Source organism: Ylistrum balloti, unplaced genomic scaffold, assembly GCF_031769215.1.
Source record: "Ylistrum balloti isolate Yb309-2 unplaced genomic scaffold, AGI_CSIRO_Ybal_v1 Utg371132, whole genome shotgun sequence".
Taxonomy (NCBI): Eukaryota; Metazoa; Mollusca; class Bivalvia; order Pectinida; family Pectinidae; genus Ylistrum; species Ylistrum balloti.
The window spans coordinates 306,302-450,480 of NW_026782621.1; the positions used below are offsets into that span (position 1 = coordinate 306,302).

At 33.8% G+C, this 144,179-nt stretch overlaps 7 protein-coding genes across 8 annotated transcripts in view; 4 read left to right on the top strand and 3 right to left on the bottom strand.

Moving 5' to 3' along the window:
* The first annotated feature begins 10,947 nt into the window (after positions 1–10,947).
* On the top strand, positions 10,948–58,780 carry LOC132560988 (thyroid receptor-interacting protein 11-like). Of its 2 annotated transcripts, none has more exons than XM_060225696.1 (25): positions 10,948–11,121; positions 22,521–22,597; positions 23,702–23,812; positions 24,452–24,557; positions 32,749–32,888; positions 40,856–40,930; positions 42,288–42,453; positions 42,656–42,705; positions 43,122–43,290; positions 43,513–43,616; positions 44,530–44,664; positions 44,974–45,091; positions 45,265–45,653; positions 45,940–45,987; positions 47,564–47,612; positions 47,858–51,624; positions 51,993–52,064; positions 52,223–52,344; positions 52,636–52,799; positions 52,995–53,098; positions 53,218–53,317; positions 56,407–56,488; positions 56,808–56,922; positions 57,121–57,246; positions 57,429–58,780. In XM_060225696.1, the coding sequence occupies exons 1-25, from the start codon at positions 11,028–11,030 to the stop codon at positions 57,744–57,746; spliced, it is 6,801 nt and encodes a 2,266-aa protein (XP_060081679.1). In that variant the 5' UTR covers positions 10,948–11,027; the 3' UTR covers positions 57,747–58,780. The 2 variants fall into 2 exon arrangements, with proteins under 2 accessions (XP_060081679.1, XP_060081680.1); XM_060225697.1 differs by having other exon boundaries at positions 43,513–43,556.
* A 2,761-nt stretch (positions 58,781–61,541) lies between these two features.
* Positions 61,542–71,927, bottom strand: LOC132560934 (uncharacterized). Its single transcript, XM_060225637.1, has 5 exons — positions 71,747–71,927; positions 68,836–68,956; positions 68,064–68,161; positions 67,089–67,608; positions 61,542–66,336 (listed from the first exon to the last, which is right to left on the bottom strand). Exons 1-5 carry the CDS (start codon positions 71,873–71,875, stop codon positions 65,996–65,998), a joined length of 1,209 nt encoding a protein of 402 aa, XP_060081620.1. The 5' UTR covers positions 71,876–71,927; the 3' UTR covers positions 61,542–65,995.
* Positions 71,928–72,089: 162 nt separating this feature from the next.
* Positions 72,090–79,123, top strand: LOC132560948 (vesicle transport through interaction with t-SNAREs homolog 1B-like). Its single transcript, XM_060225653.1, has 7 exons — positions 72,090–72,189; positions 72,792–72,850; positions 75,544–75,654; positions 75,964–76,023; positions 76,404–76,577; positions 76,920–76,981; positions 77,447–79,123. Exons 1-7 carry the CDS (start codon positions 72,090–72,092, stop codon positions 77,535–77,537), a joined length of 657 nt encoding a protein of 218 aa, XP_060081636.1. The 3' UTR covers positions 77,538–79,123.
* Positions 79,124–80,177: 1,054 nt separating this feature from the next.
* LOC132560953 (zinc finger FYVE domain-containing protein 1-like) lies at positions 80,178–93,954 on the bottom strand. Its single transcript, XM_060225659.1, has 11 exons — positions 93,265–93,954; positions 92,226–92,730; positions 91,537–91,742; positions 90,734–90,831; positions 90,390–90,495; positions 89,931–90,028; positions 89,644–89,758; positions 88,969–89,139; positions 87,548–87,725; positions 86,691–86,798; positions 80,178–86,194 (listed from the first exon to the last, which is right to left on the bottom strand). Exons 1-11 carry the CDS (start codon positions 93,952–93,954, stop codon positions 85,962–85,964), a joined length of 2,508 nt encoding a protein of 835 aa, XP_060081642.1. The 3' UTR covers positions 80,178–85,961.
* A 267-nt stretch (positions 93,955–94,221) lies between these two features.
* Positions 94,222–108,376, top strand: LOC132560950 (RNA polymerase-associated protein RTF1 homolog). The gene is made up of 16 exons (XM_060225656.1): positions 94,222–94,336; positions 95,616–95,684; positions 96,045–96,385; positions 96,935–97,137; positions 97,441–97,672; positions 98,608–98,697; positions 99,274–99,364; positions 99,712–99,794; positions 100,192–100,387; positions 100,577–100,654; positions 100,949–101,070; positions 102,001–102,136; positions 102,415–102,504; positions 102,876–102,905; positions 103,388–103,502; positions 104,261–108,376. Exons 1-16 carry the CDS (start codon positions 94,259–94,261, stop codon positions 104,365–104,367), a joined length of 2,061 nt encoding a protein of 686 aa, XP_060081639.1. The 5' UTR covers positions 94,222–94,258; the 3' UTR covers positions 104,368–108,376.
* Positions 108,377–110,676: 2,300 nt separating this feature from the next.
* Positions 110,677–117,740, top strand: LOC132560942 (barrier-to-autointegration factor A-like). The gene is made up of 3 exons (XM_060225646.1): positions 110,677–110,764; positions 113,382–113,536; positions 116,498–117,740. Exons 2-3 carry the CDS (start codon positions 113,411–113,413, stop codon positions 116,642–116,644), a joined length of 273 nt encoding a protein of 90 aa, XP_060081629.1. The 5' UTR covers positions 110,677–110,764; positions 113,382–113,410; the 3' UTR covers positions 116,645–117,740.
* Positions 117,741–130,098: 12,358 nt separating this feature from the next.
* LOC132560969 (pleckstrin homology domain-containing family D member 1-like) overlaps positions 130,099–144,179 on the bottom strand; it is a 14,132-nt gene continuing 51 nt past the window's right edge. Inside the window, exons 1-13 of the mRNA XM_060225677.1 lie at positions 144,040–144,179; positions 140,411–140,504; positions 139,707–139,796; positions 137,848–137,924; positions 137,432–137,523; positions 137,026–137,078; positions 136,641–136,730; positions 136,189–136,370; positions 135,802–135,892; positions 135,427–135,468; positions 134,937–135,087; positions 134,162–134,296; positions 130,099–130,509 (exon numbers count right to left, since the gene is read on the bottom strand). The exon at positions 144,040–144,179 is cut by the window's right edge and continues 51 nt beyond it. Of these exons, the coding sequence (XP_060081660.1) occupies positions 130,361–130,509; positions 134,162–134,296; positions 134,937–135,087; positions 135,427–135,468; positions 135,802–135,892; positions 136,189–136,370; positions 136,641–136,730; positions 137,026–137,078; positions 137,432–137,523; positions 137,848–137,924; positions 139,707–139,796; positions 140,411–140,504; positions 144,040–144,179 (1,386 nt within the window). The 3' untranslated portion in view covers positions 130,099–130,360. The remainder of the gene's footprint in view (positions 130,510–134,161; positions 134,297–134,936; positions 135,088–135,426; positions 135,469–135,801; positions 135,893–136,188; positions 136,371–136,640; positions 136,731–137,025; positions 137,079–137,431; positions 137,524–137,847; positions 137,925–139,706; positions 139,797–140,410; positions 140,505–144,039) is intronic.

The following is a 144,179-nucleotide window of genomic DNA, read 5'->3' on the forward strand; positions in this document are numbered from 1 at the left end:
GGAAGGATGACGGTGTTCTTTGCAAACTTGCTGCAAATAACAGTAGTTAATTATGTAATGTGATATAGTGATATATCAAGTCCCATTGTTTTCAGAAACTAAACGCCGCCATTGAATGCCAATGAATTAGAAAAAGGACCAAGATCTTCGGAGGGGAATAATTTTGAGAACGGAACAAAAGATGTATGTAGTGATGAATAATTTGCCAACTTTAGAATAACAATGACAACAAAAAATGGACTAAGACCGGAATGTCTGCGATGTCTAGTCGCTGCAGAAAGACAAACTAACTAATCGACACCCTCCCAGGCAAAAGGGTATGTCTTGCGTTGTTATACTGTACTTGTCAGTGTTGTATTCTTCATTTTCAAGACGTTTCTGTCATTCGGAGTCATGTAATTTTTGTTTGTTGCGGATGGTTTTGGTAAGATAAAAATTAGAGAATATGTTTGCAGTTACTTTTAAAATCAACAATTACAAAGCGGTTTTATCGCCCCGTCGATAGGCAAGTCCATCTCGAAGCAAGGACTATTTGTAATAGGTGGCTACCGACACAACCAGAGCAGCACACAATTTCTCAGAAGAAGGCTATCGAGAAACACAAACAGACAAAGGTTGGAAGTGTCGAATTCCAAAGAACTAAAACATTGGAAGATTTAAAGAATAGTTTTAACATTTTTGTTGTTTTTTCAAGTTCCATGAGAATTGATCAACATTTTTAATAACAAGTACCATCAATTTATGATTGAAATCTAATGTTAGATTACTTTTTGAATATTCATTTTTGTAAAAGAATGTTGCTGTTTCTTTGGTATAATATCACGGTCGCTGAGACATACATTGTTATATGGTTTGGCACTGTGTGTTACATTAACTAAATAAAGATTATTTTGTGTGTGGACTGGTGCACATTGTAATTTAGTTGTTTTTTAATTTGTTTAGTGGTATCGTAGGAACACGATTTAATGTCTTATGACATCACAGGGACGACTAATCCGAGCACAATGCTTTTTTGAGTCATATTTCCTTTAGCTAAGTACACGTTATTCGCTAAACTTTCTTCGACATCTTTGACGCCCAATCTCACGCTTGCTCATGAAAAACAGATTGAATTTTAATAACGATTCAAAAATAAAGAGCTGTAATTGTAAAGTCTATAACTTATACACCAAGAACAGTTTTTGTCTACTTTTTTATTGATATGATATACAAAAAATGTAGAGAATACATGGGGACAGAAAGACAATGGTGGTGCGCTTGTTGCTCGCCAGAATTGTTAACGTTGGTGAAACTAGGATTTTTGGACTATTTCGTTGCACGCCTAGTCAGAAAGTTTTGCAAATGTTGGGAATTCTATCACAATTATGATAAAGAGGACTGTCTGTAATTCAAAGTTGTTCCGTTAGATTTGTCTAATTAGATGGAAATCCAAAGCGCTTACTTTCATCCAGTTTTGAAGGATTTTGAGGCTTTCAAAGATATGTTTAGACCAGAACCATGTCTGGTCAGATCGGCCTTCATCCATGTTTCGTCTCTCCATAGTCGGTCATATAACAATTCTTCTTGTCGCTTTTTCGGTCATTTGACCCAAAAGGGTCGAGGTGACCTATTGCTATCGTCCGCCGTCCGAAACATTTTCAAAATTTGTGCTGAAGCATCATTGAGGAATTATTTCTTAAATTCAGAAGGTTGATTCGGACATGGGAAAGGGTGCCCAAAGGATGAGGTTAGACAATACTTTGCTTCAAAATGTTACTCTTCCTTGATACTTGAGTGAATTTCATGCTAACTTTTGTCTGAAACATCATTGGAGTAGGCAAACATTTCTCCAATTCAGACAGTTGATTCCTTCCATGGGGATTTGGGAGCGAGGCCCAAAAAGGGGAAGCTAGTCAATTTTTACTTAAAATGCTAGTTCTTCTTAATTCCTCGGTAGATTTAAACCAGATTTTGGGTTGGGAAGTCATTTCTTATTTCAGCCCCTATGGACTTAGGTGTGGGACTACAAAATGGGGAATTAGACTATTTTTCTTCAAAGTGCTACTCCTTAATTCGTTTGTGGATTTCACTCCAGTTTGGTCTGAAACATTATTAGAGAGTGGCAATGATAACAAACGTACATGAAATGATACCAAGATTTTCCTGACCAAATCTTATTTTTAGGTTCGGTCCAAAATCCAACATAGAACAAATAGTCTGAACTTCTTCTCAAGTTTCATTCACACCACTGAGAAAAATATCTGGAGTTAAATTTGTTAAGGAACGGATAATATGTCGTTATTTTCAGTCTGGTCAACTTCAATATGGTAGCCACAGTAGCCATATATAACACGAATGCACAACTATTTTTCATGAAAAAAAACCATGCAATTTATGGGATTTTGATACTTTCTAGGAATGTTCAGATTTTGAATTAATTTGATTTATTAGACCACAATCAACAAATTCTCTGGTATTTCCGTCCATTTTCAGATGACCATCAAGGGTCATGGCCCTCTCGTTTGGAGTACTCAATGGATCTTTCTCAAATTTCATAGTTTATTTCCAATAGGTCTTTTGTGTTGCCCGTTCCATTTTTTGACTAAACGGAAAAACAGTAAAAAAAAAAAACATTAAAAAAATCTGCTTTTCACCAACGTTGCGCATGAGCGCATTAAGTTTTTTTTTGCACGTGGCTACTTGTATGTGTCTAGAGAAAGCAGCCATGTCGGAAAGTTTGGAAATATCCAAACTTTGACTTTGAACAAAGAAAGAAACACAGAAATGATTTTAAAGTAAAGGCGTTATACAAATTGAACACCAAAGCCAGATAAGCGTGTTCATAACCGGAATTATATTTCAAATATTACTCAAAAATAAGAAAATGTTATAAAGTAAGATGTTTTAAATTTATAATAACAGATGTGGTTTTCTCTGAAATCAAACCTGTACAAGCCGCCCTCATAACCTTATCGACAAATTATCGGCGGAAAATGCAAAACATAACAAAAATGTAAGCAAAAAGCAAAAACATAGCTTCATGCGGGCGAACTCGATTTGAATCCCGTTAATACCGGGTGAGAAATTTATGTAGCCGTAGTGTTTGTTTTTCGTCCAAGTTATGATTTATAAACGTCAGATCTGCGTGTTTGGATAACCTTTATTACCTTTAGTCAACTAAATGTGTTTTAATGTAGAGGTGGTGTTGACAAAAACCCTTCCATAACGGAAATGAACCATCCTTGCGTCAATTTCAGGATTGCATTGTCAGTTGCCATGGCGGACTTCAACAGGTGCTTAGGTGCTTTGGTTGAATTGACTTGGATGAAGAGGACATTACAGTAATCATCAACATACCCCTATGTGTTACATCAGGAATAAAATATGCTGGATGTTATCAACTTTCAATATTACTGTTATATATTTTCTACATAGAGATATATATGTCCAAATTATATAAACGTTGGTGAAATTGGTTCCGGAAGGTTAGAATATCCGAGACTTTTTTTTAACTCAACAAAGCAGACATGTACTAGGTCATTCATGTAGCCGTGGTGTCTGCTCTCTCTCTCTCTCTCTCTCTCTCTCTCTCTCTCTCTCTCTCTCTCTCTCTCTCTCTCTCTCTCTCTCTCTCTCTCTCTCTCTCTCTCTCTCTCTCTCTCTCTCTCTCTCTCTCTCTCTCTCTCTCTCTCTCTCTCGACTTATTGCGCCAATTCTTATGTTGCAGTGAGTGCTTTTTAATTTTTGTCATTTTATTTATTTATTTTCATATTTATGTATTTAGGAACTCGTTCAGTACAAACCATTTTAAGAAGGTTTCGCATACTTTCGGCTGTTAGAACTATTCCTTTTGGAACATGCAAAATTTGAAAGCCGAATTAACGGTGGGTAAAATAGCATACATTTTAATGACAAAACTGACAAACACTTTTGCTGTTGCATATATTATGGGTTATGGGAAATGGTGAAGCACATCGCGTCACGTTTGATAATAAATGTCCTTTCGGGAAAAAAAACTTTTTTTTTTTTTTTTTTTGTAATGCATATTTTTTATTTCTTTTGATTCACACATAATCAGTTTGTTACAAATTTGAAAAAAACAACATATATCCACAGATATAATATTTATATAGTTACAGATGTTTGTGTAGTATAACGAAATGTTATTGATTTAATAAATTGTTCATTGGTTGCCATTTTTGAATTATTTCAGGAAACTTATATGAGCTGTAATATCTATATGAAGTTATTTCCATTTCTCTGTTACGTTTTAAAAACGATAACATACCTGTTATTGAAGGAAGAGAAAAATTATATCTACATATACATGTATATATGTAGCGTCTTATTATCAGAAAACAACAATTAAGCAAATTATTATTATTTTTGATTTTACATCCAAACATGGCATCCATTTTGTCAATTTCATATTCAATGTTACATTTCACCTTGATTAAATCTGAAAATTTCCTCCAAATAACATTTACGTGAATGCATTGCTACATTAGATGATACAAATCTTCATCTTCATAATTACAAAAGGTACAATTCCTGTCATCATTTATACCGAATTTATATAAAAGTGTATTAGTATATATTGTTCTATGAAAAATTTTGAATTGAAAATTTCTTAGATTTACATCTTGTGTACAACTCCTTGGTATCAAATACGTATATTTCCAATCTATTTCTAAGTTTTGCAGATCTTGAGACCACTTTTCAATTGCTTTTTGATTTATAGAAAGAACAGAGGAACAAAATTTTGAATAGAAAATTCTAGTAGGTTTGACAAGAGATTTTATATGTCTAATATTATTAGTTTCTTGCACCGTATTGTTACCATGGTGACTGATTGACCTTTTCCATGCAACCGGGATGGCGGAAATAATGCCAAAAAACTGCATCCTTTGACTTTGTGGTATATTAAAGCATTCTTGTAAATTCTGAAAAGTCATCACTTTACCATCATTTATAATAAAATCTGCTATCTGGTTGATGCCACTATCTTGCCATGACTGGAAATATACTGTTTTGTTACCTATTTTTATATTATGATTAAACCATATTGGTTGGGACAAAAAATACTCTGCATCCTGCTGTTCCAAATTTTGTTCACTCTAAGCCCAAAATATTTCTTTCCAGAAAAGATTAAATTTGTTAGTGATTTTAAGCATATCAGTTTTTACGTATGAGAGAATTTTTAAATTTCCATATTTACCCAATTGATCTAACAGGGGATCCAAGGGGATGTGTTTTGAGGATCAATTAATTTCTTGATCCATGTCATTTTCAAAGATTTAATGAAACTTTCAATATCAGTCATATTAAGACCACCATTCTCATAACTGTTTCTTAGTGTTCCTCTCCTGATTTTATCGTTTTTGTCGTTCCATATAAAGTTAAAGCATTTCTGTTCTACTTGTCGGAGTATGTGGCAGGGAGGCTTTGGTAAAATTGTAAATGACTGCACAAGTATTGGAATTGCCAGTGATCTGATAACAGTGATTTTTCCACTCAGGGTAAGATTTCTAAAAGACCGGTTCTTTAGAACTCGCTTGACTTCCATTAAGTTTTCTTCATAATTTACAAAGGTTGTATACATTTTACTCAGGTCATATTTGATACCAAGAACTTTTAACTTTCCAACTAAATTCCATTTCAAACCTCTTTGAGTAAGCAATTTTTCCTGACTGCCCTTTCTGCTGCCTATCCAAATAGCTTCGGTTTTGTCATAATTGGCTTTCAAGCAAGCACAGTTTCCAAAAGAATCTAAAATATCTAAAGCTGATTTTAAAGAAATTTCTTCATCTTTTAGACATATTGCAGAGTCGTCAGCGTATTGACTCGAAAGGATCTCTGTATCACCTATCTTAATACCCTTTATATATGGAGAAAATTTTAAAGCAGCACTTAAAACTTCTATTACATGAATGAATAGATACGGAGAGAGGGGATCTCCTCAACGGACTCCTCTTTTGATAGGGAAAAAAATTGAACAGAATCCATTGTTGATGGCGCAGCTAGTGACGTCATTGTACAGAAGTTCTACCCACGACTTTATATTATTACCAAAGCCAAAGAAATCAAGAGTTTTATGAAGAAACTTCCATTCCACTGTATCGAAAGCCTTTTCGAAATCTATTAATAATAAAATTCCTCGAATATTTTTTTTCATTTGTTTTCTCAATTAGATCATAAATCAGTGCATTCGCCAATGTATCTGCCTTTCAAAAATCCTTATCGCTTTTAATATTGTTAAGTACTCGCTATAATCTATTTGCTAATATAGTAGTTATGATTTTATAATCAACGTTAAACAACGAAATTGGGCGCCAGCTTTTAGAAACTGTTTTTGTTTGTTTGGCTTTGGTAGACAGGTTATCACCCCTTGTTTTTGTGTAACTGATAGTTGTTATTTTCAAAACCATACTTAATTGAATTAATGATAATATATTTAAGATCTTTCCAGAAGAATTCATAGAATTCAACTGTGAATCCATCTAAACCTGGAGACTTGCAATTTTTCATACTGAACAGAGCCTTTGTACATTCTGTTTCCGTGACGTCACTATCACAAAGCGTTTTTTCTTCATTAGAAAGTTACCAGATAAAGGGATTGTCATTACAGAAGAATATATTTATTTGTTCATTAGTTATAACAGGATTTGTTGAATTATATAATTTTTCGTAAAAATTTTTTTGCTCTTCTAAAATGTCATTAATATTATATATTTCTGAACCATCATCACGAACAAGCTTTGGAATTATTTTTTCTGTAAAATTTCTTTTTTCCAGATGACAAAAATATTTCGTAGATTTTTCACCTTCCATGTTCCACCTAGCTGTTGCTCTGACCATCAGTCCTCGTACCCTTTCCTCTCTCAAATTGTTAAGTTCATTTTCTTTTGTTTCCATAATTGTAGATGTTTCTTGATTTTCAAAATTGAACGAATTTCGCTGCAATTCTAAAATTTCTGATTCTAGTTTCGAAGCTGTTTCGTTCTTTTGCTTATTTTTACAACTAGCATAGGAAATGTTTTTCCTCTAATTGAAAGCTTACTGACTTCCCAAAGCAGCTGATAATTTATTGTAAAACGTATATTATCTAAATTATTGTCTACTATATCATCAATTGCATAATCATTGAGTACCTCATAAATAACAGTTTTAACATTATCGGTATATGTTTTGTCATAAAGCAATGAATTAGTGAACTTCCAGGTCCCTCGTCCTCTTGGATGATCATATAATTTTAATTTAATCATAACAGGTGCATGGTCCGATTTATATTTTAGACCTATGTCAGAGGAAAGGATACAGGACTGAAGGTCAGACGATACAAGAAAAAAGTCAAGGCGGCTGCCTTTTCCACCTGGTCCAAACCAGCTATATCTTTTCAAATCAGGGTGTTGTAGTCTCCATATATCAATTAAATCTAACTCATTCATTACATCAATATCAATGGAAAAAAAACTTATCGTAAATGTTTGATGATTTGAAAAAGTACACGAAAAGAGAAACCATAGCTCCATACGAGCTCATTCGAGTTGAATATCCCATAAAGCAGCACACGAGGATAATAACCCCAATAGCAGACGTGTGCTTCAACAGGGATTCATATTGAGTGAGGAACTCCATGTAGCCATGTGTTTATTTCTACCTTTTCCACCGAGTTGTGACGAAAATGGTTTTAATCTAAGATGTTGCTATGACAAGAATCCCCTTCAAAGCAATCCTTGTGCCAATTTCAGGATTGCAATGTCAGTTTCCGTGGCAGACCTCAACAAGGACTGCGAACCACACAAAATACACAGTAGTCATAGTCATATGCATGTGTATCAAGCATTTTGAATAACAGATATGTAGCATGCTATCAAAGTTCGATATTGTTGTATTTTTCACACAGACATCTGAAGAACAAAGCATTGTCGCAGAATCGCTACTGAGATTTCATGAACGTTATTGGAAATGAGGTCGGCAATATTACAATTTCCGAGGTGTTTTTTTGTCGTTGTTTGACATTTAACAAGTTTGAATATACATATAACAATACATTTAACAGTAAAACATAGAGTTCAATGTCGGTAGCTGGACTAGTTTCTTAAACAAAAATACATATCAATATTATATGAAATAGTGAAACACATCGTTATTTTCGTTCGAGGGCAATATAATTGAAGTTTAGTGCAAGGCTAGTGATCATGTAACAAAACCTGGCTTCATGGTAATTCTCTCGATTCGAATACCATCAACACCCACAAAACGACATACTTGGTTGATAACCCCAAAAGTAACGGGAGCTTTAAAACGGATCCATGTCGGTTGAGAAACTACATGTAGCCGTGGTGTTTTTTTTCTTTTCTTTTTTGTTTGTTTAATTTTTATTTTTTTATTTATTCATTTATCTGTTTTTGTTTTTTTTACTAATCGTTCATAATTTTAAAACGGTGTATAAGTACCATGTGCCAATTTCAACGTAACAATGTCAAGTGGATATAATTCATGATTTTCAAAGTCCGCGTCAAACAATAACTGAGAGAGAGAGAGAGAGAGAGAGAGAGAGAGAGAGAGAGAGAGAGAGAGAGAGAGAGAGAGAGAGAGAGAGAGAGAGAGAGAGAGAGAGAGAGAGAGAGAGAGAGAGAGAGAGAGAGAGAGAGAGAGAGAGAGAGAGAGAGAGAGAGAGAGAGAGAGAGAGAGAGAGAGAGAGAGGAGAGAGAGAGAGAGAGAGAGAGAGAGAGAGAGAGAGAGAGAGAGAGAGAGAGAGAGAGAGAAACAGTGAGGAGAGAGAGAGAGAGAGAGAGAGAGAGAGAGAGAGAGAGAGAGAGAGAGAGAGAGAGAGAGAGAGAGAGAGAGAGGGAGAAACAGAGAAGGAGAGAGAGAGAGAGAGAGAGAGAGAGAGAGAGAGAGAGAGAGAGAGAGAGAGAGAGAGAGAGAGAGAGAGAAGAGAGAGAGGGAGAGAGAGAGAGAGAGAGGGAGGGAGAGAGAGAGAGAGAGAGAGAGAGAGAGAGAGAGTTCAGCAAAGTTAAATGGTTGCACAGATTTTTTTTATCAGAGAAACGACTTCAGTTAAAAACAATTAATATACAGTATATTGTTTCTCAGTACAGTTCCATTCGCTTGTCTCAAAATCTGTAACGATTATTTGTCGACTATTTATTTTTAAAAAACTGTTTGTAGAAACGATTCCTAAATTCACGTGTTCATAGAAAGATTGAAAACTAAAGAGCAAAAATTCGGCTCCATGCGAGATGACTCTATTTGAATCCCATAAAAACCAACATACGGGGTTTATAACCCTAATAGCCGACGTGTACTACAACAGGGATCCAGCTTGGCGAGAAAATCCATATAGCCATTCGTTCTGTTTCTTGTCCAATATCTCTAAATTTCATACATATGTACTGTTATAATATCTAGTAACTCGCTGAACATTTGTATAGTTGAGCACTACATTTATTTTAATAAAAGATACCTTAGAAAACAAGAGACTCATGTGTCTTAACTGTCACCTGAGGTCTTCAGGTCTGTGGACAATTTTAGAGCCTGTTAATCAGTCTCAGCATTGGGGCAGAGACAACAAACATGATATACATATATGTGCAAAGTTTTCATTGTTTCTAAATTTTAATGCTTAATTTTCAATTAAACGGAACTGATAACAAACATGATATCACTTCATCCTATCATGCTACCTGGACCATTTTGTTATTGAGAAAAAGTCGTTTAAAAATGTTAGTACTTTTGACCCCTGTGACCTTGAAAGTAGGTCAATGTCATTCATTGGAAAAACATGTGTAGCCCTTTATCCCAGCATGCTATTGACCCAATATCATTAACCTGTATCATTTTGCTATTAAGAAGAATTCATTTAAAGATTTTAACACATTTGACCCTTGTGACCTTTAAAATAGGCCAAGGGCATTCATTTGAACAAACTTAGTGGTCCTTTATGCCAGCATGCTACTAGCCCAATACCATGAGCATGGGCCTTTTGATTATTTTGAGGTCGAGATATCATTTGTTCACAATGCATGAAGGACGACGCCGGACAAAAGACGGTCGCAATTGGTCGTTTGAAAAGAGAATAAATGTTACCGTTTAAAAACATATATGCTGTAGAAAGACAAGAAAATAATTCCTACTTTTAATTAATGTCATCCAGAGGATTCAAGAGAAGTTGACAACAGCATCATAGCCACTGAATGTCATCATTTCAATTTACTAGTAAGTGTCCCCCATAAAATACTGGTAAGAGTAAACTCTTGTAAATAATTTATATCTCGTTGCAGTGTGCGTAGTATTGTGTAACAAAACCTCGAGAACAATGTAAAACACAACGAATATGATGGTCTGTTCACGTGAAGGCTTCAGGAGACAAAACAAATTCATAACTGATTATCAAATGTCAAAAATGTAAGTCAGAATAACACAATGGGTAGTAAACGTTAAATGTCATTCTGTAACCTGTAAGAGGTTGGAAATTGTTGTTAAAAGTTGTGTGTTTGCAAATCTGCATGTTTTTTTTTAATGTGGGTCATCCACACCCACACTGTTTCAAATAACCTACTAGTATTACGAAAAAAGTCGAACAGGTTTGGATACTAATATTTTATATAAAACATTTAAAAAAATTAATCAGTTCTCTCAGGGACGTATATATCAATGATATATAGGTCCCTGGTTCTCTCAAGTCTAAATGCTAATTCCATATGGTTGTTATCTAACACTTTAAAAGATATGGGGCCAAATGGAGATCATACATTTACTTTTATGCGTTTTCATGGTTTTTCTTCATTTTACATCAGTTTTATTTCGTTTTCTGTCGTCACAGTTCCACGTGTAGCAGACGACGTGTATTTTAACGACCAGCATGCTCCTGTTCTCACTTCCTGTTCCTGAAAGAAGATGGCGACCGTCGTGTTGGCATATCGTTGGTTCGAATCAACTTTGTCGTCATGACAGACTGTAGGACAAAGTTCCGAACTTTGGTTGAGTAGGAGACATATGATGGTTTGCATCCATTTTCTTCTCGCGTAGCAAAACCAAGAATGTCATGGATAGGCGGAAGTTTATCAAACCTGACGGGTCAGCTGTCCAACTTGACCAAAGATATTTTGACAGAGGGTACAGAAGAGATTAGTGGTACGGTTTATCACATGTTGTTTATAAAATGCAACGAGTTTATTACATGCCCTCAATCACCAATTATTTGTAAATCATGAAATAGAACTACAAGTCACCTGGTGCCGACTCTTGCCTTAATCATGCATGTCAACAATCCACTACCAAGACGAATATAAGTTAACTCGACCCACGATTGTGTCATATACCCACCAGCCAGCAGTTTGGTTCTTTTCACCAGTCTTTCTCCTATTACCTAGATTTCCATGTGGTGTATGCTTTTTACCCTGCAGGACAATGTCATCTGAGTTTCCTTTGACAGGTTGGCCACAACCTCTTAATCTTATATGTCAGTTACCACCTTGAGTAATCTGTTACTGAAATGCATCGTCATTTGAAATAGAAACACACAAAGGATAAAAAGGGTATCATGTTTTCTATATGGTCCAATTACCAATACATCATTGTAAATTTTAACACAAAAAGTTGTTAATTAAGTAAAAATCACAAACTTTCTTCTATGCATTGTTTATCATCTGCTTATTAGTATGTGTTAAAATTGAAACACAGGTAAATTGATGTGCACCTATCACAGTTGCACTAAATGCAGCAATTGGCTATGCACTTGTCAGTGGAGAACCCAAGTCAGTGATAAAAATGGTCTTTTAAACACAAAGTTAGATAACGGATAAGAACATTTCCTATGTAGTTGTATACATTGGTTAAAAAGAAGACACCTTTTTTTCAACAAACTATGTGTTTCTATATGAGAATGACACCACATTTGAGTAACTTACTGATTACTCAAAACAGTAACTATCCCGCACATGCAGGACTATTACCAGTTGAGGGGTTGTGCCCTATCTGTTTGAGACTATGAACAGATTTTAGACATGTTGAATTGTACTTTTTGATCAGGACTCAAAATTCCATGCAAATTGGAAGTTCTCTGACACCAGTTGTCGTAACCCCCAAATTGACACAGAAATATTTTGGTGAAATGCTTTTTCATTTTAAACATAATTTTAATGAGTATAGAAATAGAATAGAAAAACAGATTTGTTATATTGAAATATTAAATACCATTAGTGGGGACATTTCCACTTCATTTGTAAATTCTGTTGCCAACTCCTCCAAGATATCTGTGTCTTACATTACTGTACGCATCACATAACAATAAGGATATCTTTGAATGATGAGTCAGACAGCTTTGATTTGAGGGCCAGTTCAACACTCGAACATAATTTTGCATATTTTGAAAAACTCTACTAACATGACAAATGCAGCTAGTATGCAATGATACATAATATTGTTGAAGAAGTTGAAAATTAGTGGTGTAATATTCGGTTGACTTATCAATATATCACGATACCTTTTCTCTCGATATTATTATGACAATAACATATTTCGAAGTTAGTAGCTATTGCGATAATTTGTTTAACTATCAAATGTTAATGGTAGTTTTTTTTTTTATTCACGAAACAAAAATGCTATTTGAAAAAAAAATTTCAGCAATTTATTGCTAAACGGTTACAAGCTACAAGAAAGGGCAGCATTTTAGTTACATGAAAATTAATAAAAGTGTCTAAAAACTTATCATAACTTAACTCGAATTCCTGAAGGTACAGGCACTTTCATCTGGGAAATAGCTACCAAATATATTATCCTACCTTTGCTAGGCCTGTATATATATTTTTCGACACAGTTCTGCCAACAATGTATGAAGTGTGTCAAACTTATTATCAACACCAAATAATTATATCACTGTTGAATTAATGAATCAAAACATAAAACAAGTTTGAAATAAATAAGAAATTATATTAGATTTATTAAAAATATAGCAAAGTTTAACAAATATCACTGTGAAGTATACTTGATTGTATAGAATTATAAATAAACTGTTAAGCTATTGTAATACCAGCTTCAGTAAAACCCCACTTCCTTTAACCTGCATAACTCAATTACCCCGCCCCCCTTATCTTGATCGAACTGATCACAAGACATAAATTTTTATATATTTAACCTTAGATTTCTTTTACTGATATTTGTTGAATACCCTGCATCCCTGAATTCACATTATTCCCTGTTCCTATGTGCTCATAGTATTTTCCCCTTGTGTTTGTGGAATGGGTGTACTTTAGGCTTTGCAGTTCTAATCACTCTCATGTGCTTCATAAATATTGGTGACTGAAAGAACTGCAGATAATTAAGGGATTAACAGTTTCATGATAACATACCTGTACTGCCATCTGCTACATGATGTGAGTGCTTTATTGGGACGTTTGTTATGAATTTGTAATTTAGGTTGATGTAGAAAAATCAACCGCTGTTCAAATGGAAGTTTGTTTTTTGTGTAATACCAAATCATGAAACAGCACATATTGAGTGGGTAGGTACAATTCGCTTAAACAGGATGACTTTCTTTGTACATCTTATCATCTTTTTAGCTGATTAGGTTAATACATAATAAGGTACAGTGACCAATAACATGGCATCAAGATTTATATTATCATTTGAAATTGTTGAAAGGAAAGAATGCAAAAATATTCATCATTCTCATTGACATGCATTTTGTGCATTTATTTGTCACTGGAACTTTATACATGAGATTTTAGTTCTTATTGACGAGGCAGAGTAACATGTACCAAACAAGAACTGATGGGTTACGCTGACCTACATTTAGACGTTTGACGTACATCAACGAGAAAGTTTGTCCAGGCTCTGTCTCCTAAACAACTTGTCCCTAGAACTTAATATTTGAGGCATGGGTTCACCCTGGTGAGATGTTGTCATGTTTCAAAAGTAGATAACTCTGACAAACTTTTTTACCTTTGACCTATGTCAAAGAGAAAATTTGTCAGCGCTCTTTCCCTACAACTAGTCATTGGAGCTTTATGCTTGGGGTATAGATTCAGCCACGTGAGAAAGTGTGTCATTCTATTCAAGTAGGTCACTTTTACCTTCATTTTAAGCTTTTTACACCAAAGAAAAAATGTCCAGATTCTATCTCCTACACTGCTATTCACTGGAATTTCCTACTTGAGATATTAATTCACTTGCAATGCATTATTTGCATTAGATTGGGGACAGTAATTTGATGAATAATCTTGTTCATCCATAAAAAAAACAATTTTCTCTGCATGTTTTCTGGATTTTTAGACTTCTAAACAGTTTGTGTTATTTTGAGGTGGAGTAACTTGGGGCTCCCTTAGTGAACATCATGCTGGAGGACTGTCACACGTTTTCCAAAGCAATTAATGCAAGAAATTTTGCTTAAGATCAAAAGAATGATCCAGGATTTCAGCCTCCTGAGAAACACAGACTGCACTGTGTACAAATTTGAACCACACACCATAAGTCTTCACCAGAGGTTGTGAAATCTGATACCCCCTCTGCAAATGCATGTATTCAAATAGAAGTGCATAGAGATGGGACAAGTAAAAGCTTGTTACACATTTCCTATGCCATTTTGATGTAGTAAGAATATCAAAACAATATGTCCATATAATGATAGTTGCAGGAACAAAATAATTCAGTGATGCAGATTTATGAAAGTTTTTCCAAAAGGTCTTTACATATCCTCTATATCTTTGTAGACAGCCTGATATTTATGGTGATGCAGTTTGGCTCAGATGATTCTACAGTAGTAATAGTCAACATTAACACATTTTGATGAGGTGTGCATTGGTCAGTATGACACTACCAATTATAATACCACAATGAAGTGTGGGAAGCGTGCCTTTGGGAAGAAATATTAACTTTTCTGTTTTTTTTTTCAGAGTATGTATTTTCCCGAAAAAATATTGATATGAGTTAAGGACCATTAGTAATGGTATTTAATTCAACTATTGTTCTTATCACATGCATACATGAATGCTTAAAACTGTTATTGCATACCACAGTGTTGATCCAAAAAGTGGGGAAAAACTCTTTATGACATCAGTGGATAAATAGAAAATTCATGATTTATCATAATTCATTTATTTGAATTATCCTTTGATGTACAGGTGTGGTCTTCATTTCCATCTTAATAAATTATCAATAAAATGCGACATTATATAAATAGGATTAGGGATCAGGCAGGTAATTTTACAGTGTATATTCTCTGTGGCTATTTCTATTTTAACTACAAGGCTAAATTACCAGGTAACAGGTGTAAGTATATATGTTACTACAACCTTTTTTCTAGCTTTGTTTACCATAGTTTTTGGTGATAGTACTCATATTGCTAATTTCTTATAAAAGATGCCAGTCAGCAGATTTTAAAGTTTAAGGAACATCGTTTAATTGTCATTATCATCATTTAGAAACTGCTAGTTGCAAGGCTTTTCTGTGTTTTATGATCAGAAATGAAATGTGTAATAAAACCCTTTATACAATAATTTTCTTATTTTCGTTTCCACCGAAAGCTTTTATAAAATGTATTTCAGAGTACTCTTTTTGCTAATTTTTGTAGCGATTCCCATATTTGTCTCCCTCACTGTATCACAACACTCATGATAACCATTTCCATGCTGTGTATTAAGATATATGTAAGGCCACCCTTTTATGTTATTGTTAATGGTTGTCTTATTTGTCTCCCTTAGTATATCACCATACTCATTCTTAATGCCAAAAAAAAAGTTGTATGAAGGACATTTGAATAACAAGGTTTAGATATACTTTGATACTATAGAACATGATGTAACATGATATTACATATGTCGCTCTCCATTGTACTGCTATGTAATTTGTCATTCTTTCAATGAACAGGTTTATAGATTGGTAACCTGGGAACAAGTGGCAGCTACAAGCTTGCTATCCTAGTAAAATTTTTATCCTTTTAATGTGTTGTCTCTGTTGCTAGTTTATGATTAACTTTAATGTGTGTTTATATTATTAATCGATATGTTATTTTTACTTATCTGCTTGAAAAAGTCAATTTGTAGGACTTTACAAAGCTGGAAGTTTGTACATCATACTTGGTCAGCTTATCAGGGAAAACCACTGGTTCAGCCTGTCAACCTAGGAATTATGGTACTTCAACGCCCTGTATATGCTGAGACACATTTATCATTCTCTAAGCTAAAGTTTGTCTCTAATTTTCCCTCTCGCCTATTATTACCACTGTTCAAAGGGAAAAAACTTTTTCTTCTTTTTGCTGGTCCGATATCTCATTTCATTTAACCTAAGGAAATATGGCGGTAGTTTAAAACCTATGTAAATTGTGATTCTATGCTATTGATCATGAATGTCTGAATAGGTGTGGTTGTTGATTGTGTTGTTGATCTTGATAGAGTGAAGTACTTCCTTCTTTCATTAATTAAGACATATTTATTGATTTTACCTTGAGGTGTTCATGTGGACAATGCCTGATTTTATAGAGGAGACACTGCTAGGATACAGAACATGTTGAGTAAAGGGCCCTAGTAGTGATGCTTTTTGGAGACATGTAAAGTATAGGTATACTTGATTATTTTTCTTGTGAAATTAATTGGTTTTTACCTGAACAGGTAAAGTGTATACTTACCGATTATAAGATGTTGTTTTCCTTCACCTGGACATATATTTGTGTACAATTAATACAAATTCTTGGTTACATACAACATCAGTTGGTTTTACCTGGATACTGAAAGGTGTGTACTTGTTGGAAATAGGATATTGGGTGGTTTTACCTGGATACTGAAAGGTGTGTACTTGTTGGATATAGGATATTGGTTGGTTTTACCTGGATACTGAAAGGTGTGTACTTGTTGGATATAGGATATTGGTTGGTTTTACCTGGATATGAAAGGTGTGTACTTGTTGGAAATTGGATATTGGTTGGTTTTACCTGGATACTGAAAGGTGTGTACTTGTTGGATATAGGATATTGGTTGTTTTACCTGGATACTGAAAGGTGTGTACTTGTTGGATATAGGATATTGGTTGGTTTTACCTGGATACTGAAAGGTGTGTACTTGTTGGATATAGGATATTGGTTGGTTTTACCTGGATACTGAAAGGTGTGTACTTGTTGGAAATTGGATATTGGTTGGTTTTACCTGGATACTGAAAGGTGTGTACTTGTTGGATATAGGATATTGGTTGTTTTACCTGGATACTGAAAGGTGTGTACTTGTTGGATATAGGATATTGGTTGGTTTTACCTGGATACTGAAAGGTGTGTACTTGTTGGAAATAGGATATTGGTTTTTTGGTATTAGGATATTGGTTGTTTTTACCTGGATAATGAAAGGTATGTTCATGTTGGTTATAGGACATTGGTCATTTTTACCTGGATACTGAAAGGTATGTTCATGTTGGTTATTGGACATTTTTTTTTTTTTTGATGACATAACATTGGTTGGTTTTGCCTGGATACGTAAATGTGTGTACATGCTATTTTATAGGGACATTGATTACATAACGATGTAAACATGTTGATAATAGGACATGGGGAGTGGATTTTGGTGGGAAATGGTGATTGATTTTACTTTGCATTTACAATTAAGTCTAAAAAAGTGTTTGTTGTAATATACCACAAAAATGACCACTGCTACTTATTAGCATTTCAAATTGTTGTAAATAACACTTTTACTCTTTAGTTAGTTACAAAGTTTGAACAGATAGCATCTGCTTCTCTTAGACTCTGTTTAGATAAAAAGATGTTGAGTTACATGTGTTGTAATTTAATATTTACAATCTAGGTAAACACAGCTGTCTAATAGCCATAATTTGAAGAGTCCTCTGGACACCAATAAATAGTAATAAACGCATGTCTTACAGTGTACAGAGGATATAGTATGCCTTTAAGTTTCAGAATATAGGAATGCATGAAATTTTGCAGTAATGCAGAAGCAGATCACCTATCAGGCTATACTTTGTTGAGTCGATGATAAAAATATCTATGACCCCATCATTTTCACATATTGGCGCGTTTTTTCCCCACATTTTTGACATGTCATTATCCATATTCATTTTGCCTAAAAATTTGCTTTGTCATATTGTATGATGACTGTTTTGTTCCGTTTTCATTCCTTACAGATGTATATTGACTCATTTTCATGTAGAAAACCATTTCGGTGTTGAGAGTCACGCTGGGTGTTGCCATGTCTCGTAGGATTAAACACTGCAGCACACATCCTGGTTGTATTGGGTTGGGATACTTCGGTAGTCAATCAACTGGTCTAATTTTGAATTAAATTTTAACGGTCATTCCCTTTCATTTTAGACTTGCCTGCTTTCAATAGCTTATGTTGTCACCTCAACATCAATCATATTGGATTTTAGTATTATCTTACCCCCAAAAACTCGGTGATATAATCAAGTATGACAGAATTTGTGAATCACCTGGGAATGTTCCCTGTATCTTGAAATTTAAATCTGGAAGGGCAAAGAGATTTAAAGTCAAGGTCATTGAGGTGAACCATGTTTTGATAGGTATAAGTTAAATTTACTACTTAATTCTTTACTGTTTTGATGATGCATGTATTAAATAGAAAACACATTTTCTGCATTCTTCAAAGATTTCAGACTTGTTAAACTTACATATATGATGACAAAGACATCATAATCAGACATCCAAGTGTCCTAACTGTAGGTTGACTGACACTGTTGAACAGCATGGAAATACTAGAATTTGCAATGTTTTTATGAAACATTTGATGAAAATTTCATCAGTTTTCATATATTCAGTTCTTTAGTTCAATGTCAACATTAGCAGTACTGTCATATTTAGGTTTTTACAATTACGCTGTAGAACTTATCCTGATCAACCTCGTTAATCATAGAGTTGAACAATGAGTCACAGAATGAGCTGTTTTTCACTGATCATTCGGTTAACCTGACCTTACAGTAGCTTGGAAGTATTCCCACAAAATGCTATCCTCCTTGTAGATAACACAGTATCGCTAAAACCACATTTCATCAAGAGAAAATAAGATATATTTTGTGTTTGAAAAGATAACTGGTTTTATTTGCTTGTGTTTTTAACAGCTATACGTGACAGGGCAGAAATACTGACTGTCATTACATTAAGGCCAAGTGTGTAGCACCTGTCCAGGGGTATCTAGATAGTACTATATTTCAGACTGATAAATTGGATATTGATGATGTCGTTAAATATTCCATTTTAGAGACCCCCAAACAAAAAATACCTTGATGTTGTGAATGGGAGCTGTTAGTACAGATATACAAGTTTATCAGCTTTAGTAACATTTCAAGGCACCGCATATAAATGCTTCTTGAGACTTGTCAGAACACAACATTATATCAATGTTATCGCATGATCAGTCTGTATTTTGTAATGATGCAAGCTTAACCTCAATGATAGCTGCACAGGTAATTTGTCCCATGTACCACTTATTCATAAAGATGATGTTTGTCATTCATTTCATGTATCATTTGGAGTTGATAAACATCATAAGAGCCAAAAGTTGATTTTAGATACAATAGTCCAAGTAGTCTTATGTCTGACCTTCAAAAGACTAATGTCTTAGGTATAATCACACATAGATTTCATGTTAACCGGTAACCTAACATTGCAGTCATTGTATTATGATATTATGATGCAAGGTACCAAAGAGATTTTATTTGACGTTATTTGAAAATAATACACCATTCGAACAGTTGCATAAAGATGTGGTGTGGTTGGCAAGATCATGGGATGGTAGGATGCTGTGGTGACACAACACTGTATTAATCGGTTTTCTTTAGCTTTCCACTTCTTCACCAAGAGGTTAAAAGCAAACGAAGTGGAATGGCACTTTATGTGTTACAGATACTACAAAAATTTATTCAAACTTCACTATAAAGTCATTTTATACAGAAGAGATCGTTCCCGGAAATTGCCATATGAATCTTGTTTGTGTAATCCAGTGACCAAACATAATCTGTGTGAAGTCCTAACAGATATGTCTTCACTTATCAGTTGTTCTGGAATTGTTTGTGAGACATTTGTTTTTATGTTAAAACTGTCTTGCTGTTATTTTTTCGAGAGCTTTCTGCAGATTTGCAAATGTCAGTGATATACATGTCATCATTTCTGAATTTGCAATTTCATGTTGAATAATTATGAGGCCCAGTGAGATGCATTCATCATCACTACAATTTCTGTTGCTATTTTCATTTGCTGTAGGACAATATGTTTGTATGATTTCAAAACAAGTAGTTTGCTGACTTTTCCCTTGATCTTGATAAACAAGTAAATATATATGTATAATATAAAAGATAATTTAGATATAAATCTCTATGTATATAGATTACCATTTACTTTTTATACATCATTGTCTAAACTTGCTGATGGATGGATAAATGTATGATTTATACTATTAGTGGTATATAACCTTGAGAATTCGAACTTTAACATAAAGGGCACTTCACATACTGGCAGGACTTAAAATGTGCAATAATAAGATCTTGAATTGTTTTAATGATTTAACTTTTATGTGGATTTATAATGATTTATGGTCTTTCCACAGAAATTATCAGTTTTGCATATTGAACAACAGCATTTCATTACAGGTCATATTATGCCCCAACTGATGTAACAAGTCAGTTTATCCTCATACTAGCTTTTATGTTGTGATAGAAATAGGACCCACAAACTTGTGGTTGTTGCATATTGTATGTCTGTCACTTGTGTTACCAGCAGTTGTTTTCAAAACTTATAAAGAAAACTTGCTAAAGCTGGTGTTTTTACAACTTTTAAAAAATAACTTCAGCCAAATACATACTATATTGGACAATGACTAATTGTGTAACTTTTGCATATTCGTTATAAAGTTTTTCTTTAGGGTTTCAATTACCTGAACGTTTACTTCTAAGATTAACCTGATGATAAGTTGTTGGTTAGTTCAATAGTCCCATATATTAACCTTTGAGAGGAAGTTCGGCTCTGTAAAAACTATCCGAACTGTGTAATTGCTTTAGGTTTGTTTGAATATTCAATATTGAATTGTTTACTTAGTATTGAATATTTCTACTTTATATGGAAAGTTTAACTTTACATACAATATGAATAATCTAATGTCGTGTCACAAGATATAAAATAAAACCCATAGAAGCTACATATCATCTTTTAAACACATTTTTTTTATCTCTATGTCGGGAGTCATAAGATATTTATGTAAAAAAACCACTCTCTATACTTTGCCAGTATAACTGAATCAAACTGGATATAAGACACGTTTGTCGATTTCATGGTATTTGAACAAATTCAATAACTAGAACAACTGTTGAGAACACATGCTTACTTTTCATGTTCGGGTTGTTAGCTCTAGTTATTAATTAGCTCTTCATTACATCATGCTGCGTAACGATTGGTCGAGAATAAATAGTGTAATATTGATAAAACAATCCTACAGTGAATGAATCATCTCCATATAGCACGTCCCCACTTTTGAGGGCCTCATTTCAGCTTATCGGTCTGCGCCTTATCTAACCTATAAGCCACTCTGAGGCCGTGGGTTGGTTGAGAGCGGCTTGGTTACCGTGGCATTATGAGATTTATCCCGGGTCTTGTCATATGTTATGTAGAGACTAAAATTTAGGGCTCTATATTGGCTGATATGGCTTGTTTGCACAAGACACAGTTCACCTGGAGTCTCCGGCTCTGCACAGTTGGGCAGGTAACACGACACAGACCCGGCAGGATTTCAAAATCGGCCCGCCAGACTTTTTGAAATTTCATCTATGTTCGAATTATTTAGAAATTTAACAATCTTATTTTCTTATGGTGATGAGATCGTTATGCCTTATTAGTAACATTGAAGGACAGGAATTTCTTGAAAGAAAAATTTGCAAATAGTATGTGTTTGGTGACTACAAGTTCCAGGGTTTCAAAATTAGAATGAGGTAAGACTATTTCGAGCTGACAATACTGACATGCTAGTTAAAATGTTTTTAGTTCCATTGAATATCTTAGTTGGTGTGTATTTGCTTTCGAACAATACTTTCTTGAATTTTGGCCATTGAGTTTCATTTTCAAATGTTTAAAAAAGTACACACAATTACAGGATCAGGGACAGAAAGCTGATATACCACTCAATTTTATTGCCTGAATTTTAATAAGGAAAGACTATTAAGATAGTTTAAATTTCCTCTTTTTTTTTCTTTTTTTTTTGTTAAATTGAAAGCTTTTGATTTATTTTGTAGTGCAGCAGTTATTTCAGACATGTAGATAATACATTATCCTTTGAATCTTAAACTTTTTGCAAATTTGTTAGACAATATCGAGACATAGTAAAGTAAAACATAAGTTTTCATACATAATGTAGTGTACCATTTCTGCCCAAATGGTCAACACTGTAAAAGTATTGCCCCTGATATGTAGAACTTAACAAATGGGCACATGATCTACTTATCATTTTTGTCTATATATAATCTTATCCTGCCATAAAAGGATGTAGACTCAGCAGGTGCTTGTCCAAAATTATCAACTTTTCATGTTTACTTAACAGATCATGCTACAGAGCTGAGGATTGCACAGGAAAAGATTACAGAGTGCCAGACAATTATTACAGCACAGAAAAATGAGGTAAGTGGAGACTAAATACATGTTCTGGAGTAAATGCTCTGCCGGCTTACTGTTTGTACAGCACTCAAAGGATTACGTCATGAGGTGTTTGGTTAAGTTATAAGTGCAAACTTTTTCTATTGGTGCCCATCTCACCAAAGTCAACATTTCAAAGTACAAACCTGTTGGATAACTTAGATGATACTTTCAAATTTGGCAGAACCTGAAATGTAAAAACAGGATTTTCTGAATAGTCTTTATTGCTGTTAAGATATTTCTTTGGTTGTCCTGTATGGCATGTTACTTCTTTTCTGTAAAAATACAAGTTTATTGAATCGATCATATGGTAGTGTGTTCTTCAACAAGTTAAATACTCTTTTAAACCACTTTAAAACATCATAATACTCATTAAGGTCCCAATTTTCAACTTCAGGTCAAAGGTCATTTAAGTTTAGGAAATGATGCATATAAGTTGATAAATGTGAATTATTATTTTTGTTCACAAAAGTAAAATATATCCTCAATTGATATTATTGACTAGAAGGTTCCAAATGGGACGTTGCTTACTTGTGTACCCTGGGATGTACTCTCAAGTTTCTGGTGTGCTGATTTAATTTGTAAGCTTTAAGTAGCTCTCTAGATTAAGGGAATGTCAGAGTCGTTGTTTGAAAAGTATTCATACCCTGGCATATGTTTATTGGTAAACAAAGTCAATGAATTGTGTATTTACATAGCACTACAAACTGGTACAGCGACAACAGATTGTCTGTAGGAAGTCTGGGACTAGCGGGGTCTGGAGGGTTGAACTAAAACTTCTTTGTTAATGTTCTGCGGAACATTTAGGAATATTTATCTCAAGTAGTAATCTTTTTAAATATCAAAGTATTAATAGGTTTTCTTGTCAAAGATTCAAAGGAATTCTATTTATAATGCAATGGAGGAAGTTTAAATGAAATCCTTACAAGAACCTATTTGTACTTGAATATACTGCAATATTTCAATCATGGTCTGCTTCCGCCCAGTATATATTTATTGGTAGAATTAAATACTTGAAAGGGAAAAAATAGCATTGTCAAGTTTCTTCATATCAGTTGTTGAAAAGCTTTGAAATTTGTCAATTTACAGAGTGTTCGACTTAAACAGATCATCCATGAACTGGAAGAGAAAGCTGAGACTTCCGAGCTTCAGATCAATAGTATATCAGCACAATACCGAGGAGTATTGGCGGAGAAGGAGGTGAGCCTAGTTCTGCTTTTATAACAGGAATTCAAACTTAAGTTTAGTCATAAAATTTCTTCAAAATCAGATTTTATTTGAGTGATATTATTAATTATTTTTATTAATTTATAGTAAAACTTTGTTGAACTGCCATATCTTTTCCATTAGAATTTAAGAATTTTAATCTGCATGCAACAGGAAATGAGGTGTTGAAGGGTGTGGCATTAGGCAGGATGCCAATACTTAAAAACATTATAATAAAGTTTTACTGAAATAACGTAATTTCATTTTATGCACATCAAAATTTTCAATGCAAAGCCGTCCTTCTTGAATAAAAATATTTTAACAAAAGTTGTTTTTAATGGGCTATGAATGACACTCTTGATAAGCTATGTTCAATGGGATGTATCTGCATGAACACTGTAATGGTACATTAATAACAATATAAGATGTAAGTTTACATCACTGAAGTAGATGTTGATATTTAAGCTTAATATCATTCAATTTTAATAAAATGGTCTTCTCTAGGATTTCCCCCTTTTTACTCGATGATATTTTCTACAGAAAGGATCGATCATACATATAAATCCAACAGATTATTACTTGTGGCTATGTGCACAGGAATTATAGGGTATCTTGTTTATTTTACTTTAACAGAAAGAGATAAATGCACTTAAGCAATCACAGCAGGAAGCTTTTCAGCATCAGCAACTTTCAACACCATCAGACTATGGAGGTCATACAGAGCGAGCAGACTCCACAGGTCAGTGTATAAGATGTTAAATATGATTAGCTGAAGATTTTGAGAGTCATAACATCAATGTACACATCTGTATTTTGTTCACTCAGATTTTGAGTTAGGAGGTTTTCATGTAACCAGGTTGAAATGGATCAGTTGGCACAGACTTATTCCAAGAAAATAGACATACCTGAAATGTTATGTGATATGTAAAGCTGAAAATGCACAGTTTTGGAATTTTCTGTCCAGCAATAAACCAATGATGAAATTTGTTCCATTTTAATTTGTATTGAATATCATGACATTTCCGAAATATGTGCTTGCACTGACCATATTTCATGCAGAAATTTTGAAAACACTGATATTCATCATAGATTCAGACAGGTAGGACTAGCCCCCTCTCACTGCACATATCAAATATTCCGTAGTCTAGATAAGTGCATGACATTTCTTTTATGGCATCAGCTGTTCAATTGATTCAACCTCTTACATGAAAGTAACCTATGTCACAACTTTTAACAAAAGGGAAATAACTTCAACACCTGGTTCAACATTTTGCCACAGCTATACCTTTTAAATCATCAAGACTAATTTGATGAAACTTTGAAGTGTATCACATACAGAATGTGTGTAATCTGAATCTTAATTACAATTACCTTCACCGCCTCACTCAGAGGCGAACAAATACAAAACTTTCTCTTAAATGGACATGTGAATTTTAAAGCTTCATATATTTTGATGGAACTTCAATTTTGTATTCATCTCCCCCAAAAAACGTGTTCATTTATGCTGTATTATAATAAGTATGTCACTGTGATCTTCACATCTCTGCGTCAAAGGTTAAATAATGCAAAATGACTGTAAACTGTCGCCAAAATGTGCTGGAATATACAAACATGGTATATGTTATCGAATTTTCCTTATTTACCTCTGTTTGGTTAAAACGAGGCTTAGTTCAGTGTTAAAATTCATTTAATTGAAATTTATTAAATATTACAGAAAAATTTATGGACTGAAACCTTTACTCCATTAAGAATACAATGACAAATGGTGAAATATTCTGAATTATCACACAATTTAAACATCGTACGCAATATTGCCCGTTTCATTGTCAACATATAATGATGATGGTAGAAACTTGAAGTCATTTGCTAAAGCATTTAGAAGGTATACAGTTATTTAAAGTGACTTCATCATTGGACATACTGTCAATAACCTACCTTATAAAAAAATACAATTTGAATGTGTCTTTAGCCCCAATGTAATCAATATACCTACATTGATTAGAATTGCAATTTTCCGTTTTTGTCTTACAAATGTGGGTAACTAAAATATGTTTTACACAAATTTTCATGTTGTCCATTGGTTAGTTACCGTAATTAAATACAAATGCCCGACTGCCATGCCCCCATGGTTTATGTTTGAGAAATATAAGCACACTGGGTATATTGAGTGCGACGTCAGTATTTTTTACTACTATCTGATGAATTTTTACCCAGTTATGCATTATTTGTGCACCTGTTTCATGCAAATAAAAACATGGCGGTAATGTTTATCAAGTAACTGGGCGTAGCCTTGTATATTGATCTGTCGTGTTGGCAGGACATGACATGCCAACTGTAATGTAGTGTTGCTTATCTACCGTAGGTGCAGAGTTTACCCATGGCTTAATGATTTACCCTATTTAATGAAACATAGCAGAGCAATTCAAGGGATAGGCAAAACATCCGTCCCTTGTACCGGGCAGACTGGCAACGCAAGTTGTTTGAGTGTATGCTCACAACGGAAGTTTGCCTCGACAAGTAACATATGGTCAGCCTTATCTGGCAAATATTAACATAATGCAAATTTCCTAACTGATGACTTAGATAAAATATTGACCAACATTGGAAACTGCTATGTCAAAAAAACATTGCTATGTTGTAAAAACAAACTTGATTAAAGAATTTTTTTTTTCTATTTAAGCAAATGTAAGGTTTTGTTTCAAGATCACCTGGTCTAATTCTTGTATTTTCTCAAAGGTCTCTGTGTAAATCTTGTGTTTATATTTTTCAATTCATTGATTTTGAGTTTGAATTAAGATTCTGTTGACATAACAGTATTTTCTTGTTGTTTTTCATCGTAGAACAAAAATACATTTTTACAGACCTAATCCTTGGCCGTGTGATGTAGTGTACTGAATTTTGTCCCATTATTTACTCAAGGTATAGGTCAGTATTGATTTATGTCTTAACATGCCCTGGACATAAAAGGTCATGATATTTAACACACCAATCTGAACTATTCCAGTTAGAATGTTTTGAAGTTCATAAGAACTTAGCCCGAATTTGGAATAGGAACACTATACTAGTTTTTCATTATATGCATTGAATATACATACCGAAAAAAGGTACATGATACTGTTATACCTCTTGTAAAATTTTAAGAGTCTTTCTGGGATGTTTTTGTGAAACACTATCCAAATTGGAATGGTCTTTAGCAAAGATTTCAACTCAGAAAGGACTTATCTGATATAATTTTGATGTTCTTGTTCTTATCACTTAATATTGACTTTTTATCTGGATGGATGTTTCTGAAACAGGTGCATAAATTTACTTGCAAACTGGAACTGATTGCAAGAGATATATGGGTACAGACCAGATGACATAATAGGCATAACAACAGATTCAAAATGTTGAAAAAATCATCTCTGATAGGTTCATAATATAATGCTATGCAGGGGCAATCCTTGAGCAATAGGCCATTTTCAGCAATTTTCAGTCAATGTCAAAAATTAGATGAGCAGCTGTATCTTGTTTGCTCCTTGCCCTCACCAGAATTGTCCTTGCAGTGAAAAAAGCCGAAAAATCATTTTGTTTAAAGAGGTCAAAATTACCATATTGCTATACACTTCCTTTGATTTCGTAAATTTTCAAAATTATTAGGATCAACTGTCTTAAATATCATGATTGTGTGATGTTGCATATCTTCTATCCTCTCATTACTGTGTTATTACAAACCTTCCAAGTTGAATTTCATCCCCTTTAAGCAATATTGGTTAAGTTATAGAAGGCATTATATTGTCCTTAAAAAATATATTGTTTTTTAATGTTTGAATACATAATTAAGCCTATGTATTTAGTATTATTGGCAACAATAAAAGAATGCATGTTATTATGTATGATTATACAATATTTCTACTTTCACTTTTAATTCCATCTCTTACAATTATAGTTAAATTGAAGGCAGACTAGAGTATTGCAGTGCAATATTTAGTTAGGTTTTCCTAGTATTAATCAGTGATCATTAATAGCTGAATTTGTAAAGAATTTTTTCTTTGTCCAGACTTCCATATAATACCATTGTAATTTTACAGGGCATATAAGGGGATGCTTCAGTGCATTAAATTTGAACCATACATTGTCAATCTTGCAGTGTAAAATTGCATTAATAAAATGTTCAAGATGTCAGTATGTGAAATTCCATCCTGAAGATTTGTACTGTCAATATCCTAGACTATAAATGACTGACTGGGATTAGATTCTGCTGACGCCTATAAATTACTCAAGTGGTGTCTGTGCTATGTAGTGGTGGTTTTAGGTCTGTAGTGTTGGTTTGGTGGGTTGTGTCACAGCATTCTGTTTGTTTTGGCTTCAATGTCACCTTGTATACCCTGGGTGTATCTAGACCACCCAGAGAACACTGCGATAACGGCAGTGTTTGGTCTTGTTCACTTTAGATCTACCACATCTTGATGGAAATTCCTTTGGAGAAATACAACCGCTAGGATAGCAAATGCCAGTTTAAATATTCAACTTTCATTGATTTCTTATTGAGATAAAACATAATTGCTAATTACTTTTATTACTTTTGTTTTGCATTGCATTCTTTTTCACTGTCACAGTACTGTGGAAATGATATGATACAATATAAAATATAGCATAGCATTGTTATAATACTTGAATGATACTATTCTTAGCATTAATTGATTTGGGATTTTGGAGGAGAGGTTATTTGGGAAGGGATAGGGGAGGGAGTGGGGGGAAGGGGTGGATGCGGGGCGGTGGTACATAGGCATTGCAAATATTCAATTTCTTTCTCTATGTTTTCTTTGAAATATAACTCAGCAGATATTGATGAAATTTAAGTTGGAATCTGAAAAAAAGAATGATTTATTGAGTTGTTCACCTGTTGATTGATTTTACCTGTATGTTGTATAAGACAGTCTGAACGCTAAGTCATAGCTATAGCGTGTTGACTCAAGATAAAACACCAGCTTCTAAGAAGGAAAGACCCTTATCACTAATTTATGTAATGCAGGTATTTATAAACATCAAAAACGCTGATAAGACCAAGATTTTCATTTTGGCATGGTTGCTATGGTTGCAAAGACTTTAGTTATACAGACTACAATTTATTACTTGATTGTTCTTAAAACACCCTAGTTGTATGTTTGAGTCATATGTTCAGTGTCACTTCAATAGACAGTTTGGTGGTTGTCTTGCCTTTGTGGTGTTCTTCCCGCCTAAACGCTATCTTGAGTCCAAAGTCCAAATGTATCTACCAACCTGATATACCATTTCTAACCTTAAAATTCTTAGTCTTTTTGATATGTACATGTGTTGGCTCACATTTCCTCAATTGAAATTTATTTTCTTTAATTCTGTAATTCTTTGCTTCGAAATGAAAAATATTTACTGATGGTGCTCTCATGAAATTTAAAAAATACATTTTTTATTTTAAATGGACAAAATACATAATATGTCAATTTTGGACTTCAGTGTAAACCATTGTGGACGAACACAGAACAAATATTTATAAAAATAGCAAAAGCTGAAGTTCTCTTTAGATTTGATAATTCTGTATAGTATTTGCTTCTGTTCAGATTTTAATTTCTTATAAATATGCAGATGTTTGTTTTAATAGACTAAATTTTAATGTCTCTTTATGATATATCGGAATATTAAAAACTTTATCTTTAATTTTTGGTTAAAAATTTAGTTACACATCTACTGTGGTTGATCCATCTTTAAAATTGTATTTAATTGTTTTTCATTCACAAGTTGTGTGATTCTATGATCATATGTTATGTCATGCTATAGTTATTACTAGAGTTTCCTCCCTTTATCAGTTGTAGCACGTAGAACATATCAATTGTTATAACAGCACACCTGTACAAAGAAATTTTGATTTTTTTTTTTCAAACAAATGATTCATTGGTCTATTGACATAATCTTTTCAGAGTTAGTTTTATCATATTCTCAAACAGAAACCTCAGAGTTGAATTTAAATATTAATGCTTATATACAGTGATATATATTAACACCATATCACCTTATGAGCTACGTGTAAAATGTCATTCCAATAGATTACGTGTACAGATGTAGAAGATTTGATAAAAGATCTAAGGATCTTGAGCGTATCATTATTACTTATCATAAGCGGAAACAAACAAACCTTTTATGTAGATACAATTAAATGTGGTGTTTTATCAGACAGAGTCAACACAAACTGCTGGTACTGCCACTACCCAGCTTTATTTGATCACGACTGTTGTTCAACTGCCAAACTTTTGAATACCTTTATTATGTCCTTTTTTTATATTGAGAGGTGCATTGCTTAGTGTTATTAAAATTTAGTCAAGTCTTTTGATGAAGTTCAGTCTGATATTAAACTTTATATCTGGTAAAAACACAACATTCTAAAACCTTCTCTACTGAATTTTGGTTACTCTGGTTCCCCAGGTATATATAATTATTACATTTTTCACAGTGAAAATAAGAGATATTTTCACAGATTGAAAAAACAAGTTTTGATATTTTCTCTCATTTTTGACCAGTAAGATACAATGTTACAGCATTTCCAGTGAAATTTTCAATTTTCTTATAATGCATTGCAGACTTCAGGCAGGATAGGTATGTTTGAGATTCCCTTTATAAAGTGGAAGCCCTTGATTTACTATAGAGAACTCAGTCTGAAGGTATTTACTTATTTTAAGTTATTGGAAGACTTGTGTCTTTGATTTGAAGCTGTATTATCTGGCAAAGTAGTGATAATACAGTAAGCATATTGGCATGGCTTGCACATTCACACTGGCATCAGGAAAGATGTGAAAAGTTGTAGTAAATAGCAGATTTTAGTTTCATGATGAATACCAGTTATATTTTATTTCATGTGGGCAGAAACTTTTATATTTTTAATTTGATAAAATATAAGCTAGATATTTTCTCTCTGTCTCCTTGTAAGAAGAGCATTTATTTTTTCATTTGTAAAATCAAACTAGAGTAAGGTCAGATAATTGAATTTAGCTATAGATGTATAAACTCAGTATATGAAGTCAAATTTGTGCTACATTAAACAGCTGGAGTTCCATATTAGATGAATTACCACTGATATAACAAGATTAATCTACATTATACAAATTAACTGTGATATGTACTACATGAACATACCTTTGTTTTCTATACATCAGGGGCTCATAATATGACTTTTTTTTTGTTGGCATTTCCCAATGAAATGGTGAATAATTGATATGTAAAATTTTCGTTTCTCATCTTTACCAAAAAGCAATTAACATAGGAGTTTTTTTCTGTTTTACTTGTGGTTTTTTTATAAAAGTCTCAAAAGGTGTGAGTTGAGTACAATGTTCCAGACAATATGTCCTCAATTTCTTATTTCTGACAGAATGAAATTCAAAGTCTTGTTCCTGGTTTCTCAACCAGACAGCAGTTCTGATTGTCTGCACTTTTACCTTTTCTATTTAATCTCCACAGATAATGAAACTTACAGCATTTCAATCGTAGCAATCTGGAAGTTTGATTAGCAATTTCTATAAAAATTCAGCTTGTATTAGAATTATGTAATGCCTCTTTCAAATGATTGTTTTTTTTTTTGGTTTATCAAAATTGAATCAATTAAATCTTATCTGATTTATCTTAATGTGCAAGTACAGGCAAATTGTGTAAAATGATGAACTGGAAACAGTCTGACAACGTTTTTCTACAAATTGGTAATGAAAGGCCTTCAGGTTTACCTGAGTGTAATATATGACTTGTACAGTTTCATAATGTTGTAAGATTGTAACGTTGAATTAAATAATTCAATTCAGTGAATTTAAACGAAAAGAGACAGAAAAAAAGAACAAGTTTCACTTTCGCTAGACAGCACATACATATATGATTAGGCAGAAATATAAATATATAAGGGTGTTTGAGAGGGAACAGTTTAAAATTAAACAAACTAATGTGATCTAGCAGTCTCGGTGATTAAAACAGAAACGTATTCCTTAAGCTAGTCATTATAGATGATTGTACATTTGACATACAACATGACCCTTTGTCCTTTAAACCACGAAGACAATCTAATAAAAATTGAAGTGCTCTTTGATAGAAAAGTTAGAAATGTAGTGAAACAGGAAGTTGGGATCAGTGTACATGTCGCATAAACACATTTACACACATACATTATGGGATTTGCATATACCGGTACATGTATATATCATGCCATATGCTTTGCAAGAAACAAGACACAGTGTCCTTCTAATTATAAAGATACAATATTTGATCGAGCGTGGATTAAATTTTTTTTTTTCTTTCTTAAGTGAATTGAAAACTAGGTTTGTTGTAGCAACTAGCTAAATAAACTATAAAATAAGTATTAAGAGGATATAGAAATATCTCTGTAGTTTGATGGCAATTGTTACTACAGTTTAGCCTGACTGGTTGCATTCAGTACACACACAGGATACAGTACTCTAGGAGTGCTGTGGAAATAGACCTTAATAATTTACAACATTTTTCCCAGGTATGCTAAAGTCAACAATATAGGGGTAATAAATGAGATCCATGATATTGGCAGTACTTATAAACCATCTACTAGAGTGTAGGCCAGACTATAGCTACAGATCATCTATTTTTTATAAGGGATTTGTGAGCCTAATCTGTATGCTTTAGACGGTGCTTACATGCATTTGTCAGGTCTCCTACACAGGAAGTTATATGATACAAGTATCCAGTGTGGGAGAATCATCTAGTTATCTAAACACATGCTGTGTGATCATCTTAATTACCAGGATTTTGTCTATTCTGATCTGTAAAATATACATAACAATAAACATTGTTGTGTTTGCTTGAGGGATGCACTAGAGATAATCTGATCAATTTAATTTTCAAGCTAGAAGGTACATTTTATCAGCTTTTTCTTCTTTCAAATTTCACATTTGGATTTAACCTGACAGGGTACCATGGCAGTTTTGTGTCGGACGACCTTGACTTTGGTGACAACATTGGCATGCAGCATGAGATTAATCGTCTCACACAAGAAGCCCAGCGTCTACGATCTGAATGCCAGCATTGGAAGACAGTAGCACAGTCCAATGTAAGTCTGACCTTATAACAGTTCTTACCTGTTTCCAGTAACCACACCCTTCAAAACAATCAAGTATTCCATTCTCTTAAAAAAATGGTAACAGACTTCAGATTTCTGAGCAGTATCTTCAGTACTTAGTTCTAGTTATCTCCTTTGATCTTTTGTTTGACTTCTAATTAACAGCAATATTTTACTGGCTCTTTATAAGGTGTGTTTTGATCAGTTTTGGTTAAAATCAGTATAAAACTGTCAACTCTTTAAAAAATTTGGCTAAAGCTATTCAGAAGAAAAAAATGTGACAAGTGTGTGGTTACTATAGCTATGTTTAACTCAGTATTCACCTTGTGGTGGGTTGATTGTCGTCACTCATTTGAATGTGTACCCGGTACGCTATGTACAAATTTACATTATAACCAGTTTTACGCAGTGTGAGATTACAAGAACTTTGTTAACAAAAATATAAGTAGACAGTCACTGAGTCAGTACCATGTCCTACTTGGAGTAGCCGAGTGTTTACACTGGTGTCAAAGGGCAAGGCTACATACAGAGAGGCGGTAGGTTTACAAAACTGCAGCATAGTTATCCTTTTCTATGAATATTGAACACAAATCTAATGTATGTCCCATGAAGTATTTATTGAAATTCAAATCAGGTTTTGTAGCTGCAAATGAGATGTGTATAAGTAACTCAGAAATTCTTAACTTCTGAATGGTGATAGGTAACGTGTTTCTATGGGATGTCATTAATACTTCTGTATAGGGATCCTGACGAAATTCCTGTTGATGTGAGTGTGTCATTTGGAGCTATAAAGGTTACCAACACAGAGATAGCATTAGACTTATGTTACACTTGTAAGTTTATGACAGGTGTAAGGCTTTCCGCTTGAGTTAACAAGGTTTAATCAAATCTGACAGGTTAGTTTAAGGGCATGTTAACAAGTTGGTAGTGCAGTTCTACTGGAAATATACGTGACTGTATCATTGAAAGACAGTGCATGTAGAGCAATATAGCTGACGGGAGATATACCTGGGTATAAAGATAACTGTTTCAGACAAAGGTACAACTATGATTACTATTCTAATGACATGACTATTTAAATGTAGACACTTCAAATAAGCAATAGTGATGAGGGCGCAACTTTTTTAATTGTAGACGCTACAAACAAGCAATGGTAATGGGGACACAACTATTTTAAATGTAGACACTACAAATAGGCAATGGTGATGGGAACACAACTGTTTAAATGTAGACACTACATAAAAAGATCATGGTGGTTAAGACACTCAAGGGATAAAGAAATGTAGCGTAAACTTTGAAGATGATTCTAGGCTAGACATCTAGTATAATGTTCAATAGTTTTAAGTAAGAATGAAGATTAATCTGTACAGAATATATTGAAAAATCAACTTTTGTATCTGGTAAGTGAGTTAGGGGTAATTGAAGGGTATTGAAAGAGAACTGTGTAACCTGAAATCAAAATGGACTGATTGTGGGAGCTGGCTAGTTAATACCTGGTATGCCCTGATTCTCCTAGGCATGGAGTTCACAAGTGAGTTTATCCTTCTCATTGGGATGTTGGTCCATTCTTTCAAGAGGGCTGCTCTCAGTTTGGCCAGAGTAACAGGGGGAGGCTGGCATCGCCAAACTTGTCTTTCCAGCTGGTCCCACTAGTACTCAATAGGGGCTAGGTCATGGCTGCATGGCGGCCAGTCCAGTAGGTGGATAGTGTTGTTAGTGAGAAAGTCTCAACTGATCTTGACTACATAGGGCCAAGCATTATCCTGCTGGAATGTGAGGTTGTTTTGCTGCAATAATGGGACAACATGGGGTTGGAAGATCTCATCTCTATACCCGGGACTCATTAGTAACCAAAACCCTCCTCCACTGCATCAAAGGGAATATTCCTGGTGCATGTGCCCAACCCAAGACATACAATGCTTGCGATGAGCAGCAGTAAGGGGCAGACCTACAAATTGGTGATGTGTCCGCAGACCAATTTCCCACAATCATTTCCTTACAGTTTTTGATGGATAGAATTGTCATGAGTACCTATGGTATGAAGGGCAATTTCAGTGGCAATAAGGTGCTGATTGCACAATGCAATGCTGAATGTGTGAGATGAATAAACCTGTCCTGACATTGTGACGTCATGCGTGGATGTCTAGACCTAGGTCTGTCAGCGACCCGCCCAGATCCTTTAAACATCTAACAAGACATTCTATAGTGCAAATATGGACAAAAAATGTCTGGCAACCTGTATTTGCCATTGACCTTGCATTATCATTGCAATGGCCTGACCCTTTTGAACTTCCATCAGCCGTGCCATTGTTTAATGCTATCATAAATTAATCAAAATATCGGAAAAGGATGTGTCTTTATGATGACTACCTAATGGTGTGATGAGCAGTTAAACTCAATGTTACAACACTGCTGTGCATGAGATTTTCACATTTCATGCCTTCATGAAAGACATCATCACCCAATACAATAATGCAACATTTGGTACAGGACCACATGCATTGTAACCTGGAGAGTTGCTTGACTGATTTTCAATGTTTTTATCAGAGCATTTGTAAGATATTGCAAATAATGTCACCCTGCATTTTTTTATCCTTGAGTATATTTTAACTTGACACTACAAACATTGTTAATGGTTCTGAGAACACATTTGTTTTTAATCATAGACACAATAAACATAGTTAATGATGCAGGGGACACTTCTGTATTAATAGTAGACACTACAAATAGGTCAATCAATGGTGCTGTAGACAATATTGTAGATTCTAGACACTACATACACAGAATTAATTGTGCTAGGAACACAACTGCTTTAGACACTACAAACAGAGTTAATGGTGCTTCAGACAAAGATATTTTAAATGTAGACACTACAAATAGATATTGAAATGGTACTAAGGACATAATTATTTTAGTAGTTGACACTACAAATTGACCAGTTCATGGTGTTGGGAAATTAAGACAATACAAAGAGGGCAGTCAGTGGTGCTGGGGATATATTTGTCAAAACTATAGACAGTACCAGTTATCTCAAAATCAAAATAAAAAAGGAAACTCGACAACTCGAAGACTTTAGTGAAAAGGCAATTTCACTAAAGTCTTCGTGTTGTTGAGTTTCCTTTTTTATTTTGATTATGTTTTATTAGTAAGGAACTCTGTTGAATCCCTAGGATCCGACCGAAGATACTACCGCAAAGTTCTACATTAGGAGTGTTGGATCACCCATTATTTATTATCCAGTTATCTCAAAGTACAACATGATTTATGAACATTTGCAATGAACAGCCATCAGGATTTTTTTCTTTTCATTATTCCATCTGTCTGAAAGGTGAATAATTGTCCTTTGTAATCTTGTTTCTTACAGATTTTGATTCAATCATCAGTTTGTTTTTTATTTTTTAATTTTGGATTTCTGTGAAATTGAAACCACAATAAAAACAGTTAAAGTAAATATCTGTCTACTTTCTGTGTTTAGTTGGTCACAGCTTTGTTTGTCAAAGTACTTAACTCTGTCTGTGTTGAGGATCCATTGGTCCATCTGTGGCTCAGAGCTATTTGTCATGTCTGTTGAAATAGTTTTATCAATTAACACTCAATGAAAAGTGTATGCTGAATCGATTATGTTCTGTTGGCAAATCTAGTTAACTGACCTTAATGCTTAAACATCATAAAATGCTGATTACATTAGCTGTTGAGGTACATATGCTTTGTTCGTTTGCAAGATGTAATGTAACTGACCTAAGTTTATGCTTGATCTGGTCCTGTCCAGATAAGTCTTTGCTTGAATAGGTAGTCTGTCAATTTTAAAAAGTTGTTTCGGGAAAGGTAGAATGAAAAAGTATTTAAAAAACAAAATAGTGTGTGAAATTTGAAGCCAGTGTGTGGAGAATAAAATATAAAGTGTGACAATGTTAATATTTTTCCACAACCCTCTCTTAATGGTGTTTGCATTGGTAAACCATTTATGGCTAAGAAGAGTGTTATCAGGGGTTGTGATAGGCATTGTTATGGGGAGGTCATGGCTAAGTATGTACAAACAGTGGAACATTTCACAGAGACCCACTATCTACAGTTAGTTTGGTGGGTTGGACATACTATATGTGCCAGTAGAAGTAATAGTGGCTTCACATGGTATCACCTCCACCGAGAATAGGGTAGGTTTAATAACCTCTGCCAGCCATCTAGAAGGACAGCAGAAGACATCTTGGCCGGATGTAACGTTACTACCAGGTAACTACCCTTGTCTCATTCTGTTGCAGTGACTATTTCACAATACACACAGATGTATTTCACAATAACATTTATGTGAATAGTTGTCTGCCTTTGACCAAGCAAATTTATATAGTATTTTGGTTAGTAGCAATGCATGTTGATGTATATTTGATTAAGGAATAGTATATCAGCTATAGTTTAAGTATCATTCCAGCATTATTTTCTAAATATTTGCAATCTTTACTTATTTTTGATGGCATATTATTGTATCTGTGTGCTTGTACATTATTTTTACCTGGAGGTGATTTGAACTTTGTGTCACTCTCTGTTATTCCCTCAGATCTCTATATGGTGAAACAATATTTCTTTATGTCTGCAAGAAAATGTTTTAGAATCAAGTAATACAATATATGATCAGGTAACTTGACCAACAAACCTCAATGGGTAAAGTAATTTGGGTTCAGTACATTCTACTGAGAAAAAATACTTTCAAAGATCAAACCTGCTATGAAATTTCAGTGAATGAATTCAAAATAATAATGATTTCCCAAGCAGATTAGGCTTCACACTGAATTTGTTGGTCCTGTGAGTTTCTCTCATCGTTAAGACATAGACAGTTCAATTGGTGCAGGAATAGAAAAGGCATGTCTTGGATTGTTTGGATTCTAATTATATGCTGGATAGGTATAGATATATAGATTAAAGATACTGGAGTTTATTAGCTAGGTTAACCATTGTTTCAATGTTTCTTCCTTGTCACCATTGTCAGGGTCTTATCTGCAGATAAGGTGACTCAAGCCCAGCGTTTTAAGAAGGCTATGTCAGATAAGGGCTTGTTACCTCAAAGTTTGGAGTCCTTTATCACACCAAGTTTCCTGTTACCTAGGAGCACAGGAATCTTTCATTATACACTGCCTAGTTTTCTTCCTGAGGTTATCAGTACTGCCACAAATGCATTAAGGGGCTTGAATCTGACAAGACCTCCACACACCGCTTCTTGGTACTGCCCGGTTCCAGGTACTCCTGGGTACCGCTATCAGGGATCAAAGGTCATGCTTCCCTCATATCTCTTTCTCCTACGTGCCCATATTTAGACTCAGACAGCCAATGTTTAAAGGGTTTGTCAGGTGATTGAAAATCTCAAATGAAATCCCGCCAAAACCAAGTGGAGCACTAGTGGTATGTGTTGACATTTGTCTGCATTACTTGTCATTTATTTCGGGGACCAAACAGGATGTGTAATCTCTCAGCAAACAGAGACCATCCCACCACACTGCCACACTAACACAGGTAGTTTGATCAGGTCGGTACAAAAACCGGTATATGATCTACAGGCAGACCGCCGCTTCATGGCTGTCCTGGTTTAGGAGGACTGCATCATGTTGTGTAAATTTAGTTTGTGTGTAGGTCTGTAGGTGATTAACTATATTTGCCTCCATCAATCAATGTCAGGTTTACACATTATTGTGTAACAGGCTCGCTACACTAAGTCACAGGGCCATGTATTGTTTTAGGGGCAGAAATCCTGCCTTTGATGACTCCATGTAGCCAGTGTAATTACAAGCAGACACATCGGCCACAGACAGGAAAAGCAAACAGTGAAAATATTTAAAATTAATACATTTTACTCTTTCAAAGGTTGACAGTTATATGCAACGACTTAGTCATCATGTAAATAGTTGATCACACAGGCTGTTTTAGCAAGGTAGTTATCATAGATCTCCAAGTCTGACAGGATGTGTGGACCACGTCTTCAGCTTTTAATGGACAGTTAATGGTATCTAATTAACTAATGCTTAAAGCACACACATATGGGAACTTAACTACATTTTCATACTTCAAACAAATATCAATTCACCGTTGTCGTCCATAACAAAAACATTCAATATTTATTAAAAGAATTATTGGTAATCTTAGGCTAATTTATAAGCTAATATTTTATATTTACTTAATATTCAAAAAAAGAAATTGGTAGTAAAACATTTGTCCTTGTAGAGATGGCAGTGTTAGCAAGTCATGTGTTAGTTTGCTTGAACTGTATTATGATATCCAATGAATATATATATTGATCAGGTTTTGTTATGCTGATTAGTTGATTCATAGGGAAGTAGTTGATTATTGTCAAAAGCTTTACACAGGTGTGTGCTGAAAATAAATGTGTAGTATTTCGTGCAAGTATCATATAAATATTTGGATACTGAAAAGAAAGTAGTGATTTCAATTGTGAGGTGTTTGATGATGGGACCTCTGATGAGGAGAGTACTGTTTCATATGTATTCCAAGTGTGGTAAAAGTTCCTATTTTTACTGTATGGGATCGGATGAACACTTTACATAGTCGGATGCAAAAACTTGTGCAAGTTTTCATATTCATAGTAATAATGGAAAATATACTTTTTTATTTCACACAATATATGAGAAAAATATTTATCAGAGTAAAAGAAACACTGTATCAGATGAAGAGGTAAAAAACTAGACCCAGGTTCTCGCCACAGTGATCATGCTTAATTCAGGCCGGATCCAGGCATAGGGGATGGGCCTCGAATACCTCATGCACCTAGGTATGACATTGAATACATAACTGGATTAGGGCCTTTATCGTGTCCTACCTGTAAGTGCTCTTGTACAGAAATACGTAATGTCTTTCTCAGGGTAGTTTGAACTTAGTTTTTTCCCCAATTCAGTTGTAGTTTGATTAAATATTCAATTTCCTGTTTAGTATCCAAGTAACCAACACATTCAAAGGTAACGTGTGCATTGTAGATAAAAGAAGCTTGCATGGAGTTGATGTTGTTTTATCAGAGTATTATAAATCTGTTCTTGTCAAAAAGTAAGAAAGCTTGGGTTGGGTGCTTTATTGATAAAGAGGGTGACTCATCAGATCGTACAGGTAAGCGTCCAGGCAATAACACAGGTAAGAGTGGCCATGCGTTGGTGTGTGCAGTACCTTTCTGTCCCTGGGGTTGGCGGCTGGGTTTGCCCATCAGCTGTTACAGTCTCGTATTACAAGGGGAGTTATCTGCTAGTCTGTATCATTGTGTGTGTAGTGGTACATGTACTGTGTAGGTAAGGCCATTACTTTTTAAGAGATTCAAAAAAAAAAAAAAAAACTAAGAGTATTCAGATCGTAACAGTTTTTATTCACAATCCAGGTTTACTTGAATGTGTAGGTCTAGTTTTTTACTTAAACTCATTTACCTTGAATAACACTTGACAACATACAGTGATTGAGTTGGATCAGGTTTCGGGATGCTATTCACTGTAAAACCGGCTTTCTATTCATCAGCTGTGACAGTGTTGGACTACAGTTTAGGAAAGTCACACAGAAACACCTATGTGTTTGTTGATAGTCTATGATATATGCAGAACATCTCTGCTAGATCTTAATTATGAGAGGTGGTCCAGATACAGGTAAACTTTTGTTGTCTCATTGAACGATTTTCAGGTTCACAGCTCAGATTATGTTTGAGGACAAAAATGCCATCTGTGATATTTGTGACAACGACTATGGTGTGTCAGCCATGTGGAGTGTGTTGGGGCTGTAATTGATTACCGTTAATGTTGGAGCATGGTTGTAATGTCTGTAATCGGCAGTGAATCGGCCTCATTTAAAGGCTATGGCAGCTCTTTGTGTGTGCCTGCTGGTGAATAGGTGTCCCACAAAGCCAAGACAGCTGATCTGGAGTGTAAAACACTTTACATCAATACTCTCTATCAAAGGATACATTATCGAATTTTAATTTTCAGAATTCCGAAAAGCAAGGTCAGCAGAATTTGAATGGGACAACCTCTGATGTTCTGGAATTGAAAAGGCAGTTAAAGGTTTGTAGTCATTAACATTATTGGTGTAGTGGAATATAGAAAATTTCCTTTTAAAATTCACAAAAGTATGTTATGTAATATAAGATATTATTTGATAAATGTTTTATATTTTGTAATAAAATCTTTTTTATAAAAGCCTTTTTCATTAGGTAATGACAGATATCTAGTTTAAACGTTTTTTCAGGTAAATCGGTACAATTTAGAAAAAGGAAAGAAAAAAAGACCTTGGTAGTTAAATCCTGGCAGGTAGTTGGATGATATTGGATTGTTGCTCTAGGTATTAGCTATATATAGATTCAATTACATCTATGCCTTATTATTGTGAGAGTGAATGGTCTTGCTATTGTTAATGCAGGTTGTTAGAAGTTATTATGATCTGAGCCATTTTCCCGAGAACAGGGAAGCTTGAAAGTTGATAGAAGTACTTGATGAGTCAGTGAATTTGAAATTAGTTTCACTTTAGGCATATGGAATAAACGTGTCATATTAATATGATTCAACAACGCAGATTCCAGGGTTTTCATCTCTAAGTAGTTGATTTAGTATTTTTAGATGTAAATTTCACTTTTACTAAAAGGGTTTGTTAAGCTGAGCTACTGCTGAATTCCAGACACTTTTCTGTAGTTCACGTTATGACATCACATCATGGCGGATATTGGAGTTAAATTACGACTTTAATGATAAGATTTTGTTGCCTGTCCACCCTGCCCTCTGAATTGCTTATCTAGTGCTTTCTCTTGCTCAAAGAGTGAATAAAATTTGTTAATGATTTAATAGCTTACTGTCCTGTCATGTAAGATGATATGTATATATAATGTCATTATATGACACTGATATAATAATGACTTGAATTTGATGTCACAAATAAATAACATCTCACAGCTGTCTTGCAGTATGAAAATGTGCAATTCAAATTGTTATATACTATGAAGATTGCTATTTTACAGGAGAGGAGTTCTACTTTTAGCTTTTGTTTTTTAATTTTGTTGAAAATGTAATTTTTTTTGCTTTTAAATTTCATTAAAACCACACACATTTCACCAGAAAAGAAATCTTTATGGAAATTTGAAGGTTTTAATCTATTTTCCTTTTGGTTTGAGTTGAGTGATGGATTTAACCAATTTGAAATTTTACTTTACTCGTCCGGTATAGGCTTGTGTCTTATCAAATTACTGAACTTGTCCACTATAGGCTTGTATCATATCAAAGTACTGAATTCATCCAAAATAGGCAAATCTCACTATCATACATTACTAATGAAAATATATTAAATTGCTATCTGAACTTGTCTGATGAATTGAATATGTGGTGCATTCTTATACATTCATCAGATTTCCTTTTATTCTATTTTTTGAAGGAGTTAGAAGAGCAGCTTCGTCATGGCAAGGAGCAGCAACAACAAGAAGTGGCCTGTGTGCAGGATGTATACAAACAGAAGCTCAATGACCTTCGTAAGAAGTTCAAGGCCGAGATCACGGATAAAGAAGACACCATTCTTGACCTCCAGACAAAACTTCAGTCATGTAAGACATTTTCCCATAGACCACAGTTTCATTATTAACAATTTATCTTGAATATCATAAGTTATTCAATGTGTACTCAAACATTTCAACAACACCTTTATTTTCTAAAAATGGTTAATGGTTAATACTGAAAACAGTGATGTCTGTGTTTGATATTCAATTTACATAATGTACATATAACATTGTTCTCCCATTCTTTCAGATAAAAGTTCTGTAACAGACAAATCAGGACCTCCTGAAGGTTTGTCTCAAGTAAGTCTACTCTTTTTGTGTGTCTTTTTTGTAGGGACCTAATTTAACCATAAGACATTTTGATATGTAAGTGGCCAATTAGATATCCTATATGCCTCTCTCTAAAATTATTTAAAAATTCAAATATAGCTGGACCATATGACACTTTAGTCATATAAGAATGTTGAGGTCTGTTTGTTTGTCAGCAGATGAAATGTAACATTTCAGGCATAAGTTTTGACAGGCTTTCAGAACTTAATGGAAAGCAAAATCAGATAAGAAAATTTGCTTTCGTTTCATAAATGAACAATCTGGTTCAACTGATCATACCAGTAACTGAAAACGGCCTTGGTTTTGGTGATGCCATCTCGTGACTGCAATATTTAGAGTTTGAGGTAGCAGATATATGTACATAATGTTTCTTATTTCTGTACCAGGATGCTGTATCTTTGAAGATACAAGTAGAGAGTTTGGAAAAGGAGAAAGCAGATCACCTAGCTCAGATTGAGGGACTCACAAATCAAGTCAAACAGCTTGGGGATGATTTGAAGATCTCGCAGACACATCGAGAGAAAGATGTTGTCCAGTTGCAGCAAACCATCCGAGGTTGGCATTAGTTGAAATTAGAAAACTTGATTACTGAATAATTCTCATCATTCCGTTTGATTACTGTTACAATAATTTTCATTCTTCTGCTGGAAATATCAAAAGAAAATGTTTTGAAGTACTTTTAATCCCTTTCTTAATTGTGGATTTTTGAATGGAAAATAATTTCATTTGGTTGATTAGATGAATATCAGATATTTACAGATACACGTTATTTTTCAGATCGAGAGACTGATATAGCAGCTCTACGGACAGAATATGAGAAGGTGTGCAGCAGTTTGCATAACACTAAATACCATCTTCTGGACCAGTTGGATGCAAATCATGTACATACAAAAAAAAAAGCAAAATATAAAGTTATTTCTCCTAAGTTTGCTCTGTCACCGTCATGTTTTCCTATTATGTTAAAATTTTCTTGATTTTGTTTTCATTTCATTTCTTCTATAAGAATGCTTTCCTGTTGCACTTACTTAATACTCAACCATGTGTTTTTTAGTATAAATACACTCCAAGTATTATAAATTGAAAGACTATTTTCATATGATGCATGATTTACTTTCGGTCTAGTTTTGCATGTGCAGTTTTTGCATTCAACTTTTTTCAGTTTTAATACACTTACTTACAATTTGCTCCATATTTAAAATTTTTGTTATGTTGGATTTGCTAAAGCATGGTGCTTTTAATTTACATCACATTGAAGAATCAACATTTGTAATGAGACAGTGTAGTATATCCCTAGTTATAGAAAATGGATGTTTGTATGTTGAGAGTCATAAGCATGCAAAAGTGTGTGTAAGCAATGACCTTCTGACAGTGTTAGTGTCTGTGTCCTCTCCTTTGTGTAGAATGCCATTTTTGCTTGACCCATTGGTGCTACTGAAATGTATTTGCATCTAACCCCTCAATGCCATGGCTGCATGTTTTCAGTTTTATTGCTTATGCAAGTAGCCTTGTTTTCTTTGGAAAAAAGTTCAACAGTGTTTTCATCACAAAAAGTTCAGCATAAATTGACCTATCCTTAATGTGATTCTTTTTGTAATTCAGCAGCATTTATAAGAAGTTAATACCAAATTTTCAATCGATCTTCGAGCAAATATGAAAAGCTTTTGTAATTAAGTATTGTCAGATGACCATTTTTTCAAATATGTTTTATTGAAAAACAGTTAAGTTTAGTGGAAATTTCACTAATTTTAGAGAGAATTTTAGGCTTTGCTATTGTATGACATTCTACACTGATAGGCCCAGGCACTAGAGTTGCTAGGAGATCTTCAAGAGGTGAGAAGAGTTATAGGCTCTGAGGCAAGGATACACAGACAGAGAGTGGCCAAGGAAAAGCAGGAGTTGGTCAACCAGATCATACAATCTAGTAACAAGGTTAGAGCCTACTACTATAGGTCAAGATGGTTACCCCAGGGCTTGTTGGTGGCACTGCAATGATTATCTAAATCAGTCGAGGGTGATTCAAGTTTTCCCTTTCCTTTTTTACTTGTGTAGAACTTTCCTTAAAGACAGGAAAATTCCTGAGGTGTACGTGTAATCGTAAGTGTGTGATTTGTTTGAAAGGTGAGAAATAAGAGTGTTGATGATTCCTTTTATCAAGTATTATGAAAAAGTAGTTAAATGAAATGTATTTATTTGAAATAGAATGCAATATTTTCATATCGATATATGATTGATATACAGCAACGTAACCTGAAAGACTGTGTGGCTGTTCTTCAAGAGGAACAAGAGGCTGTTAGCACAGAAACTAGTGAGATGCTGACAGACTTGGGTCATACAGATCACCAAAAGCTCACAGCAGGTACAAACATTTAATCTTGATTTCATTCATCAAATTTGATTCTGTTGAATTTGTGTTAGGAAAAATATTTCTCATGTGAAATTCTTCAAAATATTGCAATATGAGTATGTGAATTGGTGAAGGACTGGAAATCTGGGATGACAAGAAATTAATGTGAAGTTATTTCCTAACAGGTATCATTGACACTATGGAACATGAAAACCTGATTCTAAAGAAGAAGTCAGTAGAACAACAAGAGCAGATAACTCTATTGGAAAAAGCATTACAGACTGTAAGCGTGGAGAGACAACGATCTGATAGTGGAATGCAATCATCTTCTGATCAAGACCAGCTTTCTATTACATCAGAAATGTCTGAACTCTCACAGCGAAACAAACAGCTAGATGAACAGGTAGCTTTGCTGCAGAAGCAGATCAGCCAATATGAACTGGACATTGAACAGTTTGAGGTGGTCAAGTCTGACTGGCAGTCAGAAAAGGAGGCTCTTGAGGATGTGTTGATAAATCTGAAGGAGGAACTGCGTGATAAGGAAAACGCCCTCAACATTCTTCAGGCACAAAAAGTAAAGATCTTAATTCAAATTTCATTGCTGTACCTTATTCTTAATTACTGATTCATTTTGCTTACATGTGAACATTGAAATTGAAGTTATGGTTGCTTCATGCTAAAATTCATTTTGTAGAAAAATAGAGTACTTAAAATTTGCAGTTTAATGTGTAAGATGTTTGAAACATTCAAGAATGTAGACAATGAAATGAGATGCACTATACCGTCATCATGTCGTAGAATTAACGTTAAAGTTTTAGTTAATAAAAATAAGAACAATATGTTTTTATGTACTGTTTCAGGGCTTAGCTGAAGCTGAAAGGAGGGGCAGGAAGGCCCAAGAGACTGAGGTTTGTACATATCTGTTTGTGTGTATATGTTATGATATGTATCTGCATGCACATTATTATATCTATTATGGATCTGTAAAACGTAATCAACAAGAGAATGTTATTATTTTCCCTTTTTTATTACAGTGTACTATCATTTCTTACTGAAAGTTGTGCTTGTTCATTTAAGTATGCATGAAGTTAATCACTCCTTTCTTCTGAATTGATATAATTTGATCTTGGAAGTAAATCCAGAATAGAATAAATACAGCTTGGCTTTTAGCTTTGTAATGCAAACCAGTAAAATGAAATTTAAAGAAGTAAAGTACTCTTCTTGTCAAAATAAACCAACAATTCATTAATGTATTAGTTTGATGGAAGATATAGAAAATTAAGAAAACACCACAAAACTGTCTATTCTGACTTCTGAATAGTCTTAAACTGAAGTAAATATCCTGTTTAATCTCACTCTCTTAGGTTTCCTAAATTATGCCATATTGCACAGGATGAACTTAACTTGCAGACTGCTATATCTAGTGACTTTGAATGTGTATTGATGAAACTATTCTATTTACAAACTTATTAATGCTATGTGTGGTTTAAACTATTAGTTTGCTTTATTTTTTATAACTTATAGATGTGTTTAACCTGTATGGAATGTGGTTATGCATTGTTTAACCTCTGTAGCTGCATTGAATTAATACCTTGTATGTGTGGAGTTGGGTTAAAATAACATGCTTGCACGTTTGTAGAGTGCTGAAAACATCTCCCTCACAGATCCTGTAGATAGTGACTCTGACCATGATAGTAGCTCAGTTGACCTTGGCATGGAGCTTGAGTCGTTTAGTCGTAAAGTGGAGCTACTAACCCAGGCTAATGCACAATTGGAATATGAGAGAGATCTCTTAATCTCCGAAAAGGTTGCTAAATATTTTTATAAAATGTTGTAGAAGTACTTCTTTTAATTAAAATTTAATTTTGAAAAATGCAAAATAAGAATCTTTTTGTGCGTATATTGAATGAATCAGAAAAATACTGTCTAGCCTGTGAAAATCTATCCTTGTTGGATTTTTATATACTAGGATTGATCTCAATAATTTCTTCTTAAACCTGTTTAATCCAAACCCTATCTCATCAAAAATATTGCTTAACAGTGTTGATTTTTGTTTATATATCTATTCCTTTATTCCTGCAAAAGTGATTTTCAAGATGTAAAATGTGATTTGTTGATTTTCATTTCTTGATTTATTTAAAAAAAAAAAAAGAATGCTTTTAAACTATAATATTTCATTTTTTTCTGTTCATCAGTCTGTGCTAAATCAAAATATATTACTTTTAAGTAGTCTGATTCTGTAAACTGGAACCTGTATTAATTTGTATGATGAGTCCTAGAAAATTTGGATTACACAGGTTATACTGTAGTAGAATTATTAAGAATTGAACACTCTCAAATGTACAGTAACCCAATTTTGTATTAGTAATATTTAGTTTCACAAATGGTGGTAGTTAATACTAGTTTATTGTATTTTGCTTAGAAGAAATACTAATGTGTTTAACACTGTTAACAGGGTTGGTAATTGGATTTGATTTATTTCAGGGTCACCGTAAAGATGTGGCATCTGAAGAGGAAACTAATCTTGAATCAGGTATGGCGTTACAAACAAACTTTATTGGTGTTAATGAATGTCTTCAAACATCTGGTATGTTAAATATTTCAACTAGTTAAAAAGGGAAGAAAAACATAAGAGAAAATATATTGGCTCTTGGAAAATAGATAATAAAAGTTGCTAAATGTGAGAAAATGAATTTGTCCAAATGGAAGGCTGTAAAATGTGTTAAAGTTATGGAATGTGATATACTGTGATATATATTATAAGCAATTGTGTTCCAGATGAACTGATTGCAATGGAGAAGATTTTAGTAGTGAAAGACAACCAAATAGCAGAGATGACTGTGGAGAAGGAAAGTCTTGAGGCCCACATACAGGAGCTGACTGTTCAGCATCAGCAGCGGATACAGGAAGTGGAACTGACCGCCCAACAGCAGCTTAACACCAGTGTGGATAAAGTGTCACACTTGCAGCAAGATCTACAGCAGCTGCAACTCGACAAAAGTACATTGGAGACCAAACTAACAGAGACAAAGAAGACTGTCGACAGTGTGACAGCTATCCAGGAACAACTAGATGCCAGTCTGTGTGAGGTTTCACTTCTCAAATCTCAAGTCCAGGAAAAGGATGACCAGCTGGCAGAAGCTCAGACAGAAAAAACTGAACTGGAGACTAGCCTTGTGGAACTGGATGCCCAGAACCAGGAAGCTATGGACCAACTCATTCGTATACGTGATGACCTAGTCCAACAACTGGAGCAGGCCCGTACACAAGGCAAAAGTGCAGTCGAAGAAAGGAAAAGTCTGTCACAACAGTTAGAGGAAGCAAAACACAGACTGGAAGAAAGTGTAAGGACATGTCAAGACCTTCAACAGCAGTTGGGTGGTATAAAAGATCAGCCAGAGTTTAAAGGGGAAAGTTCATCAGATGAGGTTGAGAATTTAACCCAAGTAAAAGATGATCTTATTGAACTAGTCAAAGAAGTTCGAGGTCAGGTTCAGGAGAAGGAAGAGATCATTCAAAGGTTAGAGAACCAGTTGGAGGAGGCGCAGTGGCAGACACAGGAGAAAGAGGAACAGATTTCTAATCTTCAGCAACAACTTGCATCCCTGCGGGAATGGGAGGGCATGGACGACCAGTCTGATATAGATCTTAATGATCTTAAAGATAAAAACTTGACTCTTGAAAATGATGTGAAGCGATTAAAACAGTCCTTACTTGAACTTCAACAAATCTGTGATAAAAAAGACAATGAAATTAAAGATGTGAAACAGAAATTACAGAGTGGTGCATTAGCAGTAAATGACCTCCATATGGATAAAAAGGATTTGGAGGAGAGTCTTAAGAAAAGTGAACAAGCAATATCTAAAAAGGTAGAAACAATCAGTACTCTCAGAAAATCCAATGTTGAGCTACAAAGTAAGATAAGTGATCTGGAGGTCAGACTACATTCTTCACAGCAATCTTATGAATCTCTTCAGAAGGAGGCTGGTGGAAATTCAGAAACGGATGTTCTGAGGGAACGTTTAAGGTCTTCAGATGAGAAAATTTCTTCGCTTAAAATGAACATTGACACTTATAATCAGAAACTTGAAGAGTTAAATACAAATTTAGAGGATTCATCGAAGGCTAATGCAGACTGTACAAAGATATTATCTGAAGAAAGAGAGGGGTTTAAAACTGAAATTTCAAAGTCTTCTAAGAAGATTGACGAGTTAGAACAGAAATTGGAAGCTCTTCAATTAGAAAAGGAGTCACTAGAAAAAGAACTTAGTTTAACTCAATTCACATTTGATAGTAAGATTAAAGACCTGGAGGATTATGTAACGGAGCTGAAGAAGGAACGTGAATTGGACTCTTCTTCTCTAGACACAGAGCGTCAACGACTTATGGAGGCCTGTCACCAGAAGGATGTGGAAACCACAGGGCTGCAAGATAAAGTGGAACGTCTTAAAGGTGAGGTTGCAAATCTCGGTAAACAGATGGAATCAGCTACGGAAAGCAACAAACAACTGTCAGACCTTCTTGAGGAAAAAGAAAGCAATATTGTGACACTAAGACAGGAAAAATCCCTACTAGAAGAGGAGCAGCTTGCTTCTGTAGCCAAGATCAGGGAACAGGAATTAATGCTGGGAAATTTACAAAGTCTGGAGGATAGTTTACATTCATTACAGAAGGAAAACAGTGACCTCATGTCAGAATTACAGTCAAAAGATAAAAATGTTGACTCAAGTCTACTAGATGTTGTTACAGATCTGGAAGCTGAGCTCTACACAGCCAAACAGAGGGTAACTGAATTAGAGTTAGAAATAGCTGAATACCAAAATCAGGTCAAGGTTACCAGTTTTGTAGAAAATGAATCAGCATTTAGTCGTGAGCAAGTCACACAGATGGAGGAAGAATTAACCATGTATAAACAGAATATTTCTTTACGTGATGATAAAATCAGGGAGCTGCTGGAAACTATAACTGAAAAAGACTCAGAAATCTGTCAACTAAGTAAGCAGATGAAGATAGCATTATCTCAGGAAAGTAAAGTGAAGATGGACGGAAGCCAGGAATATCCTGATAAGAGTGAGACAGAGGTTAATGAGGACGTTGTTGTGAAATCCTCTGCCCACACACTGACAATGTACAATGGCAATGTGCGGGAGGAGGATTGGTCAGGAGAGGAAAGTAAGGTAGTAGAGGAAATGGAACAGCTACAGAATCTTATACAAGAGAAAGATAAAGTTATACGAGAGTTACAGCTCAACAACACCTCCTTACTGAAAATGATGGATAACAAGGCTGCAAAGGGGGAACATAATGTTCTGGATGTACACAGACTGGAGAATGAAGTCAGAGCACTAAAGATGGAAAGGGAGCAGATTTTGGCTGTGATGAACGAGAAGTCACGGGAATGTAGTAACCAAAAAAGTGAAGTTCATCGTCTCATGAATATCATATCAGCAGAGAAAGTGGCTCTAGACAAGCTAACTACAGACAACCAAGAGTTAAAACAGAAAAAGGACAGTCCTCTGGAAGATATGCACAAAGAAGCACTACAGAACCTGTCCAGACTTGTTAGGGATAGGGATTTAGAGGTAGAGGCTCTTAAACAGAAGAATCAGACCCTACTACAGGTTCTACAGGAGTCATCTGGAGGAGGCATGGAGGTCAGCAATCTAATGCAGGACAAGGATAACTTAAGTAAGCAACTAGCTGCCCTACAAGCAGAGAGAGAGCAAATGGTCACTTATGTCAATCAAAAACATCAGGAGAGTCTTGCCTACCATAATGAGATCCAGCGACTTACCAGCTATATGAACTCAGAATCAGAAAAGTATACACAAATGCAACAAGACTTTGATAAATTGAAACCCCAATTTGAAGACAAAAAACAAGCTTTGTTAAAAATTCAGAATGAGTTAATTAACTACAAGCAGAAATACCAAGAACTTGAGGTGAAACATGGAGAGCTGCTTCAGAGATCAAATGCATCAGAGATGGTAGATCTGTCATCATACAATAGCCGTGTAGAGGAGGTAAAGTCTCTACAGGATAAACATCAGGAAATGATAGAAATCCTGAAAGACAGGGACAGTAAAATCCAATCACTGCATCAACAGTGTGTAGAATCAAAGGAGAGTGTCGCCTGCAAGGAAACAGAGCTCATAGGTGTCCGTAAACAGGTTGACAGTTTGACATTCCAGATCATGGGACTCCAAACTGAGGTAGAGGACATCAATGTCCAAAGGTCATCTTTCCAACGAAGTTCACAGGAACAAGCTACCCAGATTCAGTTATTGAAGGAAGCAAATAGTCAGTTAACATTGTCTCTACAGCAGAGGGAATTTCAGTTAAAGAGCGTTGAAGAAAAGAGTCAGACACTCACAGCTATTGTACAGGACCAGCAGAAAGGCACAGACCAACAGGAACAAGTTGACCGTCTCATACAGGAAAATGAGGCTACGCTATCCCAGGCCAGGCAATTGCAGACCGAACGCGACCAGGCCATGATGGTGGTATCCCAACATCAACAGTCTATACTCCAACTGCAAAGGGAGGTAAGCCAGCATTGCACATCAGGATTTCAAATGATAAGTATTTAGATTTAGGAGTGCATGAAAATTGCTTAGACTGTATATAATAGCAAATTTAAATTATCTTGTTAAACATTCTTTGTAATTGTTACAGTCACTGTACTAACACAGCATGTATTGCTATTCACTGATTGATATACAGCATGTAAAATGGTTGTAGTATATACATATCGTCTTTAATTGTATAACCTATCTAACATACATACACACATATATACGATTCATACGTGATTTATAGATTATTTTGATTTATTGATTATTTTGATTTTCAGTGACTTTTTTACCTAAATGGAATTATTACATAATTATGCAATATGATGACTGTTTACTAGGTTGCTTCAACAAAGGAAAGAGAAGCTAAGGCCTTAAGAGAGCTGGAGAGACTCAAGGCACACTTGATACAGGTAATTTGAATTTATTTTTCAACGTACATTCACCTTAATTAATTTTCAATCATATCTTTGAATCTTTGAAGTTCATGACCTACAATTTCCTCTGTTGAATAGCTGACAAATGAATGTGAATATGTAGCATTAACACTTAACATCTATAAACATTTAAGGTTGAAGAAAGTTACACAAAGGAAGCTCTAGATTCAGAAGAAAGGGAGAAAGATCTCAGAAACCGACTAGCAGGGGCAGAAGAATCACTGCTGTCATCAACTTCAGCAGTAGAGAATGCAAGGTAGACCACATGTTACTAAATAAATGTGTCAGAGAGCAAAGTATAATATACAGTAAGATGAAAGGATAATCATGAAATAAAAATCAACATTTTTAACAGTAGAGCAATGCTCAATAATAATTCTGTATGGTAGACTGAAATATATACTTCAGGATTTATATTAAAAAGCATTTGAAAAAAAGGAGATAAAAATGTTGATGTGGAATTGATTTTTAAGGAATACATTTTCTTAACAGGGTACTATTGCCTTTAGAAAATTATGTGCAGTGTCCTATATTTTGTTCTGTACAGCCAGCAAGCCAGTCTACAGGTGGACAGTCTCCAGCAGCAGCTGATGTCAGCAGCTACACAGCGAGACCAGGCCTATTTACAAATCTCTTCCCTACAAGATCAATGTCAGCAGTACAGCATGTCCCTTGCCAACCTACAGATGGTCCTGGAGCAGTTTCAGCAAGGTCAGTATAATTCTACATTAAATATTGGGATTAATCTGTAATCAGAGGCTAAATCTGATTGTGTATATGGTTCCAGGAAGTTTTTTTTGAAACAGTTGAACAATTGCTTAATATTGTAATTAACATCATTGTCTTTGTTATGTTGACTGTTTCGCATCACTCATCTTTCATCTTTAACACAAATTGATTTTTTAGAAAAGGAAGCTTTAGTGGCCACAGAGGTGGAGCGATACCAAAGGGAAAACTCTTCACTCCAGGATTGTATGGAACAGCTGCAGAAAGAATTAGTGCAAACCAAGGTATGTTTATAACAGCATTATAGAATTGGAAAATGGAAAATTAAACTGATTTGTTTGACTTTCAATATCTCTTTAAATCCTATTTTAGAGAGTATTAATCTGCAATCTGTATTTTACAGGAGAGTCTTTCAGAGGCAGAGGATGGGCTGGAAGCAGCTTCTCGTCTTATGGAACAACTTGACAGGAAGGAAGAAGCTCTGGCAGCCCTGAAAGAAGAAGGTATTGTCTTCCACTAACATTTCTTCTTTAACACCTCACATACAAAGCACCTAGCACTGTTTTGGGCAACATCATTAGGGTGTAGGCAACGTCTAAAGCAATTTCATTGGCTGTAAACAACAAAGGTAGCCTTGCTGCTGTTATTGTAAATTACCATAGCATTTTTAGAAAGCAAAGTTATAATGCTGATGCTCCAAATGCAAGAAATTTTAGTCAGATGTTATAAGTTTCATGTTCTGAATTTGTTCAGATGTATAATTCCTGTTTGAAAGGCATGCTGTGTAAGCATTGTTGATTGGAGACAAGCAAATATTTTCATTTCTTTTATTCATAAACCTATGCATGCATTTACTCCAGTGTCTTGATAACTGAATTTTATTTATCACTAATCATTAATCCACTAAAGTTCAACAAGATTGTGTCAGTGATGGAAGTAATTTTTCTAATATATCGTTGATGTACCTAGTAACACTACCATGTATGTAATAAATAAGATAAAATAGGCCAAAGATCCTATATTGCTTTTGTATAAAACAAACAGCATTGATCTTATCTTCCCGCATTAAAACCTCTCTCCGACCCAGACCTGCTGACTGCCCTGTCCAAACCGAGTGTTGTTTTCTATTGAAACAAAGAGTTTGCTTTACTCTTCTCCTGGCTTACGTTTGATTTTCCGATTTGAATTTGCTATTTTCTGCCTTCTGCTTCAAAGAAAAAACACTTTTGATAAAAACAGCATATGCTTTTTTCATTTTTAAATTCCCAAATCTTGCTTTGTCTAGTAGGAAATCTGTTTGGCTTGTTGATAATGTCGAGGAGATTGACACGTCCAGTTGGTTGTCTAATATCAGCTGGTAATCCTGAGATGAGGAAGCACCCCTCAGGATGCTGGCAGATATTACCCAAACAGTTGGGGAACGGTCCAGGGCAGAACGGCAGTGGTCTTTCATCCCTCCCTGTAGTATCTATGCTTAGTGTGCCCAGGGGGCACAAGCATTTGCTTGTAGAGCCTGCTAAAACAGTTCTCAATGTAATAGATGTAAAGATGAAAAATGAAAATATGAAAAAGCAACCTGAAACATACTTTAGTTCACATTTTCAAGAACTCTTTTGTCAAAATATTAGTGGAATTAAATATTATCCTTTTGTATTGTCTTTACTTTACATTAGCAGGATAATTGATGAATATATTTAATCAAATTTTATTTTCCTTGTTTTGAAATGTAACATATCTAAACAATGTACATTGAGTCATTAATCCTTTTTACTGCTTGCAAAAAACTAATTTATAACTTCATAAAGGTGTGTTTTTCTTTTTCTGCTCATTCTTTGCTTTCCTGCACATTGCTTTCTATGTATCAACAGGAGCTAACTAATAATCAGAGAACCATATACACTGTATAAAAACTTTTTATATTTTCAGTAAACGTCTGTACATGTCTTTATGATTGAACAAATCATATATATTGAAAATTTTAAAAGACAACTTGATAATATTTTTACCCAGATCCCCAGTGTAGTCAGGATAGGCTTAGCGCAGTAATAGATTTGCGAGCTTACCTGAGAGAGTTGCCCTGCGTGATCTGGTGACTTTGTGACTGAACTAGTGCATGGTTTCTGCGTTGATTTCTTGTCCTGCCTTGCAGCTGCCAATAATGTTGGTGTTTGTCTAATCTCAGCTGGTAATTCTGAGTGATACTTCAGGCCTCAAGTTACCAGCCGAGACTACACAAATTCTTCCTGGTTCACCCAGCGTCTGGTAACGAGCACTAATACCGAATAACACGGGACACGTAACACTGTAACTCAGCATGCTGCATCTTCACCTGCAGTAGCCATGGTAACCAGCATGTCATGAATGAAGAAACGGGTGCTTCTTGTTTTTTTTTTTTATTTTTTTCCTTCACTTTTTCACTTGAATAAATTAATTAAACTTCTGTAATATTTCTCTTTAATATGAGTTTCTGTAATATGAATCGGGAATTAGATTTTATTTCAGGACTTACATTTCTGTAATATTTACTAGTGTTTACTACATGATGAAAGCGTTGGGTGATTGAAATATTTTTCTTCCTGTGTTTCTGCCTGATTGCCTTGTGTGAATGGCTGTTTAGACCTGTTGAGAGGTCCACATTTCCACTAGATGTGTCCTGCTGTAGTATAGCTCATTTAAGAGATAATAAAGAATGTTACTGCATTTCGCCATGTGGCTGCCGTGCGGACCATGTGAGCATGAGCATGAAGGAGTACCATCTGTGAGTATTACATCAGGTACTGAAGATTGCACGTATCAGTACCTTTTGTGGTATTCTTAGTTTGTAGCTCCAGCACTTCAAAGCGCCATCAACCAAACATCCAGACACAGACTGATCTTATCTTGTATGATATTTCCAGATGTGTTATCTTGTTGATGTTTTTCTGTAAGCAATAATCATTTTGAAAATGTAGACAGAACGTCTGGTCATCACAGGAAGATATTGTATGGTGCTAATGATGAAATTGTTATAGAGAGTGCTCTCTTGGTTTTTTGATAGATAATGGTTTTAACTTTTGAACTGGTTTCATTTTGTGACATATATTGTCAAAATCATCGGTTTGTAATTATCAAAATTATCGGTTTTTAATCACAGTGCAGTTTCATGTGCATTGGTTGGCATAGTTTTCATATTACATGTAGTTCCAGTATTTTTACCTGTTCATGGACAGGGCTTTTTTCTATTATATAGGAATGGGCCATTTTATTCATTATGGAGGAAATTGGTCAGTTCGATGTGAAATCCTAAGGAGTAAAAGGAAATTTTGGAAATTTGGCCATATGAAATAATCCATTTGGGAATGGATCCCATATTCTGCCTCATAGAGCCCCCAGTATAAGCCCTGATGGGTGTCTTTAATGTGAGATTTCCAGATAGTGTTATCTCATACTTACTTTATATTTTGTATATTTTGTGTGTTTTTAACCTCCATAGTAGCATGATAACACACCTCAATACTATTAATACTTGGTACATATCAAAATGTAAGTGTAATACTTGTACCTGTTGTGAACAATAGCTGACACACTGTGATTCAATCTGTAATGTTTACAGTTCAGCTGCGGGAGACTGCACTGAAGGCTGCTGAAGATCAGATATCAGAACTACGAACTGTGCGCGAGTCTAAAGTTGAAAAGTGAGTAAAGACACATTTGTAGGGAATGAACTTTTACTTACTGTTGGTCTGAAATTAATTAACTTGCTGATGGATCATAAAACACAAACAGAAATGAGTAATTTTTCAAAACAGCTTTTATTATGCTTGTTTCATACATGACTCATGACCTGCCATTGGTGTTTGATACAAACTGTCAAATTTTAGATGAATAGATTTCACTGTCACTTTATGTTTTGCATATGACATTTCTGATTTACGGTTTGTTTACGGTCTGTAATTATGTTCCTTTACTCTGAACCATTAGTTGTAAATAAGATATTTCATATATTTTCTATAGGGTTGTGATAAAGAACTTATTCCTGGGTTACTTTACGACGCCAAAGGGTCAACAGCAGCAAGTCCTCAAGGCAATCGGAGGAGTTTTGGGGTTCACACCCACAGACTATGAAAAGGTAACATACCATATATATATATATCTGATTATATGGTAACTACATACAAACATGAAAGCAGTCTGTTTTTTTTTATTATTATTAAATGCTATCAACTTATTGCATTAAATTCAAGTATGAATTCATAGAAAATGTAGAAATCTTCATGTAAAATTATTTTAGCTTTTGTTTACATGACAATACTTTTGTTGTCAACAGATAAGTAATTTGAACACAAGCTGGATGCCAGGGTTCTTAAGGTTTGGTGGAGGCTCTTCCTCCCCACTTGCCTCACCTGTCCATACACCTCAGAGATTCAACCAATCGACACCAAGGGCTGATAAGGTAAAGAAAATAAATTAACGAAAAAAAATAAAGATTGCTAAAACTAATTCACAGTAGAGAATAAATTTATTTTCTTGTCCTATGAAAAAATGATAACAAAAAAAAATATGTGTTACAAAAAAGAAAATATGATTGCCTGGTGATATAATCTAATCATAATGTATGTCATTATCATTTTACAGTCATTTTCCGAGTTGTTTGTAAAGTTCTTGGAAAAAGAATCATCACCTCCCCCTCCAAGTTTGCGTCTGCCTGCAGAAGAGATGGTCCTTGATGTACAGAGAAACAAGGACAAGCCAGCCTACAATCCGTTCACAGCTCCCCGGCATGTGGCCATGCCTGGTCAGGCAGGGACTAATGCTGCTTCTCATGACTCCCATATCCTCATGTCCTCTGCTCCAATGTCCCCAACATTAGCTGTGTTCACGCCAGTAACAGCACATACAACACCCATTAACACTTCAAGTGAAATTCTAAAAGATGTTCTCTCAGCTAGATAGCGAAGCATCATGATATAATGTGCCAATCTTAATGAAAACCTTTTTTTCCTTCAATTGAATTTTTCTAGTACCTTGCCTTAGAAGCAAATCTGTAAGAGACCAGAATATTTATTGTTGTGGATATGGAAATTTTATTTCTATAAAAAACATATCAGAATTTTGGTTTTACAGAAACAAGCATTACACTATATATATATATACAGAATCTGGTCAACAGTTTAATACTGAACAATTTCAGAACTGTGCAATGATGAAATAAACAGGAAAAGTTATTAAAACTTTTCATTGTGATGTGTCTGGATTGTCGCCATTATTTCCATTTCAGCTGGGAACAATTTTTTTGCATGGATAAATGTTTCGTGAATGTTTGTAAGTTAAAAAGTTTGAAGTGTGTAAGATACATTGTCATTGTTAACATGGTTGATAGAGCATTCATCGTCATGTACCTGGTAGTAAATCTACAGTCTGTAAATAAATACTGTAAACAAATATAGGTATTGTGTATCAACTCAATAAGTACATTTTAGAGTAAATAAATTATTAAAAATTTTGTGTACCAGTAAATGGTATCTAAAACGTACGAATAGGAAATGAAGTTATGAACTTATGTATGTATAGGCCTATTATATAATGTGCAACAGTAAATTATCACATTGTTATTTTCAGTCTAACACTCAATATGTCCAGTATGAAGTTTTACTCTGCTTATAAAAAGCAAGTGCTCTAGGTTTTCGTTTGGTATGTAGAACTTTCTGTTTTGTGAGACTTACATCAACTACCAAAAGTTAGCTGGATCTACTTTGTCACATCTTTTAGAATTATTTATTTTAATTCATTTAGATATGATTTATTGTAATGATTTCAATTGGCATTAAAATATATCTGATTATGAATTGTATAGGTTGGGAAGAAAGGGATACAAGTACACTGTGATCTGTAGAGGTTGAACATATGTTGTGTATGTACGAGGTATACATGTACATGTGATTTTAACAGCTACTGGAGAGAGATTATAAAAAATGGTTATAAAACAATACTTTGTTTTGTTATTCTTCTTGCCTTGCTGATCAAGTTTGTTAGAGATGTAGTTTCTCAACTACCTACATCAATTCATTATGAGTGAAACCAACACAAACAGAGCAATAATGGTGTTATTTTCTAGCGCCTTACATATTTATCAGTTAATAAGTACATGTCTGGTAGTAAGCCCATCCATATCTACAACTATTTAATTGAATAGCTAACAAATGCTACTGTTCCGTAAAAAAACCCACTTTCTGACTGTGAGGAGTAAGATGTGTTAGCGTTGGAGCATATTGTAAGACAAAATCAGTAATATCCCGTTTACTACAGATCTCAATGTTAAATAGAAACAGAAAATAGACCTGAATCTGAAGGTCAAGGTCACTTAAAGTGGAGAGCCTCAACTACATGTCATTACAGCAGATACCTTTGGAATGTAAATGAACAAACATGAAGAATTATGCGAGAATTATCATGACTTTTGTATGGTTCAGATGTAAAAAATTATCTTACCAATAACTTTTCTGATAACAATCTTCCCAGTTAAATTTTCTGAACAAAAATATAATGTTAGACCAGTCAACCTGTAGAATCTAGAAGGTTGGAAAAGTTACATAGCATTTCATTTTTATCATGACATGTTTCACAGGAAGATGGGTATAAAAAGGGTGAAAATCTCAAATTCCGAAAATGCCATGTAACTGAAAACCGTCTCGTTTTAAACTGTTTTCCTGTAGTGTAAATCAATAATATCAGCAAATTAACTAGGTGAACAATACAGGCCATATTGCCCTCTTGTTTAAAATAGAATTGTTCATTATATTTTGAGGGATACCAAAAGTTTTAATAGTATGATTCAACATGTAAATGCATGGTGATATGGCAGTTAATAACCAATGGCCATAATAAACCTTTTAAAGAATTACACAAAACTCATCACACCGTATCATATAAATTTCTAACAAAGATCTAGAAAGCTTAAGTTTCATGGTTAAAAATAATCAGGCTCTCTCAATATTTCCACAGAACAGCAGTCAAATTGCCCAGTAGGATTCGAGTTAAACTGCATTAGCCTCTTGATTCAGAAAAATCACAGAAGTGTTCTTCAACATGAACACATACCCAATGTGTTACTGTTGTTACCTGTCCCTTAATTCATTGTCCTGACAGTGTTGTTAAGTATTAAAAGGTAGTAATTCTGAGAAAAAGTTATAAATGATCAGCACAACTGAATTATATGCAGATCATGTGTATATAGCATTTTGAAGGAAATGTTATCCTTTCAAGCTTTCATCCACAGGTTAGCCAGGCAGAAAAATTACCTGATTCCTGGTAGCAACTGAGCAATAAATTTACCCCTTAATCGTTGCAAGGTATGATTAATATTCATACAAGTGTTATTGGATGAAAATTTTCAATTAAACAGGAATAAATTGATTTATCTGGAAGGAAGCAGTCAAAGGTGAGACATTTTATTGAAATATCAGAGGTCAAGTACATGACAAATGTTTGTGCATGTATTGAAATCATTTCTATAAGAATGATGATTCATATTAACCGCATAAAAGAAAGCTTTTGGGGCAGTATTTTTTATTTTCTGAGGTTATGGTTGTGCAAGATAGTCTGGAATTTCACATGACAGATATCTAAAAAAAGTCCACAGAAACATTTTTCCTTATTTAAAATTACTAGATGGGACTAGTTATCCACAGAAAAGATGTGCCTTTAGTTTGGTTAGATAGGCAGCATGGTGGTTCATGTACCCAAAGAAAAGGGACCTAAAAAATAGTGCCTTTGTGGAATAATTTCTCATCAAGTTAAATGAAAAAAATGTGGTAATTTCATGCCACATGACACAAGTTTCTGTATCATTGTGAAGTCATGTGAAGAGTTAATCGATAATACAAAGGTCACTTGTTCAATTGTTCATCAATTTTAATCAATGTTGTATACTTTTCATTTGCTCATTTAGATGTGTGTACGCAGACTGGAATGATTGGGAGCACAAGGGATTCTCTCCATTGCTCCGGGAGAAAAGATAGTGGTAGGGGGTGGGTAGGAATGGATTTGGGAATGTTTGTTCCCAAAAGCTGGAAAAAATTAAGAGAATTTGACAAATATTTCATTTTGTGGTGATGTGTATATAGCTGCATATTTGGGCAGAGGCAGCTACATGCCTGACTATGGTCAATATATGGGTCATAAAAGGTCACATATTATGTTCTATACCTCCTGAACATATGTGTAGTATTTTTCATTTGTACATCATGCAACAATGCAGAATTACAGACTAAGGTCAATATACAGGTCATCAAGTGTCACATGTCACATTTTTAGTCGCTTGACCATAGCAGTCACTTGCAGTCATTGTGCATTAATTTTTTTCTTGTGGACATGATAACTTGAGTAAATATGACCCAATTTTAGTTTAACTTGGTATGCTGCCAGATTTCAATAAGATCTCAGATGAGATTGACAATTGAATCCTGTGAACATGATAGTTTGAATAAATATGAAGAGATTTGGTCTTGGATGAGTTTGACACTACGTTTGGCTGGGATTAGTTAGGTGACTGTTTAGGCCCATGGTCTTCTTGCTCATTAATACCAATCAAATTTGTATACTTTTCATTTGCACATATCTAACATTATTAAGTCATCACAGAATCATCACAAATACCTAAAAAATTTTCAGTTGTAAAATGACCTGCAGAAAAATCTTTGTAGATGAACCTTTCAACCAGGCCAACTTAAGAAAAAGAAAAACATCATAATTTGTTCAACTTTTTATTACAATAAATACAGGTAACATCAATTGAAAATGTATGCAGCGAACATGGCATGATTTATCAAAGCTTTTGTAACATATTATAAATCTATTAATTAAAGCCAAGTATTTGGCTGAAACAGTGATCACAGAATGGACTACGATGTCATTCTTGTGTTTCACCACAATTGTACATCCTTTATCCAAGGTTAGCCTTATCCTTGACTAATCAAAAGATCATTCTTATTCTACAGGTCCAGCTGTATTTTAATTCATCACACACAACAACAGTCTCAACTCTTACAAGGTCATTCTCGTACTGCTCAAATTTTTCTTTGACTCATGAAGGTCATTTTCATCCCATCTCTAGGAATTTTACTAGTGTCATTTTCATCCCATCTCTAGGAATTTTACTAGTGTCATTTTCATCCCATCTCTAGGAATTTTACTAGTGTCTTGGTTTCAACCTTGACTTATCAAAGGTTTTTCTCATAGTTTAGTCACCAAAAGCCTGGGCCTTCCTTCATCAAAGGTCACTCTCATATTTCACTCACTAAAAAGGCTTTGTCTTCATTCGAAAAGGTCACTCTCCTTATTTACTCACCAAAATTCTTGACTCAACAAAAGTCATAGTCTCTATGTAACAATGTTAAGTTGTGGTCATCCTTATTGTCTCTATGTAACAATGTTAAGCTGTGGTCATCCTTTTTTGTTTGCCCCACAATCACTGAATGTAACATTTCCTTTTTTTTTTCATTATTTATTTTATTTTCTATAATCCTTTTTCAAACTAATTTGGTTCAATTCTCATGTCAAATTTTCACCTGAGTAAATTTTTAACCTTCCATCAAAAAGTCTTTTTTTCTAAAGTGAGGGCCATTCATCCACTTCCTTTTCAATCAATGAATGTTAATACCAATGGATAGGGTTAAATGAAAAACCATTAATTTGTAGTCTGATCATAGACACCATATCACAACTGTAATCTGCAGTCACATACAAAAACTAATATTTCTAATCTGTAGTCTATATATACACAAGTCACATTACCAAGTCATATTTCCCATAAATTTCATCATACACTTTATAAACCAAAGTCCAGTCATTACCCACAACATTCACAATATATGGCCATACAGATCATCAATTAGTAATATGAGAGTAGCTAAATATTTCATAAGTATATTCCTAGAGTTAGGGTTTACACCATAACCTATCCAAAACAAATGCTGTGTAAACTGCCAGCCTGTCCAACTATATCCCATCACAATCATTTCTAAGTGTACTACCTGTGCACATTTGTAATATAAAAACCTGTCCCATTTGGACTGATTTTTTTCTCTGGTTATTGTATAGTTTAGACAGGTTTTACACTATTGGACAAGTTTTACAGTATCCTGTTGGTTTACTTCTCCTACAGACACTGAAACATTGATTAATCAGATCCTCATGCCATCACTAGAAAACAGTTTTACTTAATTCCACTATCAACTTCAACATCAAGCCCTGCCTCTTAATTGTACAAAAAACTTCTAAAGTGACAGAGAACACTTGTTTTTTGTCACCCGAGTCTGGCATAATTTTCACCTCTTATTTATTTGTACAATGTAACCTTGATACAGTCCTCTTTTTTATTATTTATACTCTCATTTCAAATTGTATCTTTCCTTTTTACAGATATAATGTCAAACCTCTTCATATGCTACAATCTGGTGAGAAAAATGGTGTCAATGTAGCATGATTATATGGAATACAGTTTTTATCTACAAATAAGCACCTGCCCATAAATAAGCCCCTTTCTTAATCTTTACAGAATAATCAATTTCAAAACAGTAAGCTTACAGAAGTTTACAAATAAGCCTTTCCCAAACTTTAATACTGAACTTTTAAAATAGGGGAGGGGGCTCATTTGAGGATAAATATGGTATTCATTATGAAGAGGAGATAAAGGTCCTAATTCAGAATGGTCTGGTATAGTAGTCACTGAATAAATGAAATATAAAATAAATGCTTTAACCCTACAGGGTAGAGGATCACTGGGATCACCATCACAACTTATAAACAAAAACAAATTAAACAAAAACATTTTAAAAGTAATATAGCAGAAGTTTAAATATAGACTAAATACACGGTACAATATGTAAGTAAAGTGAACAACATCAAAATCTAGTGTGAAAAGTTGTTAGATAATGTAGTAATACAACAGAACTGACAACAAAAAATATGTAACTAAGGAAGATTAAATATCAGATATTACACAAAATAATGAAACAAAATATTCAAATGACAAACAATATGATAATATACAACTAAGTTTTGACCTACACTGCCATAAGTAAATTCATACGGAGCATTGGCAGGTGTACACAGGCCAATGCCAATAAAAAATATAATTTGAGAGAAACAGTGATGTCATGATTGATGGCAAAACCACTGTTTATGTCGCACTAGTGCTGAAAATGTTCATCATTCCATTTAGCATCAACAAATAATTGATTAATTATTGGAGCTAGAAATGAACATTGTGTGCAAAATGCCTACATTAGTTCAAACTTAACTAGACCTTCAGATAAAATATATCCACTAGATCATATGAAAGAATCTGTACTTCAAAAGTTGAGCTTTCTTGTGGAAAATAATGTAAATACAGCATAGAGCTGGTTTTATCTTCAGTTTAAAACATATTTTTTTCCTGATACAACAATGAAATTATCAAAAATAACAGGCTGAATATTCTCTTATAGAAAAATCTATAATAATAATGTTATTCAAACATAACACATTGTACATCCTCAATCATTATTGTTTTGTTAATTTCATATTTTCAGGCCTTCACACAAATCAGATTTTGTGATTTTGTTTTGCATAAACTAAGCATATAGACATATTTTGAATGCAAGCCTCATCTCTTTTCTCATAAATCACAGTAAATATTATGCACAGTAGACATGTTAAAAATTGTACAACATGACTAAAGGTGTTTAACATTCAAAATAAATCAACAGCACTATTAACAGTGTATATGTATACAGTAATAGCAACCTGTTACAGTGGAATTTAATATAAACTTGTAGAATTAAGCAACAAAACATGTTTTATATTAAAGCATTAATAATTGTTGGCACTATTACCAAAGCTTTGTTCTTTGGAAAGATTTCAGTTTCTGACTTCCGAGATTGTCTCTCAATATCACATAGCATCTCTCATACATACTTCTGTATGATTGTGTGTAAATCTAAAGGACTCATTGTTTTGACATCAAACAAACCAGTGTCTGAGCATTAATTATATGATTTCATGTCATTATTTAAATACCTGTTTATATTTATCACACTTGGCAAGACTTTCTATTCTAAAATCATACATACAAAGAATTAATGCAATATCTTTCCCATTGGAAATCCTACTTAAACAGTACATTATGTATACAAATCAATTTGTTGACAAATGCCAGCTTGGCATGTCACCATACTTGTTTTTATATCTAAATCTCTCAAAACCTTTTTTCCAAATATGAAATATTTGTTGGTACATCATAATCTCCTCATTGTTTATAGAAACTATCATGACCAGCCTGTGTAAAGTTGTCAATAAGAACCAGATATTATCTTTGTATAATGTTTGTGATTGAATATGACTCTGTTAACAATTTCAAACTTGGAAATTCTAATTCTAGGAATGTTGTTGTTTTTGCATTCTAATTTTTCTTAAATTTAAATTTGCACTGGTGAAAATAAACTACAAATTCCAAGTGTTTAAACGTTGTACATCTTTACTAGTATTACTAAAATTCCTAAACCAAGATGAAGAAGATATCCGTTTTTTTTCACTCATCTATAGTAATTCTACTACTATAATTATGTAGAACAAATTTGCTTCTGTCATGATTGAAGAATGAACAGAATCCTATAGATATTTTAAAAAATTTAGTTTAATATCTACACCATTTCAACCTGGTTACAAAGAAACAATCTAAAATACCCAGTATATAATACAGGTGATGAAACACTTCCAGTTTGGTATGAGAAATCATGTTTGTATTTATCATTTCACAATAATCATAATAGCAGCCAGAACACAACTCTGGAATGAGTGTTTGGTGTAAGACATATCAGTATTTTATGTAAATGCTAACCAAATTCTTGTAGATTGAAACTTAAATTGTACAACTATGTGACTCACTGAAAATGAAAAAAATTGGCTTCACAACTTGCAATCAATAATACAATGATATAAACAGAGGAAGAAAGAAAATTGTACAACTTTTTTGCTATAAATGTACAACTGTTCTAGTTACAAAATGCTCAGCTATCAGGCACAAACATAACATATCAACTCACTGGTATTAACTAAACAAGGTGTTTTGGGAAATCAGGAATGTTTTGGAGTTTGGACAGTTTTCTCTGGGCAACACAGCTCAGTAAATACATTGTATATTTGAGACATGCATGTCCTAGGTATCAGGATATTGTACATTGACCATGGGTACTGCTGGAGCTCCGGGCTCCAGGGGAGTTAGGTGCAGCAAGCCAGGTTTCTTTGTTCAAGGGTGGCACATAGTCTGTTGTGCGAGAGGTGAAACAGGAACAGACAGTCTTACTGTGGCGTGTGTGATAGAACATCTGTGTACACTCCTCCACATATTCTTCATACAAACTGTCCAGACGCAGGGCAGCTTGGATTTGTTCCATGCGAGCTGGAACTTCTAAGGCTTTGGCACAGTCTATGGAGCAAGCCCAATGTTGAAATGGCACACAGGTGTTTCCCAGGTATGGATTCTTAAATGTTATCACCTTGTAACCTGAAATGTATAGAGAAGTGTTGCAAGAGTGAACTAAAATAACATATAATCAAGTGTCAGTACAACTGCAACAGATATCAGTACTGGTTTAACTAATGTCTCAGTACAGGAGTAACTGATGTATCATTACAGCAGTGACTGGTGTGTCAATGCAGGTGTAACTGATGTGTAAATGCAGGTGTAACTGTTGTGTCAATACAGGTGTAACTGATATGTCAATGCATATGTAATCGATGTGTCAATGCAGGTGTAACTGATATGTCAATGCATATGTAACTGATGTGTCAATGCAGAAGTAACTAATGTGTCAATGCAGATGTAAGTGACGTGTCAATACAAGAGTAACTGATGTGTCAATGCCTATTTAACTGATGTGCCAATACAAGAGTAAAAGATGAGCAACACACGAGTAACTCGTGTGTCAATACACTAATACAAGAGTAACTAATATGTCAATGTAGGTGTAACTGATGTGTCAATAGATGAGTGCAAGAATCTGTTAAAGCTACCAACATTCCTTCATCTGTCCAAAAACACTGTTCAAAATCATAAGTATCTGATTGTAATATCAACAATTTATCACTTATTCATCTACATATTTAATTTACACATCATAAATTGATGTCATTTTTTCAATCCCTTATCTAAGGTCTACTAAAACTGTAATATAACTCAACATTGTCTTATTGGTTATAACACCAATCACCTAAATACTTAACAAAAGAACAAATTTGAAAACATCATCAACTAACCTATTTGGTCGGGAAGGCAGGCAGTTGTGCAGAAATGACACACTCTAAACATGTGGTAAATATCTGATATATAGTCTTTTAACACCAGGGCCACAGACGGGTCCTTATAGAAGTCTGTTTTAGACCCAATCACAGCCTTGGCTGCCCAGAATTGCAGACTCTGTGGTTCCATGGATCCAAATGTATTTGTCCCAGATACAGGGATAATCCGAAATTCAACATCAGTGTGGTACCACATGAAAGTGGATTTGAAATAATTATGGTTGCCATGACGATGGACAGTTTTAATGGATGGCATTTTTAAGAGGAATCCTGGGAGTGCATCTAGTATGTTGTTGTCTAGGAGGATGGTTCGCAGCTTTTTGCAGAAGACAAGAGTGTAGGGGATGGAATGCACCTGGAGCTTGTTGTTGGTAAGGGCCAGGTACTCTAACTGTTGCATCCGACCAATGTCAGCTGGCAGGTTCTCAAGACAGTTATACTTCAGGGACAGGAATTTCACATTGGGACACCGAAAGATCTGATGAAAAAATAATGAAGTTCTGTTACATTTAATAGCTGACAATATTCCACAGATAATGACAGTTATTCAATAATTTACCCATCATCTGATGTGGTTTTCACTTTTCAACACTACAAAACACACAGATACACATACCCATGGTCGTTTGCAGAGGTTATCATAGATATGATTGTCAATATATATGGTAGGAAGCTTAATGAATTAAGTTCTATGTCAATTTACTGCAAATCCAAAGAGTTTATTGTAAAGTGCATTGGTTCCATAAATATTTCTTGGACCATTGAATTATTTTGCTTTTTCGCAAAGTAAGAATTCTAACTCCTTTAAATTTATTTCTCTAATCCTAAAGAAACTTGCAAATAATTAATGCAAGATTCTTTTATTCACATATCTATGCAATTGACCATTTGTTACACCCAATCCTGAAATGATGTTGTTCTGACAGTACACACCTCCCTTGGCAGCTTGTTGTCATCCCCATACTTGAATATGCTGTCTAGGTGAAACTCTGTGAAATTGTGGCTACTCAAATAGGTCCACAGCAAAGTAACTGAAGATTAGAAAAGAATAAACTTCATATACAGATACAAAACCATTTACTATTGTTATTATGTATCACAACAAAACCAGCAGGGCAAGATAGAGCACAAACAGCAGTGCCAGCTGACCTTTCTGTCAAATTACATGAATCAAAGTTATAAGGTCAATGGTAATGTGTCAGACAACACTTTACCCAAACTATTCCAATCTATGTGTATATAGCTGCGACAATCTATGTGTATATAGCTGCGACGAGAGAAGTAATAGGATGGCATCTGTTTTATAAAGGGAGCCATTAATCCATGCTCTTTTAATCAAAGTCCAGCAGTTTCCTCATATTCACATAAATTAAAAAAAAATTAGAGGCCAAAGATCCATCTATCTACCAGATCAACAATTACTGCATTGGCTTTTTCTCCTATACTCATTCTAATTACTTTTGCAAAGTTTGAAAAGTGTTTATTAATTTATTCTTACATTAGATATAAATGCAAACCCATTACTAAAGTTAATATGATGATTTCATGACCCAAGGAAAACACCTGTAGCACTCTTCTACATATTAAATAAATTGATAGACAGGATCTCAATGTGAAACATGCCATTCCCATGCATTATAAATTTGTTGAATATCCTTGAGGTGTGATACACTTATATAAGAAATAAAGACAAGCATTCTCTCACCTCCTGGTTTTCTCAGTTGTTTCTTCAATTCACGTTCAGTTTCTTCCCGTATTAGCTGCAGTAAAAAGTCAGGTCGTTTGTGAAGGGCCACAGACAAGAACCACAGACTCTGAGGAATTTTCTGGAATTAAGAACGAACAAAAACAATGATAATATCATAATAACTGCAAGGAGAAAGGTGCATTTATAGTTGTTATATATACATATATAAATAATAATTGCTTCTTAAAATTTCAATCAACCGGAGTAAAATAAAATGTATGTACAATTTCTACATGTACAGTGTAAAAGAATACTGTATATTAAGTAATACACAAAATGAAATGTAAGATCACATTTTCCATTAAATGAATGTAAGGTGTGTTTCCATCATAGCTGTTGCTAGTTCTCTTGTATTATTAATTGTATATTGGATATTTCATTGTCTTAAGACTTTATTTTGTTTACTAACTTTCATTTCTTTTTGTATACTAAGAAAATAAAGTGTTCAATCAATCAGTAATTACCTTCAGAGGGATAAGTTTTAATGCCTTAGCTCCTGTATTGCCCCTTTATTCATGGTTTTAAGCGAGTATCTGTGTGCTTATGACCACCCACCACACCTTACAACACCTCTCTTAAAATCAGATAAAAAATTTTGTTTTCCTACTTGGCCACTTTGACTTGCAATTTTTTGCAAAGACTAAAGAATACAAGTTTATTTCAGGTTGATATTAGTGTATTAAGTTTAGCTTACTAGTATAGATTGAGTACGAATCCCAGTAGATTTACATGCATGTAAAAACTGTGTTTACATATCAGTAGGTTTTTGTCAATCACACTTAAATATATTTAAATCATGAGGACCATGGCCCATAAAACAGTTATCTGACAATAAACATATAGATGGACAAACCACAGAACTCACTGATAGTGGTCTGACAAATCTAAAGAATTCAAGCTTTGAACATTTCTTGAAAGTATCAGAAACTCATAAATGGTAGGTTCTGTTCATGAAAAACATTTGCATAATCATGTTACAGAATGGCTACTGCGTTTACCATGTTGAAGTTTTGATCAGGCTGAAAAAAAAAACCCAACAAATCATCTCTTTTCTTTTTCTTGAAAAATCAAACTCCAGATATTTTTCTCATTTGTGTAAATGAAACTTATAGAGAAGCAGATCAGACTATTTGATCTAGACGAGTTCAGTTGGATTATGGACCAAAGCAAAAAAAAAAAAAATTTGGCCAGTAAAAATCTCAGGGGTCACTTCATGCATGTTTGATATCATTGACACTCCCCGATAATGTTTCAGGCCTAATTTGGTTGAAATCTACCCAGATATTGATAAGTAGACATTTCTGAATTTAAGAAATGATTCCCCACTCTCCATGATATTTCATACTAAATTTGGTTGAAATCAATTCCTGCATTAAAAGAGTTAAAGTGTAGCATTTTGACTAACTTTCCCATTTTGGGCCTTGTCAGCAGGTCCCTAGGGGTCAAATCAATTTTCTGAATTTAAGAAATGATAAGACACCTGCTTTAATGTTTCAGACCAAATTTGATTGAAATCTTTTAAGTCATTAAGAAGGAGTAACAATTTGAAGTGAAATATTGTCTAATTTGTTCTGTTGGGGCCCTTCCCCTAAGTCCCTTGGGGCTAAATCAAACTTTGAATTTAAGAAATAATTGACTACCCTAAGCCAATAATGCATCAGACCAAATATGGTTGAAATCCATCAAGGTATGAAAGAGGAGTAGGTTTTAAAGAAAAAGTTTACACACCAGACGGCGCACAACAATGGACAAAGGATGATGGCTTTTGGCATGATGGAGTTTGTTTTATATCATGACGCCATAGATAAGTAGCAAACGTAGACAAGGACAGAGAAGCCATAGCCTACAGATATTTCATTACAAGACTGCTATAATATATATCAAGCATATATTAAAAGTTCATTCTTGTGTGTGTTTAAATTTTTTTTTTTTCTGTTGCAGTGATAGGAATTTCTTACTAACCAAATGTAAACTTCAACCTTTAAGCAGCCATCGCCAAACCTCCAAATTTAAGATGCCTAGAAAAATGTAACCTATAACAGTAAATCAAGTTTCTTTGGATATAACTAGATGTTGGACATTTTGACAAAAGTGTATAATAGTCACTTCATATTTCAAATAGTCTTACGTCTGCTGTAGAACACCTGACTAGCCTAAGGAAACTTAGACTATCAATATTTGATGTACATGTATCAGCTACAGCAGGGTTTGTTACAGACTGGAATACCTCAGATTTATCCAAGTGAGCTTTCTAGTTCAAGGTGAATGACATGTCAAGGGACACATTACAATAAGAAAGAATATACAAAATGCATTGAAGCCCCATACAAGCATAGAGTAATGTTTATGTATAGTCTTACTCCTATAATATAAGGTTTCACAGTGTCTGTTATAAGTTTCTTGCCATGTAAACTTCTTACATGGTAAATTAGAATATTCGAGTATTTATTTGAAAAATAAATCAGAAATCAGGGATTTATATACTCCTTTTTATATATCAATCCTCTATTTTTATTACTATTAAAATTAATATTTTCTGGGGTGTTAGTAATGTGGCTAGTTCAACATGTGAAAAAAAAACTAATTGAATAATAAACATTTTCATTCATTTATTCCCTGTGATGTTAACTGAATCAAGGCGATGATCACAGGATCCAGAATAAAAGGTTCATATCAGCAAACATGATGATGATGATGATGATTGTTGATGATGTCATGTGGGTGATGACAAAGCCAAAGTTTCGTGGCTCATGTTTTATTGTCGTCTAAGTATATAAGGTAAAAACTACTACTCAAAATTACCAACAAAACAGCAACAATGTTTAATAAATACTAAACGAGTTATCGTCTGCCAATAATGAACACTCACCCCCAGATGTTCCGGGTCAGCCCCATCACCCTTCTGGAAAAGCGTTCTTTTCAACTCAATCCATTGTTCTGGACATGTTTGGAATCTCTTGAACATAAGTAATTCAAATCCACAAAAGACATGAGTCATCTTTGGGCAGAATATTGAGAATTACATTCTGGTTTCGTTGTCTGAAGAAACCATTGGACGTTCCTTCCGTAATGGTCTCGCCGTATAAAGAAATCGGGGTACTGAAAATGCTTGTCGACAATCGTCGACCGAATAAAGCGTTTTTGAGAGCTTCTGACACCTGGGGTTTTCTCTACAAAATTACTTCCCTTGAATGTTCATGTGATTTGTAAACATGTCGTCGGAGAAATTCGAGTCACTGGAAGATGACTTGACTTCAGTAATCGACGGTTTAAAGGAAAGAATTGAGAAGAAGATTCCAGTATATCGAGGAGGTATTACCACGCTCCTAAACATCCAATACATAACGTGACTAGCACAAGGCTACTGTTTCAATCACCCCGCCCACAAGAGTTTCAGTGTTGGCCACTCGTAGGCCTATATTATCAGACTCAAAGGAGGGGTTGAGGATCATTTCTTTGATTTTATCTGATGCAGAACCAATACATATTTTTAATTTCTGATGTATATATCACTACATAAGTATTTGCGATGATTAATATTGATGTATATTTGTAAAACCCACACTAACGATACACATGCATGGATAGTTATAATCTCAATTATTCTTGTGTTGTTGTCTTTTTTTGCAACTTATATGATAAAGACTGGTTCAGCATCGTTAAATGTAATATAATATATACATACTGTGTCATGTGTTTATAAGAATGGAATCTGTCATGTAGTGATTTTTGAGGAAAAATGATCAAATTGACAAGATGCCACTCATACGACAATTTTGTTGACTAGCCCACCAATTTAGGAAATCTCTTAATCTTATGACATCCAAAATCATCAGCATTTATTGTAAAATGATTGATTTGTTCAAATTCATAAAAATAACACACTTTTGTATAATTTTATTTTTATTTTTCAGAGGAAAAGAAAACAGCAATTCGCCATGCAGGAAGAAATTTGGAGGAAGCAGAATTTATTGTATGTTGTATAAGTATGGTAAAACAAATCATTATTTGACAAAAAAATGTGCAAATAATGCATCTCATTTCAAGACAATGGGTGACAGCCCACATCAGACACTCAGGGCCTCTCAGTCTATACCAAACTCCCTGGGTCACTGGGTCTTAACTAGACATTACGGTGTAAGGCTAGGCAAAAACTTTCAAAAGCACCAGTCTGTCAGACTAGCGGCCTGGTTAAAAGTACTTATCTGAACGAGGGATGTAATATTCCAGAAAATATTTACATAGATTTTTCAAAATGTAATGCCTAAAGAGCTCACACATCATGTATCAGGCTTTAATAATTCAATCAAGTTCAGTTATCAATCAATTGTTGAACTGGTGAATGTTTCCCATAAACCTACCTAAAAGTAAGCGTGTACTCAACTAGACTCAATTAAAGAATGTCCAATGATAGAGCCAGAGAACACACTGCTTAGGTATGCAGTCTTTAGCAAGAAACTGGTGTATATATTCTGCAGAACCAATATAAATAATTACATTAAGATAAAGTAATATTTTCCAAAGATCGCTTTGGTGCTGTTTTCTTTCAAATTGGACTTAGGTTGACTTGGTTGACCACTGTGAAGAAACAAATGCAATTTTTGACGGGTCATTTCCATTCAAATAACCTTCGTTAATTACTTAATACTTAACGTGGACTCTACCACAGTCACAGTCAATGCCACTCTATTTTTGTCATGTTCAGTTTTCATTTTAAGAGGCACCAAGCTACCCGATTATGTGCTGAAATTTTACGATCTTGCACAATGTCTTGCAAAAGGAACATGTAATGGCCAATGGTTAGACAGTTATGTTCTATTAGACCATGGAATTACATGATTTTTTTTCACCCATCAGTTACAATCATTTGTCAGTTGGCAAAATTCACTCAACAGGACCAATCAATGAGTGCTTTTGCTGGGTCCTGCTGTGTTACACTAACTTATCCAGACACCCCTGGATCACTTTCTCTTTACCAGAAAACATAGGTGACTCTAACTACACCAGACCTCTGGGTCACTCTAATTACACCAAACACTCCTGTGTAACTGTATTGACACAGGACACCCTTGTGTCACTCTATCAACACCTATCACCCCAGTGTCACTCTACTATACCAGACACCCAGTTGTGACACTAGCTACTCCAGACACACCTGTGTCACTTTATTGACACTAGACATTCCTCAATCACTCGACCAGACACCTTGTGTTTCTGTTGAAACCAGACACCCCTTGGTCACCCTGATAACACCATACACCCCTGTGTCACTCTGTTGACTCTAGACAATCATGGGGCACATTACAGCTGACATTATTTGGTCAATGACTGCACTAGACATCATTGGGTCACTATATCCACACCATATATCTTAGGTAACACAGGAAAGTTACTCTATTTTCACAAGACACTTTGCATCACTCTCTCTAAACAAGGCATTCCTATGTAACACTAACTACACTAGAAATTGCTGGATTTGTCTATACCAGACAACCTTTGACACTTTGCCTATATCAGACCCCTTTTTGTCATTCCACTGGAAAAAAAACTTTCCTGTGTCTTTTCACCTCAGAGTCTCTCTTATCAACACCAGACACCTAGGGTTACTGTCCAAACCAAACATCCTTGTGTCACTTTATTTTTTTGCCTACATCAGACACCCTATGTGTCAATCTCTACACCTTACAACCTTGGGTCTCGCTATTACTCCAGACACCCTTGTGTAACTCTATGACATAAGATACCCCCCTTTCACTCTCTCAATACCAGTCACCCTGGTCTCATTCTCACTAACATCAGACACTCCTGAGTCACTCTGTCTACACCAAACACCCATTTGTGACGCCATCTATACAAGGCACCCTTGGGTCACTCTATTCCAGACATGCCTGGGTCAAACACGCCTGGATCACTCTTTATACCCTAGACACCCCAGTGTCACTCAATCTAAACCGGACACCGCTGGGTTACACTAACTAAACTAGACACCCTTGGATCACTAAGTCTATAGCAGACACCCCTGTGTCACTCAATCTACACTGCTGGGTTACACTAACTAAACTAGACACCCTTGGATCACCAAGTCTCTAGCAGACACCCCTGTGTCACTCAATCTACACTGCTGGGTTACACTAACTAAACTAGACACCCTTGGATCTCTAAGTCTATAGCAGACACCCCTGTGTCACTCAATCTACACTGCTGGGTTACACTAACTAAACTAGACACCCTTGGATCTCTAAGTCTATAGCAGACACCCCTGTGTCACTACGAACACCAAACTCGCCTGTATCAAACTAACTACACCAGACACCTCTGGATCAACTTGTCTACACCAGACCCCTCCTTTGTCACTTTCCATACACCAGACACCTCTGGATCAACTTGTCTACACCAGACCCCTCCTTTGTCACTTTCCATACACCAGACACTCCTGGGACACATTTACTACACAAGAAACTGCGGGAACACTCTATTGACTTGAGACACCCCTGTATCACTAATTATTACCACTCCTCGGTTACTCTGTTTACACCAGACACCCTTGTGTCACTCTTTCTATATAAGATTTGTGTACTATTTCTTGACATAACTTTGGTCAGAAGTAGAAAATAGTAATGTTTAACCTGAAACAAATATTAAGTTTTTTCTTGTTTCTGACTGTAGATTCAGGAGATGGAGGAAGAAGCCAAAGTTGCCCCTGTACCCTATAGAACACAAATGCTTGGAAAGCTCCGGAACTACCGACGAGACTTGGAGCAAGCTTCCAAGATGTTGGTAAGTCTTTGTGGAATTTGAATTTCAAATCATTTGATGTGTTACAAAAAAAAAAAAAAAAACAGAAAAAATAATCTTATGCTTTTTGAACAGCATGATGAATGCTTAAATGCAATGAAATAAACTTTCCATTTCTTGGAGATGATTTAGCTTAAGCTAGCTTTACAGAAGAGGATGATACAAACACAAGGGTTATAATTTAGTGAAGATAGTCTTTTGTATTGAGAAAAGTTGAACTACTTTATTGTATTAGATGATTTAATCATGTAATATGAAGACGTTGATAGATGTTTTTATTTTTATTTCTAGAAGAAGGAAAGTGGAAAACCAGTCGGTGGTTCAAATAACTATGGATTTGACAGAGAAGATGTGAGTAATTGTAGTAAGATAAGGATGAAAAATCCATTACATGACTATTTTTTCATGTGTTTAAATAAGATACGGAAAAAATATTCAATTTGTTAAAACGTTGTTTAATAAAATGGACTAACCTGAAAAATACAGGTCCGTATGATCATGAATTAGAATGAGAAATAAGAAAATTGATGTCTTTATTTTACAGTGAAAGTAAATCAGAATGTGTAAAGTTCATCATAGCCAAACACTTTTTAGGTCAATTACTACATATAGAAAGGAACTATACAGCTACCGCAAACAAGATCAGGAGGTTCCCATAAATGATAGATACAGAGAGACCTTTGTTATTTTATGATCAAAGATCTTAGCTATTTCACACTTTCTCTTTACAGAAGATGGTAGCCTCTCAGCGCTCCAAGCTGATGCAAGGGACTCAGTCTCTTAACAGAGCGTCTGAGAGCCTGGCTAGGACACAACAAGTAGCTGCGGAAACAGATGCGATCGGTGTGGACACCATTGATGAGCTTGGTAGACAGAGAGAGGTTCTTGTACGCACTAGGGACAGAGTAAGTAACATTTTAAAAAAGGATGTCTATTTTAGTCTTCATTTCAAGGTCTAGTTTTCCTTGTTTCTTTCGATTTTGAAACAAGTTCAGTTTTCATTAAAATTGGAGTGAAGCTATATACATGTATATTATATAACTAAAAATATTCTCTATTTTTCCCTGTGGAGATAGTAACATTCACACGCAGTAGTGTTTCTATCTTATGGTAATCCCTCATGTTACATCTTGTATCATGATTTCACAAAGTAATATTAATGATACAATGATTAACCTACCTGTAATCAAATTGACTTTTGATTTCAAACTCAGATTATTTCATTTGTTTGTTGTTTCATTTTTCAGTTGGAAGAAACTGATGGAAACCTCGTAAAAAGTAGAAAAATTCTCAAATCTATGGCTACAAGGTACCACTACATTTTTCTGTGCAAACTCTTTTTTTTTTTTGAGGAGCGGGGTGGTTAAGATTTTTACAGATAAATATGCTGTTTGTATCTGATTTTGTGTATCAATATTATTAAAACAAATTAGTACTCAGTATGTTATTGTTCAGCATTTTATGGGCATCTTAACTCATTGAAAAGTACTCACGGCATCAAAGAAATCAAATTTGAATTTTTTTTATGGTGTCATATATATATAACTTGCAATTATTTGGGATTTAGAATAATGTGAAAGACAAATATTTGGTTGATATGTTATATCTTATACTGAAAAAGCCAACATAACCAAAATTATACGCAGAGAAAGACATATCTATTGTTGTATCAATTAGTTTTCTCATGGGTTTGGTTTCATGTGTAACTCAAAAAAAACACCTCTGCCCCTTTTTTTAGATAAATGTTTTTATCTTTTTTTATCTTTTTTTTCAGGGTGATGACAAATAAGATGATTTTAATTGTGATAATTCTGTTAGAATTGGGACTACTAGGCGGACTAGTATACTGGAAGTTTTTCTCATGATGAAAGGATATAATGTGACTTATTGAATCATACTGGTGGAGATATTTGTGGAAAAGAAATGGTACAAATGCTCTTAAATGGTGTGAAAGGTCTGGAGTTCATCTGGTATCAGAATTGGACAAAGATTAAGGACAAAAACAGTCACGTTTACCTGATGACCAGATGCTATATTTATCCTGCAATAAGTATTGGAGGCCAACATCTCTGACTTAAAGGAAGAAAGTGAGCATTAACTCATTCATGATGTAGCAATTGATTAGCCCATAAAACAATTTGCCTCTGACTTGGTGTAATTGTGATACACTGTCCACTTGATTTCTCATTTGAGTTACCAAGATTGAAATCTAGATGTCATGGAAATGACCTCAGGAACGATAGTTTGATGCAAAAATTTCAAAGAAATTTAAAATGATTCTGAATGTTTACATATCTCTAATTTCTGAAATTATGCCACAAAATCGACACTGAATTATTTCAAGGTTTTTGCTTGTTTAAATCTTTATTAGAACTGGGATAACCCTTCCATGTTTTGACATTTTGTGTTGGTGTATCATGATTATAATATGGTAGTACCACAAATGTGTCTCATATAAATATAGCATTTGCCAGCACTTCAAATAAACTGGGATACATGTGGATGTGCATGTTACTAGTCACAGGCTTATTGTTGGATAAATACAGTATGATACAGGGTGATGTTCTCTTTAAAATCCTCATTTGAAAAAAAATAGTCCTGTACATTCCTGATTTAATTTTCAGAATTAAATTTGGAAATGTGAAATAAATTATTATTTCACAATAATTAAGAGAGAAGTTATCACCTGCATTAACCTCACTGATTGGTAAGTTCTGTTCAGGTGTGATGAGGGACTTGTAACGTAGGAGGATTAGAGTGCCCAAAAGATGGGTGATCCCATACAGCTTCACGCAGATCAAGTCCTATTAATGAAATACAAGTAGTGAATTGATGTGGTATTTATATGTCTTTAAGACAAAATGTGTATTGTGTATAAGAATATAAGATAAATTAAGAATAGATTATATGTGGGTATGGTGCAGAACAATGATTTACGAGAACATCAGAAGATACTTGTTTAAAAGTTTTAAAAGTGTTATTTACTTTTGTATAAGAGTTTGATACATTTACCACAAAAACTACGTCTGTAAGGTATCAGGTATGTCTAACATATTTGAAATAACTATTTTTTTTACTTCAATCGTTTCATTTTACATGAAAAGTGCTTTATCAAAGGGATTGAAAATCGCACTAGATGTTAAAGATGTTTTGTCAGAAATAGTTTGTCTGTTAGGATTATGTCTTCATCTGAATTGGAATTAATTAAATTTATGCATACAATGTGTGTTATTTATAAAAGAATATGTTGTGTTTCACTTGTATACATGTATAGTCCCGCAGAAGTCATTCCAATTATCAGAAAATACAATACTTAGATGTGAATATTTGGTTATTGTCTTATTTGGGTACAAATGATACCACTTAATTCGGATTCAAGCTATATTTGATTTGTAAATAGAAAAAATATGATTTATGTATATAATGAATTATTAAAATGTAGTACAACCTAGCCATTTTGTTTTATTTTTGTTGCACATGTATTGCCCCAGCAGACTTTGATTAGCAAAAACAGAGATTTCAGATTACCTGGTATATTCTAGTTAAAACAGTCGCATACCATATTGGTCCAAGCTTATTGACCTTTGTAACTCTATGGTCGACATACACTGATTGACACTACAGTCTGACCCTGATTTCTGACCCATTCCAGCATACTTGCAATAAAATATCTTTAAAGTCACTTATTCTAAAGGTATATAGTTGAAATGTTTCAACACATCTGACCTCATTGACATTAAAAATGCTTTGTAGTCCCTCTCTCCTTGTTGATACTGGCCAAATTGCTGTTTGCACCTTATTCACATTTCAAGGTTTCAATACTTTTGAACTCTGATTTATTGTGTAGCCTAGTAATTCCTTTTGACAGTATTTTTTGCAAATCACTGACCAAATCTTGTGACCCTCTGTGTTTTAATTTTGACAAACCCTTCAACCTTTAAAGTGAAATAAGGTCATTCATTTGAACAATCATTGCTTTTGTCAGCACACTAAAAAACTTAAGTAAAGATGCAAACTTTGTTATATAAAAATCTTAAATTATTAAACAGAAGATAAATTAGGTGAATCAGATGACATAAAACTTGTTTGACGTAAAGTAATTTTATTTAACCCTTATTAGTTAGTTTGCTCACTATAAAGATATAATTTAGCCCATTTAACTTCTTGCAGAAAAAATTTGGTGTAAACATCATTGGGATGAGATAATGCTGTATTTCAATTGTACTAGAGTAATTAAAGAAAACAAAGGTAAACACTTAGTGATAAAGGCCAAACAGACATTTTCCTTACATATTCCTTCAAAATATATCAAGGTCATTCATTTGAACCAATTTGGTTGTCATCAACCCATGCAGCCCAGCTAAATGTGGATCTAAAGGAAATGATTCAGAACAAAGTTGACGAAAAGAGACAAAAGATGGCAGAATCGGTATAATGGCACTGGATTTGATCATCTGGTGCAGCGTAAGAAAAAAATAATTCAACTTTATATGAATATCCAAGTTTATTCATTAAGATCCATGACATCCAAATAAATGGTGACTATTAGAGGACATAATTCAATGAATTCTTTAAATTAATTGAACCATTCAAGTCTATCCTATAATTGCGATAAACTTTTTATTTTAATCAACACATCTTTTTAATATCTCAAATAGGTATAGTTGAATGAATTAATGAAACTGCTACATACATCTTGGCAGGAATTTAAATGACTTTTTTATAAATGTAAAAAACTGATTGTTAATTACCTACTGAAATAGGTGGTATCAATTACTGATCTATGTCTTTGTTGTAGTTTAATTCATAACATTCTTAACATTCTGTAAACAATATTGATCATTAAGTAAAATATATAAACATGATTGTAAGTGCTCCTGAATCAGTACACTCTTAAACTGGAGAAAATTTGAAAATAACAACATATCCCTAAACTTCACAGAGAGTTGAAACCAGTACATGCAATATTAAAATGGGTCCATAAATAGAGTCTTAATACTGAGAACATAAACTAACCCAACAGTAAAGTGATAAAAAACAAGAGGCTTATGGGGCCTGCATCACTCACCTGATTAATTCAGCTATTCATTCATTTAACAAAGAATTTCAAATATGACAAATAATTTCTAGAACAATTTTCCCTATTGGCTTCTGATATTGTGGTCAAATAAAAATCAAATTCATCATTCATAAAAATTGGACAATATCCTTGTACAGAAGGATTTTTCAGAATTTACATTTCCCCTATTGGGCCCCACATTTCTGTCGTCAGACTCTTGGTGGATATAAAATTAGGTTCCTTTCACTTAGGTCTGCTTCAGACCAAATCAGGACAGAATCAAGACATTTCCACATGAGAAAGATTTTAGAGAATTTTCTCTATTTCCACTATTCAGCCGTGACCTAACATTTACATCAAATTTATTCCCCTTTACACAAGAATGCTTCAGACCAAAATAGGACACTCAGGCATTATCCCACAGAAGAAGGTTTTTCTCTGTTTCCCCTACTGGGCTCCGCCCTCTTACCCCATGGGGCCAAGACTCACTTTTTATACATAATTGAGGTTTCTTCACACAAGGATGCTACTACTAAATTTGGGCAAAATCAAATCATTCCAACAGGAGGAGTAGGATTTTTTTATACAGAATTGATTCCCCTTCATCAAAGAATGATTCAGACCTAATTCGGGCAAACGGTCATTTTTACAGGAGGAGTAGGATTTTAAAGAATTTTCTCTATCTATCCTATATCTTTTCTACTTTTATTTTATTTTCCTATACTTTACCTTAGCAAAATCTCACCCCTGGGAGCCGGGATCCACCTTTTATACAAAAAACTGATTTCCTTAACCCAAGAATACTCCACACCAAATTTGGTTAAATCATTCTGCAGGAGAAGTACTGGAGTTTTAAGAATTTGCTCAATTTTCTCTATTGGGCTCTACCCCTCATGCCCCTGGGGGATGAAAACCAATTTATAGACAAGCCTGGTTCCTTTTCCCGAAATGATGCTTCTGACAAAATTTGGTCGAAAATCTGTTCAGTTGTTCATGACTAGAAGAAATTGTTAGTAAAAACTTGATGAACAATGTACACTGTGCCACAGCATAAACTCACTGGTTCTTTGGACCAGATGAGTTAATAACACATCATGCTTGTTGGATATAACAACATAAGATATCTTGACCAGTTCAAGGTCTACACCATAAGTCTCAACAAAATCTTCTGATCCTGATAAATTTAGGTTGTCATATAACAAACATAATGTTGGCTATCAGGAAATCTAATTGTATCTTACTCAAATTGTGACAATAAAATATATATACATGTATATCAGACATAATCACTGTAATCATTTGCACTATAGAAATCAGCTCTAATAATTTATAATTATTAATGGATATAAGATGTCAGATATACACCAAGAATCAAACTATAAATGCTTGAACTATCACCATATAATGGATGGCTCCATTTTTGAAATGTAATTGGACCTGTAAGAATACTTTGGACAAACTTTTAAGATTTAAAATTTCTCAGTGATATTAACATATTGTAAAATGGTAAGCAGGTCACTTTTTAAACAAACACATTTTACTGTCTTAAAAATAAATTCGTCATTCAGGGAAAAATAATTTTTCGTCATGATGTTTTTTGGAATTTGGGATTTTTTTTTTAAAAAGTGGTGAATAGATATTTAATGTCATGTTTGGCATATATGGATCACAATAAGATTCAGTAACTCTTCCAAATGAATTTGAATTACATTGCTGGCCAGAAAAACATGCCATTGAAAAGCGAGACAGATCTCCAGACATGATGTGTTATGAAAGCAACAAGTGGCATAATGATTAAGCCGAGACTGAAAATGATCAGTTGATTACTGTGGGAAATCTCGCTGACAAAATAAGGTTATGGTGGACTAATGACCAATGCCAAACACTTGAAACATACCTGTTATACAAAAGTCAAAATAGGAGAAAGCATTGACTTGGTCATTGAGAGTCATTGAGAATCATGACTCAACTTTTTACATATGTTTGTTTGATATGTCTCGTTCTTGATGTATGTATAAATTCAACTTTCTACTTTCATTATTTTGGTTCAAAATGTGCTGATATGATTTACACAGACCAAATTCCACTATCACTGTAAATATTTGACTGCATTTATTTATACTTATACATGAATAACATATGAAATAAAAATTAATTTCAATAATTTATTAAACCTTTTTTATTTTTTTTTTTCCATTTTTTTTTTGTAATAAATAAAGCTTAAATGTATGAAAGACATTATTTTCCAATTGATCATATCTGGGTAGTGCACATTTATATATATTACAGAAAGCAAATAATTCTAACTAAAAAGAGCATTTACTTCTGTCATCACTTTGTCATGCCTGTCAGACAAAATTTCAGAATACCAGGTAAATTTGTTACCTAGATATTCACAAAAATATAGACCCTCTGAAAAATAAATTTTGGTAACATATTAAAATCAAGAATTATCTAAGGGTCACAAGCATACTGAATGAGTAAATACATCAATATTGTGCATGAAATCTTCAAACAATGTAGATCAGAATACAAATAATACTATATGGAATACATTAAAGCAGGGAATGCTTGAAAATAGGATTTTAATCTTACAACAAACTGACCAATACATTTACTAATTAAGAATATAAAGAATACCAGATAAATTCAGGTAAACAACAATCTATCAGTTTAAAGTATAAAGGATCTTGCCTGACACAGTTTTACCTCAAACATCATGAAAATTATGTACAGGAAAAAGTTACATGTTATTGTTCTTAAAGTAAAGTACATCTCCTTGTGCTGCATAGTACATGTAGCATCCAGTATATTACAATATACATATACCTACATTGAAGATTATGGTTCACAAAGTACATACATACTATTTTTGTTCATTTTCGAGAAAATTTCAAGATGGGAATCCACAATTTTTGGCATCAATCAAAAAAAATAAATCATTTATAAATTATTTTTATTATTATCTACATAAAGACATTAATTAAAAGATGAGTTCTATGACGATTTCAAAGACTGGTTCAAACTTGATTCCAGCCTATTTTTGGTTGCAAAAGTTATCTGTACTTCTATCACTTTTCATGCTGTCTATGCGGCAAATATGATCTTCAGAAAAGGAATGGTTGTTTATGTACAAGAAGTTTTTACAATACACATGAAGTCATGTGAACAAAAATCACATGTAATTATATATCTTGCTTGTCTATATCATCAGGATTATGGTAACAGTTGGAATATATTAAATTTATGTAATTAAATAACAAAGTTCAATTAATGGAAAATGTGTATTGGGATATTCCAGGTCTGATTTTATGTCAACACTTAATAGAGAGCTACACACAAAACTTTACACTGGTTTGATAATTATCAAAGTCTAAATAAATATCAGGTATAGGCTAAAGCCCAACCTGTTTTCAGATTGTTGGTACAATAAGATAGCTTCAAAATATCACAAACTGTTATGTCATAAATCCAATTTTAATCATTTAAAGTGCATTACAAAACTTGTCAGTTATTTTTACTTTTTTACAATATTTCTTGATAATTTACCACAAACTTATTGAAATATGAAATTATAGAAATTATACCACTAAACAAATCCCTGCTTTTTGTTAGTTCTACAGATATATACCATAATAAACAATGCACAGTGTAAGATGGAATGTTAACACTTTGTTACAGTATTAATAAGTCTTGTGCATTCCTTTCACAGAAGACAGAGAGAAATCTGTTCACATGTCTGTACATTTTTTAAAAAAAATTTTAGTGGTCAAGTAATAGCTGATTGAAAAACCAATCAAATAATAGATATCTGAATGACCCATCATAGAAGGAATTCCAAGCTTCTCAATCTCTGACCCAATCAAATCCCCAGCTTCTAAAATGGTAAACCAGTCAAATAACAGATAGATATATGGATACCAGCTTCTTAATATGAACCAATCAAATTATAGACTGAGGTAATCCCAAAGTTTGGGATACTTGAGGTTTGATTCACAAAATTTCAATAATATAAAGTTTTAAACTAATTTAAGAGTGTTCAATTGTTTCATAATATTTAATACTACAGACATTTTGGTGCTCTCAAACTTCAGCATATTATCAATTTTGAACAAACAAGCACAATGATGATCTTTGGCATTCTCAATAATTGCTATTGCTTTATTAACACCATAAAGAAACTGCACTTAGTGCAATTATATTTAAGAGCAATATCTCAAACATGAAAAGTGCTAAAATAAGATTACAGCTGAAGTATGTCTGTTTACAATACGGTATTTTCCAGATTATAAGCCGCACCTTTTTTCCTTGTTCCTTGTGAAACAGGCATGCAGCTTATATAATGGTGTGCTTCATATGTGGACAAGAAAAAAACATGACAGGATGAAAAAAACAAAAAACAGGAAAGTGTACCAGTACACCTGTTTGTGACTGAAACAGATAGTCTTGAACCATCATTTGCAATCGTATACAAATTTTAAGATTGAAATAAAAATAACATTCTCGTGGATTTAGTCAATAATACCTTTTAATACGAATCACAATAATACCTTCTGGACTTTCGCATTTACTTCAAAGCCAAACAAGTTGATATTTGCTACTTTATGTTTTTTAAAATACATAAACAAAATAAAGGATTATCTGTGTATAATTAATTTGCAAACTTCATGAAATGTTTTACTGACAATCTTGATAAACTGACCTACATTTTCTGTTTTATAAACAAACTTTTGTCACCTTAACGGTTACCACTTTGTAAGAACTACCTTCAATTATCAGTTACCAATATATCAAACGTCTGCAATAGTGGTCACCATATCATAAGCAGCTTATATTAGGGTGTACCTTATATGTAGATCAAATCAGAAAAAAAATTGCTAAAAACTGGTCCTGTGACTTATATACTGGTGCGGCTTATAACCTGAAAAATACGGTAAGCATATCTGCGAAGTTATTTTGCCCCTCCATTTTACCTGCCATTAAGAACATAAAAGGGAAGTTGACACATAAAAAAATGACACTTTACATAACAAACATTATTATCATTACCATCACTGAAAGTGAAACTAAATTCCACTGTACATTTTCAGATACATTTCTGCATTTCATCACATGCATAGCACCTTCCTCTATCACAGCCGGCCTTTCACTGATCTTCATCCCGACAACATATTTCTGAATTGTACTTAAACAACATAACATCCCAAGTCCTAGACATGGACGATATGATTCATATTTCCTCTGTCTTTTTCTCACACTTTGTACACACCCTAACAGGATAGTCCCAACCCCTTATAGGAACTGGAAGTTTATTAGGTGAGCATGCCTTACATACACCTTTACCACAGGTTCTACAGTGATGGATTGCTCTCTTGGGTCCAAACTCCTCCTTACACACACAACAATTCTTTATCTCGGTATCTGGTATCCAGTAGGCAGGTCTAGCAGTGTCTTTCAGCATGTCTGATAAATCAAAGATATCAAAAGAACAGAAGTTTTACACATCCAGTTGTAATAACGACAGTATACAAAGATGTCATTGGTTAATCTAAAATTTGGGAAATACTACCTATTGTGGAAAAAGTGAAAATTTGGGCCAATTTGGAGAAATATCTGACAACCCTTATAGTAGGAATTCAAATGAAGGATAGGGTCAAAATATAGGACATACATGCAGATTATAGAAATAAAATATCACAATGTTGAGGTTAGATTGATATTTTTTTCATGATAAGCATGATTTGAAAATTTTTTTCAGTATATTTTCTTGATAGGGAATCTGATTATAATCAATTGGAAAAACATACCACTTGGGGAATGATACCCTAATCCTGTAGGGAACTTGTCTAGATTAATTCCTAGATGTATAAAGTACTGTATTTGTCAAAAACTACGAATTTTTATTGATGAATTTTGTACCAAATGTGATATCAAATAAACCTGATAATTCTGAACATACCCAGAGGGTAGTTGAACGTCGAAGCTGCCACACCAATAGCTGTAGTCACTGCTTCCCCTACCCGTCTGGCTGTCGTCTGCGAATTACTGCCTGTGCTTTCAGCTGAGCCTGTCAATGATGTATAGATAAATATAACAACACGAAACAAAGATAAACAACAACAAGAGATCCTAGTAGGATCTTGAAACCAACCACTGTTTAATCCTTATTTGTTGTTTAAAAGTTGGTTCATTTCTCTTCTTTCCTTTCCAACGGTTTTTTATTCTTACTGATATGAAATTTGAACATTCCTCATAAAAAAGTGATAATAATCAGTCAAATCCAAGATGGTTTCCGGGTGGTCATTAAGTTTTTCTGATCAGTCCAAAAATCAAAAGGGTAAAACTAGGGGAGGTATCAAGCATATGAAATTGATGAAAATCTATGACTATCAACACGAGACTGAAGGGCGTAAATGGTCACATGTCGTGAACTCACAAACTGAAACAATTGGAAAGAATGTGTAGTATAGAGAAGACAAAATGAGCATTGCTATTTGTACAGGGACAGAAGAGTTGTTTTACTATATGACTTTTCTGTCCATGAAGAGTATTTCATTCTATCCTATTTCGGTATTGAGAAAAATATTACAATTTCAGAGTCCCTGGGTGTCAGCCAGAATACAGCACCTAAAGAACATTTTGTCCATGAAGAGCATCTAGTTATTATTTGCAGTTAATAGAGCCAGTCGATTATTATGCCATGGGTTCAATTCCTCTGGTTGAGGCACTCAACAGAAATGTGTATTTTCCCTCTTCTTTCAAAGTTTCTACCATATTTTGGTATTGAGATGAAGAAATTCTTTTTTAGTCTCTCACCTGTCATGTTGTCAGTTTGAAAACAGTTGTCACATACACGGACCGCAACATTCTCTCCCCAGCCTCTCTCTGGAACTGGTCTGCGATGCGTTGAACAGCCATCACAAAAGCCCTTCCCACAAACCCGACAATGGTGCTTCTGTTCATTCTCAAGCCTTACAGAACAAAGACTACATTCCTACAACATAAACGTGTTTGGTCAGGTATATTTAGGTCCATGCAAGGTGTTCCTTATAGATGAGATATAAATGAAATACATTTATCACAAGAAAAAATGTTCAATGTTTACTTGTGAAAATATTTAACATTATGTTTTCATATTAATTATTATTGTACCATATTTTCCACATTATAAGCCACACCATTTTTCCTCATGAGTTGGAAAAAAAAATTGGCAGGACGAGAAAAAAAAAACCCAGGAAGCATATCAGTACACCAGTATGAGACAGTATACTCCTATAACATAAGAGGTCACTCATTGGCTGTTTTATTATCTGTCATTATTATGCCGACTGCAACAACACTATGCCTGTCATAAGTTTCTCACCATGTAAAACCTCTTACATTGCTGGATTAGAGACGGCACTGAGTGTTTTTAAACAAGTACCTGCCCGTCACGTGTTTGTGACTGAAACAGATCATCTAGAACCATCATTTGCAATTGTATATAGGATGATTTGAAGATTGTAAAAAAAAATATATTTTTGTGAATTTCATTAATACCTTTTGATATGAATGATAATATCTTTTGGACTTAAGCAGTTACTTTGAAGTCAAAGTGGAAGTTTACAATAGCCTTTTGCATCCTGGGATCTATAGGTCATCAGGCTATAGGTCAAATTCTAGAATGACCCCCATGCTTGTTAACGATATGAATGGCTTTGTGTAACTTATGATATTAGACTCTAAGAATCAGGTCAGCATGCAAGTGCCTTCGTTGATTTAACAGTACAGACACTGATGGACAGATTGCTTAGTAAACCATACATTATGTCAGGCCCTATATTTGTGCGTAGACAATCTGTGAAAGCACCAAAGCCAAACAAGTTTAACATTTGCTATTTTACGTTCTTTGAAATACTTAAATAAAAGGATTATCTGTGCATAATTCATTACTGGTTAAATGTTTCACTGATGATCTTGATAAATTATCCTTCGTTGTCTGTTATATCAATGAACTTTAGTCAATGTCATGGTTACCACTTTGTAAGAAACAGTGCAGCTTATATTCTGATGCGGTTATGTGAATTGAATTGAAAAAAATTGGTAAAACTCAGCTCTGTGGCTTATGTATTTGTGCAGCTCATAACACGAAAATTTGGGTTGTAAAATTTGTCAAAAGATTACAACAAACTGGAAAATGTCTCAATGTTAAACTAGACATATCCCTACTGGTACATATATTTCTAAATACTGCCTACTTTTATTTGAGCATTGGGTACCCAATACTCAGGGGCGATCTTGTCAGCCATCCAGTCCGACAACATTTTAGTAGGTCCTGACCCAACACTGCTAATGGAATCGGCAATGTAGTGCATACCATCCACCAGCTTACGGGCAGCATTCTGAGCCCCCTGTAAGTTCTGAAGGCCCTGTATATCAAAATGGAAATAATGTGATCTATAAATGTGTTGAAAGTGTTAATTTCTTAATGTACAAAGTTTGTATGATCTTCTTACCTTACCTTTTCCACTTTTCATTTTGAAGAAGTTTCATTTGCAATTTTCAAACTACTGCAAAAGTTGCAGTTTTTTCATTGTAATACATTTTACATAAAATCCCTTTTTTTACATTTTGCCTAAAGCTGTCTTTTTGTCAATAATGTATATTGTTCATGTCTGAAAACATCTTCTAGATACTTGTAGTAATTCTTTAAGGCTTTTTTTTGGCAAGTCAAGAACTCTGATCCCAAAATTCTGATGAGTCCAAATACTGAGTGATAGAGTGGGTTATCAAAATTTAATTGAGTTCCATAGGAAACCAGGAGTCCAAGACTGTAATATATGAGTACCCAAAAGTCATTGACTTTCCAGATTTATGCATTTCCTAATTCCAAGATCCAAAAGATTTTGTAAAGTCAAACATTGTGTACTTACATCAGGCCACACATGTCTAATCTCCATGGTAACTACGTCCTCTACGTGACTGTTGCCATACCACTTCTCTCGGCTCCGGTAAATAACTCCACAGTGAGGACACTCTAAAACTTCCCTGTAGTAACATCACAACAAATACAATGATCAAACTCGCAGCATGTAACCTCTTGTGTCAACATATTGCAATCCTCTAACTGAATCAACTTAAACAGTTCTGTTGATGAATATAATACATTTATTCTTCAATAATGCTGAAGATTACAAAATATAAACTTGCTAGCTCTTACCCTGCCCAGACATATTTAGCAAACCCCATCCACGCATTGTCTTGAGATTCAGATGTTTTCAGCACCACAATGTTTTGTTTTCCAACCATCCAGCACCTCTACAAATAAACAATCAAAATATTTCATTATCTTACAAATACCTAAAATCACAAAAACATCACAAGATTTTACATAAGCAAAAACCAAAATAGCAGGACAATAAGGATTCTGTCATATGTTTAGTTATATGTTTTTTCCACACTATTAATATATCTGCATGTTTTGATTTTAGAGACACCTAAATTTTGAACCTGACTAAACCTCCTATTTCACATCTACATACTGATTTTTAAAAAACATCACCTGGTAGAATTTCACATATTTCTGGATTTTGAGGAAACCTCCCTACAGAGTTTATTGTACTCCCACTTTTGTGTTTGAGATAACCCTCATCCAGTCCAGTTAGTGTTCTAAACTTACCTTACAGAGGTAGACTTTGTTACCAAACTGGTGCTGGTATTTACATCGCTTGTCTGTATGATGTGATTGGTCAGTTTTGTGATTCATGCTTAGACAACAGTTCTCCCTGAAATACACATTTTCCTCTACCAAAATTAACAGTTTCATGTTATGAGTGTAAGAGTATAAAATTAATCCAATTTAACTAAGAATCAGTGATCATGGGCAAAAATTTCATAAAACATTGGTAAATCAAATGAAAAAGCAACCAATTCCATCCCATTAACACAACACTCACATGCAAAATGGATGAATAAAAATCTAAAACATTTGAATGTACAAATAAAATTTTTTTCTTAACCTACCCACAACACTGGCACTTTATAGAGCATGTAAACATCTGGTCAGGAAACATCCCAAACACTGGCTTCTCTATCTCACCACTGAATTTGTCATTTAAATTCTGAAGCATATAGAGTATAACATACCAATAAAAAAAACAATTATCGTAATATGGTAAGATTCTAATGATGGAGAAACATCTCCACCTACCCCCTGCCTTCCTCCTCCACACCCACACACTTTCTCATTTATGAAATAGCCCTAAGCACATAGAAAATTGAATTATTGTAAATATGATATAGTTTAAATTATGTGTTCAAGACATTTTAGAAATTTGATTTTCATATAACCTATTTGGTAATGTTCATATAGACATGAAGGTCACTCTGGTGTAATAATATAAGCCATTTTCTACAGACTTGTCTAAGGTGAATTTCTCCTCAGATGATTTGGTTACATGTGTCAGATCAATAATTACAAAGTTGCAAATGGCCGTGAGATTGAGATTGGCATTAAAAACAAGAGCTTTCCGAAACAGCTGAGCTTGTCTCATAAATATTTCCAAATCTGTTTGTCAGGCACCAAGAAGTGAAATCTAAACCTCTTAGGAACCCTGATACCAAATACCAATTAATTATAAAATGAAGTACTGATGTCTCACAACACTTGTATCCAAATAATAACATACCAGAGGAGCTGGGTCTGATCCCCAGAAGAGGCAACAAGACAATATTATCCTCTGTTACAAACACATAACTATTTCTGGTTATGCACTTAAATAAGTCCATACCAAAGCTGAAGAAACTACACTTTGCAGAAAGATTACCTTAAGGGTTGTGTAAACAACCTCTGGCTTTCTGGCAGCTCTATGAGACTTGTTTTCCAGTTGTTCCTGCAGCTCTGCTTGAAACCGCTGAAAGTCTGTTTTAGCCCCTTTGGTCCTAGTTCCAACATATTTTAGGTCTTTAAAATGCATTTGACAATCCAGTTGTTGGAACTTATCTAGGAGGTCACTCTCTGCTGGCTTACCACCTATTTGAATCAACAGTAATAAAAAAGTATGAAGCAATGATTTATTGCCTATTTTGTAAATGATCAAAGTAGCCGGTCAAATTGGCCGGCGACCGGCTCTTATGGAAAACCCTGAAAGTACCTTAAATCTATTTTCATTTTCATGAAATCAAAATTCATTTAAGGTCCTATTTGTTAATACATACATTTGTACATAAAGTCTAAGCATTATAAACAATACATTCAATTCAAAGTTGGAAGGTGGGCTGATTACTGGATATGAATTTTTCTCAAAGAAAATGTCTATTACATGTATATTCATTGAGAAATTTTAAAATCTGGGAATCATTTCAATTTTCTCAAATTTCTTTATGCCTACAAGGTTTTTATCACATTGAAATTACATTAATCAAAATCTAAAATGTATCCTTTGCAACACTCTTAAGGAATTCTAATCATTGAAAATAGCAGTTATTTTTAATATGGAATATCTTCACTACATACCATTATCTTCTCCAAGAACTTTCGTGTTAGTTGTTTCATGAAAAACTATCACAGAAGGATGCAGATCTGCTGCATTTTTCCGACAACGCTTTGCAGTTGCTTTCAGCTCCTGAGAGAAATGTTTTGTGTATGCTGTTGACGCATCGCTAAGGAACTGGAACATATCATTGTGGAGGCGCTCTGCACGAGTACGATAAATAACAACATCTGATATTGCTAGGATCTTCAACAGAAGTCTTGATCTCTGGTTTTGATTTGCTGTTATACCTAGAAATCCTTCTGTGTCAATCACCATGGCTTTAGTTACAGGGTCATATGAAGCCCAAACTCCTATTGTGCAGGATTCTTGGTGGGCAGAGGTCTGAAAAACCTCTTTTCCACCAAAAAATGTATAATTCAGAGTGTAGGACTTCCCATCACCAGTATTGCCAAAGATAGACACAACTTTCACTTGTTCATCTTCATCACAACCAAGTTTTTCCAAAAAGTCCTCTTTATCATCAACCTAGAAACAGGAAACAAACTCACAAAATAAACTTACTGAATGATTATTCTAAAACATCTTAAGAGTTCATAAGAATAAATAAACTTATAAAGATATTGTGCAAAATTTAAAGAAAGCCCTATATAGCTCATCTGGCTTTTACTTTAAAACAGTGAGCTAGAAATCTTTACCTACATATATTTTTATCCCATCAATGTTTTTACCCTTTGCTAGGATTATAGTTAATCATTGATCATATACAATTATCTTTGTTAATTTAGATTTTCTTTTACCACCAAAATTGATAAGTATAAGGAAATGGCTGGATGGTTGGGTACATGTGTATATATCTTGTGAGACAAAAAAAAAAAAAACTGTAGAGGGTGTCACATTAACGTTATAATAGGGTTGTTTCTGGTCTTAGCATCTACATGGTGGATCAGTAAGGCATGTGGTAAATATAGCTCTATTGGTAAGAAATCATATAATTAATTTTGTGTCATTCAATGGACTCCCCAAACTGCAGGATACAGCGTTAACTGATATGTGATGTACCTGTAACTTTTCTTGCCCATCAAGAAGCATAAAACTTCCACTGTTGTAATGATGTTCATCTATTTGACTAGCAGCCAGTTCTTCTTCAATATGTATCAGGTCTTTCCCATTTGAGTTTAGGCACAAATCTGGTATGCTCCCATTTTGACTATGTCTTGAATTCACACTGTTGAATGAATCCATGCTGCTTGTCACTTCTTGATCAACTTGTATTTGTGGACAGGATACAAAGGTCAATGAAGTATCTTCAAGATCCACAGGAGATATCGGCTTGACAATAGTTTCAAGATTTTTCTGTGCTTCTCGGGATTTATAATCTTTGAAATTAGTTTTTCTGTGAGTTCTTCTAGGACCCCGATGATAAAACTCAAAGCATGTAAAACAAAAGTTAATATTGCAAATTTCACAATGTAGGTCTGCGAAGTTTAGTTCAGTACAGTGTCGATTGCTTTCAGCGTTTGATATCTGACACAGAAATTCAAATAAAGGAGGAACTATATGTGAACGTTCATGAAACTCAAATTTTGGACTGGACTGGTGTATGCTCGTGACGCAATCATAGCATTGGTCTGTACGACAGTCGTCACAGTGAAAGGTCGCCTCTGCCCTTTCGGATTTGCAGCAGAGTTTTTCAGCGCAGTAACGTTTTGATGTTCTACATCTATCAAACCTCCGTGGCACTGAAGTCATACTTGACTTTTTCGGTACATCGTCAACATGGAATACCAATCAATTTGTTGATTAATCATCCATTTTCTGTTTATATCACATGAATCGTCTGTGTTGTTTTCAATAGTCATTTCCGCAAATAGCAAAATCTTACTCATCAAAACGATTGACCCAATAGCCTTTGCCCTCTAGAAATTGTTAAGCTTTCTGCTAACCCTGATTAGGATAATAGATTCCGGTCAAATGCATGCTGGGTATCCAAACTCAATCAATAGTGAAAGAATAGTGCTTGAAAGTGGACTGTTCATAAACTATAAGCACAAAAATGTCAAAGCGTAAGAAGAGCGCAGCTTTGATAGATTCTGATAGTGAGGAAAGTGACAGTGGTTCAGATTTGGAAGAAGTACGAATTTAGTTCTCTCTTATGACCCCAGAAACTAGCTTAATCTCAAAAACTTTGATGATAGATTATGAAGATGAACCCTACCTCCATCTCCCTGCTTAGTTTACCCGCCATCAATTCCTATCAAATTCTTAATATGAAATGCAATTACAAGCAAATATGAAGGAGCATTTCAAAAGATGCATTATCGATATCATATACCTGGATACACACATACGACTTAGAGTGATGCACACTGTTTACTGGAAGCTTATTAAGCCCAGCAATTTAAAACTTAGGAAGGCCACATACATATTTTTAGTGACAGATCTATCTGACTAACATCATATCGTTTGCTCTTATGTTTTCTAATTATATGAAATGGAAAATACAACAAAACATAAGGATCAAATTGAAAGAAAAGTTCTATCAATACAAAATTACCACAAAAACAGTTCAAAACTGCTTTAAATATAAAGTGAATAGAACAGAAAAAAATATAAGGAAATTACAGATAATATAAAGAAAATTCCCTTCCCACATTTTTAGAGTGAAATACTTTGACCATCAAAAACGTCATAGTTTAAACACGTCAAGCTATAGTTAAGTTAAAAACAGCCTTTGAAAGAAAAAAATACTGAAATAACAGATTTATACAATATAATGATACAAACAAGTAACAAGATTACAAAAAAAGGATTGTAACATTCACTATTGGGAACTTTTTTATTTCAAGGGAACAGTGTAGAGTATTTGTTAACAAATCAAATATTTCATTAGAAATTATTCCTGTTAATGAAATATCAGCAAATTTATGTAAAAGCAGTTTGTTTCAGCCACAACTAATGATGTTAACTACAGAACTTAACAAATGAATGCATTGCTGATTAAACACGGAAAGCCTACAAAGAAACTGCATCCATGTCATAAATGTCTTATGCTCCTGATATAGAATTTACAATTTGCTTTAAAACAATTCCAGAAAGCAAATGACATTGATATCAATGAGAAATGTTTATGCACTGAAATCATATAACCAACATTGCTTTAAAAATTGGATATATGCAAGTGAAGTAGTCAAAGTTGATTTGTGAAATTTGTGTGGGAATAAGCTGTATATTTCAAAATGAGGGGGGTAAAGAGAAGAAAGTCCTAGAAATACTCATATATGATTAACAAATTTATTCAAATGCATGTAATACATTTAATTGTTAATATAAAAACTGTAAATGCAATTGCTATCTAATTTAATCGTGATGTTTTCATGTTCTGTACAGAGTGTTTTTATTTTCATCTTTAGGATTTGAAAGCACTGACAAAGAGAAAACGTCCAGATTCTGACTCCGAAACATCTGAAAGTGATGATGATGTAAGAAGTTTGAATGCATGTTTTATAAATGAATGGATCTTGCACCTATTAATTTGTGAAAGAAGTATTATGATTAAACTGTGATTTTTGAAGAAATATTAATCCAGTTAAATATTATTGTCCAAACAGAATTCTTTAGAAAAATTATGTATGATCACCAGTGATCAATTTACAATTTATTTTCTTGTGTCCATTTTCTCTTTATTTATAAATTTGATGTATCCCACAGTGTAAAAATTAAGTATTTCCAGAAATTCTATGAGGCCCATCAAAATTATATAAGACTTGGGACTTGCATGTAGATTTATCACTGGATTACTTGGTATTGTATAGTTGACTTTTTGTGTCATTTCATCTAAGTGGACAATGAATGGAGAAGGAAAAAAGAAAAAGAAGTTAAAACAAACTAACAAGAAAGCAAATCGAAAATCTACAGCAATATCATCATCATCTGAAAGTGATGGGGAGAGTGACAAACATGTGTCAGAACCAGAGGAGGGGGAGGTGTCAGAATCTGGCAGCAATTCTGGCCCAGCTGAGGAATCAGAACCTGAGTCAGACAAAGAGACTTTTCATGATGAGTACGATGAAAATCTGTACGGTGATGAAGAAGACAGAAAGCGATTGGAACAAATGACAGAAAAAGAAAGAGAACAAATATTATTTAACAGAGGAGAACTCCGACAAGTACTTAAAACAAGGTAATATTTCTATATTGTGTTTTCTTACTCAGATAAGTATGGTTGGTAATCGTGATATTTCAATACTTTACTAACATCTGGATCAGAAGAAGGGCTACAGAAAACCTTAAGTTATAGAAACAATCTGCCCATATGATCAACTTTAAATGGAACTGTGAACAGAACTTCATTGCCCATGATAAACAGCATGCAAGAGGGACTGCTGACCCGTTGAGTGGATTAAAAAATATTTTGACTGATAAAATATCTTTTCAACTTCCATGTGGAAGTAAAATCATACCACATGTTATTCACTAAATTCTGATCTTTAAGTTTTGTTGTTACGAAATTCAGTGATAAAAGTTTTCTTCATTTCATTCATTATTTTCTGACACAATTATATATTCATGCTATATGAGAAGTTAACTTGAAAATTTTCTAGCACCATACGGTAAAGCTTATGATATAATGATATAATCTATTTTTAATTATCATGCTTGAAAGCCTAAACATTTTCATTTTAACCTGTAATATTTACATCATTGATAGAATCTGTTTTGAATTTTACAGGTTTGAAATAGAGAAAAAACTTCGACAAGCAAAAAAGAAAGGTTTATTAAAAAAGGACAAACAGGTAAATGATGCTGCAATAAATAAATCTACAAGTCAGAGGAGTACCGAAAGACGAAAAAACATGGAGGAAAAGAAAGACAGTAAAAAGTTTGCTGCTCTCAAGGATCTGAAGGCGAAGCGTGAAGAAAAGAAAAAATTAGGTAACAATGATTGACTGTTTTTTTTAAATGTCATCTCACATGATGTACCATTTCACTGAAATGAATAAAATTATGTATAAACTTATAAACTAATAGATAGAATTTATTAGTTTTGGCTGTAGACAAAATTTAGTTTTCTATTAACTTGTATTATAACCGCATTAAGGGTTTGCATTAAATTGTTGAGCAGATCTGAAACTGGATGTTAATTTTAGTTTGTCTCATAATAATTGAAATATATCTTTATCAATAATGGGTTCTATTGCAAATCATGTTTTGTTAATGGTTTGTGTCTTATTTCAGCTGAAGAGTTAGAAAAACAGGAACAAAAGAAAAAACTACTCAAAGCCAGTGAAATCTATTCAGATGACGATGATGATGATGACGATGAAGATGATGATGACGAAGAGGAGAGAGATGAAGAGACAAAGTCCAAATCACGGGATCAAGATACAAGGGGAGAGAAGTTTGGGAGTGATTCTGATAGTAGTGGTGGATCATCATACAGTGGCTACAACTCTGAGTCCGATGATGGGTGAGTTTAAGATGGATGATCAATACATTTTTCACACAGCTGGACTGCAGAGTCTAAATGGCTGATATGTTTTCAGTGCTCTCTTCATTCTAATTGTTGACACATTAAAAACAAGACTGAAAATCCTTGGGGTTCTGTTCTCAAACTGTTTGATAGATTTCAACATAATATCTAGATAGTCATTCAATATCTATGGTCATCTAGTTCAGCTATTCAAGGTCCATGTGCCTCTAGTTCTAATTTATGATTGCAATGTTTAGATATATACATCATACATAGATATATATATGTATAATATATAAAACAAATATTGTCCTCACTTTTATGTCGGTAAAAGTAACCAAGTCCCATCAGTGTTTAGAGATAAGATTCAATAAATACATATTCATGAACATTTTACATTGATATAAAAGCAATAGCAATGAGTTGGGTTACAAAAAGATGAAGGCTGCAGAAACATGTACAGCACCATAAGGATGTAACCATAAAATAGAATAACATAAAACTTGCACTTTGTATAGGTACACGTATATATTCAGTAAATGTATTTAAAATAAAAAACAAATGTGTCAATGATAAACTAGTATTTCCATTTATCAGCATCGGCGCAATAGTTATTGCTTGGTTTCTGACAGCCATTCGCATGAAAAAGTGAACAAAACACAGTAGATTCCCGATTAAAAGAGTACTGTGTAATTTGTTTTAAGTTTGATTGTCTAATTCTGTATAGATTTTTACTTTCACCTGTGTAAACGCAGGGGTTAATGTTCAAATGACAATTACAATAGAGCTTGTTAACACAGATACTGCTGACCGATCACACACAGTCATGCGGACCGAAGCTAACTTATCCAATTTACTCGACTAAAGGTTGTTTTACACAAGTGAGATTTACTATATATATGTTTTTTTTAATTTTTATTATTATTTGACAGGTCACATCGAGGATCAAAGAGGAAAGTCCAGTTTGTCAGTACCAAAGAAGAATTAACAAAAGTAAAACTTTCACGGCATAAATTAGAGAAGTATGTATTTAACAGGGTTGCACGACATTGATATGATATCTTCAGAATCCAAATGAGTTTGAAGGACCTATTTTTAGAATATCATTTCTTGATAAGTACAGTATCATTTCATTATCTACTATTATCATGCAGATACATAAGATCTATTTATGATGATTGGTAATACATGGTTCAATGCTTCCATCCCTAATTGCTTTGGAGGCATGCAACAGGTGCCCCATATGTTATTACTGGGGTAGCCTCCAGCCACTGTAAGATGACCCCACCTAAAAATGACCATGGTTGTTCACAGGGCAATAAACACAGGGAAACAAAACAGACAAATGTTCTTGCAAAAGGTTTATATTTTTCCATGCTTTATTTGGCAGAATTTTAAATATCTAGTCTGGTTAGTATTGAATTTATAAATTAAATTAAATTGGTTTTTAACAGTCTGGTCCTTTAAAAGTGTGTGGAAGTAGTTTTCCTTAATCTTGTGTTGTTCACATACACACATACATAGTTATGTACAAAAATATGGCCCATGAAGTGATAAGATACAATCAAGTGCTTATAAAAATGTAATTTCCTGTCCAGGTGGTGTCACATGCCATTCTTCCGAAAGACAGTACAAGGTTGTTACGTAAGGATTGGGATTGGCAACCATGAAGGACAAGCTGTCTACAGGGTATGTGTATTTAGATGTGGTTGGGAACATCTTTACCTTCCCTGTTGTTTGTAGGGAACCTGCATACATAGAGGCTGCAGTAGGCTGAGAAAAAAATGTAAACAATGCTTTCAGATTTACTACCAGACAGAAAAAAATTCAGATATTGACAGTTGATTTATAAATGTACTTATTGCTTGTCTAATGATATAATATTATGTTGCAAGACATTCTTTGTTGTATGAAATCAATGCAATGAGATCCTGAACATTTTTGTAAATATGAAATAAAAAATTGAAATATTATGAAGGGTTTTGTCAGAACACTTGTTGTAAATAGGAAATGATGATGTATATGTTTGAATGCAGGTAGCAGAAATTATTGGTGTTGTTGATACAGCGAAGGTGTATCAATTGGGAAGTACACGAACTAATAAGGGACTCAAATTGAGGTAAGTTACAACTGTGGTGTTTTTATGAAGGGTACTAATTTACTTCCAAAGAACTTGGACTTCAAATGATCAATACCATTGCAGTACTTCAAGCAGATCGTATATACATACAAGTTAAAACTTAAAAGAAACAAAATGCTGTGACTTAGATTTAAAGAAATTAATCCCATTACATTACTGAAAACAGATTCTATATACATGTAAGTTAAAACACTGTTAAGGGAAAGCTTAGGTTGCTGACAGCCTGTAATTTCTAAATGATTTTACGAATAGTTACATGCTGAATTTTAGTCATCCTCATCAGTATTTCATGGATGTACAATCAAACGTTAAGTTTTAGGGGTTTTTTATTGACTTTTCTGAATACATGCTGGTTTCATCTTGTTTTCATTGACAGACATGGCCACTCGGAAAGAGTGTATAGGTTAGAATTTGTCTCAAATCAGGACTTCACAGACTCAGAGTTCTTCAAGTGGAAAGAGGCCATGATGCTGGGAGGGCTTACTCTACCAACTTTAGATGAGATTGAAAAGAAGTTCAAGGATATACGAGATGCTTTGCAGTATAAATTTAAAGAAAATGACATTGAAGAGGTCAGTGAAACTGTGATATTAACACTGAATTTATATGTTAACCAAGTTAAAATGAGTTAACAAAACCTGCACGAGTGTGTATGAAGAAGAGGAAAAATAAAGCATATATACATCATAGGACACACAATTTCTTTGGTTTTATGTTTAAGATGCATTTGTCAACAAAGTTTTTCAACTCATTTATTTTAGATTGTTGCTGATAAACTGAAATTTAAGAAGAATCCTCACAATTATGCTGTAAAGAAAACGCTGCTTTTAAAACAAAAGGTAAGTTTCTTGCATAAGACTAGATACACACCCATGCTTTAGATCAGTTTAAGTAACTTATCAGGACAGGAACCAAAATGTTAATCAGGCTACAAATATTCAGTATTTCAGTATCATTCTGTCTCAACTGGAAAACTTGTGATATGTTCTTTAATTATTTGGATGGCAAAGAATTGTATCAGTGATCTTTAAAGACTCAAAATAACTGACAGTTGAAATTCTAGAAAACTGATACCTGTAGTATTTGATACTGGTAACATACCTTTAATGAATTTCTGCATTTTTTCCTTTTAGGAAATGGCTGACATTGAAGGTGACCAGGTTGGACAGTCAAAAATCAAACAGGAACTAGAACAGTTAGAAGAACGAGCCACAGAACTTGACCGTAGAAGGTCAAGTAACATCAGTTCTATCAGGTGAATCTTTTTGTCACATACTTACTGCCCATTTCATTTCCTACAGTGTCATCCCTCAAATGAATTGCATGATACTGTCCCTCCTAGGAAATATATGTCATCTCTCCTATGAAATGGAGTGCATCCTCTCTTTAGAATGTACTTTCATCCTTCCTATAAAAAATCCTGCATCCCTAACATGTCTTAGAAAAGGAAAAAGATACTGATAGCAAAATTGATTTTGCAATTGTAGTAAATTGTGGTAACACAGTCTCCCATATATAAACAATCCCTTTTAGTCATACTTTGGGGCTCTGATTTTTTTATATAGTAGGTGTGAAGTCCCTTTTGTCCATTACCTTCCTGTCTGAAATTAGACCAATTGCTTTTACTGTATTTTGGGGTTGTGTTTAGCACACCTTAATTAGATAGTGAGCAATTCAAAATGCCCTGTGTCTGTGATTTGTCTATAAGCAATTTTTGTTGTCTCTGTTTCTTGAGAAATTCTGGATGGGTCTTTTTTCAATTTCGTTTGTAGGTTTCCATTGGTCCCTAGGTGTGCCCGTTTGATTTTGTGTCTGATCAGAATAAACAAAATGGCCAATAGGTGGTCATCTTGGAATGTAAGGTCATCCCAGACAAAGTCTCGGGGTGAACTATTGCGATCCCCTTTTGTCCGGTGCCATACATAGTAAACTTATAACATTTTGTCTTCTTCTCAAAAACTCCTGAACCTATTTAAATGAAATTTTACAAAAATCTTCAATGGCATAAGCTGCACCAAAGTTATAAATTATATGGCTCAAAACCCCAAGGGGCCTCAGGGGCAGGGCCAGGCATATGATAAGACTTACTTGCACAAAGTAGTAAATGGAGAAAAATTTGTGCATGTAATGTAAGAATAAAGTGAATGGAAAAGCAATACTTAACAAATAAAAAATTGTGTTGCAGTTACATCAACCAGCGTAACAGATTGAGGAACATGATTGATGCAGAAGAAGCATTTAAAGTTGAAGTGGCAGCCATGAAAACTGCTACTGCAGACCCTTTCACACGACGACAATGTCGTCCCACCATTGTGACGAAGGTATACTTTTTTCCTGTGCTATAATGGGTAAACAAACTGAAATATCTTTGTCTTTATCAGGCTGATTTTCTTTGAACATCTTGAAATTTCATCATGTTGTATGATAAGTGACATTTAGAAATGCTTTTGTCGAATTGTCAAATATACCCATATATGAATTTGAAGTAAAGGTTACAGTTGAAGTAAAGGTTACAGTACCTCTATCTATTTTTCCCCTTTTAAGTCAAATGATACAACTCTTTGAAAGTGGTACATATGAGATGCTCTTTTCTTCTCAGTCAAAAGATCCAAATGCAGAAATAGATGCAAAACTCAAGACTGAGGAGCTGAAACGACAGTCATTACCAGAAATAGCTAGGTCTAATCAGGTTAGTTTGTCTTCCAGAAATGTGTTTCTTTACATGGGTATAGAATGATAATGTAATGTAGCTCCTACTTTTCAAAGTGGGATTTTGATTCATTGATTGTTTAAGTTATGTTTCCACATTTTCTTTGTATAGTTCTTCAGCATGAGAAGAACTGTCCTCGGTATAGATTTTTCTGTCCTTTGGGGTACTGATGTCAAAAATGTCTGTGTTCTTGTGCAGCTAATTTATTGTTTTTTAGTTGAATGTGTATGGTAGGTGGGCGGTAGAAGATCTTCTCTTTAGACATTTCACTCATAATCCTTCTTCTCTGGATATTAATTTCTTGGTGATATCTTTAACACATGATCTTTTTCTTTGTTACATGATGACAGGCTGACTATGATAAAGCCAGATCAGAGAAGGTAAGTGCAAATAATATCAAGAAGTGAGGATAATTGGGACGGTCATTGCAGTCAGGGTGTTGATCTTTGCAACCTCAGGTGAAGATCTGAGGTGCAAGACTTAACAGTCCAAACTCTGGAAAGTTTGTTTTTTTTTAAAGGAAACTGAGAAACCATCTGTTTTGTAGTAGTTGTGTTTCACAGAGAAGGTACTTTCCCATTGGCTCTGGAAAGTGTGTAATTGGCCTCCTGTATATATATTGTTCAGGAAATCACATGGTACTATAAAGAGACTCCTGCCTGTAAAGAGACCCAGACTGTTGATTAAGTATCATTATTAACAAAGGAAACTAAAAACATAAACATATGAAATAAATTATCCTTAAAGGAAGAGAAAAATTCTGTGATCACTAAGCTTTCCTATGTTTACACAGTTTGAATTCAGACAAGAAATAATTACTTTTTAAAATGAATTTACTGTGAATAATACTTTTTATTTGCAGATGCATAAGGCTGATCCAATGAAGTTCTTAGAGCCCACCAAACAGAAATCAACAGAGGACCTTTTTGACGTCCACAACTTTGATATCACCATCGATTTGGAAGTGCCATCCAGCAGTATGTACTTTTCCTTTGTCATATAAACACCAGCCTTTATTTTATCTGGTAGCAAATTCTGAATTTTCAAAATTGTACTAAATTTTCTGACTATTCAAATTGAACTTAATCTTCTGACTTTCCAAATCAAAGTACAAATGGTATCAGAATTTGGTCTGATACCAATACCTAACATGATTAAAAAGTAGCCAAATAATTTGAAGCATCGGCAGATGTATCAAGACATCAACAATGCTTTTGGTCTTTGGAATCATAGTGACATTGTTTTTTATATGATCTTTACCTGTACTTTGCTGTATTTTCTTTCTCTTAACCATTGTTGCTCGACTTGTTTGATCTGTTCAACTAAATTTTATTTATAGTTTATGTATTAGTAACAGATTCTTACTATTTGGCATTAACATATAAAGGAGAAAAATATGGGGATTTTTAGCTCTGTAAAACTTTAATAAATTAAATGTTATTCTGCTTTCAAGTGCAGTACTTTCTGATTTGAAATCTTACACAGTTTGTTTAAATGTGGAGGCCTTGAAGTTCTTCCACTTGTGTCCACTTTACCAAACTCTTTACGTGATAAAACCGTGATCATTTTGAATTATATGTTTCGAATTATATTGACTGAAGTTCTTACTATCTTCCAGTAATTGGCAGCCTTGATGTAACATTTAAAATGTACTGACCGTATTTACATCTGTTTGCACTTTATTGTTACATTATATCATTCCCACTGTACTTTGGTTATTGTTTTGATATTGCAGCCCCAGCAATGGCTGTCAACAATCGATCTGCCCAGAATGTACGGGACCCCACTCCACGACGCTCGTTGAATCTGGAGGAATACAAGAAGATGAAAGGCTTGATATAAGTGTGTGATGTGAGAGAGAGAGGGGGTCCAGAGTGGGTGTGTTAATGTAGACAGTTTGGACTGTGAGAGTGTTCCCAAATCATTGTATCGGTTCCTAGTAGGACAACCATTGTACTGATGGGATGGTTATAAATACTCGACCATCAAAGTGTTGGAAAACAAAAGATGTTCTCTATGATTATGTTTTTATTTTCACCCACATTATCAAACAAAGTAAGGATATTGTACGGGTGATTCAGTGCTAATGGCCACTTTTTGTTGTGAATCTTTTTGGTCATTTTTAAATTGTCAAATTAAAGGGGGTGGGGGAGGGGGAAAATACAAATTCTGTTTCCATCCAAATGCATTGAAAATAGTTTTATCTAGGAATCTTCTATTTTTAATGGATGTATTGGGTTAGTCAGAGGTGTCCAAATACACAAGTTTTGATCTGTGTTTTTCACATTAAATGGTTACAGCTCCAGGTGGGATAGGACAGTAATTGGGTCAGGTCATGTTGGTTTATCATCATCATTTGATGTGTCATTAATTACACATGGAATGAGGACTTGTGAATTGATACCATGGAAATTGAATATTTAAATGGCATATTTCATTTTCCATATAAAATTCATGAGTATGCACTCAGTTTTGATAGATTCCTTGTATCTTTTTTTTTTTTTTTTGTAATTACATTGAAAAATGGTAAACAGGTCATATTTGCTGTTTTTATGTGAATACAATCATGTATTGATATATCATATTAAATTATCACCAGTATGTTTGTGCATGTAACTGAATTATGTTTCTGACAATTTTTTTTTCCAACTGTTACTCATGATTTTTTATATCAGCCTCACATAACAGGTCACTGTTTCACTTCCAATCCTCAACAGTATCCATCATCACTTTAACTTAACTCCTCTTGATAACATTAAACCTGTTTGTTTATCCAAAGTACATACAATTTATGTTATTGTGCTACACATATAATATCCTAGGTAAGTAAAGCTTTTGTCAGAGTGTCCATACGAATGACATGAACTTCATATGGTCTGGATGTGTATTTATATACTTATTTATTCAGTAGAGACTGAAATATGATGTTTGTTTCTAAGAAACACTTGACTTTTGATGGGTACATGGTATATCTTATAGGGGCAACTTTTTCACACTCTTACTGAAATCTGTATCACCTTTTCCTTTCAATAGTGTGAAAATAAAAAGTGTCCCTAAAGTTTGAAGTTAATGCTGAAATACTGTAAATACACCTATTTCATTGGTGATCTTATTTTAGTGCTTTTCCCATTTAAGATACAGCACTGAATTATGATAGCGCTAACTGCAGTTTCTGTATGTTGTTGATAAAGCAATTATTGGAGATGAGCGAATTTGTCATTTTGCTTATTTGTTCAAAATTGATATTGCACTGAAACTTGATTTCACCAAAATAAGTATGTTTATAGTATATGTTTATTATTATTTCAGTGAGAATGTATGTAAAGAATGTAAAGATCAGCTACATTGCTTCTCTGTAATAGATTCATTTTAACATTACTTTAAAGTGTGTACGATGTAATGTTAACATCAAAGTGCTGTTATGCTCTTTATATTTCAAACAATGTGAGTCACCATTTGATTATCACAGGAAATTGCGTAATTATAGATGTAATTATTTCATTGCATGATTAACCATTTGGTGACTTTTTATGAAACCTAGTTGTTTCTTAACTGTCTGACTGTAAAAGCTGTTGCTTGTGAAAAGATAGAAGAAGCTGTAAAAATTTGTAACTGACCTGTGGTACAAAAGTGTGACTTGTGTGAGTTCTGCTAGTATTTTAACTTGTGTGACATGCACTTGGAAACCGTTGATGTGAAACTGGTCATTTGTGTATGATTTAAATAGCAACCCAAATTTGACACATGTGATTTTTATGGTGAAAGAAGTACATGATGTATGACTTATATGGTTTTCAGAATGTGTGTTGTATAGTTTTCAAAATGGGGATGTGTATGGTGTCCAGTAAGTGGATTGTCTGCTGTCGAGAATAGAGATAGTATGTTATTAAGAATATAGATTTGGATGGTGTCCAGAATGTTGATAGTATGGTGTCAAGAATGTGAATTTTGTGCTGTCAAGAATGGAGATTGTATGTTGCTAAGAATGTGGATTTGGATAGCGTCCAAAATGTGAATTTGTATGGCGATCAGAAATGATAGCTAGCTGTATGATTAACATGGTGACTAAGATCATTGTGCATAATTTTCAAAACTTATAAATTGCATGTGAGGTTTTTCAGGTCACCTTAGACAAAGTCTCAGGCTGACCTATTGCAATCACTTTCATCAGACATTGTGCATCTGTAAACAATGTAATTTTTTCGACTTCTCAAAGCCTCTTGATCTGATTTCAATGGAAATTTTGCAGAAACCTTCCCTGGCCTAAGATGAACCAAAGTTGTGATTTATACAGTCCCCACTCTACAGGAGCCTGAGCAGCAGGGCCAAAAGGGGTCAAATTGACTCGGATTTCAAAAATCTTCTTCTCAACACCCAGATATGGTAGAATCAAATACTACTCATGAACGTAAACATCTTAAGGTGCTGTACCAAAATTGTGAATCTCATGGACCCAGGGTCTCACCTTTCCCCGTGGGGAGGGGGGTAAAATTTACTATAATTTATATAGGAAAAATAGATTTTCAATCATAATTTGTTTAATTTTATTGGAAATATTTCAAACTTAGTTAGAATTATGAGTGAAGGATGTCAGCTTGATTTAAAGCGATCCTGTGTGACCCTCAAGGGCAGATGGGTCAAATTGACCTAAATTCAAAGTCATCTTTTCAGCACCCAGATATGATAAAATCAAATGCTCTGTATGAATGGAAGCATGGAAGGTGCTTTAATTATCAAAAGAGGTCTCACATTTCTTCCTGGGGAGGTAACTGTTTTAAACTTTACTGCAATTTTCATAGAAAAATTGCATTTTTGAGCATAATGTTTGGTTATTTCCCACTGAAAATAACTTTGTAAGATTTATTAGTATAGAATGATAAGTTTTGATGGTATGCATGTGTTGACACTTGCTTACTATATTCAATATGATAATTTCTGTTTCATGACACTTGGTACCCACCCTTTAACTTTCATATTCAATATTGCTTATCTCAGGCAACTGTCAAGGCTACTAGGCCTCTTGTTTCTGAAACTCTGCAGCATTGAATGATTCCTATTATAGGAACAAAAATACACAAGTACAGAACAAAATTTTATGATTGATTTCTTGTGATTTCATGGATTTGATGTGATTTTGCTTTCAATTTGAAAGTTTTGTATGGTATGCATTTTTCAAGGGTATTCATGATTTTTCAATGGCGTTGATGGAATTTTACCTCTGAATAGATTGGGAAGCATCTGATGATATATTATGATGTAATTGATAATGTTTACAATAACTAAAAACAAAGGCATCCACTCTAACCCATTACTGTATATTTTCTCCGTGTAATAACATTGGCATGATTACTTTTTCATAGTCTAAAGATAATGTTTGTTTTGCTGAATGATTTTTAAAAAAAAAAATTCTTACTTGTATATGTAAAATCATAAGCTATATTTTACCAATGTTTAGTTTATTGAAAACTGTAAAATGCATGTCAAGTATATACTGGACTGTAGTGTGAAAAACTGGGTAGGGTTATAACAAAACATTGGCTTATTACCATGCATGTGGTAGACACAAGCTGAACATTGAAGTTTTATCTACCTCATCTCCTGTAGTATATATTTATAATACGAGATGATGAAAAAGAACATCTTGCTGTGATCTAGAGTTCATTGATGTAGGTGGACAATCTTTATTGTGATCCTTACTTTGATTGGAAGGGTTGTAATTACCATCCCATCAGATGATTCACTAATTTCTGTGGTTCTGTAGGGACTTGGCCACTAACTTAGGTCATATGGGACAGCTTGTCTTCATATCGTTTGTTGTATCTTAAAATTTAATAAAATATTGTGACAAAGAAAAGAACTTTGTTTTTGATTACAATAATAACAGTTATTACAAAAAGGAAGCTGGTACTTGATTGTGCTTTTTGTTAGCCCATCATCATCAGATCTTGGTCCGTGGTCTGTCGTCCGTCCGTTGTCTTACATCCGTCCGTAAACAATTTTTATCACTATTTCTGGAGAAGTACTGGATGGATCTTTCTCAAATTTCATATGTAGGTTCTCCTTAGTCCCTAGTTGTGCTCATTTGATTTTGGGTGTGATCAGGAAAAACAAAATGACCCACAAGCTGCCATCTTGGATTTTGACTTGAAAAGTTTGTTATCACTATTTCTTAAGAAGAAGTACTGGATGGATCTCTCTCAGATTTCATAATTAGGTTCCCCATGGCCCCTAGTTGTGCCTGTTTGATTTTGGAACTGTTCAGAAGAAACAAAATGGCTTCCAGGCAGTCATTTTCGATTTGGCAGGTAAAGATTATCATATTTTATTTGGAGTCGTGGATTTGAACAATAAAACATAAGCTCTGTATAGCTATTATAACGACTATGAATAACAAACAATTACATTTGCACAAAAAAATTATCACAGTAAGAAATTAAAACATGTATCATACGTAACTTTAAAAACACTGCTCGTTAGTAAAACACACAGACAAAAACTTCATGCTAATCATGACGCTGGACCAAGAAGTAGTTTACAGATTTTAACACATTTGGCCCTGTGACCTTCAAAATAGGTCAAGGTTTTTCATTTGAGCAAACTTGGTAGCCTATCATCCCAGCATACTTCTGGCCCAATACCATGACCCTGGGCCTTTTGTTTGAGTAGAAGTCAAACATGTAATTTTTTCAAGATGCACAACACCGGACAAAAGACGACTGCGGTATGTCACTTGTGACATCGTCTCAGGTGACCTAATAAGCTTGGAAAAGCACAAAACTTTTTTCATATGCTGCAGCTGCATATTAAGGATACTAAGTCTCGCCGGAGGTTCCATGTAACCCTGGTAAAATACTAGCCACAATATACTACTCGGCTAGAGTTTCTCTTTAGCTTGATTGGTGTCAGACTAGTAAGCCAGGGGTCCCGTGTTCGATTTCTAGCCTCTGTTACATTGGCGCACATGTAAGGACCCGGGAATAGTACTTAGCCATGCCACACCGGCATCGCTGTAACCCTTTGAAACTTGAGGACGTGTTATTTACTGGAGAGGGAGTATGTAACCCTGGTAAAATACTAGCCGCAATATACCACTCGGCTGGAGAGAACTTCTCTTTAGCTCGATTGGTTGAGCGTCAGACTTGTTAGCCAGGGGTCCTGAGTTTGATTCCTAGCGGAGGCATTAAGATGATAAATGACCTGATACCACTGGCGACATTTACAAAGTGTGAATTTAAAATTTAAAACACATGGATCTGATCAGTGAAAACTTTATCATCGTCACATAAAACTGTAGTGTGCAAGGAGGAAATTTTATTTGAATTGGAAGGCTTAATGGTAGATCAAAAGTCCTTAGAGTGAGGCCCACCACAACAACGTTCAAAAAAATATGTATGCATCGACAGGGGTTTAATCCTAACAACTAGATTTCGTTGCCTCCTATAGATATCCTGGTTGTCATGAGTTAGAATCTCTTGTATCTGCTGAAAGCCTTGTGCTTTTTTAAAAACTGCCATACACAATTTATTATTAAAAATATTGGTTCATTGGCTCTAGTAATATTTTCCTTTATAGGGAGGTTTTGTCAATAACATCCATAAGTAGAGTTTCATTTGCTAAATAAATATCATCTGTGTTGTCAAAAACATAAGTAGCATGAAAGGTCATTTTTAAACTGCTCTACATCAAAATTTATAAATTGTCTGCACTTTACACTTCGGTAGTTTTGGGGCAGCTCCTTCAATAACTATATCAATATATGATTATGCCAAACACTAACTCCGCAGCCAAAATTTATGGCATTATGACACAATGTGGGTTGATTAGTAAGTACAACATCCAGAAGGGAAACAGTCTTTAACAAAAAATGTAAGTGAACTTATTGTACAGAAAAAAAAACAATCTTTAACAAAAAATGTAAGAGAACTTATTGTACAAGATAAACAAAAAAAACACACAAAAAAAACCAATAGTACAACTGTCTCTATGTGGGATAATTCCAAGTCGTTCATGAGTATTTCTGTCTTTACGGAACGCTAAGTGTAGACTTTCGTTCATTTCATTCTAAAATACGGATTGGTATCCGCGTCCAGACCGGTTTTACAATTATACGGATTGACGTCCGCGTACGGACCGGTTTTAGACTCCATCTTCATTATCAATTGTGCGTTTTGAAAACAGAGGAAAAAGTTTTGCATTTGCGCGCCAAACGAAAGAAGGGAGGAATTAATATACTAGACTGGTAAGCTATGTCATTTTATACAGGTTGATGAATTTATTTTGTGTTAACGGACACTTAACAGAGTACCAATTTGAAGTACATATTTATCCTACCATATCAAGTTGAGCCAACATTACCTGGAGGCTTGCATCCATTCATTATTGCTTGAAAATGTTAAAGAGGAATGATCGTGGATAAACACAAGAGTTTTAGGCTTTTACATTGACATTTCAAAATAAATTTGTTTTAGTTTCAAGCAGTCGTGCCCTTATTGATAGTTTCTTTTGACAAGTTTAAATATTACCGTCGGATTCCTCAGATATGACGAAATCGCATGAATCACCAAGTATTTTTAGATGTTGCGTTTCTGGTATAAACAGAAACGTATCTGGTATAAATAACGATACTGACTAACGTTAATTACTTCTATTTATTCCAATGTCTTGAAAGACTCATCAGAAAGCGAAAGGATATCTTGCATCCGTGCTTATTTTTTTTATTAATATCATTTTTTAATGTTTATGTGGCGCCCAGATTAAGGGATTTAATATTTTAAAGTTGTATTTAATAAATATGGTAGGTAAATCCTGTACGGTAAAAGTTTCTTTGTTTAATACTGTCCATGGCAGTTGTAATTATTGTTTATTAATTGCTTCGTGTCGCTAGATCATGTGACCATCACTTTCAGTTTGAATGTATTTCGCATTGCTGCCCATCTTAGGCATATTGAGTATGGTTGTGTAATCATGTACATATGTAACAGAGGTCATTATTTATTTCAATACCTCTCTTAGGAATCGAACCCGGAACCCCACTGCCAGGCTTACTAGTCTGATGCTCAATTAATCGAGCTAAAGAGAAGTTCTCTCTAGCCGAGTAGTATATTGCGGCTAGTATTTTACCAAGGTTACATACTTCCCCACTGGGAATAACTCGTCCTCGAGTTTCCAGAGGTTACAGCAATACCGGAGGGGCATGGCTAAGTACATATGGTTTATAGTAGAAAAATCCGCACTCGGCACCTACAAAATAAAATGACACACCAGGATTGTACATACACTGCCCAAGTTCAAGCAAAAATATTATATATTTTTTTCATATTAATTTCGTAACCCTCATTAAGCCAAAATAGTGTTGATTTTGAAAGGCTTCATGATCAGAACTCATCTGATTTTATCACTTCAGATTGACAATACAATTCGGGTTTTTTTTTTCAAAAAGTGCATTATAAGTTTTAGCTGAAGAAAATAATCATATGGCTATGGTAACCCTGCCAAAAAAATATAAATATTTACAGATTTTTGACATGTTAAATTAAAACTATTGATTGTGTTTATATGCTGAATATTGTTTCATACTTATCATAATGTGGTGTTATCTATCATCAATATTTGATGTTTCACTTAATAACACCAACATGCTGATAGCAAAACAATCAAATGACCTTTGCTTTGTATGTAAAGTAAACAAGAATGGTACTTTGATAGTATGTAGATATGTATCAAGTGATTGATCTACCTACGAGTTATAGGACACGTTCAGCATTTCTAAGCTGCACTGTTAATTTTTGGTGAGTTTAACATGTTATATATTGGTAACATCTTATTGTTAGCTTGTGTTTTGAAGGAAAATGTCCTGAAAATTTAAAATGTAGAGAAATCACTGAATCTTGCATTACATTTTTGTACACTTTTGAATATAACGTTGAAACATTTTTTTGAAAATTGTCTTAATATGCAGAAAACTTTTATTGAGTAATACACAACATCTATTAATTTCTTTCTTTCTTGATTCTGTAGAATTAAAAAAAAACTTGGTCTTAAGCATGCTTGGGTGAAGGGAAATCAGTTTTGTACAAACCGTAGGTCTCTGCCCCCTGGAGCTAGATGGGCAGGCCCAAGAGGGAAAATCTATCAGTTTTTTTTAAAAACCTATCTTATTCTTCAGTAATTGAATTATATTGTCCAAAATTGGTCTGAAGCATGCATTGGTGAAGGGAAATCAGTTTTGTATTTTAACAGTTGGTCTATGCCAAATGGGGTCAGATGGACAGGTCCAACAGAGAAAATCTATCATTTTTAGTTCGCTTGGCTAATTTGTGTGCTTAATTTCAAGTCTGAAAGGTAGGACTTTAAAATTATAAATACATCCTTTTAGCAGCAGGGTTGATGAAATAAATACTGTATCAAACATTTTGTTGAAAAGTAGATAAAAATATATTTATTCTATCACTTTCAAGTGCCTTGTACTCATATTACTAAAAATAAGATAAAGTAGTCATGGTAACTGTCCTAAGAACAGTATTTACCATAAACAGTCTGCTAATCACCTACAGCTACATATACCTTTTCATCTGATTTCAAAGCAGGCTGTTTTTGTTTTACATTACCAGCTACAGACAGACTCTCAAACTGGTACGTTAACAAATGAAATAATAGTATTAAGTAATTTACTATACTTCATCATTCAGAATATATCTTGCTGGACTGAAAAAAAAATGAAAAGAATATTTAACACTTGGTTTCTGTATTGCTAGCTAAGTATTTAAGTATTAGTACATACAGTGATTTAATTACACAGGTCTTGTACAAAGAATAATTCTTAAATGAAATTAAATTGTTTTTTTTTCTCTCTGCAGAATACTTTGGTTGTCAAGCGGTCAACAATATGTCGACAACATCAAAGAAGCACAGAAACTTTGTTGCAGAGCCTATGGGTGAAAAACCAGTAACTGATTTGTCAGGAATCGGGGAGACTCTGGGAAGCAGGCTAGCAAGTCAAGGATTTGACAAAGTAATTATCTATTCTTTGTCTCAGTTTTTTAATGGATAAATACTTTTAATTTTGTACTATAACATGCTTTTACGTGCAATTGCAATAAAAAAAAATGCTTATACTGATATCAGACACTGTATGTATACCTCCTCAACTAATTAAAAACGTTGAGTGGTCATGTGTTTTGCTACCTTTGAATTCATATAGTGACACAGTAAAGAATAAACACATTTGAAATTTGCCATTACATCCATTTGATTTTAGGGGCAGTGCACTTCTGAATAAAAAAGATTTCTGCTCTGATGAATACTAGTAGATATCAAATGATATATGTAGATGCAGTGTGTTTTGCATGTACTGGAGTCCTTCACTCAAGTTCTGTTTACAGCAAGTTCCTTGCATATTTTATGAGGTTGTTGCTGTTTGCTTTTCACACAATAACTACAATGTGATTATCTTATTTGAATGAAATTTGTTCAGTTTGTTTGTATTACTTCTTCTTATTGTAAGACCTTTGCACAGGTTCTGTGTTTGACACACATTTAGTGATGATGTGATCAACAGGTTACTTTTGCACAATTTATCTGAAAGGATGGTCCAAGTTTGATGAAACTTTGCTCCATTTACATATACCGTATGCCCTTTTCAGCTGTGAATTCTTGGGTTTTCATGACATATCTCTGGAAGGTGTCAACTATGTCTTTGGGCAATTTCTGGGCAATGTGGGTACGCCGCCTTCACACTAGATTGTTTCGTCTCATAAATCTGGAACACCAATTTGGAGATGCCTTGAAGTCAGGATGGTTGCATTGTTTCGCAAGTTGAAGGGCTCGTAGTCTTAAAACATTTCTTGTTACGATCAGTCTGTTGCTGCATAAGTTCAGGATCCATTCAGGCAGTTCTTTTTCTCACTTATCGTAATGAGGCAGAACTACTCTCATCTTCTTTACCTTCAGTGTTTCAACAGTTATCATCTTGTCTTCTTTCGACTGCCAGTCTCGAACCATTTTCTCACCAATGCCAAATTCTCTTTCAGCAGCCCGGTTTGAATGTTCTTTTGCGTAAGTTACAACTTTCAGCTTGAAAGTAATGTCATATGAGTTTCTTTTTCTCTTCATTGTGAATCAGATGTAAGGAGTAAAGTGTAATTGCAGTTGTCAATTTATGATAGCGATCGACAGATAATACAATATTGCGAGATTATTTTATATATCGGGTAATAACGAAATATTTATCAGCAATACAACCCATCTTCAAAATTTGGCCAATCAAATAATCAGATTTTCGAAATGTCAACGTCATTCAACTAGTAGTCCAGCCCATCAACACATTTCACCCAATCAAGAACAACTTTCTGCAAACATGGTTGGGGTACCGGTAATGCTAAATGGCTTCTCGAAATGGCGGCGTTTTCACAGTAATCAACACCTCAAAAAGAATCCTCCTTAAACTCTCACAGTTTGACACATGCCTGTGTTTATAATTGGTGTTGAAAGGGTAAAGATCCACATAACACATCTATAGACACAAGACAAAATGTAATCAGGGTTGTGATGTTGTTCTCTGCAATTGGGTATCATTAATTTGTTGGACAAATATCGAAGCCACATAATAGTCAAATTACATTTATTTCTCAAAATCGCCCTGAATTGCAATCCCAAAAGGCAATATTTTGAATAATAATAACCACAACGAGTAATTAATTAACTTATCTAAACGATCTCAATATGGCATCCATAATGAATAACAAACTCAGCGTGTTTACTTTTTACATTTTATTTACACATTTTAAGCAAGTAAAGAAATTCTGTTGTAAGTTAATGTTTTCTGTTTAAATTTCTTTATGTCAAATCCCGTAGTTTGACTTCTTTATCTCTTCTGACCATTTTCCATCGGTAAAACTTTGAAGTCATATATGGCCCTTGAAGTCGGTATTTCTGCCACCCAGAATGCTGTTTTCCTGTGAAAATTTCAAGATGTGATTGTTATATCTCGTTTATAATACGCACCTCCTACTTCAAACTGAGTTTTGATGGGGAAATGTGCGTCTTATAGTTGGGTACGTATGGTACCTTTTTAGCCCACCATCATCAGATAGTTCGTCAACCGTCTGTCTGTAAACAATTTCTGTTTTCTTGAGAAGGATTGGATGAATCTTTCTCAAATAGCATATATAGGTTCCCCTTGGTCCCTGGTTGTGCCTTTTTGATTTTGGGTTTGATTTTTTAAAACCACAAGATGACAGACAGGCAGTCATCTTTGATTTTTTGAATTAAGTTCGTTATCACTATTTCTTGAAAAGGAATTTCATACATAGGTTCCCCTTGGTCTCCAGTTGTTCCCATGTAATTTTAGGGCTGATCAGAAGAACAAAATGGCTGAAAGGCGGTCATCTTAGGATTTCGCATAGTAAAGATTGTTATTGCTTTTTTCTTTAGAAGTACTGAATGCATGACACAAATTTCATACGTATGTTCCCCTTGGTCTCTCCTTGTGCTCGTTTGATTTTGGAACTTTTGGATTTTCAGAAGAAACAAAATGGCTTTTAGGTGGCCATTTTGGATTTTGTAGGTAAAGATTGTAAATTGCTATTTTTGCAAATATCTTATCATTAAGAGCAAAAACAGAGAAGAGAAATGAAGGGAGAAGATTCAACTTTCAAAGAGCATATAAAGATCAAACGATGGTGGATGCCAAGATTCCTCTGTGATCTCTTGTTTTATAAAGCAGAGACATCAGCTCCTGTGAGCATGTATTGGTTGCTACCTGTATTATTTGTAACAGTAGCATGTTTAGAAAATGATGTATTGTTTTCATTTAAACTAATGATGTGGCAATCAAAACCTGCTTACAAGAGCAGATACTGTTAGTAATTCTGCATTACAAAAACACAGAATTGCCCAAGTCTTTCACAATTACATATCTAAACTGATCACAGAAGTAAGTGTTGATATTAACATTTATCATTTTTACTTGCAGGCATATGTTGTACTGGGGCAGTTTTTAGTGTTGAAGAAAGAAGAGGAGCTGTTTTGTGATTGGTTGAAGGAAGTTTGTGAAGCAAATAAGAAACAATGTGGTGACTGTTATACCTGTTTGAAAGAATGGTGTGATGCCTTCCTTTAAACTGACTAAAATGTTGATATTCTGACAATATCAATGAAAATGTAAATAGGAGTACTTCGGACCATAACTCCCTATAAGTCGTATTTGCATAGAAGTTCAAATCATCATCATGAAATTCCTAAGCAATGAAACCTCAAATATTGGAATACTGATCACACCATCTGGTATTTGATAAAACTGTATGGAAATAAAGGATAATTTCACAAGGTTGCTATTATATGATCAGAACTTTTATTATTATCATTATTTTATGATAAGTAAATAGCTTTTGTTTGGTTTATTTTTATTGTGACATTTGCCTAGTTCACTTCAGAAAACTCCCAATATGGAATCGTTGAAATCATGTACACAAATTCAGACACTCCCTTAGAAAATTGACATAATGATTCTTTATCTTGTAAAAGGTTGTTCACTCTTCAAGTGTCATCAAATAATTTATCAGACTAAATCTGCTCTCTTGGTATTCTCTATTGAATATATTAAATAGGGAGGAGGACATATAGTCATACCAATGTCTGTCCCTCATATCCTGACTCACTGACAGCACTCATTCCTTTAGACCTGATTTTTATGAGCCCAATGTATACATCAGTCAACTGCAGCAATGTCTCAATCTAATTCCTGTTTCAGGGTTCAAAGGTCAAAGGACATGGTCACAGTAGTTATATATAGAATTTATCAAACATTGATACTAATATGCAGAACATCCATTTTCTGGTTCTTTGGGTTGAGAGAGGAGGAAATAGTTGGAATTTTTTTTTAAGTTTTGGGGAGATTTTATTTTTCTTTAGATTATTCACAGCATTTACTATCCGGACTCCACTTTGAGAATAATTACTCTTGTTTATCATGTGTATTAAGAATCGTGTGAAGGGTTTGTATGTATTGGGTAGTGTTCTTTTCATTTTTAAATTAATAGTTCACATATATATGTACCTTTAAACATATACACAGCTTTGTATTCTATTAGCATTCATTAGAGATCAAATTGTGACGCAGTGTTAAGAGATTTAAAACACAGCTATTGTACCATTATTGTAACTATTGCACGATCTTCTTAAATAAATTCCTTATTTTTAGTAAGACATTGAATGTATATCTTGGCTGATGTTGTTTTTATGTATTAGTTGTTGGATTATTTTACATGATCTGCCAGTGACTAGTCAATTTGACACCTTTAAGGTATAAGCATCAGACTATTCCAGTAAAACATCTGTCCCACCCAAGGACTTGAGGCTTAACTCCCAGGATTTTTTAATGACACTAAGGAAAATCTGTCGTTTTGCTTCAACGTGAATTTTCACCCTTTTCCAGTCTACTTTTTTGTAAGCAACACCCCTACCCCCCCCACCCCTACCCCATATATTTTGAAACGTGGGAATTCAAGCTTTTCAGATCTTTTGACAAAAATCATGTTTTACAAATAATGATGTTACAATAGCAATTAGCCTAGGACTCAAGGCCGTGTTTAAGGGTACCACTTATTAGGTCATCTGACCCGAAGGGTCTGATGACCTATAGTCATCATGCTTCGTCCGTCGTCGTCCGCCGTGCGCCGTCCGTAAACTTTTCATTCAAACGACTTCTTCTCAATAATTGGAAGGCCCAGGCAACTAATATTTGGCCTGTAGCTTGCTTTGATGAAGCCCTACCAAGTTTGTTAAAAAGAATGACCTTGACCTTCATTCAAGGTCACAGGGGTCAAATGTCTTAAAATCTTCAAACGACTTCTTCTCAATAACTGGAGGGCCCAGGCAACTAATATTTAGCCTGTAGCTTGCTTTGATGAAACCCTACCAAGTTTGTTCAAATGAATGACCTTGACTTTCATTCAAGGTCACAGGGGTCAAATGTCTTTAAATCTTCAAAGGACTTCTCAGTAATCAAAAGGCCCAGGCAACTAAAATAAGGCCTGTAGCATGCTGGGATGAAGGACTACCAAGTTTGTTCAAATGAATGACCTTGACCCACTTTAAAGGTCACAGGGGTTAAATATGTTAAAATCTTTAAACAACTTCTTCTCAATAACCAAAAGGCTCAGATTGCTGATATTGTGCCTGTGGCATACTGGGATGAAGGGCTATCAAGTTTGTTTAAATGAATGACCTTGAACAACTTTCAAGGTCACAGGGGTCAAATATGTCAAAATCTTTAAATAACTTCTTCTCAAATACTAGAAGGCCTAGGGGGCTAATACTTGGCCCATAGCATGCTGGCATGGAGCCCTACAAAGTTTGTTCAAATGAATGACCTTGGCCCACTTTCAAGGTCACAGGGGTCAAATATGTTAAAATATACAAAGGACTTCATCTCAATAAGCAAAAGTCTATGAGTGCCGATATTGGGTCTGTAGCATGCTGGGAGGAAAGGCTACCAAGTTTATTTAAATGAATGACCTCAACCCACTTTCTAGGTTTGGCTTGCTTTTTGTCAGATGACCGTTAAGGCCCATGGGCCTCTTGTTGAATTTTTTTTCGACAATATGCTTGAAAGTAATAAGTAAAAATCATACCATGGATAGAAGTGTTTTCTCATGGAGTCCTGGGGTCAAGTAGATACTTTTTTACTGGAATAGCTGTCACATGGTCCAAACAAGCTGAAGGTTATAGGTACATTTTTAGGTCGCCTGAGCCGAAGGCTTATGGTGACCTATTGCCATCATGATTTGTCTGTCGTCGTGTAACTTTTCACATATTCAACTTCTTCTCAAGAACCACTGAATGTATTTTGACCAAACTTGGCACAAAGCATCCCCATGGGAGGCCGCTTCAAGTTTGCAAAGAAAAAGGGCATGGCACCAATAGGGGCCACAGGAGGGGGAAAAAGGGGGTAAAATTAGGTAAATATTTAAAAAATTTTCTTCTCATGAACCAACAGTCAGATTAAGTTCTTATTTGATATTTAGGGTCCTTATGGCATGGTCTACAAAGTTTGCGAATGAAAAAAAAAATCGGGTCAAAAACGGCCCCACTAGGGGATGCTCAATACGGTCAAAAATTCAACTTTGACCGATTTCAACCAAATTTGGTAGAAAGCATCCCTTAGTGAAGGACATATGAAATTGTGTTGAAATAAGTGATAATGTTCCCTTTGGGGCCCATAAGGGGTGTAAAAGAGGCCATATGTAAAAACCTTCATTAAATGACTACTTCTCAAGAACCATTAGATGGATATTGACCAAACTTGGCACAAAGCATTTGCATGGGAAGCCGCCTCAAGTTTGCGAAGAAAAAGGGTGTGGCCCCAATAGGGCCCCAGGAGGGGGGAAAAGGGGAAACTTGATATGAATGTTCTACACAAGGTCCTGGCAAGTGTTTTAACATTTTGGGGCGATTCAAAATCCAAGATGGCCATCCTGGCCTCTGTTTGGCTAAGACATTATGGACTTCCTCTCAAGAACCATTGGGTGGGTCATGTTCAAACTTGGTATAGATGTTTTACACATGGTCCTGCACAAGTGTTGCTACATTTTTGCAACATTTTAAAATCCCCAGATTATTGACATATATTCCTCAGGTGACCGTTAAGGCCCCTTGGGCCTCTTGTTTTTAAATGCTACTAGTTCAGTAGGGACTGAACACCAACATTTTTTTAGGAAGGTGTTATGAGATATGAAATGTTGTAATAGGTTGCTCTTTATTTAAAATCGTTATAGAGAACAAAATACTTAGGTAAAGTAATACAGCTATTATGATATTAATTAGCGTTTAAAAATTATTGATAATCATTTGAAATCTGATAAATTAATCAATCTTATGATATTCATGTAATCAAATATATTTTTTGATGTTTATTACCGTAAATTTCCGCATATAGTGTGCACTTTTTCAAGCTAAAACTGTCGTGTCAAAAAGGGGTGCGCATTATATGCAGGAACATGCCATTCTTTTGGTTATCATTCCCGAGTTCTTCGTCCGCCATATTAAAAAATGTGCCATTGACTTTCAAAATAGAAAATGAAAAATGCAAGGAATATCAGTTGTTGAGTACTTACCTGTTGGAACTGAAGCTACTGTAATGGAAAAGACTATAATCCCTCTCAAAACAAATTGCCTGGTAGGAAAATTTTAAATGCTGAGATACACCCATTCAGAAAGGATTAATGTTTTGAATGAAGAGGACTTCATTCATATGCATACAAAGGACAGTAGTTAGATTTATCAGTACTAAAATCAAGCAGACCCAACTAAGGATTAATACTCTAGAAATATTGATAATCTTTCAAAGTGAAAATCCAGTTTGTCAGTCTTTCTAATCTGTACCAAAATGTGGACATCTTATTCAGTTAAAAAAACTGACCCGACATCAAATCCCTTGATAATGTAAAAGATTTTGTATTCCTTTCACATTACTCCAAGTACATTGAATTTATCATAAGTATACATACTATGAACTTTTATAAAATCCATAAACTTTGATATGTAGCAAAGGCTGTGTGAAAATTTACAATAACATTGAATTTATTTTAGTTCATTTCAATAAAACTAAATGAAAAATGTGTATTTTCATTATCTCTGAAAATGTTCAGGGGAGCATATAGTTACTGATTTGTCCATTCCTCTCTTGTTTTACCATCCGTTCTCTCTTATCCACAACTTTGAATTGCATATGATTAAACTAGGATGATGAAACTTGGTGTATACATTGATCATACAAAAACAATGTGCAATGAACTAGTGTAAGTGTACAACTCCTTAAATACAGGGTAATTACCCTTTATTGAAATTTTGTGTCAGGAGAATAACTTTGCATGATGTATACATTGGTCATACAAAAGCAATGTGCAGTATCAAGGGCCTGTGTCCTAAATTACAGAGTTATTAAAATTTTGTTTACTAAGCCAAATTTAAACAAAATTCAATAGTTCTGTAGTAGTAGTTCAAAGGTTTTGGGCCCTAAAGGTACACTGCACATCTTAGTATGACTAATGCATATACCAAGTCTCATTATCCTAGTTTTAATGATACAGAAGTTTTAACAAAGGACATTAAGTCTGTAATTATGGGGTTTTCAGGCCCTGACTTGGGTACACTACACGTCCTCTTAAAACGACCTATGTATACAACAAATTTCATTATCATAGCTTACATGAATCAAAACTGTTCTTTGGATTCAAAATAAGTTTTTAACAAAGGGCAATACCTGTGTAATTAAGGGGTTGCAGGGGCAGACTTTGATCCACTCATCACTGCACATCTTAGTATTACTAAATGATACACATTTTATTATCCTGGTTTAAATGCAAGCAAAGTGATGTGGTAGACAAAAAAAATTAACGAAGGGCAGTAACTCAGTAATTGATGGATTGCAGGCCCTGACTTTGGTACACTGCATATTGCTTTATTAGGACAAATGTGCACTCAAAGTCTCATGATCCTAATATAAACACAAAAATTAAGTTATGCTCAGGACGCCCCAAAATATTAACAAAAAGCAATAACTCTGTAGTTTAGGGGTTGCAGGCCCTGATGTTATACTGTCATAATATGACTGAAGTATACACAAGTTTCATAATCCTGGTTTAAATACAAGCAATTCAAAGGTTTGTTCTGTGCACAAAATTTTGAACAAAGGGCAATACCTTTGTGTGTAAGAGGTTGTGGGTAGTTCTTGTAGGGAAATTACATTTTGAGTATAATTGGTATACCTTCTTTTAGAAATAGTTCAAACTTGGTGATAAATTTTAGTATGAGCGGACAGTTTGATGAGATGTGCATACTGACAACAGCTGACCCCTAGGAACTGATAGGCTGTGCCAAAAATGGGTCAAATTGAATGAAATTTCAAAGATGTTCTACTGTTCCTGGATGGATGATTTTATAGAGGAAAACTCGATTTTTGAGTGTAAATTCTTTCAATTACAACTTGGTTAGAAGCCGTAGTATGAAATGGCAGATAATGTTCTGTACAATTTACATTTGCATTTTGTGTACAATATATTTATCTTACTTTTTTTAATTAACTCCCTCCTGTGACGTTACATGATGCATTGTGACTCGAGTGACCGTTTTGGCCCTTTGGCTCCTTGTTTCATAAATGAACAAAGCATCCCTGTTTTCTGAATATTTGTTTGTTGGGAGACCCACTGCATGTCATCCAGAGCAATTAGTGTTGTCCAAGGACACCACATTAGCACAGACTGGTCCGTTTCTCAGCTTCCTGAGAAATGAAAACCACCATAGGTAATAAGTTTCAAGTCCCAAAGTTCAGATCTTCACCTAAGGTTATATAGACCACAGCTCTAACCGCAAGACCTCATCCTTCCCACTTCAAATTAAGTATAAAGATGTACCTAGATGTAATACAAAATCAAAGGTGAGAAAATGATAAACAAAACATTGCTTTCTGCATCAATAAATATTTATTGGAGAGTAAACTTAAAATTTGTACAGTACAACAACAGTACAATTATAAACTGAACAGATGAATTGTGGATCTCAAACATGTACAAAACCAAATGTGATTCTTCGTCAAGATATATGATATATATCTAAATGTTCTAAATTTCAAATAAAGATTCCCTAAAATTTCATAAATTCAATATGCCAGAAAGCCGAAAAAGTAGTAGCATAACAACATTAATTTGAGATAAGCTAATTCTAGTTAATAATTTTATGACACAAGCTGAACAATACAGTGCACAAACACACATGTACATATTATAGATGAAGTTATCACTTCCCTAACAAGGAAGTGAACAATCATAGGGTTAGTGGGTTTTTTTTTTTTTTTAAATGTTTTCAAGTACAGACCATTGGTACTTTATTCAAGGGTAACTTTCTATTTAGTACTCATTTTAACTTGTTCCTACTACTATATATTTCTCATATTCAATACATGATTGTATCTAATGACATGTTTAAAGTCTAAGGTTTCTGTATGTATAATAACATGCTTATTGACTCTTTGGACAAAATCAATCATTATTTTGGATGATACAATTTGAAAATCACAGAAAAAGTTACAAAATCATACATAAAATAACCCCACACCATGAATGTGAATTTTCACAGGAACTGTCAGCTATTTTGCTTTCTAAACTATGAATAAGGGAAACCAACATATGAAATCTGAAAGAGATCCGTTAAGTACTTCACTTGGCAAAATCCAAGATGGCTGCACGTTGGCCAGTTTGTCTTGTCTTTGTTAGTTGATCTTTCTGATATTTAAAAAGATTCATCCAATACTTCTCAAGAAAACAGCAATAACAAAAGTTGTTTTCATAACTGTTAAAAGATTAATGATATTTTCTGAATATTTTTAAGCAAACACTGTTACATGGTACATAACATTATAATGTTAGCAAAGCAATATATACAAAATGTAAAGAAAAGTTATTGGAAATGATATTAACAAGAGATCCCACTTTGCACTTTGAAAGTTGGATCTTTTCCCTTTTTTTCTCGTCTCTGTTTTTCCTCTTAAATTTGAACATTCCCTTGCAGAAAAAGTGATGATAATAATTCCCTGCCAAATCCGAGATGGTCACCTCAGAAGCCATTTTTGTCTTTTCTGATCAAACAAGTAGATCAAAGGGAACATACGTATAAAATCTGAGATCCATTTGATGGGGATAACAATATTTTATCTGCGAAATCCAAGATGGCTGCCTATCCACCATTTTGTTTTTCTGATCAGTCCAAAACTCAAACGGGAACAACTAGCGGGAAAAAAAACCTATACATGAAATCTAAGAAATATCTATACAGTATTTCTGAACAAGCTGCGATGTCTAACTTTCAAAATCTTTTTCTGACAGGTACCAAAATCAAACAGGCACAACTTGAGATCTATAGAAATATACACATGAAATTTGAGAAAATTCTATGCTGTAGTTTTCAAGAAATAGGGATAACAAACTTTCTATGTCAAAATCCAAGAAGGCTGCCTGTCTGCTATTTTGTTTTTTTGATTAGACCCAAAATCATGCAGGATCAACCAGGGACCAAAGGGCTCCTATGCTTGAAATTTAAAAAATATCTGTGCATTAATTCTCTAGATATAGTGATAACAATCTTTCAAAGTGAAAATCCAATATGGCCGTCAGTCATTTCATCTTAGATCTGTACCAAAATCAAACAGGCACAACTTGGGATCCATAGAAACATACACATGAAATTTGAGAAAAATCAATGCTGTATTTCTCCATAACTAGTGATGACAAACTGTATTTGATGACATCCGAGAAAGCTGCCTGTAGGCCATTTTCCTTTTTCTGATTGGTAACAAAATCAAGCAGGCACAAATAGGGATCAAGGGAAACACATAAAATTTGAGAAATCTATGCATGAATTCTCAGGAAATAGTGATTACAAACTTTCAATGTCAATATTCATAATGCCTGTCTGTCAGACACTTTGTTTTTGTGATCAGTCCCAAAATTAATTGGGCAAAGGAGACCAATGAGAAGCTACATATGAAATCTGAGAGAGATCCATCAAGTGCTTTTCTTGGTATAGCGATAAACTTCATTAGTCAGCCATTTTTTTTATCTTATCAGTCCCAAACTGAAACAGGCACAGCAACGACCAACAGGAACCTACATATGAAATTTGAGAAAGATCCATCCAGTTCTCCTTAAGAAATAGTGATAACAAAAATTGTTTATGGATGGACGGATGAACAGACAGACCATGGCATAGGGTGATTGGAATCTGCGTGAGTGATATATAAGTTAGACTGGAAGACTCTTATCTTCAGTATACAAAACTACAAATAAATGTGAACTTTTTACAAACAGTAACACTTTCTACCATGGAAATACACTTCTGTTGCTAAGAAACCATCCAACACTTCTCTAAACAGAGGATTAAAATAACTTCCAATAATAAATTGCCTTACATGTTCTATTGGGAAGGATGAGGGATTGCAAATGAAATATGTTTTTGATCATGCTTGTTAAAAGCCTTAATACTTTTTCCAAAGCTGAATACTTCAATTTTACAAGAACATTTAATGAAACTAAACTTAGGTTTACAAACTTTCGTCAACATTAACATTCTTTACATGTTATCACTATTTAAAGGAACAATGAAATGACTTCATGAAAATGAAGTATTTTTTTTCCTTATAAATACAAGTATTGATACAACCATACCTACCTTAAAAAGGATAAATTCTAATGAATTGTTAAATATTTATGATAAAGCATCTTTAAATCAGATCTTTTTCTTTTGGAGATTCTCTAAAACATTTTACAGCATGTCCATAACATCTGCATGTACAAACAGATGTGAAATTTGTGATGGAAGGTTTACCATTTTTCAGGGCTGTAATATTTACCGCGGTACATTTGTTACCCAAGGAAATTTGTGTTTTGTCTGATGCGTTCTTGGGCAAGACACTTTGGCCTAATTACTCTGGATGGCATGCAATGAATGGGCCATCTGTATAATGTTCAGTAAGGTAGCCACCAGATTCTACGAGGAGACCCTTCCTCAAAATCACCCTTGAGATAAATTCAGCGAACAGTTAAATACTTCACTGTTGTCCAGCCCCCATTAACAGATCACCAATGGTATATAATAACATATACAGTTGTAGCTGATGGACAGATTATAACAGTATCATGCCATTCCATTGTTATCTATTGTATCTATAAAAGGATAATATCATTTCATAATCTTAATCATACATATATTTATCAAGTATTGGATACAAAGGCTAAGAAAACTTCAAATTAATGGATAAAAATGAGTCTAAATCACTGTTCATAAGCATTCCATTAACTAATAAAATATGTTTTACATGTCACTTGAGAATGACTATCCACACTAGACTATGAAATACTTCCTTAAACTGTCTGTTACACTATGTATAGGTCTATATATATAATGTTAAATGATGAGTATTGAGATTACATATCATAATGCTATATTTGCATACAATTAAAACATCTAATGGAATTCACAACCACTGTACAATCCAACAAATAGCACCAAACAGAAGCTAAAAGATTCTGGAATACAGGACGAGGGGCTTGAGATATGAGACAACATGTTTGTTTAAGGTACTGCTAAGAGGATTGATGTTTGAAATAAAAATGTTTGATAAACAAAATGGCTCAATATTTGAGAAAATATTATTGTCATCGAAAATTCACAGGGAGTTATGATTTGACAACAAACTTGTCACAGGGGCTTTACATCAGAGACAATATATAAGTGACATACACAGGGGCTTGATATATGAGATGTTATATTTGTCCCTGCATCTGCACTGGGCTTAATGCCACACTTAGAGGCTACAGTAAAAAAAACAGTGGCAGTGTATGTAAATATTAAATACCAAACACATACAGCACTGGGTCCTGATGCTGGTAAACACGTAAACATCAACTCTTGATGTAAAGTTTCATACTTTATATCCACATAAACTGTATTAGAGATAAAGGTTTGATGACATATGTCTATTTTTTGCTGTCTCCAAATACTTTGCACATTCATCCACTTCTGTACTTCATAAACAACATAATCATTAAAACATGAAATCATAGAACACAGAATCAGTTATCATATCTCAAAATCTTTCTATAAGTGGAAAACTCATTTTCATAACATTTTGGACGGATCTTTTTTTTTCTTTTGGTTTCATGATAAACAATCTGAAGAATATTTCTTGTTTCCATCTTATTTTCTTACCCAAACAAACTATTTCTATACAGAAATATCTCATTCAACAATAAATAACCTTTATTATACAATTTTTGTTTTTTAGTTTTCCATTTTGACCAAGTATCCAAACCAACACATTTTGTACCAATAATAACAGTTCATTATTTAACATCTAATTTACTTCCAATATGTTTTAAAAAAAATGTTTTTATTTTTACATCAGATACATTATGTTCATTTATTTCCTGTATCTTGAATAACCTTTTGTGCTCTGTTTAATGCATAATTGAAAAATATTTTCAAAATCTATTGATGCAGTTCCTATCTTGAAATGAGTAAACAAATGATGATTATTTATAATACAATGCATCATACCAATATAAAAATCTCAATTTACAATTGGCATACAGGTCAGACAATAATAGTATTGTATCATCACTGAACAGCTACACTAACATAAATAGCAGAAATCGGCCATTTTTAGGGAATTGAAACCATTTAAAAGATGCTTTTGAAAAATCAATAACAAATGTCAGAGGAATGCAAAATAGTTTTTTTTCAGAAATCAAGCATGACTTGAAAATTCCATCATAATGGAAGAGTTTTCTGTTTTTGTGAGCAGAGATTGATTATTTTCTCAGTGTTTCTCTCCCAAGTAAATGATGTAACAATCAACACACAACACCTGCTTTCAAGAGCAGATAACTCTTCATTATAAAAAAATGAAATACAATGTAATGCTATATTCAGTATTAAAGTGACATCACAGTAAAATGATTTTTCTTTTCGTTTTTTAAATGATTGTATATATATATCAAGTGTATCAACTTATGAACAATGACAGGTAGTTTTCGCTACAATATGCACATAAAGAGGTTAGTTAAAAATTGTAGAAAGGAAAACCTCATCTTCCACCATCATGTGCTTGCGTCTACAAAATGAACTTGTTTTCAAAATTATCATGTAACATTATCAAAAAATCTGAGATGGGTTTCCTGAATCAAAGAGCTGGCAATTGACAGTAAATATCTGGATAGCATAAAAATGTAACTGGAGGTATATAAAAACATGTAAAACCAATAACAGAATTGATGTTCTTACTGTGATGTCCCTTTAATACTTTAATATTACTTGAGATGGGTTTTTAAAAACTGAATTTTAAAGATTTTTTCTTAATTGCAGCTTAATTGTGTTACCTAATGAAATTTCTATTAACTGACCATAACTTCTCCTAGAGTTTAAGATCTGAATAATGTTTTACGTTTAATATCTTAAGACCTTGATGAGTTCACAGCTGTTTGTGAAATCGAAATTTTTGTAGAAAAAGACTATAAGCTTAGAAATCAAATGCTTCCATATGAAAATAATTTAAACACATCAATTTAAACAAGTCTTAAGAATGCTTTGTGTCTGACAAAAATACAGCCAACAAACATTACTGATAATGACATGACTCAATACATAAGTGAAACATAGCTATAGAATGTTGAAAACTGAAATCACAGATATTACTATACAACCATGATATGTATACTTATTATATAAAAGTGTGTTATTACCGGGAATATATGATCATTAGTTAGTGTTAACCAACAAAGTTAAATACAAGTGATTCGTAAAACCTGCATTTTAAATAAAACTCTGATTATCATCTTAGCTGTTTCCACATTTGACTTTACTTTCTGTTGCAACATTCTGATAAATAATCTTCTCATTCTTGTTTAAATGTGTAACTTAACTACTTGGTGTGTGAACTAAGGAAATCTGATGCTCAAAAAGCACTGTATTCCAAGGAAATGTTTTCATTCTTCACAAGTTAGATATTTTTACCTAGAGTTGAAAACTTTGTTAAGAAATAATTCATTGTTTAATCCTGAAAAAAAGAAGAAGTTAATCTCTGGAAAACACTTCTTGGTAAACAGTATAAAGTGCAAGTAGATAATGAATGTGAGGTTCAATACTGAACATGTAAGACCAGATAAACTGCACGAGTTGAGTAGCGTCATTATGCACCAATACAATACCAATACAAGACTGATATATATACAGATATATGTATATATATACATACTCCTGAAATTATCTTATATTGCACAATTTTTACTGATTATTTCTGTTAAAGTGTTTACTATGTGTATAACCTTTCAAGCTCTACAAAAACTGATATTACAATATTGCTGTGTCAGTGACTCACAAATAAGTAAATATTTTGAGAACATTACCCAAGTAACGCAAATCATTTAGTGAATTTATACATACACGACATCTTTAATAACACTTAATCAAATTTTAACAAGTACTTACTCATTCAGTACTTTGTCAGGTAGATAACAATCTTTTGTTTCTAACTACAATAACATAAAGGAAACTGCACATTATACAAAATGATATGGAAAATTAAATTCTTAAGTAGATATCACGACAAAATGATTTTCATGTATATAATCCCTTTCTTAACATCTGAAGTACATTTGCAGAGGGTGGCAAACTATGTAAAAACTGAGACAATTATGATCAAAACTTCCAACAGATCTTTGTGTAGTTTAAGTACTATTATGCCAATATCAAACTGTCCTGTAAACGATGCAAGGGGGAATAACTAGAATTTACAACATTTATATCACAGCTGTGTCAAGGCCAACAGCGCAATTATATCAACCAATAAAAATATAATTGAAAACTCTAGCAACCAATGAAAATAGAGGTGGATTTTTATAGTTATAAACTACATTTATATTTCAGGGATGGCATTAAAAAACATATAACAAAATAGAGTCCATCAAAGTGAGGCTACACTGAGGTCACCAAGGTTGAAGGTCATTCCAACTGGGAGAGGTCAACAAAGTCTTTGTTAAACATTACACACAGTGAAGCTGTTCCCATAATGACTCAAAAACAATTTTTCAAAAACATGAAATTTGCTGAGGTGAAAAAAAATCCAATGATGATTCCTCTTCAGTTTAAATAACAGATCATTCCACGGAACAAATATTTTATGTAGCAGTAGAAATGCTGTCTAAAATTTGTTGCACAATGTAACCCATTTGTGAAATCATTTGATTAAGCCACAACAAAGAATGAGAATTGTTTTTGAAAGTGTAGGCTACAGATCCTCAGAAAAAGTACTACTCGCTGTCAGAGGGAAATTGACGGAGATTCCCTTCCTGGGAACACAAGTGGTAGTACGACGGAGATTCACACCTTCTGCTCCATGTGTGTCAGAGATGCTGTTACTAGACTTGACCCGAAGACCTGTCAATATGTAAAAAATTATTCATTAAAAGCACTTAATCCAACACAATTAAAACATGCATCATAACATAAGTTGTAATATTTGTTTCAAGAATGTGTATGGCTGTACAGGACTTCATCAAGACAAAAATCTGCACACAAGTGTTAAAAAAAATAACTGACTCTGCCAAAAAATATGAGCGATTACAATGTATTGGAATAACTGTTGACAGGTTCGAAACATAAATATTCAATAATAATTCAATCCTTTTTTTTTTTAAGTAAGAGAGTACCACAGAATCAATTATATATTGCAAAGAACATCTCCACCTTTGAGTGTTTTCAGTAATATAAACAAAAAGTAATGATCAAAACAGATGTTTTGATTAGTGATGAGTTATTTCCCCTGATAGAGCTTTCCTCTTTCATTTTGATGGTGTACATTCTTAATTCCTAGAAACACAGTGTAATAAGACTGTAAAAAGTAAAACACTTGATATCCATATAATTTCAATAAATAAAGTAGATTCCATTAACACCTTTAAAAAAGAAACAGGCATAACCATAGTAATCAAGCAAGACATAAAAAAAAGATGAAACATCACACAACAATCAAGTGTATATCAAGGTCCATAGCACAACAGGACAAACAATATAACCAGTCTAACCAGGGTAGTATAGGACAATAAGGTACATGACAACCAATCACTTGAACCAAATATGTAGGTAATGGCATAAATATCAGACATTCAGTTATAAGCACCAACAGGGCAAATGAAATCATAACCATCAATCATGTACAACAAACAAATGCCATCTAGGTTATACAACAGAGAAAAAAAAAAGAAATGATATTCATTCTTAATAGGAAAGTATGATGAACAAAAGCACACGACAAAAAATATCAATAATACAGGACAACCAGATATGTACAACAGAGTAAAGTACTCGATAACAAAATACATGTATACACAATAGAGTAAAACATGTGACAACTCGATATGTATAACAGTAAAAAAATACTTAACAACCAGATATGTACAACAGAGTAAAGTACTCGACAACCAAATACATGTATACACAATAGAGTAAAACATTGACAACTCGATATGTATAACAGTAAAAAAATACTTAACAACCAGATATGTACAACAGAGTAAAGTACTCGACAACCAAATACATGTATACACAATAGAGTAAAACATTGACAACTCGATATGTATAACAGTAAAAAAATACTTAACAACCAGATATGTACAACAGAGTAAAGTACTCGATAACAAAATACATGTATACACAATAGAGTAAAACATGTGACAACTCGATATGTACAACAGTAAAAAAATACTTAACAACCAGATATGTACAACAGAGTAAAGTACTCGACAACCAAATACATGTATACACAATAGAGTAAAACATTGACAACTCGATATGTATAACAGTAAAAAAATACTTAACAACCAGATATGTACAACAGAGTAAAGTACTCGACAACCAAATGTACAACACAGTAAAACATGGGAAAACTAGATATGTATAATAGTAAAAATATAGATGATAACCAGATAAACAGATTAAAATACTTGACAACCAGACACATGTATCTACAATGGAGTAAAATACTTGACAACCAGATACCTGTATCTACAATGGAGTAAAATACTTGACAACCAGATACCTGTACCTACAATGGACTAAAATTCTTGACAACCAGATACCTGTACCTATAATGGAGTAAAATACTTTACAACCAGATACATGTATCTACAATGGAGTAAAATACTTAACAACCAGATACCTGTATCTATAATGGAGCTAAATACTTGACAACCAAATACCTGTATCTACAATGGACTAAAATTCTTGACAACCAGATACATGTATTTACAATGGAGTTAAATACATGACAACCAGATACCTGTATCTACAATGGAGTAAAATACTTGACAACTAGATACCTGTACCTATAATGGAGTTAAATACTTGACAACCAGATACATGTATCTACAATGGAGTTAAATACTTGACAACCAGATACATGTATCTACAATGGAGTTAAATACTTGACAACCAGATACATGTATCTACAATGGAGTTAAATACTTGACAACCAGATACCTGTATCTACAATGGAGTAAAATACTTGACAACCAGATACCTGTATCTACAATGGAGTAAAATACTTGACAACCAGATACCTGTATCTACAATGGAGTAAAATACTTGACAACCAGATACCTGTATCTACAATGGAGTAAAATACTTGACAACCAGATACATGTATCTACAATGGAGTAAAATACTTGACAACAAGATACCTGTATGTACAATAAATTAAAAATGTGAAAACCAGATTGTATAATGGGTTTACTTAGGCGATAACAAGATATGTACCATGTGTTAATATATGTTAAAGATATGTAGAACAGATTAAAACTAAACCAGATATATACAACACACAACAATGTGATTCATGCCATATTCAGCAATACAATAACCAGGGTATGAGATGTGGTATAGAAAACATAGCAAAGTTTTGACATTATATTTCAGTGTTATTATCACACTGTTTGATAGATTGATACAAAGTTACATTTTGTTTTGATGACAGAATTCAGGAGAATGGTCATTCCTTTTAAACTACAATGGCAATCACGTATGATCACATGCATATGGAACATGATAAAAGTCTTGCTAAATCAAGTTCATGTATCTGTTAAAGATATATACTGTAGAAAACATCGTAACAGTAAAAGTCAGTTTTAAAACATTCAAAAATATTCTTGTAAAAATAAAAGTACATATACTGAAGTAAAACTCAAAATTATCATCTGAAGATGTAAGTAAACAAAAAAATGTAAATTATGTTTTGTGATAACTTTTAATAGCATTCACATGAAAACTCATGTATAAATAAAACAAGTGATAAAAATTTCACAGTAAAAATACTAGAATAAAACTCTCACCAACATTTCTTTCAATCAAAAATAAAAATCAAACAAAAACTGCCAACAAAGGAAAAATTGGGTTCTGTATCTAGCCGCAACAAAACAATTCAAAAAGAAAGTCAAAACAAAGCCATGATGTGTGTTGAGTTACCTCCCATGAAGATCAGAGCGACATTATGCTGCACTCCATCAGATTTGCGTACATTGGATTGCTGGTTAGACAGAGTGAACCTACAGGTACCAACAACATCTCTCACGTAATATGTACCAGGCCCTCAGATACATATGCCTTTGTGTTTTTAGTTCCTATTACCACTTTTAACATTGAAACTTCATTGATACATATGTCCATCAGAAATGTTCCAATATTTTTTACTTGTAAAGAATTCATAATAAATTTTTCATGTTTATCTTCTCATTTTTCAAAAAAAACTGACCTTCACATAAATATAGAAGAAAATCATTAAAGAAATTAAAATTTCTGCCATATCATCCATGGAAAATTGATACCAGAACCAAACAACCTCTTAATTATAAATCAAAATTTTCAGGAAAAACAAAAAACTCTCCTCAAATTACATATAGTATACAATCCGGAAAATAAAAAAAAACTCTTACAACAGCATGTATCATTATCTTAACATACTATCACACCATCATCATTATCATATAAATAGTTTTATAGCTGATAATAGCTAAATGATGTATTGTACATTACTTACTACTGGACTTGTTGCGTTGGAATTTCTTCGTTTTCGCTCTTCGGGCTAACGTTTTTCTGGCATGTATCGTGTTTTTCACAATTAGAGGTTTGTCTGAGTCTATTTTGGCCTCATTTGCTAGATCCTCAAAAAACCCTACAACATAAGTAACATGAAGAATCACAAACATTATTCTGTATGATTTGAAATTGTTAACAACATCACATATAATAGTTCCTACGAATGTTTCACTAAAACACATTCAGTTTAAAGGAAATAAAGTGCTTATCATTTTATTTTTTTTAACAAGTTAATCTGCAGAGCAGAGGGAACTGTACCATACTGTCGACTCTTTAAGTAACTTACTAAAAACCTTGAATCTAAGTAATTTGACCTATAAAGTGTAAAACATTTAAAAATCTGAAAAAAAACATATAGAATACATAGAATAATTGATAGACACTCATAAGACCATCTATGCCAAAAACCCAACACTGTAGCGTAGCATTGTGTGAACTGTAGAACCTAGGATTTGCCTAAAAACAAGCAGATGAACAGATAGCATACACAGAAAAATTTGAATGGGTGAGTAAATATAATGGTTGTGTTTTGTATATATCACAAAATAACACACATGAAATAAAAGATTTTCATATTTTGAATTCTATTTGCATATGAAGTAATTCTCAGAAGAAATATATTTCCACTTGTCTAAATTCGTGAATGTCAAGTGCTGAATCTAAGATTATGATCATGAAAAGAATCTTTACAGCAGGTGTCTTGCTGTTACTATTACGTTTGAGTTTGTTGACGTTGACCACCATCTCTTCCTTGACATCCTGTTCTATGTGTGGAGTTTGAGATACCACAGCACACGACAGTTTCTGTAACGAGTTGTCTGCGTCTTTCAGCTTCCTCTCCGCATCTAGTCTAGCCATAACCTCCTCCTGTCACCAGTTAAAAACATGTGAAAAATCAAACACTGACTCATCAACATTTCAGGTCAAATACTGACCAATCAACAAGATGCAAAACACTATCCCATCGACATGTCAAGGTCAAACAATGAACACAATTAACATTCAAAGGTAAAAAATTGATGATATTTCAATAACTTTAAACGATAAAGTGAATATTTTGAAACTGAAATCAAATTTAAGAGTTCAAATTAAAAACTTCCAAGTGGGGGAAAAAATCATGAATTTCCAAATTTTAGGTAATTTTATGATTTAAAGTGTGAAGAAAAATGTTTACAAACCCATATCAGTAAAAGAAACCAAACTAACCTTTAATTCTGCTTCAGTCATTTCCTTCTGTACCTTAAGATCCTGTGATTATAACAAAATTTATGATGGTTGCAATTTCATTTCAAGAAAACAAAGATGCATAGCAAAAATGAAATCAATATTCACTGTAAGTTACAAGACCAATGCACTAACAATGCAATAGATCTGCTCACAGTAACTTTATTCTATATTGACATAAAATATCAAATTTCCCAAAGTGGGTTTTTTAGTATGCTAATCACACTGTTTTAAGATTTTAGTTAAGGAACTAATGAATAGTCAGTAATATTGCCGGAGATTTAATTGCATACAAATTGAAACAAATTCTACAAACTACAAGGAATATTTGCACAATATTCACAGAGTTGGATTTACCTTCAGGGATTCTTTAAGCTCCTCCGCATGTCCACTTATAAATTCTTTTTCTTCTTCCAGTGCCCGAGCTCTTGACTCATTCTCCTTCATTCTATAGATACATAAAGCAAAACCATTATGGGTCATCTTTCCTTACAATGTACATTGAAAATGGTCTCTTTACCAATTGGATTGACAAAAGTTAAAAAAAACATAAAAACAATCAAGATAAACATTTATAGGGCTTCAAAGATAAAAATAAGCTAAACAATGGCTGAACTACAAGTATACAATGTATATCTATTCAAACAAAAAATCCAGGACTTTTATTGATGTACTCCTGAAAATCTTAAAAAGGAGGCACCGATATCACATCCACGTATCAAAATTTTCAGCTGACATACTTACTTTTCTTCAGCCTGGGATTTCTCACGAAGCAGTTCCTTGGTCTGGTATTCAATGAGTTTGAGGGTAGACTGTAGTTCCTCCTTCGTGAGGGCTAAACTCTGATTCTCCTCTGTCAGCTTCTGTTGCGAGCTCTGCTGGTCATGTAATGTTTCCAAAATTCTCTCCTTCTCCTCACTTAAACTCTGAAACAACAATAAAAAAAACAAATACAAAACCACTCATTTTCATATTTATTCTCCTAACATAAACATTGAAACAACAGGAAAACAAAACTCTAACTTTGACATGCAATTTAATCAGTAAAATGTATGATGATCTTTAAGAACATAGCAATATGAAAATTTTCGGCAATAGATACGTTTTTCATAAACATGAAAGGTTTTTTTTCCAAAATAATAATTGCCATGACCATTTTTCATTTTAATCACTTCAGATCATCAGCTAAAAAAATTGATTCGTTCGTATTCCTCTGTCATCTCCTGCTGATACAGCTCCAACTTCTGTTTCTCCTTCTCCAGCTCCTGATTAATTCTTCCTAGCTCCTATTACAAGAAAAACATACTCTCCGTATTAATAATATCTCAATTCTATTTATCTCAAATGGTCATGCTGATACAGTTAATATACTTGTGATAAAATAACCACACTTACCTTCTGATTCGTTCATATTATGTGAGGATCTTGTCTTATATCACCTACAGATGCATCATCCAATGTTGCTTGCCTTTTGCTTGAAGTTTTCATATGTTTATTTTCTTCAGAACAGATCTTACAAGGAGCAAATTAGATATCAGTAAATGTACACATAGTAATATGATGAAATAAGTAAATATTTACCTCAGTTTTTTCTCTTTCATCAGACAGAGCTAACACTTCACTCTGGAGCTGATCTGAAACAAATACATTTTTACATTACAGATTTATGAACAATTGAGTTAATACAGATATGTATACATATCACTATTTATGCATTAAGTCTTTTCTTATTTATCATATCATTCCGGATGAATTCCAGACCAGTTGATCTTGCAAGTACAATGGACAAATATTTTTTTATTACTGGGTCTTAATTTTAATCCCAGATTATAAATCAAGTCTAATTTCTGAAGTTGTTACAGAATGTACTGCATGAGATCTTTCAGACATTTCCAGCTCCCACAAGTTTGTATCAACCAAAGTGTTTTAGAAAGGTAAAGAACAGAAGGGAAAGCATTCACTTAATTTTCAGTAGAAATGTAACTACCAAAGTAGTCCTGCTTCTGTTTTGCCATCTGTAAGCCCTGATCCTCCAACTGTCGAATGAGGTTGTCTGCTAACTGAGCATGTTTCCAAGTTCTATTTAAAAACATATGTAAATGTATTGTTTATGGTGTGGACAATATTATACCCAGCAACAGACTTGTAATCAAAGTTAAGAATATTAAAATGACAAGATATATTTGAAAAACATAAATAAAGTCTATTTCAACTTTGATGTAAATTGAGCGATTCACAAAGCTAAATTGGGGCTGTATCCATAAAAAATAACAATATTCCAGTGTAAATTTTGATGACCGACAGAAATCTGACATCTTTAAAAGTCACATGCTTCTTCAGAAAGTTATTTTATTACATGCTAACGCTTAATAACATGGACCAGGTGATAGCCAAATCACTTACATCCTTTTTGACTTTTCCAGCATGTCAATCCATTTGTCTCTTTCAAAACTGCTGTCAGCAGCCAAAAGCATTCTTCCCTGTGTTAATGACATACACATATAAACTAACCCCATCATTAGAGAGAGATATTTGTTAAGAGTAAACATGCATGTATTTTCACCTCCGTTTTAGAGACAGCTATCAAGTTGAAAATTTACAGGAATTCTTAATAATCCAAGCAACAGAGAAACATTTATATTAAACTGAAACTTAATCAAATTTATAACTAACTTAGGTACACAGAACAACTGGCTCAAAAACTTGAAGTCCAGTAAAACCATTTTTGATTGGATAAATCTCAAACATACGGTTGGACGTATCAAGCATATCTCATATCAATAAAATGATAGGAAATAAACATGTGACATACATTCAAATGTCACATGCTGTTTTTCCCAAAAGCAGAAAGCAAATATTTTAAATTACATAAGAAGAAACTTCACAATATTCATCAAAATCTTATCCGTGATGATCTAGATTACAACATAAAAACACTTGTGCAAAAACATAAGTAAACTGTACCTAGTAGGACCTTAAAAGGACAAATAGGGTTCACTGAAACATGAACTCCCTTTAAAGTGGAAATAGCTTTACAGGAAGAAAAAAAAAACAGTGACAGAAAAATTTCCCTGAACATTTTCATCCAAGTAGGATGTTTGTGACTTGGGATGACTGCGTTAGTTACCAGATTATTGAAACAGGTTAGTGAGAAATAACGGTTTGTACGGCAATATAATGTACTGATATTAATATTCTCATGGGAGATTATTTTACTATATTCATGGTCACTGAAGACAGCATTCAAATAAATACCCAACAAACATTTCTACAACGAATACAAATCTCGGGAAATGTATGATATATGTCGATACGTAGAAACCAATGTATAGACATATACAATTTTATACCTCTGATCTAACAACTCAGACTAGAACAGCCACAAATATTAGCCCTCCAAAATTAAAGAAACATACAGTATTTGTAGTTCAGAGAGTTTCGAAACAATGTAAATATTATGTAATTATAAATAATACATATATATATGATCTAGTAAGAAATATCAACGGTATGACTCAATATTGGTACTGGATCTTCTATATATAGATTCTAGTAAGTAATATCGACGGTATGACTCAATATTGGTACTGGATCTTCTATATATAGATTCTAGTAAGTAATATCAACGGTATGACTCAATATTGGTACTGGATCTTCTATATATAAATTCTAGTAAGTAATATCAACGGTATGACTCAATATTGGTACTGGATCTTCTATATATAAATTCTAGTAAGTAATATCAACGGTATGACTCAATATTGGTACTGGATCTTCTATATATAGATTCTAGTAATTAATATCAACGGTATGACTCAATATTGGTACTGGATCTTCTATATATAAATTCTAGTAAGTAATATCAACGGTATGACTCAATATTGGTACTGGATCTTCTATATATAGATTCTAGTAAGTAATATCGACGGTATGGCTCAATATTGGTACTGGATCTTCTATATATAGATTCTAGTAAGTAATATCGACGGTATGGCTCAATATTGGTACTGAATCTTAACAAACAAATGTTCACTGGATGTATATTACTGGAATAGATACATGATCAATTAAGTAATAATGGCTGTACAGACAAGTGAATTTGAAAATTCCGTTGTCAGAATTGTCATTATAACTTCATTGATTATATATATATATAATTACATAATTCCACAACCTATGCTGTGATCTGAATTTTTTACAGCTTATAATTGCAAGCAATTAACTGTACATTTTGAAAAATTGAAAAACGATGATCTATTTACATGAATATCTGCACTGTCCAGATAGAATGCAAAAGGCTGTCCTTGTTCCCTTGATGGAGTAATACTGCATTCTCCTAAAGGTATCATTCCCTGAAATTACATACATAATTCACAGATATCATTACAACATTGCCTGACAAATCCTATACACTTTGTAATCATATTGCATTTACATACCAGGTGCATATATAACATATTGTTCTCATCACCGCTGCCCTGTAGTGTTTATACATGCTTCATTTACAATATCATAATTTAAATCTGATTTTGGAGAAAAAAATTTCTAGAGGCAAATATTTATTGTAATAGATGCATGACCTGAGTCATAAGAATGAACCTTTTGGATATAGTCATGCTAAATATATATTTACTGTTTTGAATATTAGTCAGCCTGCTCTTCCTCATGCATGTTTTGACAGGACTGGTTGGTATAATTGAAATATTGGTAAATTGCAATATGGTAAGGTCAATACAAGATATCGATATGTATGATGACATATAGATATACAGCATCTACCATTTTATTGTCTGTTTACATAGTTAAAATTACGGGCAAAATGCTGACATTCTTGCTGAAAATTACTTCTTTGTTTAGACATCTCTGTCATCTGACTTACATTTAGGATTCCTTTATAGTATCTGCGAATGTTTTTTTTCCAATTATACATATGTATTCTGATATGAATGTTTCTATCGGTACATACCTTGGGATGAATGTTGATACAAGACCGCTTTTCCATTTCTTTCTTTTCACTCTCCTGATAGTAAAATAGAAATCCATCTCGTATAATGAAATATCTGAAACATACAACAGACATTCATTTTAAATGTATGATACCCTTGCACATCCAATAAAGTATAGAGTTATATTCAAGTGATATCTAATATCAATATAAATGTTAAATGGAAATGACAAAGTTCATAAAGAATGCTGGTATAAACCCCATGACGGTGGATGATGGCAGATCTCCATGACAATTATCTTACTTGGTCTAACAGAAATTCTGATAGCTTTTAGAAAATTAAATAAAAAGAGAGAAAACTGTCATGATCTATTTCTGCAAAAGTTTTGCTTGGTTTAAATCAATTTTAATGCAGCATTGCTATACAGATTCCATGAGCCCCAACTGGGTATGTGTTAGAGAGTGTCAAACACCTCAATGCTCAAAAGCTTCTCATCAGTTCCAAGCAGGTACATGCCTCTGAATTTCAAACACCTCAATCTTAAAAAGCTGCCAAAGGGCCCTTACTAGGTCAAGCATGTTGATATATAGCGATACTCTGACCTGAGAAATATTTATACTTGTATCATAATATTTCTAAACCAATATAACACAGGTTGACATTCTTAGCTACCTGCAGGTATGTTACTTCAATCAGTCATTTTTAGATAACTTCATAGAAAGCTCACCAAAACATCATTGTCAACAATTCCACCCACTGGAGGGTCACACTGTGTATTAGAGAAGATAAGACTATCCTGAAGGTCATTTGACTCTAATCATTTCCTGTTGGCTAGCTGGGTTTTTATCTTTCATCCATTGCCATCAAAATATTTCTTCACCAAATATATCCCACATAGCTTACAAATATGACTCTTCACCATTATGTTTGATACACATGATACAGGCTAAAATTTTTCCTCTTTACTATTTTATCACACATAGCATTAAAAAAAGTTGTTTTATCATTACTGTAAACATGATTAATTGGGTGCCATCAAATTTTAGTGCACTATCATTGTTTGGCGAATTTGCAAGATGATAAATAATGCATTCATATTGTTTGTTATATAAACAGCATACAGAAAATGTAATTAGTGCAATTATCTTCTATCTCAATATATTCAGCATGAACAGCATTAGGGAAAGAACAGTGGTTAAATATATCTACAGCATATCACATGTACACATAGCTTGCAATCATTATGATGATGATGCAAATGATATGCCGCAAAAAAAAACATGTGTTCATCATTACATTACAGTCCTTTCACACTTACAGTATAATACACCTATCACCACAGTAAAAATGATGCTCATTCACCATTATTGTACATCCTAAACACTGTAATGCTGTATCGAGATCATGATTCAGTATTTCTTTCTAATATAGTATGTATATGCTGTTTCACTTTTCTCTTTCCTTTTTCTCAAACATTTACAGCATTATATTACAAGTCTAATTTTCCTGCTCTATCAATATTTTAAATTTTAAATTTTTAAATACTACCAGCTAAATCTGCAGTATAACACAATTAACATTAATGATAGATTTACAATCCTTGATTTACTTATAAACAAGCTCAATGAAGTAATATATAGAACAGCAATGACAGCTGTAAGCTCAGTCAGGAGATGTATAACAGTTACTTACATTTATGTTTCAAATGCTCAAGTAAACATTCTATTGAAAACTTTGAATGCTGGAACAATTAAAAGCTATGCCTAGTTGTCATGTTTTTTCTACCTGCAAATTATAAATTACAATATCAATTATTCTGGTATCTTTTTAATTTTCTTTTAGAATAAAACATAATATGGTCATTAATTTGAATGTAATAAATTACTAAAAATATTTATAACCAGGTGAATATTTTGAAAAGTTCAAAAGCATTCACTTGACATAATTTTAGAAAATAATGATAATGATAGGGTAATATCTTTTTTTATGATATCAGATTAAAATATCTGGCATCAAAATACATATTTGTTTTCAAAGGTTAAATATAACAGGTAGCTTTTGGAAGGTACACATATATAATGAGCAGTGTATACCTAACATGACTGTAACCCTTGCGTAAACCTACTTAAGATTATTTTGATTAAACAAGGAAACCTATTCCAATTTATGTGTAAATTTTCTCTCCAGGAAGAAACTAATGTTGATAAGCTGTAACAGTAGGTGCAATTCACTTCCTTTACTGTGTCTACACAAGTGTTGTGTTGACAGCTGACGTACTACAGATAATTTCCTGACCTGAGGAAGGATATAGACATAATCTAGAGATAAATCAATCTTCATACATTTCCCAGATACAAACCCTCTTTAGTCTCCCTCATGAAATCCATACTATAATTCTTATCAAAGGGATGAAACCTTCCTTGAAGTGATTATTTTTTCAATATTAAATGCTTATCAACACTGGCAATATGCCAAGTGGAGCAAATTAAGAATATACTTTGAATAGATATTGTATCTAAATATAAAGTACAACCAATATCTAATTCCATAATATCTTGGTACCCCACTCTAGTGTAGATCTATATGTCCTAATTCAAACTGACAAACAATTTTAACATGTTCTTCAAAATACTTTATACATACCTGGTAACACATATGCTTGTCTATGGTCAATTTCATAACAAGATAACTCACTACCTGTTCTATATTTGTAATATTACAATTAAGGATTGAAAAACACAGATCTAGAAGTTGAAATGTTCTGCAATTACTTTCTTCACCAATGGCAATGAATCAATCTGAGAAAAGTAAGTATATGTCTGTTACTTTTGCTTTACTAGTTTTATGTAACTTTGATATGAAGTAGAGCACACTCAAATAATATATATAAAAGATCTTGTCTAGAGCACATGTTATACATCTCTTAAAACTCTTCAAATCAAGAGGCCAGGGATATATTGAACGAATCTTTCAAAAGTTCAACAATACAAATATCCCTGTTATCATCAGTTACCAGTTGGAACTAAATTTAGAAATAAGATATCCAAGCTATTTTTTTTTATAAGGACTAGACCATATGCTTATTAGAAAAAGAGAAAGACAGGTATGTTTACCAGTAACACAGGTAAGGCCAGAGACCTTATAATTTATGAGCTTTGATTTAAAGACTTATCTCTGGTTGTACAAATATATACACAAGCTTACTAAACTGCACATATAAAATGTACTTGTAACACTTATCCAAATACTTCACAATATTTCTGATTCAATGCAACATGTGTATGGAAAAATATTATATCATATTGTAAATCAATATACGATAAAACACATTCTTGACATACTAAAGATTCAACTGTCATACTACTTTAATTGGTGACTTATTGATTAGAAGCTCGATATATGCGTATGTATACAGGTCAATGTACTCAGAGCATCACTATGTTTCAGCAGCCGTAACAGACTGACAAAGGCGCCAGGCATCAGTATCTAAGCAATCAAGGTCTATTGTGAACAATCGGCTGATCTAATTAAGTACAATTCAAAGTTTTCAGTGTATTCAGTGATTTCAAAAATACCCGGAAGTCACATCGGTCCATATATCACTTCTATAAAATGATCATTTAAACACAAAAATACGGAAATAAATTACCTTTTCGCCCACTTGTTTGACTGATGGTTGAAAGGTCTTTTATACAATATCCCGGCCAGCTGGACTTTCGACGCCCATTCGCCTGACCGAGAATTTCTTTCCGGCATACTGTTCATGTCGGGTGCCTCATAACTGTAGTG

What these genes read in the sequence shown, in the direction of transcription:
- LOC132560950 (XM_060225656.1), top strand. Translation starts at nt 94,259, where the DNA reads ATGTCAAAGCGTAAGAAGAGCGCAGCTTTGATAGATTCTGATAGTGAG. An exon ending in AATAAGGGACTCAAATTGAG is followed by an intron (nt 99,795 to 100,191) that starts GTAAGTTACAAC and finishes TTTCATTGACAG; the next exon opens with ACATGGCCACTCGGAAAGAG. An exon ending in ATAAAGCCAGATCAGAGAAG is followed by an intron (nt 102,906 to 103,387) that starts GTAAGTGCAAAT and finishes TTTTATTTGCAG; the next exon opens with ATGCATAAGGCTGATCCAAT.
- LOC132560948 (XM_060225653.1), top strand. Translation starts at nt 72,090, where the DNA reads ATGTCGTCGGAGAAATTCGAGTCACTGGAAGATGACTTGACTTCAGTA. An exon ending in GATTCCAGTATATCGAGGAG is followed by an intron (nt 72,190 to 72,791) that starts GTATTACCACGC and finishes TTTATTTTTCAG; the next exon opens with AGGAAAAGAAAACAGCAATT. An exon ending in AGCAAGCTTCCAAGATGTTG is followed by an intron (nt 75,655 to 75,963) that starts GTAAGTCTTTGT and finishes TTTTATTTCTAG; the next exon opens with AAGAAGGAAAGTGGAAAACC.
- LOC132560988 (XM_060225696.1), top strand. Translation starts at nt 11,028, where the DNA reads ATGTCATGGATAGGCGGAAGTTTATCAAACCTGACGGGTCAGCTGTCC. An exon ending in AGAGCGAGCAGACTCCACAG is followed by an intron (nt 24,558 to 32,748) that starts GTCAGTGTATAA and finishes TTAACCTGACAG; the next exon opens with GGTACCATGGCAGTTTTGTG. An exon ending in AATTGAAAAGGCAGTTAAAG is followed by an intron (nt 40,931 to 42,287) that starts GTTTGTAGTCAT and finishes TATTTTTTGAAG; the next exon opens with GAGTTAGAAGAGCAGCTTCG.
- LOC132560942 (XM_060225646.1), top strand. Translation starts at nt 113,411, where the DNA reads ATGTCGACAACATCAAAGAAGCACAGAAACTTTGTTGCAGAGCCTATG. An exon ending in CAAGTCAAGGATTTGACAAA is followed by an intron (nt 113,537 to 116,497) that starts GTAATTATCTAT and finishes TTTTACTTGCAG; the next exon opens with GCATATGTTGTACTGGGGCA.
- LOC132560934 (XM_060225637.1), bottom strand. Translation starts at nt 71,875, where the DNA reads ATGACTCATGTCTTTTGTGGATTTGAATTACTTATGTTCAAGAGATTC. An exon ending in CTGACCCGGAACATCTGGGG is followed by an intron (nt 68,957 to 71,746) that starts GTGAGTGTTCAT and finishes TCTTAATTCCAG; the next exon opens with AAAATTCCTCAGAGTCTGTG. An exon ending in ACAACTGAGAAAACCAGGAG is followed by an intron (nt 68,162 to 68,835) that starts GTGAGAGAATGC and finishes TCTAATCTTCAG; the next exon opens with TTACTTTGCTGTGGACCTAT.
- LOC132560953 (XM_060225659.1), bottom strand. Translation starts at nt 93,954, where the DNA reads ATGACTTCAGTGCCACGGAGGTTTGATAGATGTAGAACATCAAAACGT. An exon ending in GCTAAATATGTCTGGGCAGG is followed by an intron (nt 89,759 to 89,930) that starts GTAAGAGCTAGC and finishes ATGTTACTACAG; the next exon opens with GGAAGTTTTAGAGTGTCCTC. An exon ending in TACCCAATGCTCAAATAAAA is followed by an intron (nt 87,726 to 88,968) that starts GTAGGCAGTATT and finishes TTTATGTTGTAG; the next exon opens with GAATGTAGTCTTTGTTCTGT.